The sequence below is a fragment of the Delphinapterus leucas genome, chromosome 5 (genome assembly GCF_059928025.1).
Source record: "Delphinapterus leucas isolate spDelLeu-1000000601 "Yukka" chromosome 5, BTC_Dleu_Yukka2, whole genome shotgun sequence".
Taxonomy (NCBI): domain Eukaryota; kingdom Metazoa; phylum Chordata; class Mammalia; order Artiodactyla; family Monodontidae; genus Delphinapterus; species Delphinapterus leucas.
In genome coordinates, this window is record NC_143133.1 from 117,460,537 (window position 1) to 117,604,715 (window position 144,179).

At 39.4% G+C, this 144,179-nt stretch overlaps 1 protein-coding gene and 1 pseudogene across 3 annotated transcripts; both read left to right on the plus strand.

Annotated features, from left to right (window-relative positions):
* The first annotated feature begins 2,925 nt into the window (after positions 1-2,925).
* On the plus strand, positions 2,926-4,685 carry LOC149749227 (60S ribosome subunit biogenesis protein NIP7 homolog pseudogene; annotated as a pseudogene).
* A 38,916-nt stretch (positions 4,686-43,601) lies between these two features.
* Positions 43,602-119,431, plus strand: SLC39A8 (solute carrier family 39 member 8). 3 transcript variants are annotated; one of them, XM_022582437.3, is made up of 9 exons: positions 43,602-43,703; positions 44,147-44,619; positions 68,698-68,860; positions 75,298-75,467; positions 78,403-78,525; positions 79,024-79,191; positions 115,285-115,492; positions 115,693-115,877; positions 117,969-119,431. In XM_022582437.3, the coding sequence occupies exons 2-9, from the start codon at positions 44,401-44,403 to the stop codon at positions 118,116-118,118; spliced, it is 1,386 nt and encodes a 461-aa protein (XP_022438145.1). In that variant the 5' UTR covers positions 43,602-43,703; positions 44,147-44,400; the 3' UTR covers positions 118,119-119,431. The 3 variants fall into 3 exon arrangements, with proteins under 3 accessions (XP_022438145.1, XP_022438146.1, XP_089768571.1); XM_022582438.3 differs by lacking the exons at positions 43,602-43,703; positions 117,969-119,431 and adding an exon at positions 117,315-117,962 and having other exon boundaries at positions 43,710-44,619; XM_089912445.1 differs by lacking the exons at positions 43,602-43,703; positions 68,698-68,860; positions 75,298-75,467 and having other exon boundaries at positions 43,710-44,619.
* The last annotated feature ends 24,748 nt before the right edge of the window (positions 119,432-144,179 follow it).

Below are 144,179 nucleotides of genomic sequence, written 5' to 3' on the forward strand. Positions count from 1 at the left end.
GGTCTTCTGTGTTATCATACAATTTTTAGGATTATATGTCCTAGTTCTGTAAAAAATGCCATTGGTGTTTTGATAGGGATTGCACTGAATCTGTACATTGCCTTGGGTAGTATGGTCATTTTAACAATATTCATTTTTCCAATTTATGAGCACAGAATATCTTTCCATCTGGTTTTATCATCTTCAGTGGCACTGGGAAACATGACCATTTTAAATTGAGGCAAAATAACTGAGATACACTATAGTGTGAATGAAATTTGCAATTTGATTATACATCTCCATTTCTACTTTTTATAGCTTAGAAACTCATTTAGGATTAATGTTTCTTTGTCACATTTCTGCTAATGAAGCTTAACAATTCTGAGCAAGAAATCCTAGAGTTTTCAGGATTTTTAAAGATTATTATTCAGAATAAATGTTTCAATAGAAACATTTTTTTAAACTGTAAGTTGGCTTCCTTTTAAGATCTTATATTATTGTTTTTATATAAATCAGATCATGGCTTGTAGTAATTTTTCATTTATTTAAAAATATGTGATACCTTCAGGGATTTCTATTATGAACAACCCAGCAGTTCTTTACCAGCTGTCTCTATTCTGCTTCTTAGCAAATCCTACCTACCACACATATACTTAGAAAGATTTCTTATCACAGGATTATGATTATTTATTAAATTATAACCTACTTCCTTTCAAAAAAGATTTGTGATACCTTACTGGATTGCACACATATCATAACATGAAGATTAAAGACACTTATTTACAGGGAAAAGAAATTTAGAATGTTGAGATACAACTAAAGAAAAAAGTTAATACACATAAACGTATGCCACAAGGTCCCACACAACTCTTCAAAGACAACTACATATTTATACTTAGTTCTAAACTTCTGATAAGCCAAAGCTAAAAGGACAATATTATCACATAAAAAGAAGTACTGTCTTAACAATATCAGTAATAATAATAGTAGCATAGTAATAGTAACAAAAATATTAATAAATGTAGATAAAACTAAATAAGCTAACATTTTTCTGGTTATGAAATTTTAGAAAATTTTCTCCTCAAATTTAGTATTTTGGATGCTTAAGAGTAGGACATGGCATCCTTAAGAATAGGACACAGAGTCATAGAGTGGAAATATTATCAACAATATTCTTAAGATCAAAACAACTAGTTTTGTATAGCTGTTGCCTATAGTATCCTTCAATGTAAATTGAGAGCCTAAGGCCAAAGCACAATGCAGTAAATGCAATTCTCTGTAAGTAGGTAGTACAAAAAAACAGAACTATGAAATAAGCTTTCTTAATGTCTAGATTGGTCCAGGCATAAATATCAAAACTATTTATTAGGCTGGGTGAACTTTATGCCCTTTAATTAGTCCTTCATGAATATTATTTCTTGCACTTTGACTTTTTCAAAAATTGAAGTATAGTTGATTTACAATGTTGTGTTAATTTCTGATGTAGAGCAAAGAGACTCAGTTATTCATATATATGTGTGTGTGTGTGTGTGTGTGTGTATATATATATATATATTTATATTCTTTTCCATTATGGTTTATCCCATGATGTTGAATACAGTTTCCTGTGCTATACAGTAGGACTCTCTTGTCCATCCATTCTATATGTAATAATTTGCATCTACTAACCCCAAACCCCCAGTCCATCCCTCCCCACCGCCCTCCCCCTTGGCAACCAGAAGTCTGTTCTCTTTGTCTGTGAGTCTGTTTCTGCTTTGTAAATAAGTTCATTTGTGTCATATTTTAGATTCACATATAAGTGATATCACATGGTATTTGTCTTTCTCTTTCTGACTTACTTCACTTATCTTGCACTTTGACTTTCGATAAAAGTTGGCCAGTGATGGACAACTGATTATTTGACAAATGTTTTGGAATAATTATTTGGTTTTACTAATTGAAATACATGTATTTTTAAAACTCATATACTTCAAAAAGTATATATTTTAAAAATCAACTGAGCAAAGACATACAAGTGAATGTCACCTGATGAAAATTAAGATGCCTAACTTAGACTTTGTCTTGAGTTGGAATTGGTCTACCTCTGAATAGAGGAGGTCGGGGATGACTGTAGACAGTATGAAGATTTTTCTCAGAAAACAATTCTGAGTCTGCTCCAGGATAAGGGCAAATCAATAAACAAAGTTCCAAAGTTCTACGCTCTAGACCACGGCTTGGACAATTTTAGCCTGGAAAATTTTCAAAGAAGAATTACCCATAGAAAAATTTCAGAAATCCATTTGTGAAATGTCTAAGTTTGACAGCTTTCTAGTGATCCTTCTGGGGAAAATGACTTGTGAAATGTACCCCATACTAATAAAAATGATTGACATGCTGTTTAGAATTGTTGGACATAAACCAGTTAAACCTTGTAGGACATCTGCCAGAAATATGAATTTGAGTTTACAGATAATTGACCTTAAATGAACTCATTCTATTACATGTTAGGAATATTGTGTACTGAGCCCAGTACTACCACAGAATATTTCTCTTTTTAGTCCCCCCCACCCCCAAGGGGAACTATACTCAGGTTATAATATTGAGCTTGGTTTCTTTCAATTTCTAACAGTCTTAATAAGACTGCTGTTAACTGGGTATTTGTCTACGAGTTAACAAACTGTAAATGTCACAATTTTCCACACAACTGCCAAGAAAGGTGGATAATTAAAATAAGTACTCAGAGGCCTTCTGAATTTCCACTTACTACCATGCACCAAAACTTTACGTTTTAGAGGTGCTCTCCGTGACTGAACTTGTGTATATATCATACTCGGTCACACAAAATGGCTCCTTTTCTCTACCAATGACCTCACACCTCCTTTATTAACATTTCTAATTTAACTCATGTGCTATATAGCATAGAGAAATCTAGGAGTAGATCAACAGACATCACCGTGGGAGGCTGGGGGTATGGAGGAAGGAAAAAGAAAGTTGGCATGTTCTAAGGCTTTAAAAAAATAACATTTTCCCTTTAACTTCTCTTCAAAAATTGCAAAAATAATATGAGTTTAGTGAGTGAAATAGAATAAAGATAAACAAAGAAAAAATGAGCGATTAATATTTTTTTCTCACCTCCTCTCCCTGCCACCAACCTGGTGTATATCTTTTCGCACATTTCTACATGCTCGTTCATTCACAAACTGACTGGTACATATTAAATTCCATGGGTCTTGGATTCAGCTGCTCCATTCTCTCCACGGATCTGGCCTTGGACTCTGTGTTTCCTTCTGGATACCAAGCGGTTGCTGTAACATCTTGGGTTATGAAATGAGGTGTGTTAAGAAACATCAAAGAGCGCAACACAGATGGCTCTGGGAGCTCAGCTAGTATGACTCAGATGGCTGCGGATGACTTAACTGACTGGGGCTGGAGATGTAATTCTAGGACAGCTTCTGCACACATCTCTCCTAGGTGGAGATGGCTGAAGAACCGGCTCAGTTGAGATTGCTGGTGTTGTGTCTGCGTGTGCCGCTACGGCACGGTGGTCTCAGGGTAGTCAGACTTCTGTGGTGGCTCAGGTGGTTTCAAGGATGAGCAGAGCAGAAGCTCCACGGCTCTTTATGACCTCAACTTAGAAATCACATGGCAAGCTGCGCTCGCTCCTTGGCCAGGTGCTCCAGCTCGCGTTGCAGCCCCAAGCAGCTCAACTCCCTGAGGTAGCGGCCCACGTCGGGCTGCTCCCGCCACTGGGCCTCTGGGAAGCGGTCTTGGAACAGCGACGCCAGGAGCCCTTCATCCTCTACCTCCCCAAGAGCAGCGGTGGTGGCCGTCACTGTGGCTGAGGCCGTAGCTGAGACGCGGCTGTGGCCCTCGCCGCCATCTTCTCAGCAATAGCATCTCTTCCCCTCCTCCTCACCCAGGGAACCAGCTCCGAATCTCGGATGGGAAGCATCCTGGGTGCACTTCCGGTCTCTATGGTTCTCGCTAGGCTGGCTTTCTTTCCGCGATGGTCCTCCAGGCTACAGAGTGTTAGCGTGGGGAACGACTGGAAAACGGCTAGAGAGGCAGGGTTTGAAGTTGCCAAGAAGCGGCTGGGGGCTGACCTTCTGTTTCCGGTGACTGAGGCATGAGGTCCCTGTGTTCCAACCGAGCTGGGAAATGCGGCCTCTGACTGAAGAGGAGACCCGTGTAATGTTTGAGATGATAGCAAAATCTTCAGCTGCTGGTCGACAAGCCCGATGACACCTGCTGTTTCAGGCTGCACAACGACCGGCTGTATTACGTGAGTGAGAAGATCTTTAAGTTGACTGCCAATATCATCGGTGACAAGCAGCTGTCTTGGGGAACGTGCTTCGGAAAATTCACTCAGACCCACAAGTTTTGGTTGTACATCACAGCTCTGGATTACCTAAAACCCTATGCCAAGTATAAAGTGTGGATAAAGCCTGGAGCAGAGCAGCCCTTCGTGTATGCTAACCATGTGCTGAAATCTGGACTAGGTCGAATCATTGAAAATACTTCTCAGTACCAGGGAGACATGGTGTACTCCATGACAGACATCCCTTTGGGCTTTGGGGTGGCAGCAAAGTCTACACAAGACTTCAGGAAAGTAGACCCCATGGCGATTGCGGTATTTCGTCAAGTAAGCACTGGGGAATATGTGTGGCACGAAGAGACATTGATTTAAAACAAAGTCATCACGAGGACTTAGGGCTGTGTGGAAGGGCCTAGCTTTGTTTCCTTTGTCTGTGTAGGCTCCACTGTCATGTTGCATTTTGTCAACACTGTGACCTCTTCAGGGACTTCTTAGTTTAATATTCTCTCTATTATGGAGAAATGTAGGCTACATTCTTATAATGCAGAAATGGCTCAAAAATGGAGTTTCAGATCGTTGTGATTGTGGCTAAATAGAATACTGTGTTTTATATTTGAATCAGAGGGCTTCTTGTTTTGAGTAACAGTCTAAATTGTTGGAATGGAGAAAAAGAATATCTTATTATTGTTGTCTGTGATCACACTGTTTTCCAAACACATGATAAGAACATAATGGATTTTCTTAATTATTTATTAATACTATGAAAGATAGATATTGCCATATCAGAGTAGTAGGCCATGTCTGGGATTTTACAAATGAAATTTGGATAAAATAGTAAGATAAGTTTATTCTGCTGATTTTCTATATGGTAGGTGCTGTGGGTGTGGAAGAAAAACTTGGATTCAAACACCAGTTCTCACATCTACCAGCTGTATGGCCCTAGGTGAGTCATTAAACTTTAATAATTTTCATTTCCTTCTTCTGTTTAAAAAAACAGCTTAACCGTCTTCCTAAGAAAAGTTTTTAGAATTAGAAATCATGACTTTAAAGCACCTAGCACTGTGCCTGGCAAATGATAAGTGTTGAATAAGTGGTAAGAATTATTTTTATAATGATTATACTAAGTATTTCTGCTACTAAGAGTAGGATCATATGAATAGAATTTGATTAGATCATCTTGACTTTTACAAGCGGTTTTCTCAATCTTTCTTTTTCTTGAATGGTATAATCCCGGGCTGAATGTTATTTTTATCATCTTGATTTCCTAAAACATAATTTCTCTTACAAATCTTTTGTTTTTTTAATTAAAAGAATTTAAATTGAAGTGCAGTTGATTTACAATACTGTGTAAGTTTCAGGTGTAGAGCAAAGTGATTCAGTTTTATATATTATATATATATTTTTTTTTATATTCTTATAAATCTTTACTTATCTGACTGGTCTGGACAAAAAGCACTAATCAGAGATCCTGAAATAATTCAGCTCCTCCATCTTTTCCCCATGCCTTCCAAAATTATTTTTTAGAATTATTAAAATATTTTTTAATAAAAAACATATCACAGACAAAAAATTTTTAAACTACCTGTATTGTAAAACAATTTCTTTAGTGAATGTACTGCTTATTTTAAATTCCAAAGATGACATCTCTAAAAATAAAGCATTTTTCAGTTACCAAAAAAAAAAAGAGAAAGAAATCATATGGTATTGCCTCTTCTGTACCCTATTGGTGGACAGAGTCACAAGCCCAATGAGATCCAGGGGATGGGCATATGTGCTTACCTCTTGATGGGATGATGGGTACAGAATTTGTGGCCACTCCCAAAGAGTTATCCTGTGAAATATTTATCTAAGAAGCTCATATTCGCATTATATCAAAGTAGAATATGGAAAAACTAATAGGCTGATCATTTGTTTTGCTCCTTTAAAAGTTGCTGTTTTAAAAATAGGCCTGACTGTATTCTGAGTCTAACCAGGCAAGACCAATAGACTGCAATAGAGATTATAAGTGTCAAGGTCAGCCTGTCGGAGAAGACCTTGACTAAATCATGGCAAGAATTCTTTATTAGATACTTTATTTAGCTTAAGCTGTTAATCAGCTCTTCTAAAGGTGCAAACTTTCCTGAGAGTGAGGTAGAAATAGGCCTGGGTCACAAAGTTTAGGGTCATTGCCCTAAAAATAGAGCTGAGAAAAGCAAGCTTCTCAGGTGTCATGTGTGACTTCATGATCTCACCCAACACAATAATACTATTGGATTTTCCATCTCCAAGTCTCCCTTCATTAGTGGTTCCAACAGTGAAACTCAGGCCCTGCACAGTCATTTATTATACCTAAGGTTTTATAGTGCAGCAAAAATTTATAGTAAAACCATGACTAAGTGGTGGCCCTGGTACTAGGTGCCCAGATATAACAATGATTAAGGTAGGGTGGGGCTTCCCTGGTGGCGCAGTGGTTGAGAGTCCGCCTGCCGATGCAGGGGACACGGGTTTGTGCCCTGGTCCGGGAAGATCCCACGTGCTGCGGAGCGGCTGGGCCCGTGAGCCATGGCCGCTGAGCCTGCGCGTCCGGAGCCCGCAGCGGGAGAGGCCACAACAGTGAGAGGCCCGCATACCACACACACAATAAATAAGGTAGGGTGGCTGCCTTCAAAGAACACACAGGCTGGTGGGTGTTTCAGGCACGTGAACAGATAAATTGCAACATAAGACATTACTTGTAAATGAACCATGTGATCTCAGAGGGAGAAGATCTACCTGCCTGGGTGTTCACACTGGATTAGCACCTATAACCACTCCATCTCTGTCCACACCTGAGCCTTTGAACCTTCCCTCTTATCTGGCCTACTAGGATGTCACTTTGATAGACTTCAAACCTGGTTTTTCCCTCTGCCTAGATTTTTTGCTTTCATGACTGACTTGGATATTTGTCTTTTGTCTTGATATTCCTCCTCCCTGCAATACTTTGTCTCAGCCCTGTTTTTTTGGTCTCTGTGCTCTAAAGGCTGAAGGTAAGAGATTCATTCATTAAAATATATAAGTTGAACAATATTCAATGCTGGGCAAAATGTTAGATGCTGGGGATACAGTGGCCAGCCAGTTAGAGTTCCTGTCTGTTGCAAGGAGCTTACTTCTAGTAGGATGCCTCCTAGACTCTTGGAATTAGGAGTCTGGGCTAGTCAAATGTGGGGTAGGTTAGACCCGGAGAAACTCAAGGAAACCTTTCTAGCCAGGTGCCATTTGATCTATTATTATTATTATTTTCTAATGAAAAAAATAGAAGTTTTCCAGGTTGGGGTAGAGGTAGAGTAGGGGAAGGCCAGACATTTCACGCAGAGGGCATAACACATAAAAAACAGGAAGGGCATGGTCAATTTGGGAGATAAAGAGAAATTCATTTGAGGGTGTAGTGAGGCATATCAGAGATTGAAGCTAGAGAAGTAGGTTGGGGTCATATTGGGAAAGGTCTTGAATGGCCCTTCTGGTTAAATTTGGATTTAATCCTGTAGGAAAGGGAGAGTCAGCAAATATTTAGAAGCAGGATCATGACAAAATTATATTTGTTGTTCTTAAGACGATAAGCCCAGCAGGATGGTTGCAAGAGTGGAAAAAAGACAAGTAGCAGGAAGACCAGTTAGGAGATTATTGTATTAGCCTAGATGAGAACATGTGAGCGCCTGAGTGAAGAGATCAAAAGAGGGGACAGAGGTTAATTCTGCAATCGGGCTTTAAGGTGGAATCAAGACCACTTGGCAACTCATTAGAACACTTGATGGATGGTAAGATCATGAGTCTAAGACGGAAAAAGAGGGAAGAGGAGCAGATTTGGTATGTAAGGTAACACCAAGCTTTGTTTTGGATACTTGGCTATTCAAGTGAAGATGTTCGGGAGGCAGCTGGAGACTTTGATCTGAATCTGAAGAGGGAGAGAAGATGGGCTGGAGACCCAATTTTTTGGAGGCTTTAAGAGAGGCAAATGAACAGAAAGTTAAACAAATATTTGAGAAAGGAGAAAAACAGTCAACAAAGATTGTGGAATCAGTGAATAAAGAGGAGAAGCAGCAAAGATTAGCCTACTGGAAGGGAGGAAAAGTCACATAGATGATTGGTGTTGCTTGACCAAAGTTCTTTGGGTGCCTGGGCCAAGTGTTGGCACATATGATGATGAAGGTGTAAGAAGGAACAGTTGTTGGCTCTGCTGCTTAGGACGTTGCCACTGATGGTTGTACCGAAGGTGATATCCTATATGGTTTGGGCCTCCCTCTTGGTTCTTGCCAGTCAGGAGTCAGAATAGAGTTAGAACACTTCCCAGGCTGGTCTCACTCCTGAGAAGAAGAGGATCCTAGAAACTTGGTACACTACTTTCCGAAAGTTGAAAAACATGGGAGATATAATCTGCCTCTTGGGAGATAATAGCAGTTTAGCTTTAACTCTAAAACAACTTCTCCATTTCTGTGCCTGAATTTCATCTGCCCGATGCATTTGGTTGAATATCACTTTTGTTTTTTATTGTACTAGAGGTTTTCTTTTTAATTTTAATTTTTTGGCTGCGTTGGATCTTTGTTGCTACATGCGGGCTTTCTCTAGTTGCGGCGAGCAGGGGCTACTCTTCGTTATGGTGTGTGGGCTTCTCATTGCAGTGGCTTCTCTTTGTTGCAGAGCATGGGCTCTAGGTGCATGGGCTCAGTAGTTGTGGCTCGCGGGCTCTAGAGCGTAGGCTTGCTAGTTGTGGCACATGGGCTTAGTTGCTCCATAGCATGTGGGATCTTCCCAGACCAGGGCTTGAACCCGTGTCCCCTGCATTGGCAGGCAGGTTCTTAACCACTGCGCCGCCAGGGAAGTCCCTGGAGATGTTTTTGAGTTGGCATGTTATGCAATTTTATGCTGGGAAATATTTCAGATTTTCTAAAAACATCCTCCCCAAGGAAGTGTTAAGAATTTTCTCTTTCCTCATCAAACATAAATATACAAGCTGACTACAAGAGAAGACTTTTGCCCAAATGTTATTTGTTTCCATAGTTTATGGAAACATTTACTTTCCATTGGGAAGTTTCTCTGGTTTCTCCTTGGATCATGTATCTGTAATTGATCTGATGCTCCATATCCTAGGCTAGCTTTGGTTACTGTTAGACAGGGTTTTAGTCTTCTAGGGCTGCCACAACAAAATACCGTAGACTGGGTGGCTTAAACAACAGAAATTTATTTGCTCACATTTATAGAGGCTGGGAGTCCAAGATCAAGATGCTGTCAGGGCTGGTTTCTGGTGAGACCTCTCTACCTGGCTTGTAGATGGCTGCATTCTTGCTGAGTCTTTATATGGCCTTTTCTCTGTGCTTTGCAACCCTGGTGTCTCTCTCTCTTCTTATAAGGACACTAGTACTTATAAGTTAACCAAGTTAAGACGCCCACCCATAGGACCTCATTGTCGAAATAAATTTTTAGGCTCAAGATGGAACTGCTCCTGCCTGGGGTGCCAAGTCAGCACATTGAAACCTAGAAAACTTTCATGTCCCTGTAAACCCTCTGTTTGACCGGAAACACGGTATATCCAGCCAGCCAATCCCCAAACACCAAGCCAACTCTGGGCTCTACACTTATTTCCTCATTTCTTATTCATTTTCTATTTTTCTCTGCCTTGTTCCTTCTTCTTTATCCAATAAAACTTTCTTGCCTTCTGCTCCATTTTGCAGTCCTCTGGACCCTTGGGAATGGAGACTTCCTGCTTCATGAAATGTTAAAGTTTGTTTGTATCACCTAAATTTTCTTCAGTCATTGTTAACACTACAAAAAAGAGTTTTTTCTCTCCGATGTCTTCCACATACACTACTGCCTGAGTGTGTTGTGAGAATGTGAAATGTGACAACTCAGCCTACCTGATCCTCAGTTTCCTAATCTTTAAAATGGAGATAAGAATAACAGTCCTACCTATCTCACAATGGGATTTTTTTCTTTTCCTCTGCTCGGTATTAAATGCAATAATATTCAGAAAGTGCTTTACCAACTGAAGGTGCTATGTCTGAAATGTCCTTTCCCCAACTGCCTGATAAATGTTGACTCATTCTTAAGACCCAGACTAAATTATCACCTCCAGTGTGAACCATTATTTTTCTTTATCATAATTGTTGACTGGTGGATGGGTGAAGTTTTTAACACCCCAGGGTCCAAATCTAATACAGGTAGAATATAAAAAGAGCATAGGTAATTTGCTGGAGTCTTGTAAGTAACCAGCACTTGCTTCTCTAACTTGGAACGATACGGTCCTAAGTGTGTCCAGACACAGAGCAGACTTCCTGTCCCTTCCTTCCTTCTCGGCCCACTTCTTATCAATGTGGTATGGAAAGAGCATAAGATTTGAAGGTAGACTGATCAGGGTTTAAATCTTGATTCTGCAACTACCTACATATTTGACCTTGAGCATTTTACATCCATGAGCCTCAGTGCTCTACGAGTCGATCTGATACTTCAGATTTGGTTGCTTCCTCTGCATGGGCATGAAGTGCAGGGCCTGTGGGCACAAGGGAGGGAAGAGAGGAGTGGTGGAGAGGGAGAGGGAGAGGGAGGAGTATTGAGAACAGTGAGGACAAACGGCATTTGTGCCAATCTTTGTGTTTTAATTGCCACAGCTGTTCCCAAATTGGGATCTAGCTCTAAAATTGATAAATCTTTTACGTTAATTTCCCACTAAGTTAAGTCAGGCTTCTATTATCTTTTACAAGTGGTGCTTTTTGTATTTTGAGGAGACAGATGTCACAGTTAATGCACAGATTTCTGGGAACTAGAGGAGGAAGCAGAAGGCCCATCTGGTAAAGCAGGTGGGCAGGCCATGGATGACCGTCAAGCATGTGTGTGTTGGGTGTTGATTATTGTGTTGACCTGGTCTAGATTACAGGAGAGCTTGAATGTTCCAAGAAGGAAAAAAAATTTGGGGGGGGGGCACTTGAGACTGAACAAAATAAATTAACCGTCTCTGATTGGTTTCAGATTTGCAGATCTCTGAGGAATTTGAAAAGGGTGTGGCAATTAAGCAATAGTGGAAGCTCCACACACCGAATAAACTAAATATTTTGAGACTTGCACAAGTTCTGAAAATGGTCCAGGCATTTTTACTAAACATCTTTTACATTTCTCAAAACTGAAATGGTTGAAGGAAAAAAAAAAAGGAAACACCTAATGAGAAGAACGAACTAATTTATGAAAGGACAGAAAAGTTTTTTTATCCTAACACTTTCAGTAAATGCTCTTTTATTCAAGGATGATCTGTAATGCCCAGTAGTGACTTAGAGGTTTTCTCTCCCTGCCCTACCCAGCTGTGGAATACAGATTCATTCTTTTTATTAGAGTGATATTTTGTTCAATGGACAATGTTTATCCGTATCCATATCCAGTGATAGATTTAAAATATAGGTAATGTAGAAGTGGTTTGAGAGACTCCAGGGAAATGAATTGACAGGTAGCTAAGGGCAAAGTACTGTAGTCGTGACTGGGTTACAAACTGCTGGAAAGGGTGTAAAGATTCAAAGCAGACTTATAGGACTTGACAGCCTGTTCTTGTTCCACTGTCCTGGCCTTGATAATGCTGCGCTGTCTCCTAGTGCTGGAATGAGGATTCAAGAGTAGCATGCCATTTGTAAAGTTGGCACACTGTAGGTATTTTTCAAATGTTAGTTCCCTTTCCCTTAACTTCAAGTGCCAAAACCCTGCCCTTATCAAAATTACTTCCATCTTCAAGATGTGTGCGTGTGCATGTGTGTGTGTGTGTGTGTGTGTGTGTGTGTGTACGCATATATGAGATGGGAGTGTTCTTAATAAAATACACGTGTTGGTGCAGTACCCCCAACGATTAATCAATCTTGAAAACGATGCTCAGCTCTGGATCACTTTGTTTTCATTTATTTAAGGGGCAATAAGTTTCTATTTTTTATTGTACTTTGGGCATAGATATAACGGGAGACCTAAAATTTGGGGGGTTAGGGGAAGAAATGTATGTAGAATGGAAACTGTGGCACCATGTCCAGTATATAAAGGGGCAGGCCAAGGGCTTCTTTTGTTGGGTTCAAAGAGAGGCAGAAAGTGGCTGATGTGAAAAGCCTCTTTATTGGGGAGTTCAAAATAAGCTGAGTGTTGCAGGACAAGGCCTCAATAGGCTGCTGTGAGATGAAAGTTTCATCATAAGGACCATAGTCCTTGGACTTGGAGGCCATAGTCTTATTGATGTGGCAAGATTTTTGATTTGAAGAAAGGGCATACTTTGTAGGGAAATGGTAATAAGGCAAGATTCCTCAGGGTCAGTGGGGTGACTTAGCAACCCAATAATGTTGACGGGCATCTAATCTCTGAAAGGTCTTTGACCATACCTACCTAATAGTCTAGCTCTGATAATTCTGAGGTGGTGTGCTGACTGATATTCTCTTTGAAGAGAACTTTGAACTATAGTTTCAAACTAGAAAGAAAAAGTAATCAATAGTTAAAGAAAAGCAAGGCAGGTAATGAACCCTGGTTTAGGTGTTGAGTAGTTAAATGTACTGCGAATATATGCCAGGAATTTACACTGCGGAGTAAACTGGAAGCTGAACCTTCCCGGAAAAGATTTCAATAAAGACTCTTGCTTCTTTCTTTGGTTCTTGCAGGAGACTATTTCAATTCCCCTTTTTACAGGATGGAAAAAATAGTGCATGAGCAGACAAAGATAGTCAGAGTGACACTTGAGTTATGTAAAGCACAAAGTATCCCACACATTTCCCTGCTGTAGGCCAGCACACTAGTGTGGACCCCAGCTCAGAGTTTTGTCAGAGGCCTGTCAGTCCTGCTTAATCAGGGAAAGAAGTTTGGCTTAACATGTTTCTCTTTTCCCCACATCACACACTACAAAAACAAAAACTAAACCAAATAAAACACAACAAACAAAAGCAAAATCCCATACCAGACAATACATGATTTACCTCCATGGGGATTAAACATTACAGAAGCTGAACTCATGAAATAGTGAGTGTCTGGTTAGCTGTCACTGTGAGGTTGTTACCATTTTTTAGTGTGGCCCAGACATGCTGTTCAACTGAAGAAGGTACTAAATCCAGGGATTTGGTGTTGGCATCTAATTATGGATCATAATTACTTGTGGGCTTTCAATGTGCCTGAAGATATAGTGACTGATGCAGGTCCAGGGCTCTGGACCTTTGCTCCTGGACTCACTATGGCCTCTTGCCTGAGAAGCTCTCCCCAAAGGAAGCTTCCTCACACATTTCTCTCAACTTCTACTCTTTCTGATCCAGGAAAGAGGCCAAGTGTTGTATATGTAATTCTTGAATATTTCCTTTGAAATTTGCATCTTGTGGTCTGTCTCATAACTCAGTTTTATATCTGATATATTTGATACCTTGGGTCTTCTAGTTGCAACTTCCAATTTAAGGTTCTGGGGTATGGGAATGGGGGTAGAGACAGATTTGGTGATCCTTATTTTCTCCTTTATGCTTATCTGTATTTTCTTAATTTTCTGTAATAAACACATATTAATTTTAAAATAAGAAAAATTCATATGAAAGTGTCACTCATTAATTTATCTTTTTACCTCTAAAATGCTCAATGATACTTGGACAAATTTGTAATTGATACTACTCGTGTATAGAAACATTGTGTACATAAACAAGGCAAAACAGTAGTTCTTTTTTTTTTTAGATTTATTTATTATTTATTTTATTTATTTTTGTCTGTGTCGGGTCTTAGTTGCAGCACACGGGATCTTCATTTCAGCGTGTAGGCTTCTCTCTAGCTGTGGTGTGTGGGTTTTCTCTTCTCTAGTTGTGGCACACAGGCTCCAGAGCACTTGGGCTCTGTAGTTTGCGGCTCGCAGGCTTTCTAGTTGAGGCGCACAAGCTCAGTAGTTGTGGCGCGTGGGCTTAGTTGCCCTGCGGCATGTGGGATCTTAGTTCCCTGACCAGGGATCAAACCCGTGTCCCCTGCATTGTAAAGCAGATTCTTTACCACTGGACCACCAGGGAAGTCCCCAAAACAGTAATTCTATTGCAAGTAATTCTCATTGTATCCTATCAGGTGACACACCATGGCTAATTGTCCCTTTACTGGTGGAGCTAACATTGATCACTTTATCAAGATGTGTCTGCCTGGGTTTTCTATTGTAATGTTGCTTTTTCATTTTAATTAATAAATATTTGTGGGGAGACACCTTGAGATCAGGTAAAACCTTGTTTCTTATCCCACCTTCACCCATCAATTTTAGCATCTATTGATAATACTTGTGTAAATTTATTATTACCATGATGATTGACAACTTGTGATTTTTCTAATTTCATCGTTCATTCTACACTTATTAGATGGCATTCTATGCTAAGGAAGAACTTTCTTTTTGCCCATTTATTTATTCATATATTTATTTATAGTCATGGTCCCTTGGATCCTTATTTTATCAAATGGGTTATAATTTTTTACTATTATTACTTATTTTGATACTCAAATTGCTCCAGATTCGGCAAGTAAGAGCTCTTTCAAATCGGTTACTGAGTTTGTTTGACATGTCACTATCATTTTTTGGACATGTTCTCAGTTCATCTTGTTCTCTCCCTATTCAAGTCCTGGAATTAGGCACTAATTCCAAGTGCCTTGGTTCCATTTAATGTAGAGTGATATTTAGAAGCCAAAGACCTGGGTGATCACATTCTCTCATTTCACATATATGCAATAGATATCCAGAGAGGATAAGTTGCTTGGAAAGGTCACGTAATTAATCAGAAGCCACAGTCTGAACAAGAAGTCAAGATATCTGAGTCCCTGGAAGGTTCTGTCTTCACTGAGTCTTTCTGGTGCATTAGAAAATGGTTTATTTTTTAAAGTATCAAATTGAATTTCCATATTACAGTGGAGATTTGTTACTTTTCCCTCCTCAATATACCATTTCTTCCTTTTGGGAGACACCCCATTGTCACTCTTAGTTCACCCTCAGCCATCACCAAGTGTGGGACCAACTCTACTCTCTGGCTCCAGGGTTGGTCATGGACTCACGACTGGCTAATATGAGTCCCTGGGGCATCTGTGGAGCCATCAAGAAGGAGTCTTAGTCTCTGCTGGGACTGTTAGACTGGTAGGAGGTAAGCCTGACACTGCTGTGGGCAAATACAGCCCAAAGATGGGCTTGATTACAGTTTAGGAAAAGTCTGACTATTAATGTAGCCCAGACATGAAGAGTTTCCTGAGGACATCCTTAAGCCCTGGATCAATTTGTGTGTGAAACCATGTTGCATCCCTGAACTTCACTGTTTTGTGGTCTAGTAAATTCTTTTGTTTGTCTAAGGCAATTTGAATTGGGCTTCTGTTACTTGAAACCAAAAGAGTAATATGTTCCCCTTAAAATCTTAATTTCTAAATCTGTGAAGCAGTAAAAGCATAGCTAAATTTATTTTCTGTTAAATTGATGTCAGGAAGTTTATTCCTTAATACTTTGATATAGGAGAAAGGAATGAGAAGTATTTGTTGAGTGCCTGGTCTATCAGGAAGAAAACTAGTCTCTTTGCTTAGTTAAATAACCCCAATTTCACCTATTTGAAGTTCCTAAGGGGTGAAGATTATTACTTAACCACATAGATCACCAGTGTAAACCACGTGATTTTTCAACATTGTGACCTCTCCCATTGCGGAGCACAGGCTCTGGACGCGCAGGCTCAGCGGCCGTGGCTCACGGGCCCAGCCGTTCCACGGCACGTAGGATCTTCCCAGACCGGGGCACGAACCCGTGTCCCCTGCATCGGCAGGCGGACTCTCAACCACTGCGCCACCAGGGAAGCCCCTATCTTTGCTTTTAATAGTTAGCCTCTCTAGACATATGATTGCTATTGTGAAATAATGGTGGTTCATTTACCTCAGTTTAAAATAGAAATATTCTTAACAGGAATGGTTGATGGACTGTTCAATTTTCAGGGTGTTCATCCTCCTTAAAGTTGTTCCAAACTAGGTAGCTGCTTCAGGGAAACATGGGTAGGATGTTAATGGTGGAGTGACACATATAAAACAATTATACTCCAAGTTTGCTTATTAATAGAAGTCTGGGACCTAAAAGAAACCAGGCAGCCAACTTATGAGATAGTTTTATATATTATAACATTTCTTCTAGTAAAATAGTTTAAAGAATGCATGTTCATTTATTAATGTGATTTGATTATAAAACATACACTTACAACTATTGTTTATATATTTATTGTTTTTAATTTTAATTTTTTTTATTGGAGTATAGTTACTTTACACTGCTGTGTCAGTTTCTGCTGTACAGCAAGCCATATGTATACATATATCCCTTCTTTTTCCAATTTCCTTCCCATTTAGACAACTATTGTTTAATATCTCAATTATAAAATATAAAGAAAGCTTAATATATTTTAAGTAAATTAATGATGATAATATTTATTCAGCACCTATGATATGTTAGACATTATTAATTAACTCATTTAATGCTCACAATAATCCCACTAAGCTGAGCAAATTTTATTCCTATTTTTGGAGGTTAAGAAATCAGTAACCTGGGACTTCCCTGGCAGTTCAGTGGTTGAGACTTCGCCTTCCAATGCAGGGGGTGCAGGTTCGATCCCTGGTTGGGGAGCTAAGATCCCACATGCCTTGTGGCCAAAAAACCAAAACATAAAACAGAAGCAATATTGTAACAAATTCAATAAAGACTAAAAATGGTCCACATTAAAAAAAAAAAAAAAGAAATCAGTAACCTGGTGTCCAAGATCACACAATTATAGGAGGTGGATTTCTACAGAAGTTTACCTATCAAGGCAAGTTCCTTTGATCCTCCAAACAGTACTAAATTTTACTAAATTTCATGTGCTAGTGGTGATGGTTAATTTTATGTGTCAACCTGGCTAAGGCACTATACCCAGATATTTGGTCAAACATTTTTCTAGAAGTTTCTGTGAAGGTGTTTTTTACATGAGATTAACATGTAAATCAGTAGACTTTGAGTAAAGAGTTTCAATTATTTGATAATAAAAGACACGTGTATTAAAGGAGGTTAATACTTTTGTTACTCAAGTAGAGTCACAGTTCAACATTCCGCCAAGTGGATCAATTAGTCTTAATAACACTCGCTGAAGGAGCTTGAGATAAGCATATAGGGAGTCCTTACTTGCTCTCCAAGTTTCCATTAAGGGAGTCCCCAAAGTACAGTTATGTGTGTAGAGAAGCAAAAGTCCTCATAACACGGAAACGTTTACTAATGAACTTCTACTTACAAAATTAATCTCCACTTACGCATCCCTTCCCTTTAACACCACTAGACATTATGAAGCCTACAGAGTGCCTTCTCTATCAGCCCCTGACTGATTTTGGGATGCCAGGATAAAAGGAAAGTCAATTGCAAAGTGAAATTCCAAATCTTGCAAAAAGGTAGGATTACATGCAGTATTGAACACAATGTTGAAGAACTTCTCAGCCTTTTACTGCAAAAGAACATTAGGCACAATTAAATCAGTTAGCAATAGAAGACAAAGGAAATCTACCCAGATGACAGAGTTTTTAGTTCTTTTTATTTTAATGAAAATTTACATAAAACGAAATGCATAAATTGCTGGCTTCGACAAGTACTTCTGCCTGTGCAACTCAAATCCCTATTGAAATATAAACCTTTACCATCACACCAGAAACCTTGTGCTCTTTTCCAATTAATATTCATACCCACTGTTCCAGAGAAAACTACTATATGCATTTTTTCCCACCATAGATTAAAGTAGCCTGTTGTAGAAGTTCCCATAAATATATTTGTGCAGTATGTGCTCTTTTGTGTAAAGTGTCTTTTCATTCAAGACACTCTATGAAATTCACCCATGTGATTACATGTATCAGTAACTTATTCCTTTTTATTTTGGAGTCATATTCTATTATATAAACATACCACAGTTTATGATGGACATTTGGGCTGTCTGCAGTGTTTAACAATTATGAATAAAGTTGTGAAGAGAATTCATGTACAAATGTTTTTATGATCATATACAGCTGTCCCTTCATATCCAAGGAGATTGGATCTAGGACCCCTGTGGCTTCAAAAATCCGCAGATTCTCAAGACCCTTATGTACAATGGTGTAGAACAGTCAGTCCTCTGCACCTGCAGGTCCCACAGCCATGGGTACGGAGGGCTGACTGTACTTTCATTTCTCTTGTGCAAATCCCTGGAAATGGAATTGATGTGTCTCAGACCACGTGTGTTTTGCTTTACAAGACACTAGCAGACCTCTTCCTTAAGTGCTCATACCATTCTCATTTAGTTTTAAAAAATGACCATATTGGTTGTAATGTGGAGAGGATTGTAAGAATTCAGGAATAGAAGCTGGGGAGCCAGAATATTCACAGCTGATAGCCAGAACCTAGATGCAGGTTTTACACAGAATTTCTGTAAAATATTTGTATGATTTTTAATTGTTAGTAAAGCTGATATCAGACTCAGAATGTGATAACTAACCACAGGGCCAGTCTCAGCTGTGTACTTTGGAAATACGTAAGGAATTTAAAACTCAAGTCCTACTTACGGCAAAGAGTCCTTCATTTTAGAGATGGTAATCCTCGTAAATCACGCAGGGAAGATATTCCTGTGAGCCTCTGTGCCATTTTCCAAGTGAGTGATGAGGTGTCAGATAAAGCTGTATTCGTTTTTTTTTTCTTCCCATCAGAAGGCTTATATACTTTTTCTTTTTTATTACAAAATAAAAGCAGATCCAGAAAAACCACACAAAGGAATTATATAGCTCTGAATTTTTATAAGCTGAACACTTAACTACCACTCAGCCCAAAATATAGAGTTTTGCCAGTCATTCCAGAAGCCCCTCCAGGTGACCTGTCCCACAGACCTGCCCCTCTTTCCAAAGGTAATCACTTTCTTCTTTGTGATTTTATCACTTAAGTATGCATCATTTGATACTACAGTTGATTTTGCCTATTAAAAACTCGATATCTTGTATGTCTCTTTTGATCTATGGGCTTATCCTCCATTCTAGTCTCTGCCTTACAGTTTGTGGAAGAACCTCGACCATTTCACTAAAGTGTTTCACAGTCTGGACTTTGTCGATCACATCCTCGTGGTGAAGTTCAACACGCTGTTTTATCCTCCATATTTCCTGAACATTAGCAGCTGGATCCAGGAGCTTGGTCAGACTCAGATTAATTCCATGGACCCATATGTCTGAGTGTTTTTCTGATGTTAGCAGGCATTGACACTCACTGCCTCAAATCATTCATTGGGGGTCACTAAAAGGGTGATGCTCTAATTCTATCATTTGGTTTTCAATTATTAGCTGAAATACTTTTATTAGAGATGACTCTTTGACCTACTGTTGGGCTACCTAGTAGTACGATTTATATAGGAAAGGCAGGATACATTTGTGGTTAGTGTTCTTTACTCACCTGTTTTTATGTAAAAAATTGGAATTGGTTCCATAGCATCCTCTGAACGTGAGTGATTAGTCTTATAGATGTATAGGGTGAGGGAGTTTGAAAAAGATTTTGAAAAATTCTCTTACCTGGAATGCTAGCAATTGTGCTAGCATTCGAAAGGAATGACTGTTTTGTCAAGTTTTATATTGTGTGAATGTAATTGTGTGTGTGTGCGTGTGTGTGTGTGACAGGAGAAACAACTGGCACAATAAAAATGTTGATGAATAATTGTATTTTGGCTAATACGACTAGCACTCCTCATTTGCTACACAGAAAGTTTTCTGTAAAGCAAGACAAATTACCACTGTTTGTACTATGACATAACACACTGCATTCAATCACCACCTGTATGGAAGTTTCTGTTCTTATATAAAAAATTTTAAGTAGCCATTTTACTTACTTCACACATTCTTACAAAAGTATTATATTGCAGGACGAAGGAAAGTTAGGAATCATAGAAGTACCTGGTTAAGAGTTAATATGGGAAGATCTAAAGTTGATCTGACTTATATAATCTCACTTTATTTCTTTCATGCAGGAAGTAGAATAACTTCGCCTCCAAAAAATAAAAGAGAAGGGCCACACTTCCATGAAAAGGCTGTCCTTTGGAGGTCAGACATTTTGGGACATGGGATCGTAGCCCTAATCTGTGCACAGTGTCTGTGGCTCCCGTTCAGGTTGGGTGACTCCTCTGCACTCAGCACACCACTGCTCCATGTCTTTAAAGAGGGACAACCATAAGGTATCTTTGTTTACTCTCCAGAGGTGAAAAGGCAATTAAGTAAATGCTGCATGTTTTTTTTCAAGCCTCAGATAGAATTGGGAACACACCTAAGTCTGGAAAATCCTGTCCCCGGGGCTTTTTCAGCCGATGTCCTCTCTTTAGGCTAGCCGATGGGTCTGTTGAGATTTAAAATCATTATTCTATATGTCCTGTGCAATAATTAAAAGGTATTATGAAATCTCCAGTGGCGCCCTAGCCCAGTTTTAGACTTCATTTCTCAGATATCTCTCATTCTCTACCTTATAAGGACTTCTAGTAGCAACTTGCATAATTGCTTGCATTTCAGGGAAGGGAACTTTAAAAAATATTTTTCAAATTCCCCTCCCCCTTAAAAATAGGACTATGCTTAAGCAACACTAGGAAGTACTTTCTGTAAATAATCTATGAATTGTGTACCAAAGTTTAACACTGAAGTTGTTGCTCATTTCAGAGCTAAAATGGTTCTGTCTCTAACTCTGGCTTTGTTTTGATTATGTTATTTATTTTGTAAGTGATGTCATTCTCTTAATGGGGTTAAGGTGTAAACTGGTGAAATGGAAAACAGCATAGTTACTGTTTAATGCAGAGGAATAATTAAGAGTGCCATTATGAACCAAGGCCCCCCCCCCCCCCCCCCGTAGACTACTGATTAGGATAAGCTGATTTTAGCCAGTTTCTATGCCTGAGTTCTGAATCCACTAGTCTTTTCACTGGTTGTTTGAACTACGTATTGCTGAAGCTGCCATCTGTGAGTAGGTTGATTGACCCAACTTAATCAGCAATCAGTCTGTGCTAGCTGTGGCCGCTCTGTGCTACCTGAGGAGGTATAAAGGTGAACAAAACATGCCCGCATCCTTGAGGAACATATATCCTAAAGCAGTGTTACCCAAAGTGTGGGCCATAGACCAGCCCCAGCCCGCAAACTGTTTCTTACCTAGTCAATTATGAAATAAGTACAGCAATTGAGAGAAAACGTTTAAGAAAGATGACAGAAATTTAACAGATTAATTTCATGTGTGTTGATATCATTCTGCTAGTTATTTATTTTTATTGTATTTTTTAAAAGTATTGGTCTGAGACAGGCTGGAAATTTAAAAATATTGGTTCTATGCCACTGATAGTTTCAGAAGCACCAGTTAAAGGTGTAAGTCAGACATGTTAGTTCAAACTTTTTGATAATGAACATCATAAAAAATGCCTTTATATGTTTCATATGTAAGTACACATACATGTTATACATACATATGTAAAACAGAAATGAAACTCCTAAGAAATATTTACCTTTAGTCTAAATGATTCTTGCCTTGATATTTCTATTTACTTCTCTTTTATTGTATAAAAAAATAAATTGGTATTAACCCACAAAGTGGGCTGTTATGACCAATTTGAACACTATGTTCTAAGGGGTATGATTTAAAGGTATCTTTTCCTAAACCCTCTTATGGATGTTGCATTTCTAGCATTGGAAGTTGAGATTTTTGGTTCTCTGTTAAAGCAAACATCTTTGGAAAGGGGCTAAATATTGCCAACCTTGTATCTTAGAGCGAATGATTTATTAATTTTTCTGGAAAGTCAGTTATATTAGAAAAGAGTAGAGGAAACATAGAAGCCTGAAATGTGTGCCTGAAAGGGACCAAAGGTGAGAGAGATTTCTGAGAAAGAAATCTTACCTTTACCATTTTACCTAGAGGGTACCACAATAAGTACAAAATAAAATTGATATTTATTGCTAAGATAAGACCTTAGTAGTTCATTCTCTGAATGAAGAAGAAAGAATCTGGAAAGGAGGTTAAGCCAGGACTGGCAAAAAGGACAGTAATGCATCATTTCTTAACTCTGTAGATAAGATATTAACCAGTATATCTGGAAGGTGGAAGACTGGAAAGTGGTTTGGACCAGAAGAGGAAAGGCAGGAGAGTGTGGGGTTTACCTTTCTTTAAGCAAGGTGTGACAATGGCCCATGATAAAAGTGACTCAGGTCCTCAGGTTTAGGCAAGATGCCTAGTCTGGGTCTTCTATCTTTTGTTGCCAAAACTCAGTCCCACTAGAATTATCTGTCCAAACAAATCAATGCAGAGGGAATTAAGAAAACTGGCTCAAAGCTCATCAGTGGTATTGTTAGGAGGACAGAACAGTTCAGGCAGCTGGTGTTTTCCTGGTGATTCTAAAGACTGAAAAAGAAAGATCACATCAGAAGAGTGGCTTAGGGCACATGCCTAAATTAGTGGGTGTGGAGAAGGACTCTTTCTAGTTTGTTGTGAGAGTCCCAGGTTGACAGCTGGAATTTCAATGTGTTGGTATGTTCTGCACCTCCATGATTTTGTCTGGGCTGAGGGGTTATTTATTAACACTGCAGGGTTATTTTGTACCAGGTCACTTTGTCAGTATGTAGAATATGGCAATTTCACGCTCAAACCTGAGATGTTAATTAAGCACAAACAGTAGTCAGTGAGTGAAGTCAAATAATCTAGATAGGGCACAATGGCTGCATTAAATTGTATCGTAGCCCATCTGATCTCTTTTACCAGTTGCATGAGACTACTTTTCTCTGAACGGACCAATACCCTTAAAAGAAAGATCAATTTTCTCTTATTTAATAGAGGCATGAAGTATTATTTGCAACTCAGTCCTCAAAAATTTGTAACTGAAACGTTCTCCTTAATTCGGAGTCAAGTCTGTGGAACTGGAATAACCAGATGAGATCATCCATTTTCTCTTTGTCAGCTTATAGAGAAGGAGTCAGATGAACAGGTGTGGCCACACTGCATTCTTCCCACAATAACAATCACTCAGGTGCTGAGGAGAAGCCCAGCGCAATCTCTGTTGCGTGAGAGGAAGCAAGTGGATCTGTCCTCACCTCCTTGAGACTGAAGAGGAGGGGAAGGTTGTGTGTGACTTTGATATTAAAGCCTTGCATTATTCGAGGAGTCCCCACTTGCCCTACACTAGAAGCAAGAGAATTTGGCTGGATGGTGGGATCAGGAATCTCCCTGGATGTCATGCCCTGAGGAAAACTTTGCCATTTCTGGTAATAGTGTAAAATAACTCAGAACCGACACATGGATGTGACCCCCTACCCCTCAATGCAGATGCTCCTCACTCTCTTCTTCCTCTCAGAGATAGAGGGAAATTCTAGCTAAGCCACACCTTGTGATGCTACTGGCCTGGGGCAGAGATGAGAGCCTGCAGAGGCAGCAGTGGACCATGGGATGGATCTAGAAGCTCTGAGCCTCTTCTTGTCGAGGAGCAGTGAGTACCTACTTGAGATCATTGGGGAGTCACAACACCTGCCTCCTCTGGCACTATGCTATCATCACTTCATTGATTCTGCAGTGAACCGTATTCTAAAGGTTTTATCGGGAGATTTGTTCTGTGAACATACACTCTTAGTTCTGTTTCACAGGAAGAGATGTGAGAACTTTAAGGGCATGAACAAGTCAAATGACCACCTTGGAAGACTAATTCACTGTCTTCAAGACATTAGCATTTGAACATTTCACATGATTTCACAATCACGATAAATAACAAAGATCAGCGTGGAACATGGGACCAGCCAACGGCTCGAGAATGGCTGACTTCAGGAGATGGACGCTCCGTCTTCAGGAAGTCCAGGCAGAAGAGTCTTGATTTTTATAGCACATCCCTCCCCATTCCTGGATTGCAGTTGGGTAAAACATTGGGCCATAGACCAGGGATTCCCAGCCCATGTGGGTCAGGTGTTCACAAGGGCATGGTGAAGTGAGAAAAGTTGCAAAATGGAGTGGGTTTTTCATAAGACCAAGTTTATTGCATTTAATGGAATTTTTCTTACTTTTAAGATTATGCTTTTACATTCTGGGTGATAAAATGTCCCTCCTTTTTAAGGGCTATTGTGGAAAGAGTGAATGTGTGTGTATGTGCACACACATGTGCACACACACATATAGATTTAATATGCTTACTTGGCAAAAGAAAGTGGAAAACTCTTTCTTTCTGACTCTCAGGGAAATTGTACTGGTCTCTGAAGTTCCAAGGCCTGGGAGCCACAATTTTGTACAGTGTTTTGTACACTGGAAGGTCAAAGATGGAGTTCATTATAGCCCATTGCTTAAAAAAATTAATAGATTTATTTTAAAGTAGTTTTAGTTTTACAGAAGAATGAATGGAAAATACAGAGAGTGTCTATAAGTCCCCTCCCATTCCCCCAGTTTCCTCTATCATTAACATCTTACATTAGTGGGGTGCATTTCTTATAATAGATGAGTCAATATTGATACATTATTATTAGCTGAAGTCCATAGTTTACATTAGGGTTCACTACTTGTGTTGCAAATTCTATGGGTTTTGACAATATATAGTGACATGTATCTACCATTATAGTATCATACAGTACAGTTTCACTGCCCTAAAAATCCTCTGTGCTCTGCCTGTTCATCCTTCCCTCTACCTGAGCCACTGGCAACCACTGATCTTTTCACTGTCTCCAGACTATTTTACGCTTTCCAGAATATTGTGTAGTTGGAATCATATAACATGTAGCCTTTTCAGATTGGGGCCTCTTTCACTTATCAGTATGCTTTAATATTTTTCCATGACTTTTATGGCTTGATAGCTCATTTCTCTTTATTATTGGATAATATTCCATTGTCTGGATGGACCACAGTTTGTTTATCCATTCACATACTGAAGGACATCTTGGCTGCCTCCAAGTTTTGACAATTATGAATAAAGTTTCATCTTAGCCTAATTTTTGCATTTAAAAATACATAATGTTATATTTATTTGCTACTATTAAAAGAGTATTCAATATGAGATTTTAGAAAGTACAAGAAATATAAAAAAGAAAAGTATTATTGGTAATCTCATGCCAAAGATAACACTAGTAACTGTTAGTGTATATCCATACTCTTTTTTAAACCTAAATCTATATCTAGCTATATCTAGAACCTATATCTATGTCTACATATGCTTCTATTAATTCTTTAAGAACTTTGGTATCATACATATACATTATATATATGTATGTTACTATATATAGCATATATGGTTTTGTATCTTAGTTTTTTCCCACTTAACATTATGTGTACATATTTTCAAATCTTTAAATTTTATTTTTGGGGAATATGATATTTAATAACTACACAGTGACTCATTATATGATAAGTGTTTTTAAAAATGAACTATATGTTCATTCTTCTCCTAGTAAAATATGAACTCTAAGAAGATAAGGATTTTAGTCTGTTTTGTTTATAGGCAATCCTTCAGTACATAGAAGAGTGTCTGGCAGGCACATAAAAGGCACTCTAAAAAAAACTTTCGTCGAATAAATGAAAGAATTGTGTTTTTGAAATTCGTATGATTTCGTTGACTACTCCTTAGAATCAACCCAGCACTTGGTTTTGGTGAAAGTTATTGCCTCCTAAATTGAGGATCAAAATAATTGTGCAGTCTCAAATATAGTGTTTTTAAGGAATGGTTTACTATAGTGGCTTTTTCATATAGTTAGTGATGACAATATACCTACAACTGAGGGTTTTTCAGTGATGCCTTATCTCTTCTCTTGAGAACAGTTAAACATTATTGTTAAGAGACTGGTAAGGAATAAAGCTTTGTCTTGAGCAGAGCAACTCTACCTGGATTATGCTGGAAGCAACTCTTGGTTGCAGTGATGCCCTGATGATAGGGTCTCAGCTAGGAAGTGCTTCTTGATACTTCCTGGATGGGAACCACTTACCCAGAGTGATTGGTGAGGTTACACATATTCCTGTAGATTGCGCAGGAAACCAACCTCTCCATTTTAGCTGATCGGAGATTCTTACTGATGTTCTCAAGTGTTGGCATTTACTTGTCCAACAAGACCAAGAGGCATGGATTGGCAGTGATTACACGTTGTTTAGATAGTTGATAGCTGGAAAGGGCAGTTCACCAGGATATCCTGGCAATATTCTTAGATTTAGCAAGGGGAAGGGCAGTGAACAGACATAGAAGGCTTCTGATTTCAGAGCAAGGACTTGAGGTGGAAGCAGCAAGAGGAGAAATCATGGAGTCAAAGGCCTGGAACAGATTTTACTTCTCAGCCTTACTGAGAGGCTAATTCTGTTTAGCACCTCATTGTTTCATTGGGTGAGGTCTTACATTAAAGCCGTGTCATTAAAAGTCATTTAAAAATTCACTAATTTATGGGATTGACTTAATTTTCCATTTGAAAATGCCTGCTTTGTATTACAAACATTTAAAATTGCTTTCTAAGTAATAGATTAAAAGAGTCTGAGTAGGCATGTATCCATGGTTACAGCAGTAATGGTATCAAAGATTTCTGAAGATGGCATTTTTGTCCTAGATTTTTATAGAGTCTATTTATTAATCTTCCTTCTGGTTTGCTTCAACACTTTGTATATGATTTGAAAACTTGTTTGCCAGTCTTTTTGTTATTAAAAATCTTTAGTAACACTATTTAACAATTTTACTTGTATTCATTAATTCATTTATTTTACCAATATTTATTGAATACCTAAAATATGTGAAGTTCTTTAGACACGGTGGGGAATAAAAACCCTCAAAAAGTAGGGCTTCCCTGGTGGCGCAGTGGTTGAGAGTCCGCCTGCTGGTGCAGGGGATACGGGTTCGTGCCCCGGTCCGGGAAGATCCCACATGCCGCGGAGCGGCTGGGCCCGTGAGCCATGGCTGCTGAGCCTGCGCTCCGCAACGGGAGAGGCCACAACAGTGAGAGGCCCACGTACCGCAAAAAAAATAAGTAAATAAAAAGTATATTGATTGTATGACCTGAACAAATAAACAGGCAATTAAAATATAGCATAATATGTTTTAGGAACACATAGGAGAGGCACCTAATCAAACAATTAACATCAGAGGTTTTCAAGGGTAAGTGCCAGCTAAACTAGGAAGGGTAAAGATGAGTGGTAGTGGTGATGAGGAGTGGAGAAGGACATTTCAAGAAGCAGGAGGCGCGTGTGCAAAGGCCCTGAGGTGAGAGATCGCATGGCTGGTCAGAGACCTAAAAACAGCTTAATCGGACTAGTCTAAGTGAAAAGTGAGAGACGAGATTGGGGAGGAAAACTAGGTCTAAAAGACCTTGCAAATCATGTTAAGGACATGATGCTAGAGACAATGGGAACTATTTGAAGGTTTTTATGAGTAAGTAGGATCAAATAGTCCATTTAGAAAGCACACACTGACTTCCCTGTGGAGAACAATTTGGTGAGGGGCAATTCACAAGGCAAAGAGATTAGTTAGAGATTGTAGTATTATCCAGGTCATAGTTGATGGTGGCTTGAACCCAGGATAAAGGCAGTGGGCTTGGAGAGAGTAGATTAATTTGAAAGCCGTGGTAGAATCACCAGAACTTAATAACTGATGGCCAGATAAAATGGATAAAGGAGAAAGCTAAGGGAGTGACATTGACAGTCTTAGTGCGGGATCCCCTTACATGCAAGTCTGAGACAAGGACTGGGGTTCAGGAAGTTTATTTTAGAGGCAATCCCAGGAAGTAAGACTGAGGAAATGGAGAGAGTGAGTCAGGAAAGGAGAAAAGCCAGTTCTGCGAAGGAGGAAAGCCAATCAAGTGTGCCCTACTGAGCTCTTTATTGCTGCAGAAACTGGAGCACAGTCTTTTAGGGGATCTTCTGAGGAACCATACTGAAATCTCTCAGAAGGGTCTCTCTGGAAGACTGCATACGGGGTCTTTATTCCCTCCTGTCTCTTTGGTTTGTTGCCTCCAGGGACGTTAACTCCTAGCTGCTGAGCAAGTTCTTAGAACTCTGGAGAAAACCCTGAGGCAGAAAATCTGAGAGAACTACTTGAGGTGAAACTGGAGTTAGAGATGGGCTGAGGAGATTTGACATGCGGCTCAAGTAGGGTCTACTACAGTGACCATGTTTTTGGTTCAGGCAACTAGATGCACTGGCATATGTAAAATTCTTGAAATGCTTTTGAGACGTCCGTGTGGTGAGACCCAGTAGGCAGTGGGATGTGATTTAGTGATTAGACCTGACACCACAGTGGTGAGTTGCGGAGCCATAGCCTAATCACAGGTCGTGTATTAGTTTGCTAGGGCTGCCAAAGCAAAGTTCCCCAGACTGAGGGGCTGAAACAACAGGAATTATTTTCTCAGAGTTCTGGAAACTAGAAGTCCAAGACCACAATGTTGAGAGGGGTGATTTCTTGTGAGGCTTCTCTCTTTGGCCACCTTCTCCCTGTGTCATCACCTGGTCTTTCCTCTGTGTCTATCTGGGCCCAAATCTCCTCTTCTTATAACAACAGCAGTTATATATTGGATTAGGCCCACCTCAGTGATTTCATTTTAATTTAATTACCTCTTTAAAGACCCTAGCTCCAAATGAAGTCTCATTCTGAGGTACTGGGGGTTAGGGCTTCAACATATGGATTTTAATGGGACACAGTTCAGCCCATAACAGGTAGTAATCGACACGAGGGGAACAGATAAGCTTCTTCAAGAAATATGAATGAGAAAAAAAGGGCCTTGAACAGGGTTTGGAGGGAAACCATCATGTAACAGGATTAGCACAAACACTAACAGGACTAACCTTTAACACTAACAGAACAGACTGAAAAGGAGTTTAGAAAAGTAGGAGGAAACCAGGAGATTGTGGCTTCATGAAGGACAGGGCCGGATTGTTTCCAGAAGAAGAGAGTAGGCAGCCAATGCCAAAGGCTACTGAGAGACATAGAGGAGGGAAGCCAGGAGGTTGCTGAGCCCGTGGGTTGATCATTGAAAAGAAGTTGCAAAACTTTGGCTGAGAGAAGAGTGAAATAGTGCGGTGGCTCCAGTGGAGTGTGGAGTAGGGGGCTGGGTTTGAGTACTACTACTGGGAAGAACCACCAGGGAGGAAAGGGCTGTGGGTGGAAGAGAGAGAGGTGAGTCATGCCTGAGGTGGAGGAAGAGAAAAGGATTCATAGCTCAGTTACAGGACTGGCCTTAGATTAAGTGTAGGGACACCTCTTCTCTTTGTCCAGGGTGGAAGGAGTAAGTGATGGGAAAAATGACTGGAAAGTAAGGAGTGGTTATGAAGGCAGAGTTTTGGGAGAGAGAAGATAGTTTGAGTTAAACAAAGAGTTGAAGTAAGATTTCATAAAATAGCATGCAAGTGTATTTTTATGAATATTTTTATGTTCAATCTAGTATCACTTTCGGTCTTGAAATTTCTGGAGTCCATTTTCTTCATGAAATCAGAAAGTAGATGTATTTTGTCAGAGATGGCATTAACACAGTGTCATAGAATTTTTGTTATTGTGTGTATACATGGATGATTAAATGGTATTGTTATATTACTCTAGTCCAAAAAATAGCTTGAATAAAATACATAGCGCTCTTCTTCTAGGGAGGCCTTGATAGGAAGTGAAACAATGTAGCCCTGATGTCTGCAGTTAGCAAAGTTTCAGTATGTTTAATGTGCTGCCTTATCTTGCTGTAGAGCTACTCTTTACTACTGATAAGGAGGGTAGTGGAGAAATGGAAAGACAAGTTTATGTGGATATAGATGGTTGATTACTGTGAACTATCACATCATGGACTAATGTGATGATAGTCCTGTTCACACTTTAGATCATGCATTTTATGAATACGTTTAAACAGCGCTCCTTAATTTTCGGTTCTAACTCAGTTCATTGTGCAAAACTTCTGCTTCTCTTCAGAGCATTGAACTGAGCAAGGAATCTTTATTAATCGCATTTGTTTGCATAATATCTCTGATTTCATATTCCTCATCTATAAATTGCCTTAATATCCAGGAGGAAGTTATTTTTTCTCATTTAATATAATTAAGATAATAATTTAATATAATTATAATATATTTAAGATAATAATCTTAAATGACAATGAAATTATAAGGTGGGGTTAGTAATGAGGGATTTTAGTGGAAATTAAACTGATTTGATAGTGAAAAGCTTTTATCCAAGTTTGCATTTTATCATTTGCCCACTTAGATGTCACAGGACAGCCTTTTGGTTCTTAAGTCATTTAATTTCCAAATCTGTAAGATAAAAGTTAAAAAAACTCCTTTCCTTAATACATAGGATGAATATGAAGATTAATATCTGCTAATAGCTTTGGAAGTTATAAAATAAAGACATAACAGTTTACCTTAGGGTAAAATATTAGTGGTAACATATGCTTGCAAAACATAAAAACCCTTTTTATTAGTAACCTTCAAATTCTTGAAAAGTTATTACAAAATACTTGCAAAATTTATTGCATCCATAAATAAAGAGTGCTTTAAATCCAAGAGGAAATTTTATGTATCACATGTAATTAATAATCTAAAAGCAAATGCATTGCACTGTTCCACAAAATTTCACTAAGAACCTACTGAGTGCCAGGGCCTGGAGCATAGTAGTGAAAAAATACATCAATTCCCTGTCTTTTTGGAACTTAGAGTCCAGTGAGGCAGATAGACAATAGCGAAATTAAGAAATAAACATACAATATTATTTGTTTTGAAGAAAAACAAAGTACAATAAGTTACTTTGACAAAAGTGGTTTTGAGGAGTGGTGGAAGAGGTGGGGATCCTGACCAGAATAAGTGGGTTAGAAAATGCGGGGGGGGGGGGCAAGTGAGGACAGCAATTAAAAGTAACTCTTAAAAATATTTGCTATAAAAAGGAAGCAAAGGAATAGGATGCTAGTTTAAGGGAGTTTTAGGGTCAAGGGAATTTTTAAGTGATAAGATAATGTTTTCTGCTCATTGGGAATAATTTAGTATGAAGTGGAAATGATGTATTAGTTTCTAGGGCTGCTGTAACAAAGTACCACAAATTCGGTGGCTTAGAACAACAGAAATTTATTGTCTCATGTGCAGTTCTGGAAGCTAGAAGTCTGAAAACAAGTTGTTGGCAGGGCTATACTCCCTCTGAAACCCTTAGGGGAAACTTTTCTTGCGTATTCCTAGCTTCTGGTGGTTTGTGGGTAATCTCTGACATTCCTTGGCTTCCTGTCGCATATCTCCAATATCAGCCTTCATCATCCCAAGGTGCTCTTCTCTGTGTCTTCAAGTGTCCATCTTCTTATAAGGTTGCCAATAATATTGGATCGGGGCCCACCCAACTCCAGCTAATTCTATCTGCAGTGATCTTATTTCCAAACAAGGTCATGTTCTGAGTTACTGAGGATTAGGACTTTAACATATCTTCTTTTGAGGAACACAATTCAACCCACGTCAAATAGAGTGATAGCTCAAGAGGTACATAGTGGGAAAGGAACTTTTCAGACATAAGAGATAATGTTTTCTTTCTTGGGAATGATGTAGTACCAAGGGGGAAACTGATGATATTGTAGGAGAGAGAAGGTATAATTGTGGGAACAAAGACCTTGAGTAAGCAAGAGAGGATGGGAACCATTGTACCAGTGGAGGACTGGTCTTGGAAAAATGGATGGGAAGTTCATTGGCTCTAACAGAAGAGAAGGCAGAGCTTAGGGATTCAGGTAAGGGTGGACTGTAGATCTGTTGGTGGGAAAAGAAATTTCTTTTCTGAGTGTTTGTATTTTTGCAGTGAAAAAGAAACAAATGTTTCTGACTTGAACTTTGGATCAATATAATAATCACAGTTAGTATTGTTTTAGGGAACTGTGGTCCATGTGAAAGTACAGTGCAGTGCTTGAGACAAATACACACAGACACACACATTCTTATGTCTTTATGCTAGATACTTTACATGTATTATTTACTTTAATCCTTACAACATTTGACAAAGGAATTTTCTGGCAAAACTTTTTCTATATACCATAAAGGTTTAAAGTATTAAATATGTTTCCATAGTAGTTCAGAGGTTAGCTAAGAGCACATTGTCAATAGGTCCTTTGAAGTTTGAAATGTAATCAGTACAAAGTTCAGAAGAACAGTTTAAAAAATTCAATAGATTAAAATATAGATTTTTAATAGATTAAAATATGGGATACAGATTAAAGATCAATTAGTGAGGGCTTCCCTGGTGGCGCAGTGGTTGAGAGTCCGCCTGACGATGCAGGGGACACGGGTTCGTGCCCCAGTCCGGGAGGATCCCACATGCCGCGGAGCAGCTGGGCCTGTGAGCCACGGCCGCTGAGCCTGCGCGTTCGGAGCCTGTGCTCCACAACGGGAGAGGCCACAACAGTGAGAGGCCTGCGTACAGCAAAAAATAAAAGATCAATTAGTGAATATTTACCCAAAACTAAATCATTTTATTAATATCACTGTTTATCAATAATCAGTTTTGTGTTAGCAGTAACAGGACCACGAGACCTAAAAGCAAACCAAACCAAGTCTTTTGTCATTTAAAACTTTTAGGGAACTCTATATTGCTTGTTTGTCATGTATTTTGGATAATAATTAGCTGTTAGAAGAATCCAGCCATTAGAAGAATCCCCCAACACAAAAAACAAATGAAACGAAATAAACCAAACCCGTGTTAACAGCTGTAAAAGAGTTGCAAGTAGAAATGCAGTGTGAACAAGCACACTTAGGCTCCTCATAACCGATTTCATGGGCTGATCAAACACTGAAGCCTCTTTGTACTTTAACCTGGCTTCTTGGTTAGAAGCCCAGTCCAGGAGGCATTCTCTTTCTGTTTTAGGTTCTCGAACATAGATCCATTGTTAGTAGGTAGTGGTCTTTACCATCCTTATCAGTATTTATATCAAAAGAAGATTACAAATTTAAAATGTATACTGTTTATGATTTTTAGTGTTAGCTCTTGTTTCAATTGAGTCAATACTTAAAAACCAGTTTACTTTTCTGTATTTAACCTACCTTTGATTTATAGTCACTCCTAATATTTAAGAATATAAACTATATGTGAAGCGTTCTTGTCTGATTAAGGCAATGAATTAATGTTCCAAATGTTCACACACTAGAATTAAAATTCAAGCCAAGGTTATATAAGGAAAATAACATCTGTAAGAAAATGATGGCATTTAAACAACTACACATTAATCTGGATGATAGAGTAAGAATGCTGTTATCTTCACTGTAGGCTTTCCCCAGACCTACTGCATACACCGCATTGTCCCGGAGAGATCATGTCTTCATACTCACTGTGGATTGGAGAGAGTAATTACAGATATTAGTTTTGTTGATGGCACTGGGGCTACAGTTATAAATATTGAATTCTATAGTGTCAGCGGAGTCATAGATGAGTAAAAAAAATGACCGTGATATAAATGTTCTCTAATTATCTTAAAACCCAGGCATCTTTGAACCTACTCTAGAAAGTGTTTTGATATGATCTGATCTGTGATGACTCCCAGCCCCATTCTTTAGTTCTTAAACCTATGGCACAGCCAGGCGCAGAGTATGCTGATGGTAATGCTATGCACACCTCCTTCTTTTCTAATCCCAGTCACTTTGCTTATCTCACTCTCCAGGGATGGCCAAAACAGAGCATTACAAACCTCTCTCAAAGATAAGAGAGCAGAAAGGACACTAGGGTACAACTTTGAGCTTCAACTTTCTGTCTGAACTTTCTGAAAGACAGATTTATTTTGACTCCAAGTTTGTTCCAAGATTATTCTATGCCTTCTTTAAAAATTCATATCCTAGAATCACAAAATGGTGAAGAATAAAATAGGGGCCTAATAGAAATAATTTTGCATTACAAAGATTGAAAATTTAAATGTAACATTGGCAAAAACTTGCTTTGTATTAACTTTCAGTGGATTAAGTAAGAAACAACTTGAGAAGTTACTTGTTCCTATTTTAGGTACTTTAGATTAAATTTTTAGTTTTATTTAGTTGTTTTAGTATTTATTTAGTAATATTTTAGAGTAAAAATCTCTAAAATATTAGTCCTATGCAATGTTTTAGATGAAAACTTGCAAAGTGGTAGCTACCCAGAATGCATTGGACCATTTATTGTATCTTAATCCTTTGGATTTTAAAGTTTTAGTCTACCTTTTATGTAGGAGGGTATAATTGCAGTTGGAAAGTTTCATGGAGCATAAAAATTCTGGCGTTGGGGGACTTTTTTCCCTACTAAATATTGAGTTTGCTGACTCAATTCTTGTTCTTGCCGTGAGTCTGTAATTAACCACATAGACAAGGAGAAAGCAGGGTTCTTTCCTCAAATTAAAGGAAATCCCACAGGCATGATATTCAGAGGAAATTTTTAATGGCTTTTTTAATGAAAAGCTGTTTATATCCTCATTCTACTTAACTCTCTAACTTTTAATTTTGTTGTTGCTAGTTTAAAATTAATAGTAAAAACTTAATTGTGAAATCATTTTTCAGGAGATTTAGAAAATATAAAAAATTTTAAAAACTTCATATTACAACCATCCGGAGATGATCATGTTGATGATTTTGTTCATTAAATTATTTTCTTTATGCATCTTTATTTTATTTCTTACAAAAATGAATTCAACATCACTTAAAAATATTATGACTTTATCAGCGTTTCTTCATGACATTTAAAACAATGAAAACTGTATTTAAAGAACAACTACAGTGGGAGAGTGAGAGCTCAAATATATAATAAACCCTCAAGCTAGTTTGGAAATTACAGTTTGGAGATGTAATTTCATTTTTAATAATAAACCTAACTGGGAAATGTCAAAGGAAATATGAACTTAATTCAGTATATGAAACATATTATCAAATTTGTACCCTTATAGAACATTTCCTTCTACCCTCCTTCTTTCTTTTTCCTTCCCTCAAATTCATAAATGATAGATAATAAAGAAATGAAAAAAAATCCATCTGAACTCTGTATTTTCCCGGAATTAACTCCATTATACCAATTCTTTTCTTTTTTTTAGATGAGAGAAACCTAGGCGATAGTCCTGGGAGTTTGGAATAAAGCAACTACTTATTCCTCCTTATTACTTATTCCTGTATCAACCTTAAAAAGACTCACAGTGTTTTTGTTTGAGCAAATATTTAGGCTTCTTTTAACACGAATTTTTTTCATATCTAATTTAGTTTCCAAACTGCAGTGGAAAATAGATTTTTCACTTGTGAGAACAAACATGTTTTGGGTAGCTTGAATTAAGAATTAGGCTGGGTTTCTAGAAGACACCCAAGATCTATTAGTTGTCCATAGACTTTAAGAAATACACATGTACCAGATGAAGCATTTCTAGAGATTGTGCCTGGAACATAAAAATCCTGGACATTAGTAAATCCATCATTTTCTCAGTGGCATCAGATTTTATGTCTGAGGAATATTTCTTCTTTCACAAATACAAATTGAACATTTCCCTACAGTTTCTAGGATATTAGGATATTTTTTTTTGAACATTGTTTCCTGTGTTTTCGAATTAATATCTTTCCCTGTAACATCTATCCTGCTTTTACTTTATATTTGTGTACATTTTTATTCCAAGTACATTTATCTATGTTAAGACTTTCCCATAAGAATGGCTCATATTTAAGTGTAAAGCTGCAGGTACCAAAGCTTGATTTTTCATTTTGCGTATGCCAAGAATAATTTTCGTCCTTCTGAAACATACCAAACAAAGGCATCAGAATAAGAAACTAGAAAACATTAAAGTTTTATGATTAAATGACAAATTCCATCCAAGTTAAAAAAAAAAAAAGCAGTGTTTTCAAAAATGGGCTCTCTGGACCATGCTGTGGCCCTACAGACCAGTCATTTTCCAGTCTAGAGAGGATGAGCTGCCTGGCCTGTTTGATGTTGTTACATGTGTCAGACAGACAAGTTGTCACAGTGCTGTCAACCGTGCTCAAGAGGATATCTCAATCTGGTTTGGCTAGTTTGAAATTTTAGTCTTCCTTGGCTTTGTAGATTATAAAATACTTTAATTTGTTTATCTCAATGAACTATCAAAACAACCCTGTGAGGTATACAAAGAGCTAAGGGACTCAAACTACACAGACTACAAAACGGTTCACGCCGTTTCCGTTCAAATGAGAACTCAAGTCTTCTGATTCTTATTCCGTTGTTCTTTCCCCAGTACTGCGCTGCGGACCTTGGGTTGGTTAGTCTATGGTGCCACGCTTAGAGATCACACACATCTTTCAAACAAGAGTCATAGATGAATGCTTCACATAGTGAGAGTTCTTCTGCAGCAAGAATGTGGTATGAATGAGCCTCAGGGAAAAGACTAGAAGTGAAGCCGGTCAGGAGGATTCTTAGGTAGATTTAAGCTCCTCATACGGCACACACGCACTGTAGAGAGAACACTCGCTCTGTTTGCTTTTTTACTTCCAATAGTCTCATTTAAACTCTTAAGTTAAAAATGCTTCGTGAACTATCACTGCTTTATGCCAGTGATAACATTGGCATAAAAATATTGCAAATAGTGCCTGGGTCAGTTATCACTTTTTAATTCTTAATCTTTTGTATTTTAATGTGAATGGAGATATTTAATGTGAGTGGAAAATAAAAGATTTGCAGGAAGGGAAGGCAAGGGAAGAGGACGTGGGTCCAGGTGTTAAGAGGTTGAGAAGTCAGAGGAGAAAACAGTTCCCTACGACAGTTTCATTTCATGAATTTGCCGGAGGCTAGGCTTTGTACTAAGATCTTATCTTGAAAACAGAATTCTTAACTGTTCTCACATGATGCAATTTCCTAGCAGCTCCATTTCACTCCAGCTTTGGGCCTCCGGCCCTCAAGTGTCGGAAGAGTTGAGATATGCGAAGCCCTCATTCCAAGGAGAATTATTCATGCCCATGGTTCAGCTGACCCCATCCGCCATCAAAGACTTGGGGCTGTTCCGGATTCACAGAGTGAAAGGAGTTGGATGCCTTTCAGGGCTATTTTTATAAACCCATGCTATTTTTGTTAGCTTTCTGTGATGAAAAAGCACGTCAACCCCACAGCAGGGCATCTCCTCCGTGCCACTCAGGACTCTCCTCCCTGGGCTCATGGAAGCACCTTGATTCTAACGCCTCGAGTGTCCACTTTAGAGGCTGCCTAGAGTTCTCACACCATCTACATTTCAACTTTTTTTTTTTTTTTTTTTTTTTTTTTTTTTTGCGGTACGCGGGCCTCTCACTGTTGGGGCCTCTCCCGTTGCGGAGCGCAGGCTCAGTGGCCATAGCTCACGGGCCCAGCTGCTCCGCGGCATGTGGGATCTTCCCGGACCGGGACACGAACCCGTGTCCCCTGCATCGGCAGGCGGACTCTCAACCACTGCGCCACCAGGGAAGCCCTCGACATTTTTTAATTCTTTTAAAGTAAGACATACCTTTTGAGAAATTCAAACTCCATAGAAGTGTATAAACAAGATACACTAAAAAAAAAAAAAAAAAAAAAAAAAGAGAAGATACATTTTTCTCGTTCTTCCCTCCACAGAAAGGTATTATTCTCCCGTTGGAATCCCTGCTCCCCAAACCTACTCTTTAGGAGGAAGACGTTGTCAAGAGCTTGGTGCATAAACCCCCAGACATTTGATATTGTAAGTACAAACACACACACACACATATGTTGTTTATATTGTTTTACAACATATTCTGCTTCTACTTTTTTCATTAATTTATTCAACATCTTTCCGTGAGCGTGCATAACATTTTCCAAAACTTCTAAGAATATCTTTAAAAAATTGTATGGTATTATAGGTATTATAAAGCACAGAAAACATAGTGAGGTCATGGTGAGTGAGCTGAGCTGAATGGGAACAAAAGACCAATAGCAGGGATATTGGTCCATTACGAGGAAGAAGAGCTAGGAAGAACATAGGCTGCTATAATTTTCAGTTTCATTTACTCAATTAAATTAAAGTCACATGCATAATGCTCTCCAAACATTGACAGGTGTTTACTTTTGGTGGTAAAATGGAAAGAGGCAGATTTAGGCCTAGCGTTACTTACCCATGTCACTCAACGCTCCTGAGTTTTCCTTTCCTCACTCAAAAATGACCAGATTAGCGTCAATGATATCTATGGTTCTTTCCATTTCTGATTAGCACTTTAATTTCCTGGAAAAAACCTCAAGAATTTAGTTAGATATAAAGTAGTCTTTGTTCCAAGGTTCTGGGTTGTTTTTGTCCATTTTCCAAAAGCAGTCCACTAGGCTGATTACACAGGTCACATTACCTTACCATTTAAAAAGCTTATAATAATACCGACATTCTGTTTTACAGTTTATAAAGAGTTTTCACACACCTTACCATATCTGATTTTCACAGTTATTCAGTGACATAGATTGAGCAGATATGACTTTCATCCACAGTTTATAGACTAAGAGTTAAATTCAGAGACTTGCAGAAATCTGATTCCTACCTACGTTGTTTGTAGCATTGGTGGCTGAAGAGTCATACAATCTGGATAGAGTCATTATCTTGCTGCCATTTGAGAATTTTATGTGTGGCATGTTTGTAATAATAATGAATGAATATTATTTGATACTCGTCATACGGGGAAAAAGGAGGTTTAAATTCGCTGAGGAGAATTTTACCACAGATGATCAGCAGGAAAGTTTTGGAGCATCACTAGGGGAGGACCTCTTTGACCCATTGGAACCTTGTGTTCCTGCTCCAGACTCTGCAGTTCCAAAGATCCTTTGTAGCTCTCCTTGCTTTTCAGGTCTCTCAGGGCTTTTTACTTTGCACTTCTTTGTCCTGGAATGTGCTTACTCCTGTCTTTCTGTCAAACTTCTACTTGTCTTTCAAGCTCAAGGGTTATTGCTCTGTGAATTATTAGCTCAACATCTTCTGCAGACATAAGTTCTCCAATCTCTCTCCACCGCAACCTTTAAAATCTCCGTAATAGCAACCATCTCCCTTCTAACTTGAACTACAGGCTTCTTAAAGGTAAAACAAAATGCATGTTTTCATTTTTGTTTTCCCGGACATTATGGACTATGACGCAGCTGCCAAAAATATGTCTTGAATGAGTCAATTAATTTTACGGAATATTATCAAGTTGGGATTTTAGCAAAATTTTAGTATTAATTTCTGTGTAATTTGTTGCAGGAACGTTCTCCTTTCCTTATTCATACTCAATATTTTATTTTTAAAGATTTGATGCAATTACAAGCTTACAGAAAAGTTGCAAGCACAGCACAGAGACCTTTCCCCTGCAAACCATTTGAGTGTAAGTTGCTGCTCTGATGCTCCATTATCTTGGAATACTTTACATGTATTTCCTACATTTTTTGACCACTTCCTTGTTGTTAGGCACAGCAGGAGATTCCAGGTTCATCTTGGTCTTGGCCTGCTCAGTCCTGGAACCAACCCTTTTTCTAAGGAGCTCTGATTCCCTACTAGTGGAGAATAGTTCTTAGAAGCCAAGCTCAGGGCCCTGTATATGCTTATTGCTATTAGGGCATCACCATTTCCAGCCCTTCCTGGTGGACAGAGCTAGGGGTTATTTACAGCAATATCTATTTTCATTTGTTTATATACTGAAAACCATGAACTAACACTGGTATCTCCAGCACCTAATCATGGGCTCATTCTAGTTTTCTCCCTCTTGATGTTTGCAACTCCCTTTTCTGACAGTGAAAAAACTGGCTACTATTATCTTTAATATATTTACTTATTTAATGGATCCCTTTATACATGACTAATCTTCTATTTCTGATGCCATCTCCTTCCTTCCTGACTCCCTCCTTCTCCTCCTTGGGTCCTCCTTCTATAATTCTGAAATTCCAAATTTCAATTTGGGGGATGGGTTTCCACACACACCCAAGCCATTCTCAGACACCAGCTGGGTGTCCTACAGTTCAACTCAGTGCTAACACTATCTGCCTGGAGATAGAGTCAGAGCTCACAGTTTAAGGGCTCATTCCTACAAGACGGTCCCCCGACCCATGTCAGTCACAAAGTCCAGGTTGCCACTCGTGCTTCTGATAAGCTGGCTATAGATCTGAGATTCCAATGACTCAGAGAACTCAAGAGAAATGTTTTACTTCCTCCATCCCCAGTTTATTATAAAAAATAACTCAGGAATAGCCAGATGGAAGAGATGCAAGGGGTAAGGTTTGGGGAAAGGGGGCGGAGCTTCTTTCCTCTCTGAACACACCACTCTCCATGAATCTCCACATGTTCACCAACCTGTACTCTCTCCCAACCCAGTCCTTTTGGGTTTTTATGAAGGCTTCATTAATAGGCATGATTGATTAAACCATTGACTATTAGTGATTGATTCAACCTCCAGCTGCTCTCCTCTCCCCAGAGGGTCAAGAGGGTGGGATTGAAAGTTCTAAACTTCTTATCACATGGTTGGTTTCCTTGGCAACCAGCCCCATCCTTAGGTGGGGATCCAAAAGTCACCTTTAACACTTGCATCACTTAGGAAATTCCAAGGGTTTTAGGAGCTCTGTGCCAGAAACAGAGATGAAGACCAAATATCTTTTTCTTATTATAAATCACACTAGCACACACCCCATGTCAGGCTGCCCTCCTCACTGCACAGACCCTGGTACCTCGTGTTGCTGCTTGGCAGGGTCTGCCCCCTCACCCTGTCCATCTCAGACATTCTGTGCAGGGCCACAGTCAAGCACCAAGGCCCTCCTCACCCATCCAGCCTCTGACTTCACAATCGGCTGCTTCTCTTTCTCTCCTCTGACCCAAGGATGCCCTCCAATCTTTGCTCTGACTCTTGACACCCCACATCAGGGCACCACTGCTTTGTGTAGATGCCCTCCTTTCCAGCTTGGGCTCTGACAAACTGTACTGGGAAGGAAGCTTCACTCATCATACTTGGGTGCTGACATTCTGTGCTAGGGTGCATGAATACACTCTTACCTCATTAGGGATGCATCCTCTGATTTCCAAAGTTTCCTCCCCCAATCTTGACACCTTCGTCACCCTGCTTGGGCTCTAACAGCTCACGCTAAATTTCCCTCCCACTTGGATACCCTTCTTCCCTTGTTCAGGTTCCAACACCTTTCTTTGGGCCACTGTGACTGCCCACCACACAGACACTATTTATTATGCTATGCTTCCCCCTGATGGCTTTAGGACTGGGAGAGAGAGAAAGAGAAAAGGAGGGGAAGAAAGGAAAAGACATACCATTTCCTAGGTTTACTGTTTAGTCCTTCCAGAGGAAAATGAATGCATGGAAAAGTTTAAAAGTGGCCAGTTTGCTCCTTATTTGCAATAGTACAAAAAGATTTGGACTTAGAAAAATTTGAAAGAGATTAGAAAAATAAGATTTGATGTTAAATGCCCTTTCAAGTGGAGAATTGAACTTTTATTTATCTTCTAGGTGTTTCATGTTTTGTTCTGATAGATGACTTCTAGATTAGACATTTAGAAATGAAAAGGCTGGAATGAACATTTGTGCTTCTATCCCAATTTTTTTGTTTCATAGATGAGGGAATTGAGTCTTGGTTAGGTCAAATGACTTTCCCAGGTTTCCCAGGTGACATAGTCAGAAAGGAAAAGGACATGTTTCTACATCCTGGCCAGTGTTCTTGGCACTCTCCCTTCATTATGATCATTTAAAATTAGTTGACCTTTAAGGCAAATTTCTGAGAAAAATAAGTTTTTACATTACACCTTATGTTTCTAATTGGAAGTCCTTTTCTTCAGTAATGATATTGCTGGTAGAATGCTATATTTTTTTGGCCCTAAAACATTATCTAAGTAGTACTTTGGTGATTATATCTCACTAGAGTGGAAGGAATTAGCCTCACCGATTTGGTAGTTAGTAACTTGTAATTTTCTGAATACTCTCTTTTAATTGCATGCTTACATTATGTTAACTGTTTTCGGTAAAGATGCCAAGCAAGAAGATTATTATTTATTTTACTATTTATCATCTTGTGGCGTTGATGGACTGGCAAAATGTATATATATAGACACAAATGGCTGATAAATAAAATTTTATTTGGAAAATCCACAATATAAAATTTGAAACCCATTTACATTTGTGGAAAGTCCAATATCTTATCAATGTTGCAGTTCAACCTGGGAAAGAATAGCTTGTTGGGTGTAGGTGAACCATCTAGAGTGTTCATTGATTTCCAAGTTCACCTTGAGTTGCTGGGGTCAAAGGAAAAATAGGCAACAAACTATATTTAAGGATCCAAGAAAAATCTTGAAGTGTCCCCATCAGTTGTGTAATTTAAGAGCTGAAGTGTGACATGAACTTATTTCTGGCCCTTGGGTGAAATATTTGCCCTTTTTGCACCAATGTAATTCTGTAAATTAATATCAACGAATACACAGATTTTATAGTTGGAAAGGACACACCATCAAGATCATTTTGTTGCTCTCCCTCCAAGGCAGGAATCCTACATACCCCTGAGTTTGAATCACTTTCAATCATGGGGAAATCACTACCTCCCAAAGAAGTTGCGCCTTATTTTCTGCAGAAACTTTCCTCTTGGTAACTTTGCCCTGTTACTGCTGCCTTCTGCCCTCTGTAGTTAAAACACAGTTAAACCCTCTCCATATGACAGCCCTGCAGTTATGTCCCCCCTGGATGTTCATCCTTCTGGAATTTTCTCTCCCTGTCTCTTTCTTCCATCATCTAAGTACCTCATGGGAAATGAGATTCTTTCCCCTGCCTTTTGTCTGGACTAAGTGCCTCTTTTAAAATGTGCTATTTTAGGAGGCTGTGCACTCTGCCCCATGACAGACAAGAAGAACGCTTTGAGTTCCTCTTATTGTCCTTAGCCATGTAACAGTGATTCGTGGTTTCACTTTATTTCTGGACAGTTGTAGCCACTAGACACAACCTTTGCCCTCAAACACCGCATTCACTTTGCACAAGCTTGTTGACCTCACACCTAAGTCAGCTTTTCTTGAACCCTCATCTGAACAAACAAACATTCATTCTGATCTGCGGATATCCCTTGCGGCGTCAGGAAGGGCCGGCTTGAGCAGTGCCGGCTCAGAGAGCTCGCCACCACCGCTACAGATTTGGTTTCCTTTTTCTCCTGATGTTAAGTAAGACAAAAAACCAATTCCTGCTAATCTCTTAGACAATGCAAAGGGTTCCAGACTCTATTCCAGGAAGTTGGTTTCAACAAACTAACAAAGAGACCGTCGAGACCAGAAAGGAGGCTAGGAATACGGACCAGGAGGTGGCGTTCAGGTAACCCCCAGGGGGGACGGCGGGGAGCTGGCTCTGCCGAGGGTGGGAGTGCGCCACGGCAGCCAGGAGGGACGGCCAGAGGCTGTGCGCCCCGGCGTGGACACGCGCGGGAGTTCAGGCCGGGGAATGTGTCACCACGTGCTGCAGGGAGGCGGGGACAGGGCCTCCAGTTATCAGTAAAGAGCGCAGGGCAGATCTCGGAGTTTCACAGCGGACTTTTCTGGGATAGTGTTAGAGAGAGAGAGAGAGAGAGAGAGAGAGACTGACTCACGTGGACATAAACAGGCGGAGAAACAAACAGACGAGGTGAGAGCTTAGCAGGCTAGCTAACCTACTAGCTTGCCATTGCAGAGAAGAGATCTGGGAGAGGGAGGGTCCCGTTTAGACACTCAAACCCCAGGACACCGGAGGGGCCATTTCCTGCAGCTTCCTGGGGGCTACACGTCTCACCCCTTCTAAGTTTGCTGTGAGGGAATTAAGCAGAAAGAAAGAAGAGGAGGTGGGGTTCTACAGCCCATGTACTTTTAGTTCTTCCTAAGAAGTGGCGCGGTGTAGGGCTTTCTATCCGGAAAGAGCATGTGTCATCACACTGCACGCTAATCCTGGGACGTTTGCGAACCCGGCTCCGGGGCAGTTGGCCCCATGCCCGGCCGGGCGTTCGAGGGCTCCGGCCTCGCAGTGCTCCCGGGGACGGCCGGCGGTAGCCGGGTGGCCTTTATCTCTGTCCCCCTTTGTCCTCTTTATCTCAGGCTCTCCAGGAGGCCCGGGGGCCCGCTCTGTCTATCGCTCCCCACCCCCAGCGGCACCGCCACTTCAATGCCCGGCAGGTCGCGGGCTGCTGCTCTTTCGAAGGCGGCGGAGGACCAAGGGCGCTCCGCGCCACCGCTGACTCGGACCGGCGCCGACGCCTGACCCGCGCCCTTGGGCACCGACTCGGGTGCGCCCGGCGCTTCCCTGTGCGCTCCAGTCCGTTTCAGGCCCGCGAGGGGCAACCCCGGCCAGGATGGCCCCGGGCCGGGCGGTGGCTGGGCTCTTGCTCCTGGCGGCCGCCGGCCTCGGAGGGGAGGCGGCGGGGCCCGCGCTCGCCTTCAGCGAGGATGTGCTGAGCGTGTTCGGCGCGAACCTGAGCCTGTCGGCGGCGCAGCTCGGGCGCTTGTTGGAGCAGCTGGGAGCCGCCCCTGTGGAGGGCGACCCCGAGCCCGGGCAGCTGCACTTCAACCAGGTAGGGCGCGGGCCCGGCCGCCCTTCCCCGCCCTTCCCCGCCGGGGTTTCCGGAGACGTCCATTTGCCCAGGAACGCTGTTTAATGGGGAAAAGTGCTGGAGAAAGAATTTCGTTACGTTTCTCCAGTGTGAGGCGGGTCCTGCTTTTCACTAGACCTGGCTCTCTGGCCGGGGTTAAAGTGCTGGCGGTGACGAGGGAGCCAGAAATTGCAGTTTTACGCCCGATGAACTGAGTCCTCAGACGCTTGTGGTTATAAGGTTTTATGCAAAAGTTTATGAAGTAGTCGAGAGCGGGAAGCATCTTAGGAGATGCGTTTTAGATAGGAATGGCGTCCTGAAGTCCTTCCGGCAGAGACAGTGGCTCACAGGCCACCCTCGTTAACAGTAGCTCGGTGGGTAACGACTGCTGTCGAGATGTAATGTAGTTGTGTCTTTCTGGTGTACGTTACCCGAGGCATTTGGGTCTGAAGGGCCTACTGTATAGAGATAGGGAGGCCGAGGGGGGCCCTGAGGCCAAGATCAAGCATCCAGTCGGTGGGTCGAACTGGGTTTGAAGCCATAGCTTTTAGTCATCGGTCAGGTCAAGGGTTTGATTTGAATTTTCATTCATTCATTCAAAAACGAACAAACAAACCTATCTTAGGACATACAGTATTATACAGGCATTTGGTAATTCCTAAAATTTAAGGGTCACCATGAGTTACCTAGGAGCAATTAAGACCATACCTGCTAGTAAACTGCAAAAAGGATGATATTATAGATTCTTCGTTATTTCCGTCATAAATATTCTATGATTATTTCTTAAAATTGTGAAGTAAGCGAAGTGTGCTTTTGGCATCCTCCCCCGAACTTCTCTCTACTTTTAAACACTCTGTTTACTCGGTGCTTTGATTTTGTTTTTCCTTCTGCTCTGGTTCCAGTGACAACTGATGATGAATGGCAGTGTTCAGTATTTTCTGTATTGTTTGTCACTTCTGCGTGATACTAGTTTGTGTTACAAAAAGTTTTTGTGGTCCAAGATGCTTGGGAAATGCTGCATACTATACTCCACTCTTGGAAATCTAGCATTTCCCGATGTACTTGACCTTAGATTACAGTTAGGGAAACTTTAATCAGATAAATTCCTTGCTAATAACATTATAGTTTGGCATTCTTTTTGTTAGAAATATCTTACCTCATTTAAAACATGCAATATTCAAGAAGTATAAGGCTCTGATGCCATGAGGGATCAAAGTGGCCTCCCTTTGATCTAGAAGGGTTTTGTGGTCCTCTTATGCATGTTCTTTAGTAAACTATAGATCCAGTTCTGGCATGGCATTACAGTTGGTTCAATGTCTAAAAAATGATACATTGGAAAAACTGAAATGACCCCATGTTATACTGATATTTTAGAAAATAAAGCAAACAACTTCCTAAGTATTTTCTGTCGAGCTGCAGTCTCTTCAAGTGGGGGAAACAGCTGACCTGACTAAAGCATTTCTAGGTAGGAGTAGGGGCGGTCATATGCTTGGAAAGAAGCTTGGGGACTTGACTTGCAGCTGCGTATCTGTAGCCCACACATTGTTTTGACTTAAATTATCTCCTTATGTTGCAATGTCTGGAGGTGTTGATGAATTATAAAGGAACAAAAGACCGCTGAGCCACGCAATGTCTGGAGGTGTTGATGAATTATAAAGGGACAATAGACCGCTGAGCCACGCCTTGGCAAAGACACCAGAAAATATACCTAAATAATTTAAGAAAATTGCTTAAGTTTATTAGCAGTATGAGTCCCAGTTTATGAGTAAGTAGGACACCTCAACAGGTAAATTATAAGTATGTTGACACCTTGTTTCTCACTCTTCTGTTTGCATATTTAACTACCCTCATTATGGCCTCTGTGGGCATCAAAAAGAGATGGGAAGAAGCCCATAGTTTGGAAATAAAGGGAAGCCGTGGAAAATTTATCACTTAATCAGACCTAGCGAACATCTGTTGGATGTTCTAAAAAGTCCTAATGAAAACACCAATCATCAGTTAAATGGTGTCGAATGAAATGCCATTCCAGAAGAATCTATTAATTTGCTGACATTTATTTCTGCTCCAGTAGGAAGTCATCCAGTTTGGAGGAAAATTTAGGGCTGTTAATATCTCCATACCTTAAAGAATGCAATTTTAGTTTCCTTACCTGCAGCAAAGTAGAATAAAAATATATGTGAAAAGCTTGATTTTCTGACTTTGCAGAAGGTTGAAAAGATAGAATTAATTTCTTTGGGCCAGGGATTTATTGAATCTTCTATGAGATCTGTTTACAGATGACATTGTTCCTTTGGATGAGGGCTTAGGTCAGCTTTTCCCATGTAATAGGACTACTGTACTAAAAATTGAGACAATTTTGGAAGGTCTTCTAGTATTTTTTCAGTGTCCTTAAGTACTATTAAAAGAACTTGTTGCTTTGGGATATCAAAGTGACCTGAGTTCAAACTGGAAACGATAGAATAATTGAGTTTACTGTTTGGCTTCTTATGGTTTCTGAGGGTACGAAGAGCAGGTAGAAGAAGCAACCCAAACAAGTGAGAGGAGGGAGTTCTTTTATCTAAAGGGGTCTCTGGGGCCCATGACTGAGTGTAAGTCTGCTGTATCTCAGGGAGTTTCTAAAATACAAAGGGAAGCCCCAGCTGAGTGAATACCCTGGGTGATTAATTTAGGGGATTTAAGAGTGGGCTCAGTGCCACCTTTTGTTTGTTCAGATGTTCCTTTCTCATTCTCCAAGTGGTCTTTTCTCTTAATTTCTCCTTCAGAACACCTCACCTCTAAATGACCACACTAAGCTGCAGGAAATGGCTCCATTTAAATAACTCAGTCTCCTGAGGGGGCCTAGTGGGCCTGATGGAGATGTGGCCGTGGGTGTGGCAGGTTGGCCTGTGAGGCAACCTTTGTTTCCCACCATCACTCCACCTTAGACTTTTGCTTCTCTCTCCTAACTTTATTTTTTCATTTGATACGTATCCTGCAGCGCATCTTCTTCTTTTCTTTCACAGGTTGCCTGAACTTTGTTTTTAAATCCCTTTCAATTCACCTTCAATCTTCCTAAAGCAATACTTGGAGTATGCCTCTCTTCTTTCAGATCTCCTCCATGAACTGTCTCTTGACTGGTGAAGTCTAAATCTGAAGCCTGGCATCTGAGGCTCTGCACCGCAAGGTTGACCCTGAGACGTTAACCTGCCTGCCCAGACCTAGCACTCACTAAATTAAATTATTCATTCTTCTATGAAATCACTTATACTTCTACTCAACCACTTTTCTACCTCATCATCTTCCTTGCACCCTTCCTGTTTCCAGCTGCAATGTCCTTTTTTTCCTTGAATTGCCCTATCAAAATCTTAAATTTTAAAAAACCCAGCTAAACTCCATGAAACCTTTCTGGGGCATCACAACCACCACTGATTTGCTGTCTTTTTGAATTCTTGAAATTTTTTATTATGCTAACGACATTTAGCTATTCATGTGTTCAACAAATATTTCAAATAACTACTATACTCTGATTAGAGTGGTCCCTTAAAAGTACAAATCTAATCATATTACTCATTTTATTAAAACAATTAAATGCCTTCAAGATAAACTTTAAACACTTTAATGTGGCTTAAGCCTTTTTATGATCTGGTTCCTATATATTTCTCAAGCTTTATCCTTTGCTATTATTCCAGTCTTCATGGACTGCCGGTAGTTCCTGGTTCGCCATATATGTGTGCTTATGTTTTAGGTATCAGTTTAGACATTACTTCTTCCGAGAAGCCTTTCTTAGCCTGCTCAGGGGTTTAGTAGGAGCCCCTTTTTATGTGACCCTATATTAATTGGTGCCTATGGAATCATAACATATTATATATTGCAATTATAATATGGACATCATTTTATACGTATTATAAATTTCTGTTTATATAGCTTCTCCTCGACCCCAACACACACACCCAATACAATTTTGAACAGATTGAAGGGACTGATCTGGCTCATCTCTCTAGGGGCTAGTGTAGTGCCTGGTACATAACATGTATTCATTATATATTTTTTTGAATGAATGAGTGAAGATGGTTTAATATGAGTAAGGCAGTTTGAGCCCTCACATGACTTTACAGTTAATAGGTAGACGTATGACATGTGCACGCGTAACTATAATGCACGATAGAACGACATGTCTGATTAAAGAATTTCAGAGACAGTGGAATGGGATCAGGCTTGTGTTTTTGGAAAATTCATCTGCATGAGAGTGTGGAATGTGTCGGAGTGGGTCCAGACAGGAGCTGAGGAGGAAACTGCAGTGGTTTGTAGGAGATGTAATGATTGCTTGATCCTGGAGGCTGTCAGGAGGTACACAAAAGCTCTGCCTTCTTCTGGAAGAGCAGCCGTGACTGAAGAGTAGGCAAAAGCCCCAAAGGTAGATATTTTCTACTTCAGTCTTTTGCCTGTAGCAATCAGTCATTTAACTATTGTTAGATCTTTCCTTTCATTAGTTTATGGCCCAAGGATGCCAGAGGGAGAGGCAGTGAGGTAACTCTTGGCTTATTTCAATGGATGGCCAGGCTAGCAGTCTGTAGCAAACAGAAGGGGTGTATGTGTGTGGTCATTACATACATGTTGTATGCATAGCTTGTTGTTGCTTAGTGTACTTTTTCTTGGGTTGGAGGTTAACGGTGCATTAGATGAGGGAGGTTCTGGGAAGCACTGATCATGGATGGAGGGGAGAAAGAGCATCTCTCTCCCTCTTTTTTTTTTTTTCTTTATATTCTGAGAAATAAGGGGGTAAATCTTCTAGGAATGCCTTCCAACCTGCTTGTTCAGGTGAGAAACTGGCAGGAAGGGCCGGACCGAAGGGCCAGGTTGTGTTTAGGTCTCTGGTGGCTTTTCCTTCAAGACAGTGGATCTATTTTGATATATTATATCACTCTCATTTAAGTTGACTGTGTACAGTGTGATCATTGTTTCCAGAAGGTCTTAGGAAAATGAGAGACACTCATAATTCATTTGACTGTGATGTCAAGAGCTTAGTTTGCTTTCGTGCCAGGGATGATTGGGATCCATATGAGAAAATACCCTTCATTCTTTCCATCTCTAACTCCCAAAGTTGCATCTTTACCCACTACCCTAGGAGTCACATAGACCCTTTTGTACATAACATAAATAATTATATCTAGGATTTATTGGTTTTTTCCTGTGCGACATAACTCTTAACCACTTTATCTGTATTAACGCATTTCAAAATCACAACAATCCTGTGATACAGGTACCATTATTAACTTAATTTTACACATGAGAAATATGTGATGCTGAGAGATTAAGTACTCGACCAAAATCACACAGTAAGTGGTAAAACCTCAGGCAGTCCTAAATCCTATAGTGGATTTTTTGAATTATAGTTTAGAAAACCATACTCTCCCTAGCCAGGGCAACTGTTAATCTCAGATTTTGATCTATGAGTAGAAGTTACAAATCATCAGTCGCTTATGTAGCTCCATTGCTTAGTCATGTTAAGGGAACAGTATTTAGACTACAGAAACTACAATGATCATAACAGGTCCTTGCCCTCAGAGAGCTTATAGTCTAATTAAGAAATAAGGTGGAGGGCTTCCCTGGTGGCGCAGTGGTTGGGAGTCCGCCTGCCGATGCAGGGGACGCCGGTTTGTGCCCCGGTCCGGGAAGATCCCACATGCCGCGGAGCGGCTGGGCCCGTGAGCCATGGCCGCTGAGCCTGCGCGTCCGGAGCCTGTGCTCCGCAACGGGAGAGGCCACAACAGTGAGAGGCCCGCGTACGGCAAAAAAAAAAAAAAAGAAAGAAGGTGGAAACTTGTGAAAAGTATGCAAGGCAAAACTTCAGTAGTTAAGTAATCACTGAAAGAAATATTACAAGACGTATCACTAGGCTGTGTGCGATTAATTGCCAAACAAATACTTTTGGGAGCCATGTTCTGTGGGAGGCTTCTGGGAAACACCTTGTGGAGGAGTTACAAGTCAGTCAATTCTCCTTTTGGAGGATTTTGCTTGTTTGTTTTGGTTTTTAAAATACTTACTGGATGAACATCTGCTTGTGCCAAATGTGTCTGTGCTATTAATCACAAGAGGAATTTTCTTGTGGGTTACATGAATTCTCTTTTATAGAATGAAAATTTCTTTAATTCTTTCTTATATAATGAATTTTTCTTGGAGAAAATATTTTGGCAACAATAGTTTTCCTAATTCTGAGTTTCAGAAGTTTTCCTGGAGAAAGGCATATTAATCAGCTTCTTCTTTCTTCTATGGATAGACTGCAGGTAATGGGAGAAACATCCATGTCTAGTGTTAAATTTTTCAGTCCTGTTCTCACTTTTACTCTAGAAGAATTCTGCCAATGAATTCACTCTCTCTTCAGGCAGTTTAGAATGTAAGTCCTCCTTTTTTTAAAAAAAAATTCTGCCATCTTCTCTGTGGCAGATAATCCTTTTTTTTTTTTAACATGTTAATTATCTTTTTTCTTTTCTTTTTTTTTTTTTTGCGGTACGCGGGCCTCTCACTGTTGTGGCCTCTCCCGTTGCGGAGCACAGGCTCCGGACGTGCAGGCTCAGCGGCCATGGCTCACGGGCCCAGCCGCTCCGCGGCATGTGGGATCCTCCCGGACCGGGGCACGAACTCGTGTTCCCTGCATCGGCAGGCGGACTCTCAACCACTGTGCCACCAGGGAAGCCCCTCTTTTTTCTTTTTTAATTGACGTATAGTTGATGTGCAGTATTATATAAGTTACAGGTGTACAATACAGTGATTCACAACTTTTAAAGATGATACTCTATTTATAGTTATTATAAAATATTGGCTGTATTTACTGTGTTGTACAATACATCCTTGTAGCTTATTTTATACATAATAGTTTGTTCCTCTTAATCCTGTAAGTCCTCCTTTTTCATGCCTGTGAAGCAGCTGCATTGCTGACTGCACAACACTGGAGAAAGAGGACTGTGCGTCGGTGCTAGGGAATGAGTTGAAGCAATGAGGGAAGAGTAGGTGAGCAGATTACTTTAACAGAATTACTAACCCTAACAGAGGTACTAACTCTAACAGAATTACTAACTCTTAGAATCTCATTGCTGCTAGATGGGAGTTTGAGCTCTCACACAGTTACCAGGAGAGGGAGTGGTAAACTTTTCCCCTTCATTGAGATAGATCTTTGTTTCTCTCTAGAGATATTCAAAGTAGAGTAGCTGGGTGGGAGATTTTCAGCTTCTGTGCTTTCCATGGTTCACACCATCTCTCTGTTTCCAGGTGATGCCCACATTGGGAGATGTTGATGGTCAGGAACTTCTTTTCCCCATCATAAAAACCCATTGCTTCTCAACTATGACTGCAGTTTAAGAGTTTTTTCTTTAAATTCAATATACATTTGAAACCTCTATGTTAAATTTCTTTTGGTGGTAGTAGAGGTCGGGGGAGGAAAATAGGAATATAAATAGGCCTGGAAAACAGGCCTGAAGTTGAGAAGGAATGGCATTCCTCAGGGAAAAGAAAAGCAACCCCCTAATGAGGGTAGCCTGATGTGATTGGTAACAAGAGTTTGCCAGTTATTTGGATTCACAGTGGCATGTCCTCAAGCGACTGTCCATATTACTAAGTGCACACAGTTAATATTAGGATCATTTACAATGCAATTTATTTAAAAAAAAAAGAATGTTACTAAACTGTAGACAACCTAAGAAACTTGTAGTTTTCAGAGAGTGTTCCCATTTCCAACTTCAGATGATGGTAGGATTCCTGTTTGTAATTGAAACTAATTAATTTATTCTCAAACTATTCCCAGTTGTCTGTTTCAGGAGCCAAATGGGTTTGCCGAGCCTTGAGGTTTATTTTATAAAGAAATGAAACTATCACTGAATTACCTTTGTGATGATGGGATGTGGGAACATAGAAAATCTTCAGAATGGAGCCTTGTTTAGTTTGGCTTCTGTCTCCTTCCAAAAGTCCTCTGTTGTTTTTCTTGGCCTGAAGCTTAAGGAGAACAAAAACAAAAATCTGTGAATCTAGATCAAAGGTGTTAACCTGAAAAGTAGTATTATGCCTTTGAAGTCCAAATATTTAATACCTTGACTTTTTTTATACTTAACTAAATAGTTGGAGAAATAAAAAAACCAAGTGAGCATTGATAAGGCCTCTAAGACTTTAGTTCTGTTTTAGTTCTATTTTTGAACCTATTCAAAAATAATACACTTGTCATTGGTATATTCAATGGGCTTCTTAGGTCTCTAACTGTAGTAGGAATACAACATAATGGTTAACAATTTGTCCTTGGGGTTTAAACAGACCTGGGCTGAAATTCTAATCACTTATTAGCTGGGAATCACAGGCAAATGACTTAGCCTCTTTAATCCTCAGTTTTCACATCTTCGAATTGAAAAAATGAACCTTATTCATAGGATGGTTGTGAACGAAAATATAAGAACAATAATAATAATTACTGAGTATCACTGTATTTTAGGCACTTCTGTATTTACTGCTATGTGTATTACATGTAGTAACTCAAACAAATAATCTGTTTTTTCCCATTACCTGTATTACTTAAAAAAATAATAACAAGCAAGACAATGCATGTAAAATACTTAGCATCATGCCTGGCTCAAACTGTAGGCTCAATGCATAGTTATTATATTATAATGCTGTATTAGTTGATATAGCTTAACAATAGTTAACTACCCTTAACAAAATTGTCTTTCACTGGAGGCCTGAGCACCTTAGGGTTACTCAACTTTGAGGAAAGCAAGGCTATAAAAAGACAGCAAGGATTAATGAAATAAAAAGTTCAGTGAGAAATACATCAGTCCAGTGACTTTGGTTTCAGTGTTAGTTTCAGTGGTGACTCATCTTGAGAAAGGCTTTTACCATTTGTCTCTTCTTCCCTTTCATTAAACACTAGTAATAAACTCCTGAAAAATGTGAACTCCTGAAAATGTAAACCTTAGGTCCTCCCAGAGGACTTCTGAGGCTATATTTAGGAGTTGGCTTTGTTTTATTATTTTTGTCCAAATTTTACATCAATACTGAAATGGGAATGATTGGAAACCCATATTATACTTGTAGAAATTGATGTAATTGTGCTTTTTTTTTTTTTTTTTTTTTTTTTTTTGTGGTACATGGGCCTCTCACTGTTGTGGCCTCTCCCGTTGCGGAGCAAAGGCTCCGGACGCGCAGGCTCAGTGGCCATGGCTCACGGGCCCAGCCGCTCTGCGTCATGTGGGATCTTCCCGGACCGGGGCACGAACCCGTGTCCCCTGCATCGGCAGGCGGACTCTCAACCACTGCGCCACCAGGGAAGCCCTGTAATTGTGCTTTTAAATTTAGATTTACCTCAGGACCTCTGTATGGATTTTGCAGGCCAAAAGAACCCAGGGTCCTCCACATTCAGCTGTGACCTTATTAGTTGGGAAGCAGGTAAGAGGACAGGAGCCACTTTGGTCTGACTATGATAAGTCAGGGACGTGTCTCTGCAGGGACAGGGAAAGAGAAGTTAGTCCAAACTTCAAACGAGAGAGGTAAAATCAGTAAGACGATTCTGAGTTGGGTAACAGATCCTGCTTTAAATGAATATTGAACACATATGCTAGAAAACACATGGACCCTTCTGTTAAGGGATGCACCCTACTGATGATACCAGGTACTTGAGTTTGAATATCAAATCATGATGCTCTGCAGTTTTCTTTAGGAGCAGGGATCTCAGAATTCATGTATATTCTTTGGTTACTTTACCTACACATCTTTTGAGAAAGTCTAGACACTTGCTCTGTCCCTAATCTTGGGGTGAATGCCATTTAAGTAAATGTTCAGGTAGGACCTTCACTCCAGCAGAGGGAGCAGGTCCTATCCTAATAGTAGTGATAGTTAACATTTATGGAGTACTTACCGTGTGCCAGGCATTGTGCTCAGTACCTTCTTATATACCATCCCATTAAGCCTCTTAATCTCACAGGGTGAGTACTCTAGGTATTCCCATGAGGAAACCCAGTCTCAGGGAGGTTGAATACCTCCCTCAGAGTCATAGCTCAGAAGTGGCAGAGTGAGGATTCCAGTCCAGAGTGACTAGACTTCAAAACCCAGGCTGTCTCTCCACTGTTGCTCCACATATACCGAAGAGTATCCGCCCACGGAGGGGCTGGTTTATTTTTCAAAAATCTTAGTGCCTCATATGTCATCCAAGTGCCTCGGTGTCAGAGTAGAACTGATGCTAGTTTCCTGAAGCCACTGGGAACAGTACAATCATTGAAAGCAGGAAGGTATTTTCTGCTGAGATTTCTTTTGTTTCAGGAAAACAAGAAAAAAAAATTATTATTACTATTTTTCCTGCTGGAGCTGTCTCTGCAATAGTGAGGTCTAGCTCTAAAACAAGGTTATTAATTTCTTCACAAGCTATTTTTCAACCTTGCAATGTTATTTCCTGATCATTGACATTTGATACTCCAAACAGTGTTGTGTGAGAGAATTGGGACATAGCAGTTTCCCCAGAAACTGAGGCACAAAGAAGTCTTTGGCAGAAGTCACCAGGTGCCCAAATTTGACTGGGAGAACAGAGGTGCCGATTTTGAATCCTCAGGTCTTCTCCATTGTGCTGGTTTTAGGCAGGTGCTGCCTTAGCGTGGCCCCTGTGCTATGAATTCCCTGAATATCCCATGGTCTTCGTGCCTTACTTTCTTTATATAACTGGGTGGTGGACATGTATGAAGTCTATTCCATTTTCTCACCTTCCAGACACTCCTCAGCACATTGCGGTATGGCTCTGTCCCCAATACTTCCTTAAAATTGCTCTATAGGACGTCACCCAGACCTTCTTATTGCTAAATACAATGAGAGATTCTCAGGCTTTACCTCTGTGTTAATTTCGACAGTGTTGAACACATCCTACTTGACACACGTCCTCTCCTTGCCCACAGCTGTGTCCACTTTGGTTTGGTTTTCTTACCTCTCTGGCTGCTTCTTTTCAATTTCAGTGTCTTTTGCTCATCCTTTAAATATCGGTGTTCCTTGGGGTTCTGTCCTAAGCACTCTTCCTTTTGATTTTGCACACTCTCTCTGTGCAACCTCAGTCGCTCCTCTGGCTGCAGTTATCACCTGTCTGTGGGTGCTTTCTGCTTAGGTTGGCTTAGTTCACATTTCTCTCCTGAGGCTTAGCCATGCACATCCTGGTTGCCGACTGATGTCTAACTCTCTCCCCTCTCCAACTCAGCAGGTCTAAACCTGTCCCAAATGGAACTCATCAACTCCATCCTTTCTCCATCAACACCTTCTAGTACAGTAAGTCCCCTACATACAAATGAGTACTATTCCAGGAGCACGTTTGTAAGTCCAATTTGTTTGTAAGTCCAATAGAGTTAGCCTAGGTACCCAAGTAACACAATCGGCTATATAGTATACTTTTCACACAAATAATACGTAAAAAAACCAACAAACACACAAAATAAAGAAAACATTTTTACTCTTACAGTACCTTGAAAAATACAGTAGTACAGTACCACAGCTGGCATCAGGGGCTGGCATCCAGTGAACAGGCAAGAAGAGTTACTGACTGGAGGAGAGAGAGGAGGTGGGAGATGGTAGAGCTGAAGGATCGTCAGCAACAGGAGATGGAGGGCAAGCTGCAATTTCACTCACGCCTGACACTGAGGCCACAGGTTCTGGTTCCTTGCTGGATTCAATTCTATCTACCCTCTTGAAAAAGCGATCCAGTGATGTCTGGGTAGTAGCTCTTTTTTTCTCGTCATTGATGACACAGTAGCACTGGGTTGCATTTTGAACGGCTGCTGCAACCCTTGTGCACCATTCTAAGTTTGGGTCCTGTGCCTCAAAAACTAACAGTGCCCCCTCAAATAAAGAAAATCCCCTTCCCATTTCCCGTGTTGTGAATCTCTTCAGTTCTTAAGTTACTTCTTCCTCTCATCTCTCTTTGTCCTTTCTCTGGGCCTCCAATTCCGTCAGGTCTTCATTAGTAAGCTCCTTGTGTTGCACAGCAGGGAGTTCAGTGTTATTAGAACGCGCAACATCTACCATCTTGTAGCCTCGCTCCACTCTCTCAATTATTTTTACTTTTGTTTCCATCGTCATCGCTTGGCGCTTCTTAGCAGTACCAGCTACATCACTGCTGCTTTTGCGCTTGCTTCTGGACATCCTGGGCTTGAAATAAGGATACTGTACTACTGCACTCTATACAGTCCTGTACAGTAAAGCGCACAAACGCACAACCACTTGTAGAGGATGCACGCACGTGACAATGTACGCCAGACATGTGAACTAACTTATGTGATTGGACATGCGAATGCACTTTCGCATCTTGGAAAGTTCGCAACTTGAAGGTTCGTATGTAGAGGACTTACTGTAATCCTGTCTTGTCAGTCTCATTGATCAGTGTCACCATCCACTCCGCTGACTAAGCTGAAAAACGGGATGTTATTCTTGAGTCCTCTCTATCTCTACTTCCCATTTCAAACGCGCATAAGTCGTGTCACAATAGCTTAAATACTGCTTACTTAATATCTCTAAATTCCAGTGTTCTCTTTAGTGTAGGGGGGATCATTTTATCTACTTTACGGGATTGTTGTGAGATTTAATTAGATACAGATCTTGCATTCTGTTTGTGCCTGGCGTTATGCTGCCCACGGCATTCCGTGCTGCCCCGTGTCCTATCTTTCACATTGCTGCCAGATTTATATCCCAAGTACGTGAATCTGATCATTTCACCATCTTCAAATGGCTTCTAATTACTGTTAGAATAAAATCTAAACTTCTTGCCTGGTATTTAAGGCCCTGCAGTACCTACCCTTACCCCTCATATTTCTCCAACTTTATTTCTCCTTTTTTCTTCACATCTCATCTTAGATGTTGTTTTCTCCAGGAATCCTTGGACAATCCCATTCCTTTAGGGTAGGTTAGTTATTCTGTCTTCTTCACATTCATGGATCCTACCCTAGCACTTACTGAGCCATACTGTAATTACTATTTTAAAAAAATCTGAACCCTGTACTAGTCTGTGATATCTGTTGTGAGGTTAGGGACTGGGTTTATCTCAGTCACCTTCTTTATTCCTGTAACTAGCATAGTGTCTAGCATATAGTAGGTATTCAGGAAATATTTGTTAAATGAATGAATAACTTCAACCTTTTACAAGAAATTTTACACCAATATAACTTCTAAAATTATTTCAGTCAACCTGGATGTCTCATTGAGTTCAAAGTAAGCCAGCAATCCATTTATTTGATGCAGACACATTAATAAAAAAATAGTAGAAAAGAAATAGTATGTTAAAATTGAACCTGTGTGTCATATCAGTAGAAGGAAATAATTAAGTTTTTATTCCTTCTAATTTCTGAAATTTTTAGAGTTCTTTGGTCATAATTTAGACTAAGATTTTCTCCATAGTCCATAGCTGTAATTGTTATGGCAACTTGGAAACATTGATGTCAGTATTAGTTTATTTGTAGTATCAGGGCTCTACTGAATTGATGCCGGGTAAGTTTTATAGAATGAACAAGGCAACTTGTGACTAGAAAATTTGATTCTTCAGAGTTCCTAGTAAATAAGTCTCAGGTTATCAATTTGTATTTCTCAGAATTATATTCAGTCACTATGTGCTAGTTTCTAATCTTCTTTCATTCCCTGCCCTTTCCTTAATCTATCATGTTAGTGATTGTTATAAGTTGAGTGACTTACGTGTCTGAAGCTTGCTAGGAGTTGAGGAAGATATGAAATAATACATCCTTCCTCTCTAGGTGTTCATGATCTTATTAAAGAGATATCCATTTTCACGAGCAGATGGTAATACGAGGAAGCACACAGTAAGTGCTAAACATGTAAATCCTATGGGTAGGGGAATCTGGAGAGCATAGCAATATTAAGTAGAGGCAGTGGGGCCAAATATAGGACAGATAGAAGTTGGATACTTTGAGAGGAGGTATCTCAGAATTCTAGGTAGGGCTCATGGGGCATGCAAAGTCAGAGTGAAGGTAAAATACAAGGCATTAGAACTGCTTGGTTAAAACAGAGAGTTTAAGGATGCTTTTGGTGGAGGGCAAAAGGAGGAAGGAAGGTTGGGGACAGATAATTCTTCAGTGTTAGGTCTTTAGACTCTTGGCAGAAGGAAAGTTTTTTTTTGGTGTGTGTGTTGGGGGCCAGTTTGAGCAGAAGATTGACAACGGCAATATTTCAGTAGAAATAGTCCTGTGTGTGGGGTGAGTAAGGATAAACAAGATGAGACATGTATTGGGTAAGGTTAGTTAGAAGTTCCCAACTTGTCAGTTAAATGAAAGGGCCCATCTGTCATTCTTATGCTCTAGGCCAAACCTGTTGGTCTCAGGACCCTTTTTTACTCTTAAAAATTATTGAGGACCCCAATATACTAAAGTACATGTGGTTTATATCTATTGATATCTACCATTATAGAAATTAATGTTAAGAAAAATTTAAAATATTTGTTTAACATGTAAAAAATAACAGTAATAAGGCCATGTCACGTTAACCTTGTTTTTCAAATGAAAAGTAACTGTATTTACCATGACAAGAAGTTAGTGAGGAGAGTGGCATTTTCGTACATTTTGCAAATCTCTAATGTCTGGCTTAGTAGAAGATAGTTGGATTCTCATATGTGCTTCTGTGTTCCATCTGTTGTGACATGTCATTTAGCTTCGGGAATATCCATTGTTCACTCATGAAAGAATGAGAGTGAAAAAGGAAAATGCAGTTTTAGAATTATTATGAAAATCATGTTGACCTTGCATTTTCTCTGGCAGGGTCTTGGTAACCCCTGGGCGGGGCGGCGGGGGGGGTGTCCTTGGACTGCACTTTGAGAACCACTGTGCCAAAGGGTTGTGATATGATTGGGTCTGTGATGGACAAGGTCATTCCACGTACGCAGAGGTTAGATGACTTTGAGGATGAGCTCACTTCTTGTGGCATCTGCCCCAGCCTTGAGTTGGAGAAGGGGCAAGCCTTCCACACTTTATCTCCCAGGGCACTTAGTGGGGAGCCCTTGGCGAGAAGCAAGGCCAAAAGACCTTTTGGTCTTGGCAGCAAAAGGGAGGAGGCCTAGGGGACTATCTTGCTGGTGATGGAAAGCAGAGTGGCCCCAGCCCCTGGAGCCAGGTCAGGATCATGAAGTCAAAAATCCAGACTACTTGTGCTCTGACACCACACCAGGCTTCTGGGGGTGAGAGAGCCTTGGAAACTGCACGTAGAGGGGGGGCAGGGCTGAGAACCTTGTCAGTAGCTTGGTCATCAGAAAATGTTGTAAACCTCTTTTAAAGAGTGTATCACAGCTTTTAAAATTTCTTTTTCTTTAGTAAAAATTTAAAAATTCCAGCCTGTCTCAATTGTGTTTGGAGGAACCTGTACAAAGATTGGAAAACCTCATGATTTAACTTTATTTTCTTAATTAAAATAGGAATACATGCATATTGCCTAAAACTTTGGCAAATACAGAGAAGCAGAAAGGAAAAAACAAAAAAATCTTTCATAATTTCACCACCAGAGGTAAACACTGTTAACATTTTGAAGCATGTTATCTCCAGATTTTTTTTTTAACATCTTTATTGGAGTATAATTGCTTTACAATGGTGTGTTAGTTTCTGCTGTATAACAAAGTGAATCAGTTATACATATACATATACCCCATATCGCCTCCCTCTTGCATCTCCGTCCCAGCCTCCCTATCCCACCACTCTAGGTGGACACAAAGCACCGAGCTGCTCTCCCTGTACTATGTGGCTGCTTCCCACTAGCTATCTATTTTACATTTGGTAGTGTATATATGTCCATGCCACTCTCTCACTTCATCCCAGCTTACCCTTCCCCCTCCCTGTGTCCTTAAGCCCATTCTCTACGTCTGCCTCTTTATTCCTGTTCTGCCCCTAAGTTCTTCAGAACCATTTTTTTTTAAAGATTCCATATATATGTGTTAGCATACTGTATTTGTTTTTCTCTTTCTGACTTACTTCACTCTGTATGACAGACTCTAGGTCCACCCACCTCACTACAAATAACTCACTTTCATTTCTTTTTATGGCTGAGTAATATTCCATTGTGTATATGTGCCACATCTTCTTTATCCATTCATCTGTCGATGGACACTTAGGTTGATTCCATGTCCTGGCTATTGTAAATAGAGCGGCAATGAAGAAAATATTTGCAAATGAAGCAACTGGCAAAGGATTAATATCTAAAATTTACAAGCAGCTCATGCAGCTCAATATGAAAAAAGTAAACAACCCAATCCAAAAATGGGCAGAAGACCTAAATAGACACTTCTCCAAAGAAGATATACAGATTGCCAACAAACACAGGAAAGGATGGTCAACACCACTAATCATTAGATAAATGCAAATCAAAACTACAGTGAGGTATCACCTCACACTGGTCAGAATGGCCATCATCAAAAAATCTACAAACAGTAAATGCTGGAGAGGGTGTGGAGAAAAGGGAACCCTCTTGCACCTTATCTCCAGATTTTATTTAACCTTATTTAGAGCAGTGGTATCATTCTATACATATTGCTTTGTAATAATCTGTTTTTTCCCTTATCAATGGATCATAAAATAAAGCATCTTTCTCCTTTAAATAATATATCCAGGAAAGGCTCTTTTTGTCTACTCTTAAGGAAGAGCTTTGAGAATGTGTATAAGCACGTGTGTGTGTGCACGCCTGTGTACATTGTGGGAGGGACTGCATCAGCACCATAGTGGCTTCAGTAAGAACTGTAAGGAAATCTGCGGGAAAAATGGAAGAACAAATCTTGAGGAAACAGAGCTGGGATCACTTGATTAGCCACCTTTTACACCTTAGAAGATCATCTTTCTAGAATGTTCTTTGCTCAAACCTTAGAAAACTCTTTTATCATGGTGAAGTAATCATGAGTAAACTTTAAAGAGGAAATTAATTGGGAAAAAGTTCAAAAGAAAGTTGGTAGAGGGTGATTGAGCACATATATATGTTGTGCAAGAGCCAGGCGGTTTGGAAGTGGTATGCAAGTTCCTTGTAACTGCGGTTGGGTAGTTCCATTGTTGCGTCAGGAACAAACCTGGAAGCGATGCCCGTGGTCACTCCCACTTTGCCGCTCCTGCTGCCAGAGTGGAGCATTTAAATCACCAATTCCTTGACGTTGTGCGGTCGCCCCTGAAGGGGAAAGTTAATGGGACTGTTCACTGGTTTCAGGGTCAGAAATGGCCTCCCAATTGTTAAACTCAAACCACCCTTTTAAGCTTTAAATATTTACATTGTTCTCTTGGGATATTTGTCCAGTTGCCATATTTGAAACATTCTTGTGTATACTTCACCTTCTTCTGCTTTTATACTTGTTTTGCTTTTATATCATTTTGTTTAGGTTACTACTATGAACAGGTTTTGCAATTGGTTTTAAAAATTACTGTGAAGACAAGTGAGGGGTTCATTCATTCATGTACTAATTTGTTCATTCAACAAGTATTTACTAAGCCCTGCTGTGTGCCAGGCATACGGTATTATATTGTTAGTATTAGCATTAGTAAATACTAAGGTGGATATGAGCTCAAGGATTCCAGAAGTTTCTTTCCCATTACATAATGATTTTGGGTCTTCATCTTTTCCTCTTCCTAATACACTCTTAACAATCTGAGACCAGTTCCTGGCCTCGTAGTTGTATGGTTATATGATGGTAGCTTAGAAGGATGAAGCAACATATTGGCTTCTCTGCTTGAAATGCAGGAATACTGGGTTTAAAAAAGTTTGTGTGACTCAATTACTTGACAACCCAGAAAAACTGACAGGACTTGATATTTCATTCTAATTTTGATCGTCACTGAGTCTAAATGCATCAGGAGAGCTCTCTCTCCCTGCCTTGAGAGCTCAGCCATACCTGTAGCCGTGGCCTTATTGGGAAGGTGAGCTGCTCAGCTTCCACAGAATCACAGGCCGTGCAAAACAGAATCTGAAACCACCTCTGGGGTGACCTTTGAGTGGGATGATATTTCATTTGTGGCATAGTGTGAAGGCCTAGGCTTAATGGGTATGGGATCATATGGTCTTATTGCTTTGTATTATTTAGTGGATGCCATTTGACTAGACAGCCAAGTAGAGAAGACAGCCCATGTGTTGAGAAAAGGAAGAAGGGTGGAGAAGCTTATCTTTTTGTTTTCACACAGGTTCTGGACGTAACATTCCTTTGCTAGCTTTAAAAATGTCTTTTAGGGCTTCCCTGGTGGTGCAGTGGTTGAGAGTCCACCTGCCGATGCAGGGGACACGGGTTTGTGCCCCGGTCCGGGAAGATCCCACATGCCGCGGAGCGGCTGGGCCCGTGAGCCATGGCCGCTGAGCCTGCGCATTCGGAGCCTGTGCTCCGCAACGGGAGAGGCCACAACAGTGAGAGGCCCGCGTACCACAGGAAAAAAAAAAAAAAAATTACTTTATATATCGGTTAGGACTCTTTCATTTGTCAGTAAAAGAAACAAGTGAAATTAGCTTAAGTCAAAAAGGAAATTCATTGACTCAGGTAACTGAAGATTCAAGGGCAGAAGCAGCTTTAGGCACAGATGTATCCAGGGGATTAGTGATGGTATTGGATACCTGCCTTTCTCTGCTTATTAGTTCACCTTCTTTCACATGGTGGAAAAGTGGCCTAAGGAGCCCACAGACTTGTAGCAATCCTAGTGGAAGAAGATTTCTTCAATAGCTCCACCAGAGAGTGGACAAGTGTGGGTCCTATGTTCCCTGGTCAGCCCCAGCTAAATCACATAGAGGGAGGCTCCCATTGCAGGCAGGTGGTTTGTTACTGGATGATGGGGAAGGAGTCTCAGGCAGGCAAAAATGATAAGCATTCACTGGCCTTAATTATTTCTTATGTTTTGGGCTTATCTCGCTCTGTCTTATTTTCTGGCTCCCTTTCCTGCTTTTGCACAAATTATATGTGTATTCCCAAAGTTTTTCTCCTCTTTCTATACTCTCTCCTGATGATCTCCTCCACTCCCACTTAACTGCTATCTCCTTACAGAAGACAGCCACATCCTTCTCTCCGGCCTCTAGCTGTCTCAGAGAAAGCTCACTAGTCATTTCCATCCGGTGTCCCACAGGCACCACTGCAACTTTAAATGTCTAAAATGAAACTTGCCACCATCCTCCGAAATGCCTTTCTTTTCCTAGGTTCTCTAATCACAGCAGTAGCAATATCCTCTTTCTACTTTCCCGGCATTCTAACCTCAGAGTCGTTTTTGACTATTTCCTCTGCATATTATTTCTGCTTTATATGAACTCTCATAGTTCTTTATAATTACTTTATCACTTTCTCTCTGGTTTTATAGATACTGGTGTATCTGATTTCTTTCTGCTGAAATTATTTTGGTTTCTTGATGGAAGGTATAATGACTTATTTTTCTCTGTACTATTTCTTTCTCTGTTGTCACCCTCCACCTTCCACTCCTTCCATCAATGTCATACACAGAATTTTATGATGCAGTAAATACTTGTTGAATGAAGGAAAGAATTTATGTGATGTGTAGTATAATTACATGGTTATTATACTTGGTATTGTTAAAGAAAACCAGAGTCTGACAGTAAGGTAATAAAAACAGATTTTATTCAAGAACTATTGCAATAGGGGAAAAGGGACCTCAGTATAGAACTGGGCTCAGTTCTGAATACATCATGGACAAGTGGGGATGTATAGCCAAGTAACAGAGTTGGGGGTCAGTGGATGGGAAATTACTAAGAGGAAACATCAGGGGTAGGGAGGGAGTTTGGTTAAATAGACCTAACAGGATTCCTGCTGAAGCCAGGGTAATCAGATATCAGGGTGAGGAATGAAGAACTTGACCAGACACTGAGGGTATTAAGATAATATCAAATATTAAGGTTAGGGGAGTCTCTCTAAACAGACTTGGCAGGATTCTTGCTAAAACTGGGCAGTGCCAGCCCTACAAGGATGGACGCAAGGCCAAAGCCTAGAGGACTTAGAAGAACCTGACTGAAGTTTAGTCAAGTAGAGAGCCTGTGTAATTATCTACACTGTGTAATCTCAAATCTTGCCTAGCTCCTTGGCATTTATTATAAGCAGATTTCCACTGTATAAAATGTTGAGGGAGGAATTTGCCCTAATCATTCAACCTTCCCCCGTCCTCACTGTTCAGGCCCTGGGCGCTCATCCTGTTTGTCTCTGCTCTGGGAAGCACTGCCCTTTCTTAGACAACTGCTTTCTTTGTGTCAAGTTCAACTCTGTTAAATCAAAGCATAATAAAAATCCATATTGTTTAAAGCCAAATAGGGTGCAGTATAAAACTATTTGCATTCCACTTGCTGGTAGATAGCTATTTAATGAAACTAATTAATTAATTTTCACTCATAACCTTACTCCTTTATTTTTATTTATTTTTTAAATTAAAATATAGTTGACGTACAATATTATGTTAGTTTCAGGTGTCCTATGTAGTGATTTGACGTTTGTAGACATTATGAAATGATCACCTTGATAAGTAGTAACTATCTGTCCCCACACAAAGTTATTACATGTTATTGACCATGTTCCTTATGTTGTATATTACAACCCCAGGGCTAATTTATTTCATAACTGGAAGTTTGTACCTCTTAATCCCCTACACCTAATTCACACCCCCCCAACCCCCTTTCTGGCAACCTCTGTTTGTTTTCTGAAGGTAGATCGCTAATTTAAATAAGGCAGGCCTGTCGTTAATTCAGTTTTGTCACACTGTTAGTAGTCCATCCTCATTCTAAAATCATAAAGCAAGGCCTAGAGTTTTGTCATCTCTGTACCTTTTTGTTCTTTCTGAACAGATCATCAAGACTCTCAGCTATCTTTCAATATTGAGTATATATTCCTTGATTGCATTGTTGTTGTTGTTTTTTCCCTAACTGTATGTAGGACGGTGTCTTTAATGATGTACAATGGGCAGTCTGGGCATCCTTAAGGATAGTGATATTAAAATTCTTGACTGCCACTTATAGTAAAAAATGAACTTTATATTGTGGTCCAGTATACATGTGCATGGTATGTATAAAGTGTAACTGAAGCAAAAGTTTGACTAAGCAATACTTGCTCCTGTTATGTGTGATACACTCTGTAATTGCTATTATATTGGTTTTACTTACTGATAAAATGCTCTCTGTGATGTTGTAAGTGGATTTTCTGATCCACTAATGGGTCACAATTAGAGTCTAAAAGGAACTGCTTAACAGTCATCAAGTTTTAGGAAGTCTTAGATTGTTCATTCTGAGAAGACTTTTGCAAATTATCTATGGGCAGCATCCGTTTTCCTCCTATTTTGGAGTTGGAGGAACTTCCTTGCAGGGAAACAGTGCTGCTTTGTATTTTCACTTCTACACCTATTTATTCCTGGAATCATGCAGTGGGGCAGTCGAGCCACAGGGACTCTGTAATTTTTTTTTTTTTTTTGGCAGCGCTGCACAGCTTGCAGGAATCTTAGTTCCCCAACCAGAGATTGAACCTGGGCCCTCAGCAGTGAAAGCACGGAGTCCTAACCACTGGACCACCAGAGAATTCCTTGGACTCTGTAATTTTTGAGCCTAGCATTTATGCTCCTGGGTGTCTTCACAGTAATGAATAAACTATACCCACTTTCTCTCCCCCCATTGGCTATCAAGCTATTTTCTCCCTCCATTGGTTCATTATCCCTTATTCTTGGTCTTAGGGAAGACTGTTAACAGAGCATTGAGTGTTGTCTCCTACTCTAGGGATGGCACACAGCTATCATTGTCACGAACCCAAAGGAGAGTTTAGGTTCAGTAAAGAACAGTTTTAGGCACATTCTTAGATGTTACAAAAATGGTGTGTACATGTGCATTTTCTTTAAGGCAATTGAAGTCTTACCTTTTGACAGCTCCATACAGTTTGATGTATTTGATGTTTTTCATCTTTCCTTCATAATCAATAGTGATCTTTTACCAAATCTTACATTTTTAATTTGATTGTTTCCGTTGTGAGGGGAATTACAGCACTTTATGATGAAACAGTTAACAACAACTTCTGAGTTCTTGGTACAGTTCATAGTGTATCAGTGACTTTGGGCTGCCATAACAAAATACTGTAGCCTGGGTGGCTCAAACAAGAGAAATTTATTTTCTCACAGACTGGAGACTGCAAGTCCAAGATCAAGGTGCCAGAAGCGTTGGTGTCCGGTAAGAGCTCTCTCCTTGGATTGCAGATGGCTGCTTAAGACAAGGTGTCTCTTCTTATTAAGCCACTAATCCAGTTGGAGCAGGGCCTCACCTTCATGACTTTATCTGACCCTAATTACCTTCCAAAGGCCCCATAACCATATATCATCACATTGGGGGTTAGAGCTTCAATATATACATTTGCGGAGGACACAATCCAGTCTAGAGTACAAAGCTAAGGTCTTAGTGGGGTTTAAATATTGGCTGAAGTATGCAAAGAAACGTTCTTTGCAGTTATTAAAGATAGACGTTTTTCTTTGAGTGAATGGGTATTTTTCATACTCTGTAATTCTTATAACATTTATTAGCAGTAGTAACACATTTAATTTCTTTTATAGTCTTCTTAATAATGCAAGTATATAGAAGGAAGTTTACAGTTAAAATATGCCCAAGAGTAAAACGGTACTTTTAAAATGTTATTTCTGCAGAGAACTTTTTTCTAATGCAGATTCCATTCCTTATTAACAGTTAAATGAACTTCTAAACAGCCTAGCACCATTATAATATAGAAATATTGTAATATAGAAAAGCTACCCGCCATCATTGAGAATAATTGATATTTTAGCAAGCAACAATTTGTTCTAAAGACAAATTGTCTCTCTCTCACTTCTATATTTTAAAACAACTTTTATGTATTGAGATTATTATTGCAGTCCAGGATGGATGAACTTCTTAACCATGAAACAGTAAGGGAACCAGGTGCGTTTGTCTACAAGAAACGGTATACAGAGGTATTCCAATAGCCTCCACAAAATACCTATTCAAACTGAGGAAAAACAGAGATGGGAGATTGAGGACATAGAATTGTTTTAAAGCTCTTTGTGTGAATTGGTGTTGGTCCACTGATAATATATATTTTTTAACATTTTTATTGGAGTATAATTGCTTTACAATGGTGTGTTAGTTTCTGCTTTATAGCAAAGTGAATCAGCTATACATATACATGCATCCTCATATCTTCTCCCTCTTGCATCTCCCTCCGACCCTCCCTATCCCACCCTTCTAGGTGGTCACAGAGCACGCAGCTGGTCTCCCTGTGCTATGCAGCTGCTTCCCACTAACTATTTTACATTTGGTAGTGTATATATGTCCATGCCACTCTCTCACTTCGTCCCAGCTTACCCTTCCCCCTCCCTGTGTCCTCAAGGCCATTCTTTACGTCTGCATCTTTATTCCTGTCCTGCCGCTAGGTTCTTCAGAACCATTTTTTTTTTTAAGATTCCATATATATGCGTTAGCATACTGTATTTATTTTTCTCTTCCTGACTTACTTCACTCTGTATGACAGACTCTAGGTCCATCCACCTCACTACAAATAACTCAGTTTCGTTTCTTTTTATGGCTGAGTAATATTCCATTGTATATATGTACCACATCTTCTTTATCCATTCATCTGTTGATACATTTTTATAGTGACTTTTTGTAGAAGAGGTAGTGTTGGGCTTCCCTGTTGGCACAGTGGTTAAGAATCCGCCTGCCAAGGCAGGGGACATGAGTTCCAGAACTGGTCTGGGAAGATCCCACGTGCTGCGGAGCAACTAAGCCTGTGCGCCACAACTATTGAGCCTGTGCTCTAGAGCCTGTGAGCCACAACTACTGAAGCCCGCATGCCACAACTACCGAGCCCACACGCCTAGAGCCCGTGCTCCGCAACAGGAGAAGCCACTGCAATGAGAAGCCTGCACACCGCAGCGAAGAGTAGCCCCCACTCGCCGCAACTAGAGAAAGCCCGTGCGCAGCAACAAAGACCCAACGCAGCCAAAAATAAATAAGTTAAAAAAAAAAAAGAGGTAGTGTTGTGTGTCTAGAGGAAGTAGTCCATGCCTCTTTACAGTATCTTTGCTTGCAGCCTTTTACTCTGTTGACACATATATGGTTACTTTGTTTCTTCTATTTCAGTGTTTATCTGCGGAAGAGATCTTTTCCCTTCATGGATTTTCAAATGCTACACAGATCACCAGCTCAGACTTCTCTGTCATCTGTCCAGCAGTCTTACAGCAATTGAACTTTCACCCTTGCAATGATCGGCCCAAACACAAAACAAAACCAAGTCTTTCAGAGGGTATGTTGCAAGCTTTTTCTCCCATTTCTTTGAAAACTCTGTGAGCTAGTCTAAAATGAAATTAAGATGCTTCTTTTTCTGCTTTATTGCTCTTAATTAATCTACATAGAATCCCTTGGTAAAAAATACTTATATTCTGGAAGTCTTTAGAATAAGTATAATTAGAACTCATTTAAGCTTCAGAAGTTATGCTCTTTTATTTATGGAGTCAAAATTTTACTTGGTACCAACGGAAAATTTTATAAAATTCAGTTCTTGATTTTAAGCAATACATGTTTTCTGTTGTGTATATTGGATGGCACATTCACTATTTGGGTCATAATTGATCAATTTCCATTATGTTGTACTTATATTATTTTAAAACCTGTCAATTTATCTGTCATTGTCGGTAAAGAGATAAGGAAACTAGTGTGGTTCTAGATTAAATCTTAAGGTACTGAGTTATTACTGCTTTAATTTTCATAAATAAAAGAAATGCCAGTGACTCTTTTAAGTGCCTATAGTGGTGTTGCCATAGGTATTGTAAAGAAATTTTTAAATATAAGAAAGTAAGTATATTCTTACTGTATAGTCCACATACTTAATTAAACAGGTAGAAGAGTTCTTTCACCAATGAGATAGATCAGTTGCTGAGGGGCAATTTCTTGGTATTCCCAAATTGTTACCTGCCCCACATGAGTATTTTAATTCTCATTTTTTGGGTTCCTTTATTTTCTGTGTATTAAGCATTCAGTAGTGAACAAGAAGAAAAATTCCCTGCCCTCTTAGGGCTTGCAGTGTAGCGAAGAAAAGAAATAGGAAACATTTATACAAACAAGCAAATAAACTATATAATTTCAGAGTGATAAATGCTATGAAGAAAATAAAGTAGGTAAAGGATAGGAGATGGTGGGTGAGTGTGATTTTAGATGGGTCAAGGGAGGGCTCTCTGATGAGATTACATTTGAACAGAGTCCTGACTGAGGAGAGGAAGAGGGCCATGGCTAGATCTTCTCTGGGGGACAGCATTCTTGGTCCAGGGGACAGCAGCATAAGCTTGGGGATGAGCTTGGCATGTGTAAGGGACAGCGAGAAAGCGTGTGTGTCTGGAGCACAGTGAGCGGGAAGCAGAGTAGGAGATGGTAGCCAGGGGCCAGAAAGGGAGGGCTTGTAAGGTGTGGTAAACTGATTGAATTTTATTCTGAATGAGGTATGAAGACACTGTAGGGTCCTAAACAGGGGAGTGATGTGATTTTATTTGGATTTGTAAAAGATTATTCTACCTGCAGTTTGAAGAATAAATTGTTAAGGGGCAAGAGTAGAAGCAAGGAGATGGGTCCAGGGGCTATGGCCAGGGTTGGTGCTCAGCTTGACAGGGGCTTGGTCTAAGGTGGGAGTGGAGAAGTTAAGGAGATGTGGTCAGACTGTGGAGACTGTGCTAATGTGGTTCGCCTCTGCACTGGATGTGTGGGAGGGAAAGATGAATCCAAGTTTAAGCCAGAGAAACTGCATAGATGGTTGCACCATATCCTGGGATGGACAAGACTGGGGAAGGAGCAGTTTGTTGTGGAGGAAGCGAGTGGTGAGGACCAAGAGTATAATTTTTGACGTGGTTAGTCCGAGACATCGATGTAGACCCATGAGGGGACGTGTCCAGTAGGCAGTGGCACACACATATTTGGATTTCAGAGAATAGTCGAGGCTGGAGATTTGTCATCTCAGAGATGGTGTTTGGAGCCACTGGTCTGAGTGAGCACATCTAATGTGAATATAGATGGAGAATATAAAGAGAGGAAAGATGAAGAAGAAAAGGGAAGCCTCAACAAAGGGAGTGCCTGTTTTATTGGGCTGGCCAAAAAGTTTGTTCTGTAACATGAAAAACCTGAACGAACTTTTTGGCCAGCCCGATACTAACTTTTGGATTCCTTTGTGTATCTATGAGCATTTTAATCTCACTATATATGAATAAAAGGGATAACAACAAAGACAAAAATAACGATAACAGCCAACTTTTATGTAGTCCTTTCTATAACCGATACTTTTCCAAGTTCTTTCATATGTTAACTCAATTAATCTTTGCACAACTGTATGATGGAACAACTATTCCCATTTTACAGCCAAGGAAACTGAGGTGCAGAGAGTTCACAGTCATTTGCTCAATATTTATACAGCTCGTACGTGGTAGAGCCAGGTTCAAACCCAGGCTGTCTCAGCTTCAGAACCCATGTTCTCTTTTGTATTCTATATTTACATATACAAAGAATAGAAATTACCAACCATAATTTATCAATATAATTAGAGATTTTGTGAGTAACAATAATTTCAGAGCTCATTGTTCAAACAAATATTTTTTCTAGATATTTGCTATTTTAAATGATATTTTAAACAATGAAATGCCCTGGATTCTTTATATAATAGTTCACTTAATATAGAGTCAATTTTGAGCTCATTCAAGGGAATGGAAAACCAAAATAAAAGCAAGCCAAACTCTGATATTTCAATGGGCAGATAAAAGAATCTCACTTACCTGAGACCTTACAGTTTGTGATTTTGAAATTGCCTCTTAGGTACTTTATAAACTCATATTGATGAGTGCAATAAACTGATGGTAAATTAAATTCTCTAGGAGATTAATTACATTTTAGCAATAAGTTAATGGTCCAAAGTTGCCTCATTTTTTTTTTAAGATCACAGAATACCATTCAGTTCAAATAACAGATAAGAGTAATAGTATCTTATCCTTAATAGTATCCCTGAAAATCACACTGTCCAACTCTGTAATATAGTTGATGACATAAGTCTATGTTCCAGAGAGGTTAAATGGCTTCCTCTAGGTACATACCTGAGGGGGGATGAGAGCCCAGGGCTCCTGACTCCTGGTTTGCTGATCTTTCATTGTATAACAGTGAGACAAATGAACTAAAATTTACATGATGTCTACTTACTAACTTAAAAAAATATATAATAGCATTTATTGAAGAGTTACTATATTACAGGGTCTGAATTAACTGGTTTTATTTCAATTCTTATAAAAACTCTATGAAATAGGAGAATCAAATTTGCTTAAACAGGTGAAGTTCTTAGAAGAATCTTAACACATTGTGGGCATTCAATAAATGTTCGCTATTGTTACTAATATTCCTTGAAAATGTATTAAAATTCTTCAGAGTTCACTAAGAAGCGGAGAGAAAGGATTTTCTCTGAAACAGATCATTAGAGGGAGTCCTATGTGTATATGGAGAGGTCCAAGGAGTATTCTTATACTAATTCATTCTTTGGTGCTCAGATTGAGTGGATGAATGAATCTTTTTTTCCTGAATAATGTGCTAACAATGCAAGAAGGGGAGACTATGCTGTGTGCCTGGAGCATGATGGTTCCCACTCCCACAGTTCCCCAAGTGGTTCTGATGTGCACAATAATAGTAAGGAAGGTTAGAAATGTTGGACAAGCAAATGAGTTGGTATTTTTTTGACAGAGTTCTGGACTGCACCTTGAAAATATGGCATTCATTCATTCATCAAGATATGTGTGCTATTTGCTGGGCAACATTCTAGGCTCTGAGGAAGAATAAAACATAGCCCCTGTCCTTGAAAATCTTATAATTTGTATCATGTAGACAAATATATAAGTGATAAAATGATGGTAGCAGACAAGAAATGGTAAGTGGCTCAAATACCTTCAAAGAACTATGGGAAGCTTGATGAGCAAGGGATTGCTGCCTGGAAAATCCAGAAAAGTTTCATGGAGGAGGTCTTTGCATTGGCTTGGAGAGCCGTGTGTAAGTTCGTCAGGCAATGAAGATAGAAAAAGTGTTTTCAGATAAAGAACCACAGTGCAAAGGTAATTCTATATTTGGAAAACATTGTGTTTGCATAAAGGCCACGTTGATAAGGGGGTAAGTAACATTGGAGAGGTTGTGTGGCAGTCCGTTGATGAAGGGCAGCTGCAAATAGGGCACGAGATGATCAGAATTGTGTTTTAGGATAATAAGATTGGTGGCCATGTCAAGTAGGGGGAGGAAGACCAGACAGAAAGCTGTCAGTGCACCAGATGAGAAGTGGGAGGTGATGGGATGGAGAGCGTGGAGTGAGATATCTCAAGCAAAATTCATAGTTTGGTCACTAATTGTCTTTGGAATTGACTGTGGAGAGTGAGACATTGAAATTGCTCCTGATGTTTCTGCTATTTACAGAGACAGTGGACAAGGGCAGTGAAATAGGATCTCTCAGGGGAAGCTGATGAGTTTAATATGCGGAGTGGCTTTGCCTCTGTTTGGTACTCAAAAAGTTCTTTGCATTTCGATTTTAATTTCCAACTTGTATATATCTTGTCTACCTAATTAGATTATAAATATTTGTTGAATGAATGAACACATGTAGGCTAGCGATGGGATAGAAGACTGTTTGTGTTAAGGGCAACTACACATAGATTATACCACGGAGGAAGAGGTGGGGTTGAGAACTTCTTCGAAGTGGAAATGCTAAGGGGAGTGGGTAGTATTGCTTTAGGTGATAAGGAAAGAAATGGGAACGAGGTGGACCTTTGTGAGTCCCGTGAGATGACTCTGGGGCATGGTTAGGAGTCTGGAACTGATAGGAAAGTATCTGCAGAAGATAAAGGCATGGTCGGTGCTGCGATGGTTCTTGTGGTAACATTGTAATGTGTATTATCTGTCCTTTTCATGTGGTACTCAGCACAAGCTACCTTGTTTTGCTTTGTGTATGTGTGTGCCCTCTAGCGTCCCCAAGCCAAAGGTCCAAGCTCCTTGTTGGCAGGAAGCACGGTTTGGTCTACAACCTAGGCTCCATAAATGTTTCCTAAGATGGCTTATTTGTAGTTAGAATCACTAGAATAATGGTGAGCAATCCTGTGTTCATGAAGCACAATATAAGATGTTCACAGTTTTGTTGAGTCCTTTGAGCTTTTTAAAAATTAGATTACCTCTAAGGGGTAATGAAGCATATTGCTAATGAATGTGGGCCCTGGAGCCAGACTGGGTTCAAAATCTTGCATTCTATTCACATGACTCGGGCAGCTGATTTGAACTCCACGTGCCTTGGTTTCCTCAACTGCATGAAGGAGGTAGTAGTAGTACTTGCTTCGCAGGGTTTTGTGAAGATCAAATGAATTAATACAGGTTAGTCACTTAGTATGGTGCCCGGCACGTGGCAAACACTCTCCAAGCATTCGGTGTTACTACGTACTCCACTGACAGTGTCAATGAGGAAAGTGCCCCGACATTTAAAAATGTTTTCTGGGCATTTTAAAGAAGTGGCAATGCAGAGGCAGCTTTCTAATCTTTCACACTGTCCTTAGCGCACAGTCAGTGGGGCTGCAGGCAAAGCCAATGTCACACAGTTCTGGGGGCAGTTTATATCTCAGCCTGCACTGCCACCTGCCCCTGTACGGTTCACAGTCTGTTTCACTCGCATTCCCATGTTGTTTTTATTTATTTTTTTGTTTTGCTGTACGCGGGCCTCTCACTGTTGTGGCCTCTCCCGTTGCGGAGCACAGGCTCCGGACGCGCAGGCTCAGTGGCCATGGCTCACGGGCCTAGCCGCTCCGCGGCATGTGGGATCTTCTCGGACTGGGGCACGAACCCACGTCGCCTACATCGGCAGGCGGACTCTCAACCACTGCGCCACCAGGGAAGCCCTCCCATGTTGTTTTTAAACCATCCCCTCTAGGATAACCGGGGAGATATTGACCTTAGGATGCCATCCCTTCATTTCATTTTAAGGAACATTTATTAAGCACCAGTAGGGGACCAGGCCCTAGGATGGAGACATGAAGAATGCTCCACGACCCTTTTCACCACTGTCTCCACCCTATGGGATATTGTTGCCTTTGTCTGAGCCTGGTAGGGTGAGTTGTGCTCCCTTCTTGAGTGCTTACTGCACTGGGGCTCCCTGGAGGCCCAGGCAGGGGGCTGAGGTGCTGTCTTCCCTGAGGAGGTGCTGTCCACAGGGCCTGCAGACAAATGATTATGACGAGCTCAGTGTCAGCAACTATGGTCATCTTGAAGCTAACAACCCCACCCATCCGCTTGCTCTCGTCACCCCATACCTTCTTCCCGAAACCCACACTGCCTCTGTTAGTCCCCTGAAAGGCCTAGTTTTAAACTGGGCTTTGAGCCACAGATGCAGCTAGGTAGCTCGGAGCCTGTGGGCCTCGGGTGATCACTCTGCTAGATGTTCTTCAAATTCCCTGCAAGCTATAAAAGTCTGTAATCCCATAATGATGACTTAGGACTGAGGAAAGCATAGGCAGTGTTACTATTAATATTTATATTCTCAGTAATTTTCTATATAATTTTCAGTGAGAAGTTTTCGTTGTTTTAAAGAAGATACCTGTTTCAAGCTTTTAAAGGTGAAATGTGTTTCACACTTAATGTACAGTAAGATGTCATTTGGCTCCTATGCTCTAATTAACTTCTACTCTTCCTTCTGATCCACAGTTTGGGGATATGGCTTCCTGTCAGTGACAGTTATTAATCTGGCATCTCTCCTCGGACTGATTTTGACTCCGTTGATAAAGAAATCTTACTTCCCTAAGATTTTGACCTATTTTGTGGGGCTGGCTATTGGGACTCTATTTTCAAATGCAATTTTCCAACTTATACCAGAGGTAAGGGGGTTGGCTGTTTGTTTCTGTGAATAATTGGTTATTTGAAATGTTTCAGCACTTTGTACATTTTAAGCCTCCATAATTCTTGCAGCATTTTATGGTCTGGTTTATAGTGTTTTGGGTAAGAGAAAGCTGAATCACAGCAAATGAAAAAGCTTGTCCCAAGCTGCAGGGGAAGTCAGCGTCAGAGAGAAAATTAATATTCTGGGAGGCCAGGCACCAGGACGTGCTCAGACAGCTCTGGGACACCTCGGAAGGCCTTACGACTCTATTCTGTCTCACATTTGGCAAATTTAATTTTTCTACACTCTTTTTATTATTTACTTATTTATTTCTGAAGTGCACGCAGTGTCAAATTTACTAAGATATACAACAGAATTCCTCCATGGATCAGTTTGGTGCTTTGTGACCACCTAGAAGGGTGGGATAGGGAGGGTGGGAAGGCAACGCAAGAGGGAGGGGATATGGGAACATATGTATATGTATAACTGATTCACTTTGTGATAAAGCAGAAACTAACCATTGTAAAGCAATTATTCTCCAATAAAGATGTTAAAAAAAAACTCCTCCATGTATTTACTACAGCTAAAGAAGACTAGAGGGTAAATTAGAACATGGGTGACAAACCTTTTCATTCTTTTTGATTGTGGATAAAAATCAATCGAGGGCCGATAAATAAACAGCAACTTATTTTTTCCTTTGGTAAAGCGTGTTATGGAGCTGCCATTGACTACAGTGCGCTATTCAGTTCATCAGCACGTGATGTATATGTTCTATTTTAAATCTGTAATGTGGCCATATAAGGAAGAGAGATGGAGTGAGGAGAATAAGTGAGAGGAAAAGAGACAGGAAGGAGAAAGAGACATTAACAGGAGGGAGTCACAAAGGGCAACTAGAGAAACACATATACACGTGGACAGTATCTCCCCACTCATGCACACACAAAGATGGAGGGGCAAGCTCTGAACAAAAAGAAAATATATAGTATCACCTTCAGCTCATAAGTTTTAGAAAATTATAACTAAAGTTCCTTTTAGTTTTCGCAGCTATATATGAAAGTGGGGATGTAACTTCTTAAAGTCATAGTTTTTATTATTATTATTATATCTGGAAAGGACCTAGGAGAGCATCTACTTCAAAGCCTCAATTGTAGAGATGAAAAAATTAAAATCCAAGGGGATTAAATGACTTGATTACAGCCATATAATCAGCTAGTAACAAAGCTAGGATGACAAAACAGATTTTCTGATTTTAAAAATTATATGTACTATATTTGATATAGTATTATATATATTAACTCACCTGATTTGTGGTGAGTCAAATTAAATTAAACAAACTAACATGGTATGTGGACTGAGGATTGTACATTTATGATTTTGAGGTTTCCTGTTTTATTGAAAATGTAATAATACATTAAAATGTCTATTAGGAAAATAAGAAACTTCTTCAATAGCACTTATAGAGGTTCTTTTGCCTTTCTGTGATAATTAGGGAATTATGGATATGAGCAGAGAATTATGTAAACACTAGAGAATCTATCTTTTTAATAATACCCCCAATTTACATAGTTATTTCTTTTTAAAAAATTTAAAAAAAATTATTTACTTTTTATTTTTGGCTGTGTTGGGTCTTGGCTGCTGTGCATGGGCTTTCTCTAGTTGCAGCAAGCGGGGGCTACTCTTCATTGCAGTGCACGGGCTTCTCATTGAGGTGGCTTCTCTTGTTGCGGAGTGCGGTCTCTAGGTGCGCGGGCTTCAGTAGTTGTGGCACGTGGGCTCAGTAGTTGTGGCTCACGGGCTCTAGAGTACAGGTTCAGTAGTTGTGGTGCATGGGCTTGGTTGCTCCGCAGTGTGTGGGATCTTCCCTGATCAGGGCTCAAACCCGTGTTCCCTGCATTGGCAGGCAGATTCTTAACCACTGAGCCACCAGGGAAGTCCTGATAGTTACTTCTTTTGTGGCAAAATTATTTCCCCTTTGCTATTTTATTTTCATAACCACCGTGTTAGTTGTATAGAGTAGGTATTTTTATGCCATTTTTGCACTGTGTAAATAGGTCCGGAGAAGTCACTGAAAAGAAGATGTGGCATGAGGTCTCCCCAGAGACAGATGTAGAACAAGAACCCAGGCATTTTCTATTCTAGACTGCTGTTCAGAGGGGACATTGACAATGTGTGGAATGGTATAAAGCTGTGGCTTTTCACATGTTATGCTCCCCTGCTATTTTACTTATTTTAAGTTTGTATTTCTTGTCTGCCTAGAACATCGTGACTCTATAATTTCAAGCTCCAGCTCTTGTCCTGTGTCCTTTAAACAGTGAATTATTTCATTCTCATCATTTGTGAGTGTGTGTGTATGTGTGTGTGTGAGTGCCTGGTACCTTATATCTTTTCTTCCTTATTCTGGGGCTCAGTCCTCGATTTATTTATCTCTTTAGGACTTATTAGGATCCTCTAAGTTCAAGAGGCTCTCTCTTGGGAAAACAGTAATCCAAGTGACCCACCATATTTGCTTTAAAAAGTTGACTCTGGAAATTATGGGCAATTATATTACTTTTAGAAAAAGTGGATAATCAATGTCTCATTTGTCTTAATTACCCATGTCTAATATTATCTTATAAGTATAGGAATCAGTGCTGCTTTTTTATTGATAAAAGTTTACTTTCTCAAGGCAAGTATCGCTGAAGGTGTTATAGCTAGGAAACTATAAGGTACTCTGGGGGCTTTATTTAATAGGACTTCCTCTGGTTATAAGACTTCAGTGCTATCTCTTATAGTTTGATTACTCAGATTTCAGAGTTTTTGTTTTATGATTTTGGCAGGTAAATCCCCAGTATTACCTGGATGTGAAGGATGGACTTAGGACTGTGGTGAAAATTATTTACTGAATCAAATTAAATTACTTGGTCTTACCTGAATTGCCTTTTTTTCTCCCTTAGGCATTTGGATTCAATCCCAAAATTGACAACTATGTTGAGAAGGCAGTTGCTGTGTTTGGTGGATTTTACATACTTTTCTTTTTTGAAAGAACGCTTAAGATGTTATTGAAGACATATGGTCAGGTAAATGGACTTTATTTACAATGTTTGATGTTTTACCCACTAAAGCTACTTTATACAGGCAAATAAAGGCAGGAATTTTATTCTTACAATTATGTGAACAGTTCAGTTGTTAGACTTGTGAATGTGAGGAGAGAAAGGAAGGGATCAATATATTGATAAGTATAAGAGGAACACTTGATTCTTATTGTAGAATTTGGAGTAAATACTAACAATTTAATGTCCAATAACAGATGCACATAATTTGTATTCCATTCATATCCATCAACATAAGAAGGTATATGCACCCTAACATGAAAAAACAAAAACAGGAGAATCTAATAAATGAAGATACATTTAAAGGAAGAGAAATTTTATAAATCTAAAAATATTATACTACATACGGAATAGATATAAAAATTTTCTCTTATAAATAAAAGCCATTAAATTCTCTATTTTCTTGCCTGTATGAGCCATCTTTGTTTCTTCTTATAATCTTTTCCTCCCTTATTTTTCTTGTAGGATGGTCATACCCACTTTGGAAATGATGACTTTGGTTCTTCTCAAGAAAAAACTCATCAACCTAAAACGCTACCTGCCATCAATGGTGTGACATGTTATGCAAATCCAGCTGTCACAGAGCCTAATGGACACATCCATTTTGATAACGTCAGTGTGGTATCCCTACAGGTATTGTAATTCTCTTTACTGCGTCCTTCACACTATGTGAAGACTGCTGTGCATGCAGCCAGTCAGTATTTTGCACATTTAATTGTATCAGACTTATTCCTGCACGTGTGGGATAAGTGGAATGTAAGTTTGTTTCTTTTTCCACTTTCCCTCTGTCAGTTTACTGCAAATATGCGAGTTTAGCAATAAATTGTAGGCTGCTGGGTTGGAGGCTTTAGTATTCTCTAAGATTGTTTAACTATGTAAGAGTTACTAAGATTTATACAATGATATGTTGCAAAATTAATTTAGAGCATTTCTCTTATTTTGCAATTCTTTCGAGATACAAAACCAAAGAATCCCTTTGGGTGATTTTGAAACTGAAAGAAGACTTGTAAGCTATTAAAATTGTGTTCATTAATTAATTGATTTAGAATTTTCATTCCCATTTTCTAAATAATGTTAATAGATATTATTTCTTGAGCAAGTATTATATGCCAGGTAATAAGCCAGAACTTATTTTATCTCATTTACTTTTTTTTTTTTTTTTTGTGGTACGCGGGCCTCTCACTGTTGTGGCCTCTCCCGTTGTGGAGCACAGGCTGTGGATGCACAGGCTCAGCGGCCATGGCTCACGGGCCCAGCTGCTCCGCAGAATGTGGGATCCTCCCGGACCGGGGCACGAACCCGTGTCCCCTGCATCGGCAGGCGGACTCTCAACCACTGCGCCACCAGGGAAGCCCTCATTTACTTTTTATAACAACTATTAAAAGTAGGGATTCTTTTCTACATATTAGAACTACATATTAGAACTCTTAGAACTAAAAGTAGGGATTATTTTCTATGTATTAGAATTATTTGGAAATCAAACCCAAATTATGTATGCAAAAATGAGAAGTTATTGGAAAGATAGTGGCTATCTAATGGGATAACCAAGCTATAGGAAGATCAACAACCCTGGAACCATTAGAATTATTAGGGCTCCCACTCCCTTCTCCTCTCTGCATCTTAGAGTCATTTTCTTTTTTCACTGTGGATGGGCTCCTTCATAAACGGGAAACGTAGCCACTAGCAACTCCTGGGATTTATGTTTTATAATTTCGGCTACTAGAAGGAAACTGACCTGCCTCTCTAAGTCCTAAATCCAAAATTTCTGGTGAGTGTCTCCTTGGTCCAGCTTGAATTAGATGTCCACTTCTAGACTAATCTAAGTGCTTAGAGGGTTGGGCCCTTTGTATGGCCCCAAGGGAATATGGATGCGGTAGAAGAGTGGTCATTAAAAGGGAGACTGGGATGCTAGTGTCATGGGTGTCCACACATGTCTCATTTGACAGATTAAGAAAGTGGAGTTTTGGATGCCAAATAACCTCTCCAGGGTCTCTCAGCTCATAAACGACAGATCCAAAAGCTATAAAGTTAAATACAATATAAAAGACGATAATTAAAAATAAAATCAGAAGGAAGTCAGCTAAGAAACAAAAGCAGAAAAAAGATATTTGGAAGAGGTTATTAATGCAAATGATCTGAGTTTCCTTCTGGAAAGAAAATATGATTGGTCCTATACTTCTTCCCACCCAATTAAGGAAAATCTCAGGAGGGACTGAAAAGGCAGTTTTATGTGAGCACTAAGCTAAGAGAGGAAATTATTTCATGCAATATAATGAATGATGCTTTTAGGCAAGACTTTGCAAAGAATAAGTAAATGTTCAAATAGATAATTTCCTTTAATAATTACAGCTAACCTTTATTAAATGTTCAAGGACTATGCCTAGAACTTTAGATGAGTGATCTCATTTGATCCTCATAATAGCCTAGGAGACAAGCACTCTTATAATTAGGAGATTGTGGCTTAGAGAGGATAAATAAACCCAAGGACACACATCGCCTAATGACGAAGCTTCTATCAGGACTGAGGCCATCTGATGCGGAAGCTTGCACCTATACGCCTTGCTGGATTGCCTTCATTATGTCACTGCTCTGCTAGGATCAAGATGGTAACATTAACTCTTAATAAATATTACGTTTTGTAGAGGGAAGAAGATAATTTTGGCCCATGGTCAGTGCTTTCTGAGAACAAATAAAATTGATCTGCTCAAAAGTTTGACTTTAGTTTTAAAGTTTTAGGACTCCTGGTTTCTGATTCACAGTGGCCAGAAGACATGTTTGCCGTAAACACAAACACCGTGGCAAAGATGGGGTCCTAGACGTGATCCTGTTTTACATAATTTAGAAATATCAATCAAATGGCCCTTCTTTCTCTGCTTCTGGTAGTAATGCTAATATACAGGCTTTCATTCATTTATTTAATAAACATTTATTGAGTACTTGCTCATTGTCCTAGGCACTGGGGATTCAGAAGCAAATTCTTGTGAAGCTTATAGTTTATTCAGCAGAAAGAGATAATATAGAAAAGAGTAAAACAAGAAAATATCAGGTAGCATTAACTATTTTGATGAAAATAAAACATGGTGATGTGGCAGTGACATGTGGAGGCTTCTTTGATCTATCAAGAACGGTCCCTTAAGAGGTCAGTGGAGAATTGGATAATGAGAAAGAAGAACCAGCCATGAAAATATCTGGGAAAACAATGTTCCAAAAGCTTTGAGAATAATCAAATGGGTCCCATACAAGGGAACTGGAAGCTGAATGGCATTGGATTTCCTGACATCAATGCTGGAGACCAGTGACACAGTACCTTTAATATTCTGAACAGAGGCAACTGTGGAATTGTAAACCTGGGTAAACTACCAATCTAGTGAGAGAGCAGAATGAAGCTAGGAGTCTTGAAATCTACTTCTAGGAATGAGAAGTCCACCTGAAGTAGAGAAGGTGTGTGCCGGGATGACAGCCATGAACCAGGCCTTGACATGAGCCACATGTGAGGGGAAGGAAAAAGATATTCCATGCAAATGGAAAGCAAAAGAAAGCTGGAGTAGCAATTCTCATATCAGACAAAATAGACTTTAAAATAAAGACTATTACAAGAGACAAAGAAGGACACTACATAATGATCAAGGGATTGATCCAAGAAGATATAACAATTGTAAATATTTATGCACCCAACATAGGAGCACCTCAATACATAAGGCAAATACTAACAGCCATAAAAGGGGAAATCGACAGTAACACATTCATAGTAGGGGACTTTAACACCCCACTTTCACCCATGGACAGATCATCCAAAATGAAAATAAATAAGGAAACACAAGCTTTAAATGATACATTAAACAAGATGGACTTAATTGATATTTATAGGACACTCCATCCAAAAACAACAGAATACACATTTTTCTCAAGTGCTCATGGAACATTCTCCAGGATAGATCATATCTTGGGTCACAAATCAAGCCTTGGTAAATTTAAGAAAATTGAAATTGTATCAAGTATCTTTTCTGACCACAACGCCATGAGACTAGATATCAATTACAGGAAAAGATCTGTAAAAAATACAAACACATGGAGGCTAAACAATACACTACTTAATAATGAAGTGATCACTGAAGAAATCAAAGAGGAAATAAAAAAATACCTAGAAACAAATGACAATGGAGACACAACGACCCAAAACCTATGGGATGCAGCAAAAGCAGTTCTAAGGGGGAAGTTTATAGCAATATAAGCCCACCTTAAGAAGCAGGAAACATCTCGAATAAACAACCTAACCTTGCACCTCAAGCAATTAGAGAAAGAAGAACAAAAAAACCCCGAAGCTAGCAGAAGGAAAGAAATCATAAAAATCAGATCAGAAATAAATGAAAAAGAAATGAAGGAAACAATAGCAAAGATCAATAAAACTAAAAGCTGGTTCTTTGAGAAGATAAACAAAATAGATAAACCACTAGCCAGACTCATCAAGAAAAAAAGGGAGAAGACTCAAACCAGTAGAATTAGAAATGAAAAAGGAGAAGTAACAACTGACACTGCAGAAATAAAAAAAATCATGAGAGATTACTACAAGCAACTCTATGCCAATAAAATGGACAATCTGGAAGAAATGGACAAATTCTTAGAAATGCACAACCTGCCAAGACTGAATCAGGAAGAAATAGAAAATATGAACAGACCAATCACAAGCACTGAAATTGAAACTGTGATTAAAAATATTCCAACAAACAAAAGCCCAGGACCAGATGGCTTCACAGGTGAATTCTATCAAACGTTTAGAGAAGAACTAACACCTATCCTTGTCAAACTCTTCCAAAATATAGCAGAGGGAGGAACACTCCCAAATTCCTTCTACGAGGCCACCATCACCTTGATACCAAAACCAGACAAGGATGTCACAAAGAAGGAAAACTACAGGCCAATATCACTGATGAACATAGATGCAAAAATCCTCAATAAAATACTAGCAAACAGAATCCAACAGCACATTAAAAGGATCATACACCATGATCAAGTGGGGTTTATTCCAGGAATGCAAAGATTCTTCAATATACACAAATCTATCAACGTGATAAACCATATTAACAAATTGAAGGAGAAAAACCATATGATCATCTCAATAGATGCAGAGAAAGCTTTCGACAAAATTCAACACCCATTTATGATAAAAACCCTGCAGAAAGTAGGCATAGAGGGAACTTTCCTCAACATAATAAAGGCCATATATGACAAGCCCACAGCAAACATCATCCTCAATGGTGAAAAACTGAAAGCATTTCCACTAAGATCAGGAACAAGACAAGGTTGCCCACTCTCACCACTCTTATTCAACATAGTTTTGGAAGTTGTAGCCACAGCAATCAGAGAAGAAAAGGAAATAAAAGTAATCCAAATCGGAAAAGAAGAAGTAAAGCTGTCACTGTTTGCAGATGACATGATACTATACATAGAGAATCCTACAGATGCTACCAGAAAACTATTAGAGCTCATCAATGAATTTGGTAAAGTAGCAGGATACAAAATTAATGCACAGAAATCTCTGGCATTCCTATATACTAATGATGAAAAATCTGAAAGTGAAATCAAGAAAACACTCCCATTTACCATTGCAACAAAAAGAATAAAATATCTAGGAGTAAACCTACCTAAGGAGACAAAAGACCTGTATGCAGAAAATTATAAGACACTGATGAAAGAAATTAAAGATGATACAAACAGATGGAGAGATATACATGTTACTCTACTGTAAGAATCAACATTGTGAAAATGACTAAACTACCCAAAGCAATCTACAGATTCAATGCAATGCCTATCAAACTACCACTGGCATTTTTCACAGAACAAGAACAAAAAATTTCACAATTTGTATGGAAACACAAAAGACCCCGAATAGCCAAAGCAATCTTGAGAAAGAAAAAAGGAGCTGGAGCATTCAGGATCCCAGACTTCAGACTATACTACAAAGCTACAGTAATCAAGACAGTATGGTACTGGCACAAAAACAGAAAGATAGATCAATGGAACAGGATAGAAAGCCCAGAGATAAACCCACGCACATATGGACACCTTATCTTTGATAAAGGTGGCAGGAAAGTACAGTGGAGAAAGGACAGCCTCTTCAATAAGTGGTGCTCGGAAAACTGGACAGGTACATGTAAAAGTATGAGATTAGATCACTCCCTAACACCATACACAAAAATAAGCTCAAAATGGATTAAAGACCTAAATGTAAGGCCAGAAACTATCAAACTCTTAGAGGAAAACATAGGCAGAACACTCTATGACATAAATCACAGCAAGATCCTTTCTGACCCACCTCCTAGAGTAATGGAAATAAAAACAAAAATAAACAAATGGGACCTAATGAAACTTCAAAGCTTTTGCACAGCAAAGGAAACCATAAACAAGACCAAAAGACAACCCTCAGAATGGGAGAAAATATTTGCAAATGAAGCAACTGACAAAGGATTAATCTCCAAAATTTACAAGCAGCTCATGCAGCTCAATAACAAAAAAACAAACAACCCAATCCAAAAATGGGCAGAAGACCTAAATAGACATTTCTCCAAAGAAGATATACAGAATGCCAACAAACACATGAAAGAATGTGTTTGTTGGCATATATTAATCATTAGAGAAATGCAAATCAAAACTACAATGAGATATCATCTCACACCAGTCAGAATGGCCATCATCAAAAAATCTAGAAACAATAAATGCTGGAGAGGGTGTGGAGAAAAGGGAACACTCTTGCACTGCTGGTGGGAATGTGAATTGGTTCAGCCCCTATGGAGAACAGTATGGATGTTCCTTAAAAAACTACAAATAGAATTACCATATGACCCAGCAATCCCACTACTGAGCATATACCCTGAGAAAACCAAAATTCAAAAAGAGTCATGTACCAAAATGTTCATTGCAGCTCTATTTACAATAGCCCGGAGATGGAAACAACCTAAGTGCCCATCATCGGATGAATGGATAAAGAAGATGTGGCACATATATACAATGGAATATTACTCAGCCTTAAAAAGCAACGAAATTGAGCTATTTGTAATGAGATGGATAGACCTAGAGTCTGTCATACAGAGTGAAGTAAGTCAGAAAGAAAAAGACAAATACCGTATGCTAACACATATATATGGAATTTAAGAAAAAAAAATGTCATGAAGAACCTAGGGGTAAGACAGGAATAAAGACGCAGACCTACTGGAGAACGGACTTGAGGATATGGGGAGGGGGAAGGGTGAGCTTTGACAGGGCGAGAGAGAGTCATGGACATATACACGCTAACAAACGTAGTAAGGTAGGTAGCTAGTGGGAAGCAGCCACATGGCACAGGGATATTAGCTCCGTGCTTTGTGACAGCCTGGAGGGGTGGGATAGGGAGAGTGGGAGGGAGGGAGACGCAAGAGGGAAGACATATGGGAACATACGTATATGTATAACTGATTCACTTTGTTATAAAGCAGAAACTAACACACCATTGTAAAGCAATTATACCCCAATAAAGATGTTAAAAAAAAAAAAGAAGTCCTGATGCTAATTTCCTCTGGGGACTATTTTCTGGCCGTTTTGGTTGTAGGTATAATCTCTAGTGAAGAGAGATTTAAACAAATTGAGCAACGCACTGTTGTTTTCAGTTTTCTCTTCACATCGCATTAAAAACAACGGAAAGAAGAGACATTTAGGAAATGCTATCAGGGTCCAGATATTGCTTTAAGAGACAATAGGTAGAGAAATATGAGTGATATTGATTTTAATAATAAAATTAGAATATTTTCTAGTATTTTATATGATGAGAATATATTTAACCTGGGTGACCCCATTACAATGATTGAACATGACATGTAAAATTCATGGTTTGTTTCGAAGCCCAAGCATTGCCCTGAGAATTTTGTTGACGATTCCTGTTTTTACTGTTTTGACACAGTGAAGTTTTTCCAAATTGAAGATAATAAGAAACCATCTAAGAGTGAGTTAAGAAAAGTAGTTTAATTTGACATTGCTATCAAAAGAACACAAATTATATGACAATCTGGATTATAACAACATGATTCTTGGTTTTTCTGGAATATAGGAAGAACAAAAGAAATGTTATAGAATAATTAAAATGCATGACTTAGGGATGTCTTTATCAATATTCATCCAGACAATTTTGGTTCATCACCGAATACTCAGAAATGCAATAATGTTTAAGTTTAGTTGCCTTTGGTATTTTGTCTATATCCACTCATATAAAAACTATAGTTTTGGGGCTTCCCTGCTGGCGCAGTGGTTGAGAGTCCACCTGCAGATGCAGGGGACACGGGTTCGTGCCCCGGTCCGGGAAGATCGGGCATGTAGGAGCATTCATGTTCTGGGGGGAAGGTAGCAGTGATAGGGGCATAATAAGGAAGCAGTTATGAGGGACAGACTGGAGCTCAGGATTCCATTTCTCCAGTTATCCCATTATTGCCTCTAAGTAATGTTTCACATCTCACCCTGTGACACTTGCTGTGTTCCTTTCTCTCTCTGACTACTACACAAACACAGGGAGAAGTCTTGCAGTAACTCTGCAGCCGGGTGGGTCTTTTCCCCCTGAGTCTACAGCTTCAGAAAGACTGTGTTTAATAGACGTTGATTCCTCAGGAATGTCAGGTACTTCGGGGAGTTTTAGCTCTTCAAGGCCACTAGAGGGCCCATCTAGCTCATTCCTCCAGTAGTACAAAATCAGTGTCTTTTTCTAAATGAAACCTCCTGTGCTTTCATTTAAGAATGAATGTTATTAAATATGAAGTGATATGAGCCACTTATTCTTTCTAATAGAAGAACAATTAATATCAGCCATTTTTAGAAACTGACTATTGTGAATTTTATGTTTAAAGTCGAGGTGCAATGAAGTGGAATTTAACTGCAAAGTGTGGTGATGTTATTTCTTTGTCAATAACTGAAAGGAAGTGATTGCTCTACAAATATAAAGATAACATCTTTGAGGTGCTTGGGGTATCCATGAGAGTCCAAGAGATTTTAAAAACACTTCATTCATTCAAGTATTTATTGAGTACCTAATATGTACTTGGCATTATTCTAAGTACTGAGAATTCATCAGTGGGGCGGAACAAACTTTCTGCCCTTCCATAGCATAACTGAAGTATTGTATAATATACCAAAATATTATACACAAAAGTGGAAAGCATCCTTTTTTCAAGTCCAAAAAAACCAAATCCGAAGCTCTGTGTATATGTATGGGGCTGGCCTACTGCTCTTTTCTCTTGCGTGATGGGTTTTTCTCCATTCTTGCCCAGAGGTGGGAAGGATGGTGCCCATATTGGGAAGGAGGGTGGGAGAGGAAGGGGTTGAAGCACTGTGAATATCTGACTTGATACCCTTGTCTTCAGTGCTTTGTGTCCTTGAATCGAGGGCCTCTTCTGGTTCAGTTTCCCCAGTGGGTAAATCTCTAGTCATCATTTGGAGTGGCTGCCTTGCTGAATTGGTTTGGAAGCAATAATCTGGGGTTTTTATTGCTCCCTGAATAAATTTACAACTGATTTCCTTTTTCTAGTTCCGCTCTTTCTCTCGGAGGCAGTTGGCGCCTCCATTCTCTAAACTTTTCTGATGTTTTGGGCCCTGCATCACTTTGTTTCTTTTGACTTTCTTCCTCTGTGGAGTCAGAACTCATCCTCCTCTTTTCATCCTCCAAAATAAATATCTCAGCGCTCTCATCTTCCATTCTTTCTGTCCTTGTGACTTATGTCATTTTTAGTCTTTAATTTTAGGAAGTCTCAGTAGGGACTAGAGAAAAATATGTATGTCTAGTGTGCCATATTTCACCAAAGACCTATTCACTACTTTCAATCATATAGTTATTTTTTTAAATACATCTTTATTGGAGTATAATTGCTTCACAATACTGTGTTAGTTTCTGTTGTACGATGAAGTGAGTCAGCCATTTGCATACATATATCCCCATATCCCCTCCCTCTTGCGTCTCCCTCCTACCCTCCCTATCCCACCCCTCTAGGTGGTCACAAAGCACCGAGCTGATCTCCCTGTGCTGTGCGGCTGCTTCCCACTAGCTACCTGTTTTACATTTGGTCGTTTTTGAATATCACAAGATTTAAAAACAGAAATCAGTTACTTCCTTTTATGGGGTTATACTAACAATTAGTTAAAATTGAAAATGATACTTATAATAAATTATATAAGAAGCGGTTTTCATTGGTCTTGATTGACAGATGCTTACAAAAAAGCTGGTTGGATTAGAGGCAAACACTGTCCCTACACAATCATGAGGAGGAATTCTGAGTTCACCTTGGTTGTTGGTGGCATTTGTTTTCTCACTGGATCCATCTCCATGCTTCCTTGCACCCCACAGACTTTTATCAAGCTGCAGTCTGTGTGTTTTGAAAGTCATAAAAATTTGTACTTGAATCTGCTCTGAGTTTAGCCCACGCTTTACTAAGTCCACTTTTATTCATTTTTAGTGGACACCTTTTCACATTTTCAAGAGTAACTGTTCCAAAAAATTTTTCATTACTCCACAAAATTCTCACTACAACCTTTTTTTCCTTTAAGGAGGAGACTGCGAAGATTATTTGGAATCTGTGTGAACTTTGCTGTCTCACCCCATCTGTTACTTCCTGAAAAGTGCTCTGTGCATCTGCTCTCTACCTTCCCTTTTGTGTCAGAACTTGTATCCTTTCTCTTCTTTTAAGGCCAGTTCCTCCACATGCACTCATCTTTCCCGTGGCCTCTTCCTGTTTCACTTATCTTTCCTGAATCTTTCCTTCTCCCCGTGTCTACAAACATTGAAAGTCTGTTCTTCCTTAAACTATTCTTTTTTCCTGACTCTGCTGCTCCCTAAGATTTCTCAAATCTTCTCCTTCTCTACACTGTCCAACTTCTTGAAACATCAGCTAATACTGAAATAAGAATATGTGTCAGACATTGTCTTAAATGCTTTACATATATTAACTCATTTACTGCTCAGAGTAACCACTGTATGAAGTGAGTACAGGAACTACCTCCATCTTAAGGATGTGAAACCGATACACAGAGAAGTTGAGTAACGTAGCCAAGGTCACATGGGTACCAAGTTAGGATTTAAGCCCAGGCTTCCTGGCTCCTGGGATGGTTAACCATTACCCTGACTACACTGCCTATTATTTCCATTTGCTGACTAGTTTTTATGTGCTCCCTGCTCTTATTCATCATCTCCTCAAATGTTTGTTGTAATTCAAAAATTCACTACCTATTCTCTGAAATTTCTCTCTGGAATGATACAAGTGATTTTTCTAGGCAGCAGGCTGTATTCTTAACACTCATTCTCATCCTTTCTGAGGCATTCCTGTAGTTTAGCACACATCTGAGTACCTATTATTAGCTAAATGCTAGGAATATAAAGGCAGATTTTTTACTGGAACTTACTTCCTCCCTTTTGGAATTACTCATTAGATAGTTTCTGTGACACAATACTATTTTTCTCCTGCCATTTTAGCTACCATTTTCTTGGTGCTTTCTCAGAATCTCCTTTTCTTGGCAGGACAGCTGGGAGGAGGGAGCAAGGGTTTTGGAGTTACATGGGGCCAATGTTAACGTCTCGGCAATAAAATACGTTGCGTGATTTGGGGAAAGTTAGTTAACATCTCTGAGTCTTTGTTCACTCATCTGTAAAATGAGGAGCAAAAATCCTTAAATTAATAAGTTTTTGTGAAAATTATTTACTATAGGCCAACTTTGTAACAATGTGTCTGACATTATATGCACACAATCAATGTATATTTCCCTCCCTCTTCCGTTCACCAAATTTTTTTCTTCGCTTTCCTACATTTTTAATCATAGTGATCTCATCAGATCCTATCGCTTCACTTTTCATTCCTGTGGGATTAACTTTTAAATCTATGTGCATAATTATTTACAGATCATCATTTAGAAGAGGGCTTCTTATACTAAGCCATAAAGGCTTTTGTATTGATTTGTATTTTTTTCAATGGGATAGAGTACCACAATGAAAGGATAAAAACATATAGAATTCCATGCTTTCTCATCTTTTTTATTTACCCTTTAAATCATTTGAGTGCCTTTCCTAGAAATTAAAGTTTGATTTTTAAAACTTGAAGGCTGTTTGGTAGTAAAGAAAACTTTCCGAATGCAAATGCCTGCAAGGCTGCCACTGACTTCTGTCAGACTAAGAGAACTTGAAACATTTACTCACCCTGGAATAAAACTTTAAAGTCCAACGTAACTTGCCACTGGAATGATATTATCAGTTTTTGCATTGCAGATTCTCTATCCGAGTTGTTCAGCTACACACTCACCCATCCAGTTGTATCTGTCATACTCTGACACATTCAGTTCATTTGAAAGGACATGAAAGTAATGGCACCTTAATTATGCGGGGAAGATATTTGATTGTCGTGTTATTGAAATAATTGGGCTGCATAAAATCTTTTAAAATTGAGTTAAAAGTTGTAGTTAGTGCTGTTAACTTTTTAAATCTGGATACAGACATTTTATACAGATAAATTCTAAAGACGAAAAATTTAGTGATACAAAATGTAAAAATGATAATTTGAAAGATGAGATAGAGCACCAGTGAATCAAGTCACACGACTAGAGATGGTACCTGCAATCTAAATTAAATCAGAACTAAAGTGGAGAGGTTCGGAATGTCAACCAGAGCAACTTGCCAGAAAGGGGAGCTATCCATTAAGTACCACGTTTGCTCTTCCAGATAAGACCATGTCCCAAATACGTAAATTTGGGGCTTCCCTGGTGGCGCAGTGGTTGAGAATCTGCCTGTCAATGCAGGGGACATGGGTTCGAGCCCTGGTCTGGGAGGATCCCACGTGCCGCAGAGCAACTAGGCCCGTGAGCCACAATTACTGAGCCTGTGCGTCTGGAGCCTGTGCTCCGCAACAAGACAGGCCGCGATAGTGAGAGGCCCGCACACAGCGATGAAGAGTGGCCCCCACTTGCCACAACTAGAGAAAGCCCTCGCACAGAAACGAAGACCCAACACAGCCAAAAATAAATAAATTTTTTAAAAAAAGCACCAAATACGTAAATTTGGCAGAAACATTTTAGTTGATACCAAGTGTAAGGAGGGATTTAGGGTTATCTGTTGTTCCTTAAATTAGCCAGTCATTTGGCCAGCTAAGACATCCCTATTTTCACACAGGGAGGCTGGTAGCATCACCATTGACACAGCAAATTCATAGAGAAAGAGTTTGTACTACCGACTCTTAGGTCAGCTGGGAGAATCGAATAAGGTAATGTACAGTACGTGAAAGTGCTTTGAAATGTACCCAAATCTGTACTATTTAATCTATTTGAAGGACAAACAGTTGCTTAAGGGTCTCAGTCAGGGACTGCTATGATATCCAAATGAAAAGGGAATATTTTAGTTACTCATAAACATTTATATGGTTAATACTTTTTGTAGAGTTTATAATTTTAACCATTTGTATGCAAACATAATTAAAATGTTATGAAATTTTGAGTTCTGGGTATAACTTATAGAGTTTTAGGGTTTTCTTTTGCCTTTGTAAATGGACCACACACACAATTTAATTTCTGTTAAATAATGAATATCTTAAAGTAAAAAAAAGAAAGAAAAGGCATTCAAAAGTGAGACATTCCCAGAGAAGTCTTCTCAACCTCCCTAGAAATTGCCAGAGAAATCCTGACTGATTTCTGTCCCACATATTGTTTGCCAAAGAATCATTAAAAATTCACTCAAAAAGAGTACTACTCATAGTGGACAGAAACTTTTTGTGAGTTATCAGGATAAGATGCCAAAAACTGCTTGGTTTCCAACTTGATTTACAAAATGCAGAGTGAGAGAGAAAACAGAAGATCTGTTTGATGTTGGTGGGAAAAAAAGAAAGACATATTTGATAAGAGTTCCAGATAGTATTGGCCTGTCTTGGCAAGAGTTGGTCTTCTGGGATGGAAAGACTGAAAATGAGTGCATGAGCCTGTGTTTCAGAAAAAATTATAGTGTGATTAACAGAAATGAAGCAGTTGGAAAGAGAACTCTGGAAGAAGGAGGGGAGGAGGAAAGATGATTACTTTTTCTCTAAATGAAAACATTTTTATGGAGGCAAAACATATGTATGGAAAAGTGCACAGAAAAGAAAATAATTTATTATTATATACTATGGATGCCTTAAGGCACTAGGGTTTAATTGTCTCACAGAAACTCTGTGAGAAAGGTTGGGGTACATAGCTAGACTTGTAAGAAATGGGTCATACAGTACACACATATGTAATTTTATTGAAGAACAACAAGTTGCTCTCTAAACTGTTATGCTTATTTACACCCTCAGCAGCAGCACAATTCACATTTTCTCCACCTCTTTAGCAATTGTTGGAAATTTTAGACTTCAAAAAATCTATTGCTTATTTAATGAATTTGGAACGGTATCTTTCTGTGATTAACCTTTGTATGTGTCTGATTACTAGTGAAGTTGAGCATCTCTTCATATGCTTATTGGCCATTTTACTTTTGTGTTTCCTGTTCATCTATGTCACAGATTTTTAGTTGAGTTGCTTATCTTTTTTCTTATTGATTTGTATGAAAGAAAATTTATTCTGAGTCTTGTTAAAATGGCAAGGAAGACTTTATTCAAGATTAAAGAGATAGGGGTTAACTCTATTACAGTAGAGTAGAGAGATGGGGCTCAACTCGGAATATAGCAAAGACAGCTGAGGATTTATGGCTAACAAGCAGAGTGAGGTTGTCAGTGGATAGAGAATTACTAAGAGGAGACATCAAGAGTAAGAGGGATCCTTGTTAAACCAACTTGACAGCATCCTTGCTAAAGGCAGGCCAGGATGATCAGATATCAAGAATATGGGGATTCTTACTAAATTGACTTAGCAGGATTCTTGCTACAACTGGACTCTGGAAGGAGGGGCAAAGAAGCCCATGAATGAGGTCTAGTTGAGAACAGGGCTCAGAGGATCCTGACTAAAGTTTAGTCAAGGATAATCTTTGTCATTTGTAGGAGTTTTGTATATATTCTGGGTGCTAATCTTCATTGATTAAATGGATTACAAATATATTCTCAAAGTCTCTGACTTCTCTTTTCACTTTGTTTATATTTTATTTTTTAAAAGTTTTAATTTTAATGTAGTCAAACATATCAATACTTTTATTCAAGCTTTCTACTTTCTGTATTTTGCTTAAGATAGCTTCCCTTTGCCAAAGTAAAGAAGATATTCTTCTGTATTTTTTTCCAAAAGGTTTAATATTCCATGTGGAATTTATTTTTGTATATAAAAAAAGAGACACTTTTTGCTTTCTGTATAGATAAGCAGTTAGCGTAGCTTCTTTTATTGAATAGATCATCTAATCTCTGCCATATGTCAAGTTTCTATATATCAATGTGTTTATATCTAGACTTTTTATTGTCTTTCATTTGTCTATTAAAAATTTTCTGCCTTATGACCACAGTACCTTAATTATTATAATTTGTAGTGAACATAGAATGCCCCAAGACAAGGCTCTTCACCTTGTTGTTTTCACTGAAAGTTGTCTTTGTTCTTCCCTATCAATATTTTGGGGATTTTTATTGACATTGCATTGAACCTAGAGATCAGTTGAGGGGCAGCTAACATCTTTATGAGATTTCAGAGTTTCTTTGTTTTGTAATTTTCTATAAAAATGTCTTTAGAGTGTTCTGTTAGATTTATTCCTAATTACTTTGTAGCTCTGCAAGTATTATACAAGGTGTTGTTTCCTATTCCATTTTCTAATTAGTTATTATATAGTAGTACATTGAATTCAGTATATTGATTTTAAACCTGCAGTATTGCTGAACTCTCCTGCAATTCTTTGTATTTTATTTATTTACTCTTTTGGATTTTCTGTGTAGATGTCAATGAGCAAAGAAGCAAATTTTTTCTTCTTTTACAATTGTTACAACTCTTTTTTTCTTATTACAATGGCAAGGATTCACAGGATAATGCTGAGTAGAAGTAGTGATAGCTGGTGTTTCATCTTGTTTCTGACTTTGATGGGTACACTTCTAAGTTCAGTAGGTTGCTGGCTTTAGTTTTTTTTTTTTTTCAATAGATACCATTAATTAGATCAAGAAAGTTCTCTCATATTCAGAATTTACTAAGAGTTTTTCTCAATGTTGAATTTTATTGGAATTTTTTTCTTTTTCTGTACTATAAAGTATGGATAATCTATACTTAGTTAATTTTTTTATTTTAATTTTTTTATTTTATAAATTTTAATTAAAAACTTTAAAAAAATGTTTGTTATTTAAAAATTTTAGAAATCCAGGAGGAAAAATGTATCTCTGTTAAGAATCTGCAATGCTTCTCTCTTTCTGAGAAGAATGGTTTGTTTTTACTTTTACAATTGAGGACTCTTAAAGCAGAGTGAAAGACTAAATGAATAAATAAGAATATTTTCTGGCAAAAATTGTGTCATTTCCGAACTACAGTATTATTCAGTAGGTGTTAATTGATTAGTAACATGAAAGTTAGAGCAACTTTGTTTTGTCAAAAGAACTTGAGTCAAAATAATGCCATTTGCAGCAACATGGATGGACCTAGAGATTATCATACTAAGTGAAGTAAGTCAGACCGAGAAGGACAAATATCATATATCACTTATATGTGGAATCTAAAAAATGATACAAATGAACTTATTTACAAAACAGAAATAGACTCAGAAACACAGAAAACAAACTTATGGTTGCTAAAGGAGAGGGAAGGGAAAGGTATAAATTGGGAGTTTGGATTAACAGGCACAAACTACTATATATAAAATAGATAAACAACAAGGACCTACTGTATAGCATAGGGAACTATATTCAATATCTTGTAATAACCTATAATGGAAACGACTTTGTAAAAGAATATACATATATGTTTACACACACATATATCTGAATCACTTTGCTGTACACCTGAAACTAACACATCATTGTAAATCAACTATACTTTACCGCTAATCAGGTTACTTTACTTTTCTAAAACTATTTCTTTTCATCTTTAAATTGGCAAAAGTCTCTACCAATCAGCATTATTACAAACAAAATGAAATATTTTAAAAGTAATGAAAACGTACAGCTATGAAGTAAATATTAAATCTTATTACAACCACGTCCGTACTACCAAACATGACCATCTTCCTGAGAAGTTATGGGGATTAAGTGAGAGGAACAATAGCCAACCTTGTGTGTGGCCTCAAAGCCACAACGTTCTCTATTTCAATGGCAGAATATTGATTGGGCAGCTCTTGATTTCGAGTAGGGAGCTTGGTACAAAGTTGTGGGCTCATATGTCAGGTTTATAAGCACAAGTCAACTGGAAGGAGGAAAGCATTTTATGCAGTGGGTTTTCTGTGAAAATATGGTGGGGTACATTTTGAAGGTTCAAAAATAGATGGATTACTTCAGTGCAGGAGCAATTTATAGTCAAGAGTTATATTAATGAAGGTTTCCAGAAGAGTTGAGAACAGGGTTTTCATGGAAGTTTGCAGAGAATAAAACCAAATAGCAAGTTTGAATAAAGGATAGGAAGGCAGTTGAATTTTGAGGTTGATTTGCTTTCCCTTTAGACCAAAACTTCTCAGCGTCAAAGTTCATTAGAAGACACTTTGGTGCCCAAAGTCCCATGCAGTAGGCAATGCTGTCCTCAGGGACATTGGAGAGGAATGTAGACGAGAATGGCCAGGGGCTGGGGTGGGATGGAGTGGTGCTATGTTTCCAGCAGTAAACAGAAGAAACCTCATAGACCTTCAGTATACTGCAGACTCTCCTTGATAATATGTCTTTGTTTGCATTGCCCCAGCACAGAGTAATGATTGAGAATAATCAATCAGCTTCCATAATAATAAGTTTATCTGAAGATGGAGAACTGCTGTGTGTGGGGGGCTGGGGGAGAGAAAAATTTGGAAGAATTTTCAAGAAAGTAGAGATTGGAGGTTCTGCCCTGACAGCTGAAACTATGGCCAGGAGGAGAGGTCTGGAGGGTATTTAGAATGGTGCTGTGTGTACTAAGTAGTCTTTCCTTGGTGTTTTCAAAAAGTTCTTAGTAAAGAATTTATAAATTTTCAATGCTTCTGAAGTCAGATATAGCTACTTTTTAGGGATTACTTTGCTGCAGTAGGCTGTAAGGAGAAGAAATGCCAGATTTAATAAATAGACGCAGAAAAAGACTAGAGAAGTGAATTATTTCAAGGAGTTTGTCATCAAAGGGAAGAAGAATGAGGAAGAACAGCCGTTCAGGGGAGGATGACGATTCAGGAATTCGTTAATCTAAAGGAGATTGCAGACAGGGAGGAAAGGCTGGAGTGGACAGCCAGAGGTTGGGGAAGCAGAGAACGATGCAAGTCCTGGCAAGAAGGTCTGATGCAGCAAATTCTTAGAGAAGAAACTAAAAGGGAATTAGAACACGAGTGGAACTGCTGATCTTCAAAAGGAGAAGGGTTTTTATGCTAAGATCTAGTGGAAGGTGGAGAATGTGTTTGTGGGCGGAGGGGTGTGTGTGTGTCAGATGCCTCCATCTCAGGCAGGTGGGAAGTAGCAGTAAGGAGCATGGGGTTGGCGAAGAGAGGAAAAGCTTGGAATAGGTTCTCTGTTAATGTAGTTAAGAGGGGATTAGAGATGATAACAGATTGCTGGGTAGAAAGGCAGATTTCTCAACCCTGAGCCTGTGTCCTTAATTTCAGGGGTGGAAATGTTGACCTTTACATCCTGGACTCACAAACTCAAGCAATACTCTGCATGGGTGCAAGGCAGAGACGGTGATACTCCACCTGGGTAGACTCCCACACTGTTGCAGACCCCGAGAACAGCATGCCTGCAACCTTTGGAGGGTTCTGGGAACCAGGGGGTCACATATGAAAGTAGCCTGCTCCTGTGTATGAAGTTCCAGAAATATCGTTTTGCGCTCCGCCTCCTGAAAGCTGTCCCCGCACAGATTTTCTTTTCTCTGGTCTGTGAGCCATAGTCAGTGTCAGGTAGAGCAATTCCTCAATAAGCATGTTAGATTTCTGTTACCTGTCACTCCTGAATAATTAACAGCAATAATTGTGATGGTGGTAGTTAGTGGTGTGGTGTTGGTGGTATAGATCTTGTGCAGGGAATATACTCAGTACTAGACAAATGTTATTCGTGTACAACCTCAATTGGTAGGTGTGATTATCTCCATTTCACAGATGAGGAAACTGAATTTCAGAGAGGTTAGGATTTTTTTGAAATTAGATCTGTCAAACTCAAAGTTCTTTTACCAAAGCCATGTTGCTTTCTGATGTGCATGTTTCTCATCAGTTAAAATGACTACTTTTTAAAAACAATTTTTTTGTTGAATGAAAGGTTCTTTAAATTCTATAGTGCTTTTTAATTTTCAAAAGTTTCACACAGATGTCTTCATATAATCCCATAATAACCCTTTTTTTTTGTCTCTTACCCCTATTATATTGCCCCTCCACCCATTCCCTCTCCCCACTGGTGACCGCTAGTTTGTTCTCTGTATCTGTGAGTCTGCTTCTTTTTTGTTATTTTCACTAGTTTGTTGTGTATTTTAGATTTCACATATAAGTGATCTCATACAGCATTTGTCTTTCTCTGTCTGACTTATTTCACTTAGCATAATGCCTTCCAAATCCTTCCATGTTGCTGCAAATGGCAAAATTTCATTATTTTTTATGGCTGAGTAGTATTCCATCATGTGTATGTATGTATGAATGTATGTATCTATCTATCTATCATCTATCTCACATATTCTTTATCCATTCATCTGTTGATAGACATTTAGGTTGCTTCCATGTCTTGGCTATTGTAAATAGTGCTGCTATGAACATTGTGGTACATTTACCTTTTTGAATTAGTGTTTTTGACTACTTTTAATGAACAAATATAAATACATTTTTTGTGGGAAAAAATTCTGTCCACTTATTAAGAATCTACCATGTACTTGGAATTCCTTAAAGGTAGGTATATCCATGTAAAAATAGTTATAGTGTGGTGTGATGAGTACTCTAGTAGACGTATACACAAGTTGCTGTGCTGAGAAAGATGTGGCACGTGTTGGAGTGGGAAGTGATGCAGATGAAGTGGTCCCAGATGCTTTCCTGAGAAGATGATGCTTGTACCAATTGTGAAGGATAGGTGTGAGATTGCTAAGTAAATAAGATAGGATGAAATAGGTGCAGAGGGTACTTCCAATTATTTGTAAGCATTTGGCCATTTCTAATTTTTAAAAATTTAAGCAAGTACCCCTGTAGAACAGGTCTTAAGAATCCCCCTTAGGAAGCTGTTTGATGAAATGCATGAACCTTTGCAACAGAAGAATATACAGACCCACCAATTATTACATCCAATTTAAAGTATGTACACCCCTACAACTGAAACACCCTTACAACCTCCCAGCTAATCGTCTCTGATATAGAGAGATACTTGATAAAAGAAAATAAATGCCCAGGGGTGGGAGTAGAGAGCACTGTAGTAGGTGCCTTACAGCTATTATGTTTAATTCCTACAGAAGTCCTGGGAAATAGGTATTAAGTCTATTTACAGATTTAATTAAGACTCAGTTAAGTTAAAAAACTCACACAGGTTCACACAGATAATAAATGGCAAAGTTATGATGAGATCCCCTCCTGGGATCTTGAGTTCCAAACCCATGTTCCTTCCGTATATAGGCATGACACGACCTTCCTAACGGGAACATTGCTCTAATCAGTTCTGATTTCTGACCATGAACTTACAAATGAACTTTTGCAGTGCAACTTGAGGATTGCCTGCAGAGTGAAACCTCATTAAATTTGACTCTGCTAACCTGTCATAGCTAATAACGTATGATTTGTTACATTTTGCTTGTAGACTGGGCTGTAGAGTACTTTGGCATCCTCTATAAAAATTGCTTTTGAAATAATTTGTTAGGAAGATGCACCTAAAGTTTTCAAGTTATCTCAAGAAACACCAAGTTGTTATTTGTAATTGAGATGCTCCATTAATCTTATCCATACAACGTGGCAGGTTTTCTGAAGGCCCTCTACCACACCCTGTGCTTGCTGTGGAAGCTTTTTGTGAGTGTGAATTCTGGAAAGCTATAAAAGTGTATTTATCTAAACATGTTCTATACTAAATTGCTTTCACTAAACAGGCAGGACTTATCCCTATTTAAAATTAGTGAGGTTTTACTCAATTAGGCTTGATGTCAAGTTAATTTTTCCCCCATTAGTATAATGAAGAATTGCTGTGTTGCTTTGTTGTGCATATGCTGATTGATAAAAAAAATTGAGGATGAATGCAAATACATTTTTCTTTTGAAAAATGAGGAAAAAAATTACGAGGTTCAAGTAAATTATTCCGGGCATCAGAAAGAGTTGCTTAATTTTATTATGCAAACTAGCATAAGCAATGGGAAAATGTAAATATATATTCTATTGCTGGTGTCCCTTTAACATCAGCTTTTTCAGGCTTTTTTAAAGGTTGAATTATAAAAGATGTCCATGTCATAAACACTGGGCTTGCCAAAATTGGTCTCTTTTTAAAAAAAATTTTGCTGTTTGCTCATTTGAAAATATTTATGTGGTGCTATATTCTTTACATGCTGCATCTTGCAGTTTGGGAATACTGGATCAAGACCCGGTGAGTAATTTTTACTCAGTGGATTGCATGATGGAAAATTTGCCAAAGCATGAGATGTTTTATTGTAATAAGTAAAATTCATGTCCCAAGGAGAGGCTATTGGGGAGGTAGAATTTATTCTATATTCTAGTATTCCATATTATATTTATTCTATATATTTCAAAAATAAGAATCCTAAATTAGAAAGATCACAAAGCTAAAGTATCTTGCAAATGAAGTGTGGTCTTGCCAAGATGTTTTCTGAGTTTAACACTACTACACTCTGTAGTAGAGCATTAGCAGATTGTCACACACACACACACACACACACACACACACACACACACACACACACAGATGTTTATCTGCCTATATATTCCTATCTATTCAGTTTTATGTCTGAGGCAAATGTCCAGATCACACAAAACACTTTTATAACTAGAAATACTTCACTGATTATCTTAGTGAATAGAAAATAATTGAAGGTGTTTAAAGACCAAATTAGGTGTTCAGTCTTAATAAATTACCATCAGGTTGCAGTCAGATCATTGATTGGGTGGTGGAATTTGATTTTACCGTGTGCTTGCTTTTTAGATAGGGGATTTCAGTCCCTTTTTGAGGATCTCAGTGCAATTAAGTTAATGACTCTTCATTTTTGTTAATTAAGTGGTGACTTTCTCAAACTGTCTTTAACTTTGTTCACCGTGTTGATCAGTGGCCCAATTTATTCAGATCTATTGTATGTTTGAGTTCTTATCAGTGAAAAGGAGAAACCTCAATGTGTGAGCCCCCATTTCTTTTTTTTTTTTTGGCGGTACGCGGGCCTCTCACTGTTGTGGCCTCTCCTGTTGTGGAGCACAGGCTCCGGGACGCGCAGGCTCAGCAGCCATGGCTCACGGGCCCAGCCGCTCCGCGGCATGTGGGACCTTCCCGGACCGGGGCACAAACCTGTGTCCCCTGCATCGGCAGGCAGACTCTCAACCACCGCGCCACCAGGGAAGCCCCCCCATTTCTTTTTAAAGTGGTTCTTTTTGCTTCTTATTTCTGATATCAGGTATCAGAGCATTAAAAGTAAAAAAAAGAACAAACTTTATTGAATCTTCTTCTACTGAGGATATCAAATTGCTTAATGAGCATGACTTTATTAAACCTTTATAGCAACTCAGTGAAGGCAGATTAAAGAAAAAAATTCAATGGCCGAGAAAGCACCAATAAAGATCACCTTTGAAGTTTCAGTAAACCATGCAGGTCTCTGGTTTGATGCTTTCTAGTTTATCTACTTTTATCACTAGGTTATAAAATACATATCAGAAAAACTGAAGTGAGGGATCATCAATAGTTTTCTAGGCTGCAAAACAAACAAATCTAGAGATTGTTTTACATTTGGAAAGTAAAATTTCAAAGATCCTTTACTGGGAGGGCATCATTTTGCAGAAAATTTCTCTGGATTCTTTGTTGTTTTTCTGACTTGGACCAAAATTTCAGTCATGCAACTTATATATTAAAACAGTAAAGGCAATCTTAAACCGAGCCTTCTTTTGTGGTAACATTTCACATTCTGAATGACATCCTGGTCTGTAGGTCAAATCAGTAAAGCTGTATTAATGGGCAGGAGTATGGTATTTAGTTTTTCATTCTGTCATTCATTCACTGTGTCATGTATCCTGTGATCACATGCCTAATGCCAGTCTCTGTTCCACCCCCTGGAGATATTGTGGCAAATTAGACAGAAAATGTCTCTGATCTCTGGCACTGTTTTTGTTCCAGTGGGTACATAGCCCAACATTATAGGGTTACAGATGCTGTGCAGGGAATTGAAATGTGGTGATGTCTGGGCAGCTAGTTTGGGTGGTCCGGAACATATTTTAAGCTAAAATCTGAACTGTAGGAAGCAGCTCTCTATGCAAAGATCAGGGAGAAGACGGTCATGGCTGTGGAAACAGCCAGCACAAAGTCTCCAGGGTGGGAAAGAGTTTGGTGGGTTTTAGGAATTGAAAGAAGATCAGAGTAGCCAAGGCACAAGGGATGCTGGCATGAAATGACATTGGAGAAAATTTTAGATGGAACTCCTTCAAAGTAAGTGTTACTGTGTTTTAACGTTTAAATAAGTATTGATAATCTCAAATAAGCCTCTGGTTCTAAAATTACATTTTATTAAATTAAATGTAACAGACTCAGGAAGGGACAGTCAAAAAACAACTGTATAGTTCCTATCCATACTGCAGTCTGTAAACAACAGATTATATGGAGTAGATTTGAAAGCCCGAGATGGTGTTTTATTCCTTCAGTGATTGGAGGTATTATTTTAAGTGTGTCTGAAGTGTTAGCAAACCCCAAAACATCAGCTTAGTGTATTCTACTCAAAACCAGAGGTATGGGCTTCCTTGGTGGCGCACTGGTTGAGAGTCCGCCTGCCAATGCAGGGAACACGGGTTCGTGCCCCGGTCCGGGAAGATCCCACATGCCGCGGAGCGGCTGGGCCCATGAGCCATGGCCGCTGAGCCTGCACGTCCGGAGCCTGTGCTCCGCAATGGGAGAGGCCGCGACAGTGAGAGGCCCGCATACCGCAAAAAAACCCCAAAAAACAAAAACCCAGAGGTACTTGAATTACTGGCACCTTCCATGATGGAGACTGGCAACAACAATAAAATAACCCATTATCATAGGAATAAATTACTGAACACAGAATTTCTTATCTGGAAAAACTCAGTTCTTTTGAGCAGTCTCCTCTGCCTTTTATTGCATGGGCTTGGGAGTCAAATCATCTGGGTTCAATGGCTTTTCCATCTCTAGATGTGTAGTTTTGGTCCAGCCCTTACCTCTAGTACCTGCATTACTGCATCTGCGATTGGATGTTAGAGGTGCTCAGCTCACGGCGTTTAGCAGAGTACCTTGCAAATGGTAAGCACTCAACAGTGTTAGTCACCTTTGTTGCTACTATGATATTTTGCCCCCTTCCTCCAACAATCTTCTGAAAAACGTGTAAGTATCCTCGAGTTAGATGCAAGGCGGCTGCTGGTAAAAGTCTTCTGCCCTTTGGAGGTCACCGGGACGGATGTGGAGGCACTGATGTCTGCTGACTAGGATGTGATTTGGCATCCCATTACTCCATCCAGTTCAGCAAAACAAGACCCCCCACCTTGATTTATTTAAAAGAAAAATTTACTGAACACCTACTAATGTTAAACTTTGGGCTGAAATGAAAAAAAAAAAATCCTTGTCCACAAGGAGCTTTTGATCTGGCTCCACGACGTTAAAGAATTGGTGACAAAACAAGCAAAGAACAACAAAAACACTTCTGCACTTTCAGAGTGTTTTTTTTTTAATGTAGATGAACCAATTTGGAATTGATTAATGAACATTTTTCCATGCACCCTTTACCCATGTTGTGTAACTGCCCTTATGTTTGTTCTTTGGAAAGACTGGAATAGATGCTTCATGTGACAATGATTTGTGAACCTGTCATGAGAGAAAATGTACTTTTACTATTACTTGACCTTCATTTATTCAGACAACAAATGTTCAGAGTGCCTGCAGTGCTAGATACTGGATGAACAGGAGTGAATAAGAGAAAATAAAACCCCATATTTTCTGGAGATCACAGGCGTAGTTTGTTTGGCATAGAAGTTTAAATCCTGTCTCTGCTCCTTTCTAGAGGTGTGACTTTGGGCAAGTTACTTAATTAACCTCTTTATAACTCAATTTCCTCATCTATAAAATGGAACTAATAACCTCATGGGGTTATTGTGAAGATTAAATGACTTTACTACTAATGACTTGTGCTACTACTATTATCATTTTACTGTTCTGAGTTCCCTGAGTACATCCTGTGTCTTTCATGCTCAATTCCTCACTATCAAATTTCTTTTCTTGAATATAAAAGAATGTATATATATGTATAACTGAATCACTTTGCTGTACAGCAGAAATTAACACAACATTGTAAATCAACTATACCTCAATACAAATTTCTTTTCTTAAACTGGTGAGCAAATCTTCAGAGTATCCATTTGCATCTTTAAGAGGGAATGAGGTCCTGGTACCCTTATCCCCTGTGTAGTTCTCACCCCTCACTCTCCACATACAAAGTAGAGATGCTCTGGTTTTCTAAACTGTTGAAATATAGACCGGGGCCAGCTGCCTCCTCAGAGAACAGGGTTATTTCTAACCCTCTGTTGCTCACTTTCTTCTCTACTGGCAGACTCTCTGTTTCTTAGTGCCCCCGCTGTGGTCCTCATCGCCTCTTCTGTCGCGGTGACTGCGGTTGGCACTTGCTCTTGTCCCTCTTGTCACCTGTCATCCCTTGCCTCTTATCACTTCCCCAAACTTCTTGCTCTAAGAGGCTTGCATTTCTAGATCTCTGCCAATCAGACAGCCTGCCCTCATCTTTTGCAGGGCTCGATAGTCAATCACTTGTAGTACACTGGGTGGGATCTTCATTTCAGTTCTTTTTACATAATTCATGTCAAATGGTAATTACAACACAGGCAGCTGCTGCACGGCGTCGGTTCCTCTACCACATCCCACCCTACTCCTGTTTCCTCCTCTGAATTATTCTGGGAGACTTGATGCTGAGCAATGTAGATATCCCTGCCATTGGGGAACCCCATTTTTCAGGAGCCCCGCAACAAATTTCTCCAACTTAAATGAAAATTTAACCAATTTCCTGGTGCTCTGACTTCCTTTAAGGCTTCTCAGTAACAATGAGAGTTGCGTGGGCTGGGGAGTACATCATGTAAGCTTTTTCTAAGAAACGATATCCTGTTTCTCGAATGTATCAGAGCATTAATGCCCTCCTCCATCTGTAGTAACAGTAGGCATCCTTTTAGAGAGGCGTAAGTAGTCCATTAGGGTAACTGTAAATACTTAATTAGTATATACTCTAAGTTCCATTGGCAAAATAGTAACATAATTTCTTGAAAACCCCTCAGATTTCTCCTAAATTATTTTTATCAGGACAGTAAAATGATATGGTCCCAACTGCAAATGAAAGACAATTATTTCAACTCCTAAAGAGCTAAATAACTTCAATCACCTCTCACAGAAGGGATGGAGGGAAAGGAAACAATTTTCAAGCTTTCGGGAAATTATTATTTTCTCGTTAATGGTTATTTTCATTGGCAAAGAGAGTTTTGAAAATAGTTATGAGGTTTGTCTTGAAACCAAATGACTAGAGACTAAGTGCATTTGAATTATATTTGGTTATATGCATTAAAGATAAAATTAATTTCTCTTTTCTCATATGAAGTCTGATTTTGGTTATAGTGAGCTGAGACTGACTCTTAAGGGCTAGTGGAAGGACAAAGGAACCACCAGCTATAAAGTCCATTGAAATCTCTTGAAAATATAGCCATAAAAGCAAAGCCCATCGAAATTTTATATTTGTGTAGTGCCTTTAACTCTTTATATCTTTGTGTCTGTTTAATCCTTTTCGTGAGTTTTCCTGTTCAAATATATATGATAGTATATAAAGAGTCTGTGAGTGTTGTATGTGGAATGAGCATTTAACTTTGAATCAGTTGTGTCCTTTCCAGAATGAGATGGCACTTTCAAGTAAGGATAAATAAAAAATAGAAAAAGGGCAGTTTACAAAACTCTGGGCAAGTTGTGGGTGAACCACAGGGGAGAGTACAGTAAACCTGGGGCTTGAAATGGTGGAGCAGTTAGCAATCTTATGTCCAAAGGGAAAGGGGAAGGAAGAAGCTACTAGAACTGGGAGGGAACTAATCTTGTACAGAAAGCCACTGTTCAGTGGAGCAGTGACCTTTAATTAGGGACATAGCCAGCCTAAGTTGCCCCTCAAGGAGGGAGCCTGGGGGATAAATTAAGCAAACATTGGGATGGCCAATGAAAGATACCAAGTGACATTTATAGTCAGGTCTTCTCTCTCACTTTATTACTGAGAGCATCCTCAGTGATAGGCTCTTATGAGTTTTAATGGAATAGAATTGTCTTCATATTCTGTGCCTTTTACAAGAGGTCCATCTATATATGTTTTCCAGATCTCTGCCAGCAGTTTCCAATTTTGTTTTTTGAAAGTCTCTGATCACCTGGCCAACTCTTTTAGCACCCACCCATGAGTTAGAGTAGATGTATATCTCAGGCCATTACTTCTACAGGAAGTTCAACACAACACTCAAAAGTTCTGCCCACTTGGAGGATTTATCTTTATTGTTTTAAGTTCATTGTGAGTAAGACTGTATAGCTGGTTGGTGCTGGAACACTCACTATTCACAGTTAACTGGCTATAGGAAATGCCCCATGTAGCCTTATTGTTGTTAAGGGAAAAGAGATGAACTATGAGGTTTAGATTATGAGAGTCTGAATCGACTGCCCTTGCAATCTGTGTCTTCAAGACTGGTGTGCGCTTGTACTCGTATATACAATTTAATGATGGAATGCTGGTGTGAACAGCTGATTTATGGCTTGCTGGGAATGATCTCAGGGCCACTAGATGTTCCATGGGCACAAGGTAAGTCTCTAGAAGGACCTAGGAACAAGCAAGGAACTGCTTTTGAGATAAAGAATAGTTTATGGCAAGAAAGGTCATGGCTTTAACCTAACATCTTAAGGGTCTGCACTGTGATTCTCTGGTCAGGGATTGCCAGAAGGCTCCTTTCAGCATCTCTGTCTGCCACAGATTATTCCAATTCCACTGGCTCTGCTGGGTCCTAAGAACCAACTGGCAGGAAAGCTTGCAATGTAGCCTAGAGCTTGCAGAGTCCTTTCATGTTCTGGGCTTCATTGAAAATTGAAGCCCACCCATGGGTAACCAATGTCCCACTTCCCCATACTTTGAATATATGAAAAACCCAATTAAATTCCATTTTTGGGGGTCTGTTTTTTATGGCCACTTCCAGTACCAGTGATTCTATCAGGATCCCAATGGGAAACAGATGGATTACTCAGATTAGAATAATTTGAGGAAGATTTATTTATAAGGTGTGAGTGGGTTATAAGAGTAGCGCATGAACCAGGGACCAGTAATGGTAAAGTTGTTACCACCCCTGGGCCCAAAGGATGGCGAAGAAGGAGCAGTTACTAGAACCTGGGAAGAGAGTTGTCTTGAGAAGAGCTGTGTTCTCCATTTGAGGGTCACTGACAGCTTGAGGCGACCACACAAAGGGGTATCAGAGGAATAAGTACCCTGACTTCTCCTTCCTTTCTCCCCCTAAGCTCCCTCTAGGGCTTCCCAGTGGTCTAATTCAAATGGAAACCAGAGGATAAGAAGCCTGTAGCAGTGGCCCATTCAGGAAAACAGCTTCAGGACAGAGAGCGGGGCGAGAGCGTGGAGAGTCATTCTAAAAGGGCAGAGGGGAATTAATTGTCATGGGCCTGAAGTTTGAGTTTGGACTATAAATTCCAGCAACATGGAGATTCTTTTATTTATATTTCTGTCCTCGGTTCCTAGCACCATTCCTGCCTGCTTTAAAATAGGTGTTTGGTAACTAATTAAGGAGCCTAATCCCAACACCTCCTGTGTGATGTCGCGCAAGTCATTTATATTCTTGGACAGTCATTCTCCTCATCTCTAAAATTAGGATACTACTATCTGTTCTGTTTTACTCATGAGGATGTTGTAAAGGTCAACAGGAAACGAAGACACTAATATATGCGAGTGCTTTGTAAACTGAAATGCTGAATACGCAAGATACTACTTTACATCTTAGAGATTCCTTTCTTCCTATACCAGTCAGTTATCTGACTCATATAAACTTACTAATTTAGATTGCATACATTTCACAGTGGTTTTTACCTTCTGGTTAATTAACCTCCTGACTCTTTCATACACCTTGAGCTCCAGTAGTTGAAAGCTCGATAGCTTTCTTCAAGAGTATATTTATGTCCAAGCTCAAGCATCCTTGTTAAAAGTTTTCCTTGTTTATTTTTAACACGTGTCACTGCACCCTCTCACTTCTCTAAAGCTCTTTTTTGGGTAGATGTACTTTTTCTCCTATTTTCTCCAATCATCTTGATCAGTATGCTCCTGAATTTATTCAAGGATCAGATGTGAGCAGTCTTCCGTCTTGCACACTTTTCTCTTAGGCACTTTTTGTTTTTCTTCCTTTTAATAATGCTGTGTTCATCTGTACTTCGTTAGGTAAAATGATCTGTGTGACACAGTAATAACTATTCATGGAGCGCTTAGCAGTTCATAAACATCTTATTTAATCATCACAATTTTTCTCCATTCTACAGATAAGGAATCTGAAGTCAGATTCCAGGTAATTTTTTTTTTAAGAGCAGTTTTAAGTTCATAGCAAAATTGAGAAGAAAGTACAGAGATTTCCCATATATCCCCTTCCTCACACTTGCCTAGCCTCCCCCATTATCAATATCCCCCAGCAAGTCAGTACCTTTGTTACAATCGATGAACCTGCATTGACACATCATAAGCACCCAAAGTCCATAGTTTAGAGTTCACTCTTGGTGTTGTACATTCCATGGGTTTGGACAAATGTGTAATATATCCATCATTGTAGTATCATATAGAGTATGTTCACTGCCCTAAAAATTCTCTGTGCTCCACCTATCCATCCCTTTCTTTTTCCCCAGCTCCTGGCAACCACTGATCTTTTTACTGTCTCCCGTTTTGCCATTTTCAGAATGTCAAATACTTGGAATCACAGAATGTAGGCTTTTCAGATTGGCCTCTTTCACTTAGTAATATGCATTTATGATTCATCCATGTCTTTTCATGGCTTGATAGCTCATTTGGGGGTGTGTGTAACAAGATTCCGTTGTCTGGATGTACCATAGTTTATTTACCCATTCACCTAATTAAGGAGATCTTGGTTGCTTCCAAGTTTTGGCAATTAGGAATAAAGGTGCTGTAAACAACAGGTTTTTGTGTGGACATAAGTCTCCAACTTCTTTGGGTAAATACCAAGGAGCATGATTTCTGAATCATATGGGAAGTGTATGTTTAGTTTTATAAGAAACTGACAAACTGTCTTCCAAAGTGGCTGTACCATTTTGCATTCCCTCCAGCAATGAATGAGAGTACCTGTTGCTGCACATCCTTGCCAGTATTTGGTGTTCCTGAGTTTGGCCATTCTAATAGGTGTGTAGTGTTATCTTGCTTTGATTTGCATTTTCCTGATGACATATGATGTCGTATCCTTATTTGCCATCTGTATGTCTTCTTTGATGAAGTGTCTGTTAAAGTCTTTAGCCCATTGTTTAATAGGGTTTTGTGTTTTCTTATTGTTTATTTTTAAGACCTCTTTGTATATTTTGTTTAAGTCCTTTATCAGATGTGTCTTTTACAAATATTTTCTCACATTCTGTGGCTTGTCTTCTCATTCTATTGACATTGTCTTTTGCAAAGCAGAAGTTTTAAAATTTTAATAAAGTCCAGGCTATCAATTATTTCTTTCATGGATTATGCTTTTGGTGTTGTATCTAAAGAGTCATGGCCATACTCAGGGTCATCTAGGTTTTCCCCTGTGTTATCTTCTAGGAGTTTTAGAGTTTTGCATTTGCATTTAGGTCTGTGATCCATTTTGAGTTCATTTTTGTGAAGGGTGTCAAGCCTGTGTCTAGGTTTATTTATTTATTTTTTTTCACGTGGATGTCCACTTCTTCCAGTACTATTTGTTGAAAAGACTGTCTTTCTTCATTGTATTGCTTTTGCTTCTTTGTCAAAGACAAGTTGACCGTATTTATATGCGTCTACTTCTGGGCTCTCTATTCTGTTCCATTGATGTTTGTCTACTCTTTCATCAGTACCACACCATCTTGATTACTGTAGGTTTATAGTAAGTCTTGAAATCAGATAGTGTCAGTTCTCCAAATTCGTTTCTTTCCTTCAATGTTGTGTTAGCTATTCTAGGTATTTTGCGTTTTCATATAAACTTTAGAATCACAAAATAACTTGCTGGGATTTTGACTGGGATTGTACTGAATCTGTAGATCAAATTGGGAAGGACTGACATCTTGACAATTCTATGTTGAGTCCTCTAATGCATGAACAGAATAGTTTTTCTTTGGTTTCTTTCATTATAGTTTTGTGCTTTTCCTCATATAGATCTTCTACATATTTTGTTAGATTTATACCTAAGTATTTCATTTTTAGGGGGTGCTAATGTAAATGGTATTATGATTTTAATTTCAGATTCCACTTATTCATTGCTGGTTTACTGGAAAGCAACTATTATATATTAACCTGTGTCCTGCAACCTTGCTATACTTGTTTATTATATTCTAGGAGCTTTTTTAAAAAATTCTTTTGCATTTTCTACATAGACATATGCCAACAAAAACAGTTTTATTTATTTCTTCCCTATGTGTGTATATCTTTTGTTTCCTTTTCTTGTCTTATGTTAGCTAGGACCCAAGTAACATTCCAAATGACACAGAGCTGTTAAGTAGCAGAGCCATTACTTAATCTCACACCCATTTTGTGCCAAAGCCCATACTCTTGAATCATTAAGCTAGCTTGCATTCAGTGCCCCTTTCTTTAACTCTCACCTCTCTTTATTTGCAGCCTCTTAAAATAATATTTTATTGTTTTTATTTATATTACATTAACTTCTCTTTTATGGGCATAGATTTTATGTTCCTTTGCATACAATTTTCAGCTTTTGTTTGTTTACTTATACTTCCTTTTGCCATCTTTGTTATGTTTTTTGAAGTGTTTCTACTTTCCTTTTTGACTCTTTTTTTTTTTTACCAGAGTTCTTGCTCTGCAAAATTCTTTCAGCATGGGATGTAGAATTTGAAATTTAACTTTCACCTGCAGCGGTTGCTCACTTTTACCTTCTTATCAATAAAATATATAGACAATAAACCACAAAACCATTGTTATTAATCATGACTCACCTTGCCTCCTCCAATGCACAGTGAGGTCTGACAGTGCTCATGGCATTAACTTAACAAAAGAAGTTGCACTTAGTGGGACAGTACACCCTCTTCTTAATGCAGACCAAACCGGCCAGGCAGCTTGCTTCTCCAGCTTTACCTTGTTCGATGATGATAACTCCTGAGTCATCACAGATTCACTTTTCCCTCTCCTGAGGTTCTCACCCCATGGCTTTAATATTTTGTTTTCTGAGTATTGAAATAATATATAATAAGTGCAAAAAAAAAAGAATCCAGGACACCCATAAAAGATAAAAGAAAAAACCCAAGGATTATCCACAGTATTAATCCTAGGGAGAACCATGATTCGCATTTTTGTATATATCTTTCCAAGTATGTTTGTGCTTTAGACCATCATGAAATTATATTAATAATTTTTACAAAAAGGTGCCCACTAGACATGTTTTATATATATATATAAACCTCAGTGCTATGTTTTGGACATCTTTACATGTGGAAAAATAAAATATTCCTCATCTCCACTACTCTGCATAGTGTTTCACCGCAGGTGTAAGCCGTATTTATATGATCTGTGTCCTATGCAGGAGAGCTAAGTTCTTTTTTTTTGCGGTACGCGGGCCTCTCACCGCTGTGGCCTCTCCCATTGCGGAGCACAGGCTCCGGACGCGCAGGCTCAGTGGCCATGGCTCACGGGCCCAGCCGCTCCGCGGCATATGGGATCTTCCCAGACCGGGGCACGAACCCGTGTCCCCTCATCGGCAGGCGGACTCTCAACCACTGCACCACCAAGGAAGCCCCTCGTCTTCCTCTTTTGATTTCTCTTCCTTTTCCTCCCAACTCATGCCATTCCTCCTTCTCCTTGTGTCCCTTTTTGGTCTTCTTCCTCCTTGCTTAAACTCAGACTGCTCTGCAATACGCATACCTGCTTTCTTCCATTTGATTTCTTAGTACGTTTTTTCCTTTTACTTTGTGCTTCTTCCCCTCCGTACTTGTGCTGGGACTCTACTCAGTGTCCTCTCTCCTCTCATAACTTCGTTCCACGCTGTTCTTTCTCCCCCTATCTGGTTAGTCTGCACTTCGCTCTGACTGTCATTTTCATTAATTATTAAGGTGAGCGATGTTCACAGCCTTGCTGATGATTACGCAGAAATTCTTGTCAGAGCCGAGCGAGAACGTGCTTCTCCTGGACCATCTAGTGATGGTCTTTTCACTAGATTGAGTTGCTTTATCCTGGCTGAGGTTAGAAAGAGCCTCACATTTAGTGTACAAGTCAAGCAAGGAAGAAAGCAAGCAAGGAAACAACAGCAAAGAAAAATAAAAAATAAAGGGAAAGAGAAGAATAGTCCCTAATTTAACTAAAGAGACTTGACTTAATTGTCTCTCTGCACAGTGACTTTGTTCCAGCTGAATTAAAAGAGAACTGTTTGTGAATGTTTGCCTTCTTTCATTTGTTCTAAGACTATTAAAAATGTATAACTGTTAACCTACCCAACACTGTCATTTGAGACCTAAGATTATAAGGCTAAAAGGAAGCATAATAAATAGAGTCAGTAATATCTGTACTCAGAGGTAAGAGAACCATGCCTGATATATTAATTTAATTTCTTTTTCCGAATTAAAGGAGTTTGTATACAGACTCTGTACAAAATATCAGGCAGTCAAGACTTGGTCTTATAATCTTTCCCCTAAATCGTCACAAGTAAATAATAAATATGTGATTAGGTAAACCAAGTTGGAAGAGGAAAACAAGTGGTCTTATTAAATGTATCTTGGCAGTAGGTTTTTGCAAAGCCAAGGTCACTTCCTCTGTGGCTTTTTCTCATGCCTGCCTTTGTTTCTCTTTTGGCAGTAATTGCTTCCTGATCCGGAGCATTTCTTATCCAAGCTACCCATTTGACATGAACTAAGTCACTGTTGTTTATTATGTTGTGCATTTAAGATATATCAATTAATTAAATTAATTAAACAAGGAGACAATTAAGCTGAGGTGGCTGTAATGTCATATACAAGCAATCCAAAATCTAAGCCTGTAAATGTCTCAATGTTACAAAATCAAAACCTAAGGACAATCCATTGCAAACAGCCATCTAGGCTTTAAGCCGTAGCCAGTCAATAATTTTCTTGCTTTGCTTCCGTCTTTTCTCAGTAAAAGTGTCTCCCTGCGCTTCCTGTCCATGGAATGCTCCTAACCACTTCTGGTTTGACACTGCCAGATTGGAATCCATTCTTGTTCAAATAAGATCTTAAACTTTTTCGTTTGCCTCGGTTTATGTTTTTAACACTATACAGTAAAAAGACCACATTTGAAAACCAGATGGAATTCTTTTTATGCGGATGAGAATTGCCTTTTAAAGTAAAAGGAGGTTAAATACTTATTCCAACGTTGCTTCCAGTGTTTTTGAGAGAAAGGGGGTATTCTCCTTGCAAATTGCCTTCGGACTTTACCACAAACAGGAGGTGTTCCCTACCCCCCACCATAAGTTTGGAGTAGTAGAACAGTTACTAGAAAAAGCACACTTCTTTCTTTTGTATCCCTAGGAAGTTCACCAGCCTTTCTGTGCTTTAGTGTCCTCAACCATAAAATGATGGATAATAGCAGTACTTAACTCATAGAATGGCTCTAAAGGAATTAAATATCTAAATTGCTTAGTACGGTGTCTGGCACATAATAAACACCATATGCCTTTGCTATTACTGTTTCTACCGCTACTAACAGCTAGCAAACTACTACTGACAATCCTCCCTCCTTTCATATTAATTTAAGAATTTATTGGCTCCAGGGCTTCCCTGGTGGCGCAGTCGTTGGGAGTCCGCCTGACGATGCAGGAGACACGGGTTCGTGCCCCGGTCCAGGAAGATCCCACATGCCACGGAGCGGCTGGGCCCTTGAGCCATGGCCGCTGAGCCTGCGCGTCCAGAGCCTGTGCTCCGCAACGGGAGAGGCCACAACAGTGAGACGCCCGCGTAACACACAAAAAAAAAAAAAAAAAAAAAAAGGATTTATTGGCTCCAAATGACTTTGGGCTGTGTCTACAAACAAAAAAATCCCTCAAAGCTGAAGATTTGCCACTAATGAAACAGTGAAAAGATGTGTGGCAGGATCTACCTTCAATTCTGAAAGGAGGTCCCCAAACAGTTTTGAGCAATGAAGTGACGTCAGAGTACACACACAACCACACAGATGATTGCTCTGAAGGAAGCCCTTTTCAGCTGATATATGTTGCACATTTTTAAAAGAGTCAGTCGTATACTTTACATCTTGTCTCTCCAAGGTAAATACGCTTCTTGAAGATAGAAGCTGTATTTTCCACTTCTGTGCACTTCGCATAGCATACTGTTGTACAAATTGCAGGTGTTCAATAAATATGTTGATTAGCTGCTGAGGTAGAGCTGCAGGAAGGAGAATTAGGAATAAAATGTTCTCCAGTTAATTGCAAATTGCTTCCCTGCTTAAAAATGAATTTGCCTTTTATTATCTTTTTCCACAGTTTCTGGAAGATGTTACAGTTGGCATTTGTCATTTGATTTTATACAATTTTGTAAATTTGATTGAAATTTGAATTCTTGCAAAGGGTCTGTTGTAGGGTTTTCTATTTTTATTATTGTTTCAAAGTGGAAAGAAGTGTTGTGTAAAAGCAAGCCTGTTCCAATCACACTTCATGGAATTTGTTAAGAGAATCATTGAAATTTAGAGCTTGTAGGGACCACGTTGTTACAGCCTAAACACGCAGCACACTACCTGAATACCGTGGAAACTTAATAAGTCATTGAAAAATAAATGAGCCATTGAGTACACTCTCTTCACTTCACAATTGAAGAAACTGAGGCCCAGATTCCTTGCCCGCAGTCACACAGTGGCATAAGATAGATTAAAATAAATGTTTCTTGATATCATCATGCTTTAAATATGGATCTCACATTTAAATTGTAACATGGAAGAGACTTTAAATTTAGTCTTTGACAAAATTCTTTTACTTTAAAGAATGTGAATAAATCAAATTCTTGGTTAGTATCAGTTACACTTTAGGAAGGCAGTCGTAAGAATTTGTTCATACAAGTCGAAAGGATTGTTTGAAGGTGAAACCAAAGCGAAATGTTTTTCAAGTGGTTTGTTCAAGGCCTGTCAATCTCTTCCTTTCCTTTCTCCCTCCCATAAGTTTTTTTCTCTGTTTTTATATGATTAGGGGTTCCTGTCTACTATGAAAGACTTTCTGGTGGAGACGTTTGTCTCTCTCAACATGTAACACATCCACTTCTGTGCATCGCTTAGACTTTCAAGAAATATTGGTGGTATCCTGTTGACTGATTTTCTGTTATTTTGCAGGATGGAAAAAAAGAGTCAAGCTCATGTACCTGTATGAAGGGGCCGAAGCTGTCAGAAATAGGGACCATTGCCTGGATGATAACGCTCAGTGATGCCCTCCACAATTTCATCGATGGCCTGGCCATTGGGGCCTCCTGCACCTTGTCTCTTCTGCAGGGACTCAGCACTTCGATCGCCATCCTGTGCGAGGAGTTCCCTCATGAGTTAGGTAAGGGACTCTGCTCTTGTTCTCCAAGTCAGGTGCTTCTTGGTTTCAGGGGAGGGAGACGTTTCAGGTGACACACTCTTAAAAATCCTGCTGATGCCTCAAAAAGATGGAGCCCTTTTTTAGACAATGATGATTTTCTTTTATTTCATCCCCAAGTAGGAAAGTAAGCCTACTCACTTGATGTGTTCTTCTTCTTTTAGGGGACTTTGTGATCCTACTCAATGCAGGAATGAGTACTCGACAAGCCTTGTTATTCAATTTCCTTTCTGCGTGTTCCTGCTATGTTGGGCTAGCTTTTGGCATCTTGGTGGGCAATAATTTTGCTCCAAATATTATATTTGCCCTTGCTGGAGGCATGTTCCTCTATATTTCTCTGGCGGATATGGTAAGAAATTTTAAGATTTTTATCTTGTTTTAATTTAAATTTGGAATGACACATCTGGGTTATGAATTGACTAAGGGTGACCTTTTGCTTTCCACAGTGTGGAAGGCCTTTCTGTTGTAGTTTAAAATATTCCTGGTCCAACAGATAACTCTTTTTCAGTAGTTTGTACTAATAGTGATTTGAAAGTGATTCTCCTTGATTGTTTGATCTAGGATCTCATTGACAGAGGATGAAATGACTTATTTTTGCTGAAGGAGAGATATCTTCCCAGGTGTTTTGCCTTGTGGGTAAAGCTTGTATTCTATAGTATGTCTCCATAGGACTTTCCTCTCTTCTTTTGTTAGGATGTCACATTCAGAAGGGAATAACTTGTTAAAGTAAATAGCTGTTATTTCAAAGCTCTGAACAGTGAGAGCCTTTTGAGTTAAACTAAAACTGGTAAATTAAAATTGTACGGTATTTACTTGGGACGGTATATATTTGTATCTATGTTTATGTCTATGCTGTGTCTGTCTTTATGTCTGTGTGTGTGTAAGAGAGAGAATACCAATGGTCCTGTGCATTTTCAAATAAATCATGGACAGCTTTCTAGAAAATGAAAATGTGCTAAGTGGATGCAACTCAAGGAATGTTTCTTTTGCATTTGGAACTGAGGATGTATTACATACATAATTTAATAATTTAATTTCCTTCATCTGCGTTCTTAGTTCCAAATGATAACTGTCTAGCTCTGTTCATTGTTCTGTGCAGGCCCTTGTAAGTGCAAGGATTTCATCTCTTAGAACCATCACTGCATTTATGTTTTTCTTCACAGAATTAATGCCTCATAGCATATTTTATGCTAGGTCATCACTTCTTCTTTCTGTAATGTAAGAACAGAATCTATTAGAGTTATTCAATTTAAAGAAATAATACTAATAAATGATGCTGTATATACTTACTTGCTTTTTTCAGAAAGCATACTTGCTTCTTTCAGAATGGTTTCATAAATGTCATCCATTTTATCCCAGTAAGTTTTCTCAAATCAGGCAGGTGGATTGACAGTGGATTCTGGAGACCTCTTGGATGCTTTGGTACAATGCACCGCTGTATGCATTGTATGTATAGCAAATCAATGTGTGTATAGCAGATCACTTTGAAATATGTTTTGAAATGATGGCATTTACAGATCTCCTCATGAAGCCTTTTCAGTAGAAGTTATATGCTGAGAAAGGATAGCTTTTAAGTACAGAACTTGGGGTTTTAATTGCTTTCACTGCAGTAAGATTGTTTTAGTCTTCATTTCAAGATCAGAGCACAGTTTATTTAAAAACCTTATGATTTTGTGAGGGACAGAACAAGCAAAAGGAAACAAATTGAAGAGAACAGGAATTAAATATATAGTGATTTCTAAAAATGTATTTAATCAGCTACTATTGATTGATATTTTTGTATCAGGCTTGGAAATTGTGGACCCTGGAGGGAGCAAAAAAGGCACAGTCTCCGTGTTCCTGGGGCTTCTGTCTACAAAGAGGGGAACCTGAAATTCAACAAACAAAATCACACACACGATTACATAATTACAAATAAAAAACTGTGAAATGAAAGGAAAAACAATATATATGATGAAAGATGATAATAAGAGAACCTAAATTAGGAGAGCCTAAGAGAAGCCTTCCGAGGAAAGTAAGATTTAAGCTGAAACTTCAAAGATTTAGCTCATTGAACATTTTGAGGGAAAAGGGTTCAGATAGAGGTTTTGGTGGGTGTGAAGATGTTGAGGATGGAAAGGGGCTGGATGCATTTGAGGTCCAAAAAGAATGGTGTGGACGGAGCAGAGAGAGCAAAGAAGAGAGCTGGGGGAGAGAGAGAGACATAAAATGAGGTACATCCCATCCCACTGTATTGACTCACTTGGGGAACACTATTTTCGTACTTTTCTTGTTGATGTCTAGTAGGGCTGGATATCACTGTTATGCTCTCTATACTAAAACATCTAAACAACTCAGAGAAATGCTCGTCCCCTCCCACCTCCACAGGAATCTATCAGTGACAGTTTTATGTTCTCCCACAAGATGGCAACAGTTATCTAACAATATATCTTTCCTCTAGTTTCCAGAGATGAATGATATGCTGAGAGAAAAGGTAACTGGAAGAAAAACCGATTTCACCTTCTTCATGATTCAGAATGCTGGGGTGTTAACTGGATTCACAGCCATTCTGCTCATTACTTTGTATGCAGGAGAAATTGAATTGGAGTAATAGGAAGTGAAAGATGGTGTTGTTAACGAAGGCATTTAATAAATAAAACAGCTCCTATTTAGTTAAAAGATAATTTTGTTTTCAGCTGTAGGTCAAGAAAGCTGATTGTTGGTTTTCTGATCTGTGAAATAAGCCATTATTTGTTGTTAAAAATCCTTCAAAAAGCTTTTCAGTTCCGGCTTGAGAAGCCTGATACATGAGGTATTTGTTAAATACTCACTTTTTTTTATGTTTCATGCACACTAAAAATCACCACAGAGCAGGAAACGACGCATTCTATAATCATTTTGACACCAAGACTTGGAGAAAAATACAGACTAGGCCGTACAAGCCTTTGAACCTCTATGGTTGTATCAAATGTTCAAGTAGTTTCAGAGTGGTTTTCTTTGAATTAATTTGTTTTAGTGCTTTCACAAGCAAGTACACAGATACAAATGATTCCAAGGCCTTAGTGAACCCAGGAGAGAAAGATTGCTCATAGCTTTTGTTTTGTTTTATATTTCAGTTAGAGACTTCTAGGATTGTTTTGGAAACCATCCTGAAATAATATGAATTTTGAAATCAGTAAAGTTTTGTTAGCCCTACTAAGTCCAGACTCAGTGTAAACTCCACCAGATTCCGTAAAAAGCCAGGATTGCTTTCTTATGACTTACGTTATGGTTGTACCATGGCAAACGGCAGAACAGTATGTAAAGCTGGTGACAACGTTTCAGTATCCAATGTGTTTGCTTGTGAAGGTGAAGAAAATGTTCGTTTACAGAAAGAAATTGAATGTAATTTTAAGCAATTTACTTTTAAAGATGAACACAACTATTTAGCAGAGGATATTTTAAGTAAATGCGAAATAACAGCTGGACGGCTGTATGCCAAAGACTGATTGGCTAGGAAATCTATGTTCCTTATGGGTGATTGAGAGACATTCAGAAAATACTTCTTTTGTGTTCAGCCCACATTTTTCCTATACTGTATACCTTGCAAAATAATTCCACACACCATGGTTATTTTTCTACCCTTTATAAAAGATAGAGCCTGTTTATTCATTTAGCAGATACAAAAAGTTGGTCTATAATTGAACCTCCTAACCCCAATTCACACTCCCAAGTCGTTTAAGGAAAGATGATTTGACAGTGAGGAAAATGATTGAAAGAAGCCAACAATGATCTCAGGAATTATATTTTTCTACAGACCATAAAATGATGTCACATAGCAATAATGCAGATGGGATGAATATTTAACATGTATGTTAATGTACATTTCACTGTATGACTGACAATTAAAGAATATTGTTTGACCAAACCGTAAACACCGTTGAATCCATGTATTGTGTCATTCATTATTCATTTTAATATGTATTTTTTGTGTGACTTCCATGTACTTGGTATTATGAGGGAGAGAAATAGCTATGTTTATTTCAAAGATATTCAGCAGATAAATACTGTAAATATTAATCATTAAAATCAGTAAACATAGAATCTATTTTTATCATTTCACCTGCTTACATTCAATCTTTTTTTTTTTTTTGCGGTACGCGGGCCTCTCACTGTTGTGGCCTCTCCCGTTGCGGAGCACAGGCTCCGGACGCGCAGGCTCAGCGGCCATGGCTCACGGGCCCAGCCGCTCCGCGGCATGTGGGATCTTCCTGGACTGGGGCACGAACCCGTGTGCCCTGCATCGGCAGGCAGACTCTCAACCACTGCGCCACCAGGGAAGCCCTACATTCAATCTTAAGAAATAATCTTTACCTCTTTAAAGCACAGATTGTATGTCTGGGTTAAGAAGCTATTTGCAACATGATATTAAAACAAGATAGTTTGGGCTTCCCTGGTGGCGCAGTGGTTGAGAGTCCGCCTGCCGATGCAGGGGACACGGGTTCGTACCCTGGTCTGGGAAGATCCCACATGCCGCGGAGCGGCTGGGCCCGTGAGCCGTGGCCGCTGAGCCTGCGCGTCCGGAGCCTGTGCTCCGCAACGGGAGAGGCCACAACAGTGAGAGGCCCGCGTACCGCAAAAAAAAACCCCAAAAAAACCAAGATAGTTTAACAAACTCTCATTTGGTGTAGATCAGCATATATGTGGACTGTCTGGGTGCTTCATGTTACTCTCTCCATGTGTTGATCTTTTGGCCATTTTCCTCAACTCTGAGGAGAACAGAGGCAATAGGGTATGAAGACCAAAAAAGCAAAACAGAAAATTGCTACTTATTAGAGGCTATGGTTCCAGGTAGAAGGTAGGATATGGGAAGCCATGCTTAAATTTAAATTATCCTAGATAACAAAGTGTAAACCTATCAGTCAACATACCTTATCCTGAGACATTCATTATACCAGTTGAATATTCTATAATTTCAGGCTTTAAAGATGCTAGTATGGCAAACCAAAAATGATTTCAATGCGTTTTATGGGCGTGTATACTTTTATTTTTGCATTATTGAACTTTATAACAATGATTACTAATTTGGCATTTTTTGAGAACTGAATCAGACCCTGTCTTAGTCTGTTTAGGCTGCTATAGCAAAATACCACAGACTGAATAGGTTATAAACAACTGAAATATATTTCTTACAGTTCTGGAGGCTGGAAGTCCAAGCTCAAGGCACAGGCGGGTTTGGTGTCTGGTTTGTAGATGGCGCCTTCTTGCTGTGTCCTCAGGTGGTGGAAGGGCAAGGGATCTCTCTGGAGCCTCTTTTATAAGAGCACTAATCCCGTTCATGAGGGCGCCACCCTTTTGATGTAAGTATTTCCCAAAGCCCTTACCTCCTAATATCATCATCTTTTGGGGGTTAGGATTTCAACATATGAGTTTTGGGGGGATGTAAACATTCAGACCATAGGAGACCTCTATTACCATACTCATGTGGAGTAACAACCAACCCGAAGAATCTGAAGACCCCAGGCTCACACCGACAGGTTATTCTCATGCCCACGGGTCTGATGAGCAGATCCAGCCTGGGCTCTGCTGGGTCGCTGCACTTCAGGCTGTGGGTCATGTCGGTTGGGCCAGTGTAGTAAGAGGTGCTGCAGAGTCAAGTGGCAAATAGACATGCAATTCTAACGCAGGAGGAGAGTGAAGAGTGCAAATGGGTTCAGTCTACCCGATGTAGATTTATTATTTCATTTTCCTTAGAAAATATCTAATACAAATTCACCAGAGTTTCTAGAACTACTTTCATGTTTGAACTTAGTATTTAATACCAACTCCTTTTTATGAGAATATTATTTTCTTTCCCTTACCAGTGTAAGTTATTGTGTGTAGATGTATGGATGTCACACTGGTTTGCTCTAAGTCAGGATAATCTGTGTTTCTTCAGTTTGCAAGTCTGACCCTGCGAGGTTCACTTCTATAGCAGTTGCTTAGCAGTGCCAATGTGAGAGTCCAGTTGTATAATAGCCCCTGAACAGCATTTCATAATGACCTCTAGATGTTTAGTATTTCCAACCTACCAACCCAACATCTAAGAGGGTTTCTTTAACTAGGAGCTTAAATTTTTGAAAAATGAATTAATTGTGAAGAACCAAAGAGCGCTCTGATTTACCAGGTAATTAGTGTAGGTGTATTAACAGAAATAATTATTGATGGTCTGTGCCAGGGGAACATTAACTACCAATCTGTCCTCCATGCTCTGATTGGCATTGTCTTCACTTTGGTTCTTAACAGTAGGCTACCGTGATTTCCAGACTCCCTCTGTTTTATTTAAGGTCCATCACAGTACAAGAGGTTGACAATACAAATACAAGAGGTTCTAACTGTGATAAATAAATTCCTTAGCACTGATGTTGCTACATCTGCTTTCTCACTGACACTCTGCCTTCCCCCAACTGTGGGTTGAAATACCTGTGTAAGATTGCATTGCCCTTAACTTCCTTTCTGTGCTGAGTGCTCACAAAGCCTTCTCTCATGGTCATTTAACTCCTTATACTGGAGGCTCCCAATCAGGGACTTTACTAGTAAAATTTCAGGTAAGCTAAGGCAGCAGGATAAACTGAAAACTCCAAATTCCTGTTCCATTAATTCTGAGACATTGTTGAGGAACTTATAGCTGTGTGAAAAGGAAAATCGTCTGTTGGAATCTGGTAAGGCCAAGAAAATGCCAGCATCATTGCATTTAGGATTCGTTAGCATAGAATAACAGGCGTGTAAACATGTTAGGTTCACTTTCCTTCCTATAAAAGGAGTGTGGAAGAAGCAGTGCAGGGCTGGCATTGCGGGTCCTTGGTCATTGGGAATCCCGGCTCCTTTGACATGTAATCTTTGGCTTCTGACTTTAAGACTACTTTATATGCTAAAATGTTTGCTAGAGAGACCCCACCTAAATTCCACATAGCAGGAAGGAGGAAGGGGTAGAAAGGCAAAAACTTCACACCTAGCTCTTCATCCCCCTTAAAGGAGCTTTCTCAGAAGTAATATACAGCAATCTCCACTTATAGTCACGTATCAGATTTAGTCGCAGGCCACACCAACTTGCAGGGGAAGCTGGGAAATGATGCTTTTAGCTGGATATACTACCACCAATAAAGTCAGGGTTCTGTTTCCAAGAAGAAGCGAAGAATGGATATTGGGTAGCAGAGTGACTGTGTCAGGTAAAGACAGGCTTGCATCTGGTTCACTTGGGGAACTTATCATTCTAGGTGGTTCTGACACAGCCAGCTCAGGGAACTGCTTCTTTTAGGGATTCTCATGAGTTCTTTCAGATTAATTAATTCCTTGACACTTAGACCATTTTAATTATACTGGGCCACCTGACCAATCTTACCTTACAAACAGTATTGTTCATACACACTTGTACTTTCTAGTTTCTCTGTCGCAGCCTGTTTGAGTATTATTTATTTACCTTGAAGACATCTTGTGTTTTTCACAGGACGGTCTACCTTCTAAGGAAACAAACAGAAAACCAGAAACCCCAAAACAAAAAAGAAACCTCTTTTTTTCTATGGACGTTCATCTTTCTGTTTGAAACTCTTCTGATTATGGGGCTCAAACCCAGAACTATAAAACTAAGTACTGTCAGTAGAAATTGGCAAAAACAAATTTAAAAAGTCATTTGTTTTTTTCCTCTCTCGTTATGGGTCATTACAGCTATGTAGCATAAGCTAAGTTGGATCAGCAATGTTATCTGATTTTTGTAGATAATTAAATGAGCTACTGGTGGCACCGAATCTTACATCGCTTAGTTTGGATATATACAGCAAGAATATTTTTCATGGGTAGGGCTTGCATGTTTTAAACTTTATATAATGGTTTAATTCCTGTTGCAGCGGTTGTGCGTGGGAGCCCAACAACTGTATACACCTATCTGTGGGAAAACCCCAATAGGGCAACACGTGGATAATTTATGACCATGCTTGTGGTCACCAAAGGGATGTTTGATCAGGGGTCATGGGAGAGAAAAATAAAGATGAAATATTTTGAATTACAGGGGCAGGTCTTATAGGAAGAATTCAAATCAGAACTATTTCCCTCCCTCACAAAGCTGAGGAAGTTTACAAAACCTGTCTCCTTCTGGATTTTGTGGTAACTCCATCAGAAGGCCCTGCAGACAGCCCAGGAGGGGCCACTGCAGTTACGGACACAGTGGACTGGTGTCTGACTCCCTTCCTGGAAACAGAGAGGCTGAGAGGAGGCTGGCAGGTGGCTTTGGAGGCCGCTCTCTCAGGTGAGAGTTGTTGGTGCATTCAGCTTGAACTTCAGCCCTAGAGCTTGTTGGGACAAAGGACGCATGAATATCCCCTTGGCCTAGTGTGATCTAATGGGAGATGAGAGATCTGGTCTGGAACAGTTTAAAATCGTGTGTAAGAAGGGTGCCATGTTGAGGACAGAGAGGGTCGGTACTGAGTGGACTTCTAGAAAAGCCAAGGACTGAATTTCGTGGGACAACTGGAGAATTAGGATACATCATTGGGGGGAGACCCTCTGAAGAATCCTAAACGTGCCAATAAGAAAAAGGGTTAGCTTTAAGTACTCAGACAGCTTTAAGTCAAACCAGACGGCACAGAGTCATATTTTGACTGTACCCATCAAATAAGAACTTTTCTGTGCCTCCTTTCCCCTGGTCCATCAAAGCACTTAACCCTTGTGGTGCCAGATGCCATGTTAGCAAACGGGGAGTAAGAGAGATGAAAGAAAAGGATTCCTTCCTAAAAGTCTTATCTTTGAATAAAGATTGAAGTACTGATTGGTATATTGGACTGGATACTTTCAATAATCGACCTGAGACTATATATATTTTTTAATTTTTAAAAAATTTTTATTGAACTATAATTGATTTACTGTGTTGTGTTAGTTTCAGGTGTACAGCAAAGTGGTTCAGTATATATATGCACACATACATTCTCCTCCATTATAGGTTATTACAAGATATTGAGTATAGTTCCCTGTGCTGTACAGTAGGTCTTTATTGGTTATCTATTTTATATAGAGTACTGTGTATATTTTATGATCTGAGACTATATTAAAGCGATTGTAGGACTTTATATTCCTCCAGAGTTTTGTGTCAGAACAGTCATTGTTCCAGATCAAGTTTCATTCAGGGGTAGAAAGGCTACCTGGTCCCATCCCCCAAGCAAGTGGGGGAATAAAATCAGAGTTGTTACTGGTTTGTCCTGAGAGAACTGCAGGTCAATATATGGATTACACATGCACTTTTAAAACAGCCCTGTGAAATCGGTTCTAGTTTTAATACCAGGCACGGCTGGGGCTGAGCCCTTGCAGAGGGACCACATGCTCTGGGTGTGTGGTTGGAGCAGAGTGTGACCAAAGTCCTCCCACTCTCACCGCTGACCCCATGCAGCACCTGCAAACGAAAGGAGAGCCCCTTCCTCTTGCTATATCCCCCAGGGCTCTCTGGTGAGAAAGTTCAATGTGCTGTTCACTGCACAGGAGAGATGCTAAGGGAATTCTGTCTGTTAGGGCAGAGGATGTATTGAAGGGTGAATCTGGAGCTGAGAGGCAATACATTGATAAGTGGCACACAGAGTGTGACCAAAATGACATTCTCTGTGATGATGGGACTTTGTGCATTTGCTATGTTTGGGCCATAAACTTTTCAATTGCACAGAAAAGAGATTCACTCTCCGCCCTTCTGTATCCTGCTCTTTGTCCCAGAGGACTGACCTATATGGACCTCCAAGTGTTTAGACAATGGGGAACTTAACAGGAGATTGGAGGAAGAAAGGAGAGTGAGGGTAGGGCATCAATTTCCTTGACTATCTTTCCACTGGGTTCCCTTGGGCTGTCTGTTGCTCAACTGAAGGGCAGCTCCTCTCCAGAAATCCTTCTCCAGAACTATCTTTGGTTCTGGAGATCCAGATCTTCTACTCTCTGTGGTGAAGGGCCACTTTCTTATTTCCAATTTGCCACAGGTTGGTACTTTTGTAAATAGAATGCAAAGGAATTACTAGAAAAATGAAATAAAATTTAAAATAAAGACATAATCAAAACCATTTTTATTATGGGAAACATCAGACATACAATTGTTTTATTGAATTGCTATTGAAAATCATAAATGCTTACTCAATTTCTATACCTAGCTCATCTAACCAATAGTTGCTGGACCAACACCAGTCTATGGCTCCTTTCCTTTGCTTCTGGCAATTACGCTCTCTCTATCCCTTTGACCCAGGGGTAGTAACCGTTCTGCTGCAGTTTGCCCTAGATTCATGCTGGGGTTTCCCCAAGTCCCACTTGAATTTTTTATAATTAGATCATTTGTAAGTAAATGGACCTGTCTCACCTTATCCTAGTTTGAGTGGGCCATTTGTTTTTGTTGTGACTGACTGATCAGCAGTAGATGTCTTATTGTGAATTCGGGGGAGAGAGTAAGACACTAAAGTGGGTAAATGGAAGTAGAGTTAGTATGATTTGAGAGCAAACTGAAAATTTGTAGGAACTAAAGATGATTGGAAAATATGCATTAAATGCTCTTAAGTTAACTGGATGGAATTAGGTTAGATTAATTTGTATGAGTAACTATTCAAACAAAGAAAAATATCTAGGATTTTTGAGAGACTAGCTATGAAGTAGATTTATACTTCCGGCAGATACATATCTTTAAAATTGATAAAAGATTCCAACTCTTAATGAGGCAACAGTTCCTTAAATATCACTTCTTTTAAAACAAAGACAGATTCTAGGTGGGGAAGAGTGAATGTATTTCTATAAATGCTTACTGAATAAACAGTTTGTGACTTATGAGATTTTTTCCCATGTAGATGTAACATATTCCTTCCCTTAAAATGTACTCTGGGGCTTCCCTGGTGGCGCAGTGGTTGAGAGTCCGCCTGCCGATTCAGGGGACACGGGTTCGTGCCCCGGTCCGGGAAGATCCCACGTGCTGCAGAGCAGCTGGGCCCGTGAGCCATGGCCGCTGAGCCTGCGCATCCGGATCCTGTGCTCCGCAACGGAAGAGGCCACAACAGTGAGAGATCCCCATACCGCAAAAAAAAAAAAAAAAAAAAATGTACTCTGAATTATTATGAGGCATATCTGAGTGATAAAAGCAGGGGCGCAGCTTATAACCATAGAGCTGAGGGGAGGCTCCTCCTGCCTGCAGCAGACACCTCTGAATAATACTTTTCCTTTGGGAGTCATTCTATTTGTTAGCCTTAACGTTGTTATTCTTATAATGAAATGTGGGATTGTTAATGAACTTAGAAACACTGATTTTGGAAATCTTAGAAATTGTTGGGAAGGTATGTCATATACATTTTTCTCCTTTCTCCACCTTTGCTTTTTGTGTTTCAATAAAAAGTCTCTTAATTTGCAAAAACTAAACCTCAGAATTTTACGTAAGCATTTTATAGAAGGACACATGGGAGAACAATCACCTGTGCTATCATAGTGAGTCTTTGGTGTTTTAGGGTGAAAAATGTTCAAAACATTTTAGAATAGTGAATATTAGAGACAATATTTATAAAATAAGGGTGGAGTTGCCCTCTACCTTTGCAGTGACAAAACTGGTGAAAGTGATATTAAATTACCAACATGTTTGGAGTCAGGGACTTCTGTTGATTTTCTTACTCACGTTGACTCTGCCTTTCTTGTAATGGCTTCATTCTTCCTCACAGAATCTGGCGGCTCCATCCTCAGTGGTTCCAGAGGGCCTTCCAACCACTGCCCCCCACCCCCGTGCCCCGCACGAGCTAGGAGGTCACCTAGGCTAGGTCAATCATAACCTTTCCGCAGAACTTCCCACACTGGAGGGGAACAGCCAGAGCTCTTGCCTTTGAATGTGGCTCCGGTGCTCCTTGGCATGAGGAGAAACCTGGGAAAATGAGACTGAAGCTCAGAGAGAAGATGACAGGGTAGAGACTGGGGTAGAGAGAGAGAGTTGTCATTAAGTTGTCCATGGCTGTAGTCTCTGACATCCCCAGTGTGTTTCTGTTTTCTCTGCAGTTCCTTCAATTTTGTGAGTTATCCAAGTTATTTCAATATTAAGTCTTTTTTTCTTTTGGCTTTAGATAATTTGAGTTTGTGTTACTCGAAATGAAAACTTTCTTTTTTTATTGAAGCATACTTGATTTACAATGCTGTGTTAGTTTCTGGTGCACAGCAAAGTGATTCAGTTATTGATATATATTCTTTTTCATACTCTTTTCCATTATGGTTTATAACAGGATATTGAATATAGTTCCTTGTGCTTTACCATACTTTCTAACTAATACAGCAGTTAAATATTGAGATATTTATTTTAAACACAATTTCTAGCACTTAAATTTAGCACAGTCCCTAAGTACTTTTTGGACAACGTCCCCCCTGCCCGCTGCCGTCAAGATTTGGAGTCAACTTCCTATTTGGGGCAGAATATAGCAAAATCTCTATTATGTTCCTCTAGTGGTGAACAAAAGTCCTTCAAAACTTGCAGCTAACCTCGTTCATTATTATTTCACTTTGGAATACAGAAACATTGTAGATATTTTAATTTTTGTGTTTAGCACTGCTAGTCCGTCAGAAGCCGTGGTTGTTCCTCAGTGGTGACCAAAGGAGAGGGTAACATTTGATGTCACTGAAATGTTTGGAGCTGAAGAGGGCCTTAGTCTGTAATTTAAACAACCTGGAGTCCAGAACAGGTCATGGTGATGAAATAATATTCTATGTATAGAATCATGATTTTTAATAGCAGGAGCAGGACAGCAGAAAAAGTCACTTATATGCCTTGACAAGCCATGCAAAATGAGACTCTTTAGATAACTCCGAGGAAGATGTTTTATGTAGGATATGAATCTAGGCCATACTTCATACACCATGTGTTCACAGAAAAATGCAGTTTCTTAGCAACCATCACCTGGTTGTCAAGTTATCACTTGATTTTTATAGACACCTGGCTTTTTTAGGCACATGCATCACTAATACTTAAGCGTAATATCCAGGTTAGTGTTGGAATAATTACATTTCACTTTTTTCCAACTAAAACTTTAAAAGTTAACCATTCAAACTTTAACTGTTTTTTTAAAAATAAGGTAGACCATTGCAGGGAATGAGAAAAAAATTTCTGAGCTTGTCCTGTGAATGAAAGAATTCGTTCATTTGTTCAATAAAACATACATTCAAGGCCCAGAGGATACAAAGGTGAATCATCTCATGTTTGCTCTCAGGAGGATCGTGAGGGAATAGTCACATAAAAACCAATGATACCACAACTCATAGGTGTTACGATAGAGGACACCAGCAATCAGACAGACAGACACGCAGCAAATAGTAATTGAGCACAAGTGGGAGAATTCTCTTTAGGCTGGAGTGGGAATCAGTCAGGCAATTCTTCACAGAGGACGTTGTGTTTGACTATTTGACTTTGGTTTTAGTGAATAAGTCTAATTCCTTTCTGGCTAGACCGTTTTTCCCTTCCCATCACTCGAATCAAGAACTTCCCTCCGTGACTTAACTTGAGATGGAACACTTTTGCAATTAATGATACTAAATGATGCTTTTGGGATCACCAGAATGATACTTTTGATATCAATACACTGCTGTCATTTACACTGTGTCTATCTAATGAATTTCCCTTGATCCCAAGTGCATATATTTTGGTATCATTTACTCCACAGTAGAGTGTAAATATACTGGAGGTGGGGTGTTTCTAGAATACGATTACTTCTAATACACTGAGAAAGGCAAAGTAAACAATTAATATTAACTGAAAAAAAGCAGAGGCTACTCGGCAGTATGCCCTCTGTAATCCCAATTTTTCTTTATATATGGATGTATGTATAGTATATACAGATGGGAAAGATATTTTCTAATGCGTTAGTAGGGGGTATCTCTGTTTGTGGGATTATGAGCTATTTTAAATTGGTTCTTGGTAAAATATTAACATTTTCTCAATTTTCTTCAATAAACATGCATATATATACCAGTGTTTTAGAAGAAGAAATCTCAGCTGATGGGATATGAATCATTAAAAACTTGTTTTTTTTTTTAATACTTTCTCAACTTTCTTCAGTGAACATTTATTCTAAAAAAAACCTAATAAATGCGATTAGAAAAAAAGGAGAAAAGTTCATAACATAGAGGACAGAAAAATTTAGGAGAACATAATAACTGACACGCTTAATATCTTGTGATGTTACTTCCCTTTGGCTATCAGTCAAAGTGGTCATTGTATTCTCTGGAGCATCCCACCTCCAAATCCCAGCAATTCCAACTGCTTCACCAGTGACTGTTTAGGCATATGACACAGTTTCTGATCCCTGAGACAGGACAGTGTGTGCTGGGAAGTTTCTTAAAAAGAAGAGATACCCTTTACTTCTTTGAGACATTGTGTGTAGATGCGATGTCTGGAGCAGCTGTTTTACTACTGTTACAAGTTGAATCGTGTCCCCACAAAAAAAGATATGTTGCAGTTCTAATCCTCAGTATCTCAGAATGTGATCTTATTTAAAAATAGGGTCATTGCAGGTGTAATTAGTTAAAATGAGGTCAGACGGGAGAAGAGTGTGTTCCTAATCCACTATGACCAGCGTTCTTATGAAAAGCGGAAACTTGTGCACAGATCCGCCCACAGGAAGAATGCCAAGAGAAGATGAAAGCAGAGATTGGGGTGATGCTTCTACAAGCCAAGGAATGCTAACGATTGCCATCAAACAACCAAAAGCTAGGAAAGGGACGTGAAACAGATTTTCCCTCACAGCCCTTAGAAAGAACTAACGCTATGCACACCTTGACCTTGGGCTTCTAGCCTTAAGAACCGTGAGACCATACATTTCTGTTGTTTAAACCCCCTAGTGGGTGGTACTTTGTTATGGCAGCCCCAGCAAATGAAAACAGTTACTTGAGAGGTAATAACGTGAGGACCCAGGTGATGTGCTGAGGATGCAAGATAGAATATGGAACTATGGTCTAGGATGACATCCTTAGCAGCTGAATTAACAACCCTCCTCCTTGGAGTCCCATTTCCTTGGGACTTCCTGACATGTGTAACAATCACTTTTCCTAGTCATGAAAACCCTTTTGAGTTGCTTTCGACTGCTAACAATTAAAACAAACAAACTGATTCAGCCCTCCTGCGTGTTCCCTTTTGTAATCCAAATTCTGATGTCCAGCTCTGCCTGCGGGCCACCCTCCTCCACTAGTCCCCAGATGCCTCTCTATATGTCTAAACTCAAGAGGAATCGTGTAGCACTTGTCTTCTGCGACAGGATGATTTCACTGAGCATATTGTCCTCCAGGTTCATCCATGTTGTCACAGATTGCAGAATTTCCTTCATTTCTCAAGGCTGAATAATATTTCATTGTATGTATATGGTGTATTTTCTTTATCCAGTCACCCATCAATGGACATTTACATTGTTCTCATATCTTGGCTATTGTGAATAATGCTGCTATGAAAATGGCAGTGCTAACATCTCTTCAAGATCTTGATTTCAATTCTTTTCGATAAATACCTAGAAGTGGGATTGCTAGATCACAGTAATTCTATTTTTAATTTTTTTATGGGTTCTTTAACAGGTTCTTATTAGTTATCTATTTTATACATATTAGTGTATATATGTCGATCCCAATATTTTTAATTTTTTGAAGACATTCCATACTCCTTTCCAAAGTGGCTGCACCATTTTGCATTCCCAACAACAGTGTACAAAGGCCCCAATTTCTCCACATGCTTGCCAACACTTGGTGTCTTTTGTTTCTGCATGATTCCATTTATCTAAAAGTATCTTATCTAGAGGCATCTAAAATAGTCAAAACTGTAGAATCAAAGAGTGGAGAGGTGGTTGCCAGGGGCTAGGGGGTGGGGGAAATAGGGATTGTTTATCAATGGGCATAAAGTTTCAGTTAAGCAAGAGGAAGAAGTTCAAGACAACTGCCGTACAACATTGCACCTAGAGTTAACGATACTGTACACTTAAATATTTGTCGAGAGGGTAGATCTCATGTTCACGGTTCTTACCACACACACACACACACAAAATCAAGAGGAAAAGAAGGCTAACTTATGTTTTTTCTCCCAAGATTTCCTACTTCTGTGAAAACCAGAAGGAAGTGTGTTATCTAACTCTTGTCACCCATAGGAGCCCAGCCAGCCATGACCCCTGTCATGACATTTAAATAGCTAAATTTTATGAGAAAAGCCAAACAGACAAACCGGTCTGTTAGTTTTCTTATAGGTTTCCGGTCTTTACTTAATGGTGCTTCAGGGATTGCCTGATTGTTCCAGGGTAGCAGAGGAAGAAGCAGTTTCTGGCTGATTCTCTGGCTTCTCACTTTTTGGAGTTGGCTTTTGGGACTGGAATCTGGAACCAAAGAAACATTGCCATTTCCAATCTCTGCTTTGGTGGGGAGAATCTTCAGTGAGGTTGAGAGGTTGGGATCATCTCCAAGAGGAAGAGAGAAAAGGAAGATGCTTAACACCAGGAGGCCTGGGAAATCAAAGAGGGTGGGATTTCCTGGACTTGGAGGTGGGCAGTGGGTGTGAAAGCTGGCCCTGTGGAACTTCCTGTCCTTGAACAGCCCCACTGGCCATGGAGCTGTCCCTGTGCAGGCGCTGCATCCCCGTGCCTTCTGCTGATGGGGTTAAGATTCCTAGGATTCCCTCATCTTCATGGGGCTTCCCTGTGTCTTTAAGCTGTTAAACTAACTCACACCTCCACTGGGGAATGGGTTATGGACTTGGAGGAAGAGGATAATTCATTATACTCACATAAGCTACCTAGCTCTTAATTTCCAGGTGGAAATCCCAACTGGCTGTCCTGCTTCCATTTGCATTGTGAGTCATGGGCTTGAATGATCTCCTGACAACACTTTGGAGTTTCCAACCTGGGATGCTGGTATGGAATCTCATTTACTCATTCATTGGAGAAATGGTTGTGGATGGATATTCAGGGAAAGGTATTTTTGAAGGTGGTATTTCTCTGCTGACAAATAAAGAATGGGAAGTGTCTTCCTTGAATGGTTTGTTTATCAAACTGAAATAAATGATTTGTGAGTTACCCTCACAGAACTAGTGAAGGTAAAAAACTTTCTTAAGAAGGACTCAGGGTGCAAAGAAACTAGATCATCCTTCAACCTGGTTTTAAAATACAGAACTTGCCATTGCTATTTCAAGATCTGTATAAAAATAGGTAATATTGAGCAGAGAACATTTTATTAAATATAACACTTGTATTTTTTTCAGTGCTGGTCTATTGCCAATCAATCAATAAATACTAGCCATTAAGTGCTTCTGCTATTTTAAATTATGTTATATTATTTCTTTCATTTACCACTTATACTGCCACTTACTACATGGTACTTCTGTTAAAAGTAATTTTCCTTTTGAAGTTTCTCCTATGGACGTAATTATAAAAATAACTATAGAAATATTTCCTTATTAAAAATTTACTGTGAACTTATTTCAGGTATTTAAGTTTTTAGATTTGATCTTATATCACTAAAAATATTTCTCTACAGTTGTTTTTTAGTTTATTAATTTTAATTATTTAGCTTTTAAAAAATCATAGAAGGAACAGATGCGTTGAAGGGGAAAGGATTTTGGAATCAGAGAGGTCGGACTTTTAATCTTACCTCTGATATCTACTTGTTATGTGAGCTTGGTTATACCTCTCTGAACTTCAGTTTCCTTATCTGCAAAACAGGAATAATAATTTCTGTCTTGCAGGGTTAAAAGTGGCCATGCATGAAATATGTCTGGTAAGTGGTAAACACTCAACTTGTATTATTTTATCAGCTTCTTCATTTTCCGAATATCACCTAGAGATAACAAATAGTTTCTATTTCATGGTAACAAGACCATAGAGCTTATTATTGTTTACAAAGAATTTTAATTGAGGGTGTTTTTAAGGTTTAGCTATTACCCTAGATTTGCTTTCTTTGAAAGTATATACGTGTAGCAGGAATATTACTAATATTATTTTAGAAGAGAAATACTTAAATGTTATTTTCACTTAAAATGTTGGTGTTTTGTAATAGGTACTTAAGATCAGTGGAATTCCTGCCTGGATTCAGATGGATTCATGAAATGACTTAATTGTCATGTTGACCTTGCCTGACAGAGAACTTTGCTTTGGTTTTAATTCTTCTTTGATTATTTCCTATTTCTTTGTAGTTTGTGGTGGTTTTCAGACGCACATTACTCAAAATGCTACAGATTTTTTCCTTTCCTATGCTGCCTCTGATAGAGGAAATATGATTCAATGTTATAATAATAATAATAATAAGCACTTTATGCTCATCAAAGTTTGAAACATTCCTGTGTCTTCTCATTTTGTTTAACTTTCTCTGTCTCTATGAGATTACCTGAAACAGTTACCTATCCCAGTCTTGACGCTGTGTCCTTGTGTGGGAGTGTCCCTATGCAGTCTGTGTGAGCCCAGTGACTGTGGTGGACGAGGTGGATGTGGAGTGAGCATGGGCTGTGTCTTCCCCTGGGGTGTGCTGGCAGCTACCGCCTTGGTGGGAGTCACGGCTGGAACTGGAGGGGCTGAGGCCAGAGCCAGGCGTAAGCCAGGGCTTCTCCCATGCTCGGTGGTTGTCTCAGCCCTATTGGGGAAGAGATCGGGGCCTGAGGGGCTGGGCTAGGAGCCCTGAGGGAGTTGGGCTTCTCCTGGGTGGGACGGCAGTCTCTGCCTTGGTTTTGGGCCATTGCCCAGGCCTGAGGTTTCGGGGCTGCACTTCTGCGCTGGTTTCACTTTCCCCTCAGTGTGCGTGCCTTAGTTAGAGGCGGGGCTGGAGTCAGAGGCGTTGTCCTCACTTCCTCCCAAATGTGCACAGGGAGGCACTCATCTGCGAGGGTAGTCTCCGCTCTGGAGCTAATTTTGCCCCTCCCCATTGTGCACAGCGACGTGCACGCTGACAATGGCTCTACTGTGTTCAGAGGCAGGGCTGGGGTCTGAGCCGGCCCTGTTCTCTCCAGGCGTGCACAGTGTCCTTGGCAGTGGCGGTCCCTGCCTCTGTGGGGTGCAGTAACGGTGCTACAGGGGCTGGAGCACGAGCCCTGAGTGGGCTGGGGGCGGGGCACACTGTGGCAGTCCCGACAAGCCCCAGAGCCCCACGTAGTCTTTTGTCTTCTGCTTCCATGTTGTGGTTGGGAGTAAGCAAGTCTACGTGTGCACGCTTTAAGAGCCGAGTCTTGGGTACTTACAGCTCTCTAGTAAGCCCCACTGGGTTTCAAACCAGCTGAGGGCACTCGTCTTCCCAGTGTCAGACCCCAGGGCTGGGATGCCTAACAAGTGGCTCACACCCCTTGCTCCCCAGGGAGGATGCCCAAGCCTATGGTAGCCCCCGTTTCTTCTGGGTCCCCTGGTAGGGGTGTGGGTCTTGGCCAGATTGCTTCTCCTCCATGACTATCTGACTCCATAGGGATCTTTCTTTACCGCCTTGGTTATGGAAGAGATGCTCTGCTAGTCCCCAAGTTGATTTTAGTGGGAGTTGCTATATATGCAAGTTGTAGTGTTTCATGTTTGTGAGGGGAGGTGAGGCCAGTGTCCTCCTACTCCGCCATCTTGATTTCCGCCCTCCTGGGATTCAGTGTTAATATCACCTTTGCAAAGATTATTTTTACTAGGTAAAGTACAGTTGGTTCTTAAACTTTTTTGGATCCTGGAATCCTTTGAATTTCTGATGAACGTGAGGGTACCTCTCTCCATATACAGCAGAAATAATACGTACACACATTGTCTACAGTTATTCTCCCCTTCCCAACTCAGCTAGTTAAGAGAACCTCTAGATTCAACGGTACTGTTTATGGATCACATTGCAGTGCACCTGATAAGGCAGCTGGGTTTGCTGATTTATAACACTCATTTACACGTCAAGTGTGTGTGGATGTGAACACCTGGGACACACAGCACAAAGCCTTCCCCCAGCAATGCACTCTGATAATTTCACCACAGAGAAAGAATAAAGGTTGATTAATCATTCAAACTGTGTTCCATGGAAAAAAGGGTAAGCTACAAAATGTTAACATCTTTTTCTAAGAAGAAAGAATTCTGTGTTCAAAAGGTTTAAGAAGTGTTGCATAGTGTAGTCATCCCATGGAGTTTCACTTGAGTCTATCAAAGACTCTAGAAGTCCTGCAGTAAAGAAGCCAGTGTAACTCTTTTTGACCCAGCGTCTCCCCATATTATCAAACCACATAGCCTTTTTTCCCCCCATATTTGGATAATTCTTATTAGGATCACTTAGAATACACCTTTGGAAATGGTGACTACTTTCATTCATTATTTTGTGATTCTTATAACATCTGCCACTTATCCCGGTGCCTATTGACAATGCTGTGGTTGCATCCGCATTTGGGAGGAACCGCTAGGTCCTTAGCTGTTGCCCTTCTCGTGGTCATCTCTTCCATGTAGGCCAGATCTGAGGACTCTGGCCCTCTTCATCTACTGGTCCAATGTATTGAGACTGATATCGAGCTCAGCTTTCTGGTTTTAATTCTAGAAGCTTTTGAAGATAACAGAGGTCAAATGCACCCTTTGTAGTAGTTACCTCCTATTTCATTCTCAGCAGTTTCTATTTCTTTTTTTTTTTAGCTGTTCTTTTCAGTATTTCAGTGACAGCTAAGACTAGAGCTTATCTTACTATAATCTCACCTTCCATCATCAGGCAGGTTTGAGAGGCAAAAGAATGTCATGGATGAGCACCATTGTGGATGGCTCTGGGATTAAGAGGCCCAGGCTCAAATCCAGCTCCGTAAGCATGGGGATCTGCTAAACCACATCTGTAAAATGGTGATAATAATGGCATCTACCTCATTGGTGCCATTACCTTGAAGCAGTTAATACACACAGTGGAGTTAGAACAGGGCATGGTTATAACAAGTGAGTGTTATTATTATTGAAAGTCAATCGAATCTGGTTCCCATGACCTGTTCATGGCCTGCTATACAGTAAGCACCCAAACATTAGTTTTTATTGCCATTATCATGTTACTCTTTTGACAGTTTTATTGATTATATTCTCATTGTCTTGACTTACCTGATTCCAGAATGAAGATATTTGATATAAACTGATTACAGAAATTTAAATTCTAGTACCCAGAGTTCCTGTTATGGAACTGATACGCGATTTTGTTGTTGACTTTCAATAGCATGAACCCAGTAAAGAACAGACTATTTTCTTTCTTGCTTAGTTGAAAGAATTTCTCTGCCAAACTGCACCCAGAGGGTAGAAGAGCTATGCGTGTGGGAATGTGTCAGGATGTATCTAAAAGAGCTTCAGGAAGGGAGAAGAAGCAATTATGTTAAACCTTCTGGAAATGCACAATCATCAAGAAAGTCACAGTTAATGGAAAAACAACCCAGTCCTTATTCCTGTGTTTATTTTTTCGCTCCTAACCATTGCATTACATTTTGCCACAGAGAGAAGGAACAGCGTCAATGTAAGTTTATTCTCACAGCCTAAATAAATGGCTCAGAAAACTGAAAGAAAGTTAGGCTTAACATTTTCTGTTCTGTGCTTATTCGCTCCTTGTACATTCTATCTTGCCTCCCTTGCTGTGGGAATAGTTGCTTAACAGTTTTAAGTGTGAAATAGTTTGCATGAATCAAGATTAGTCTCCTCCTGAAAGGAGAAAATGTGACTAGTACTAATTTAGACTTATTTGCATTGATCATTAGTTATTTTCATCAATCAGAAATATAACCACTTAAGAAGTGGAGCAGTTTGCTCTGAAAGCAGGTGGGCTGGGCCTGCTGGGAACTGTCTCCTGTCAACAGGTCCTTGATGAGAATATACAGAAGCAGCCTGTGGCTTAAGCGAAGCCCTGTTCCGTATTTGGAAGCAGCTTTCAGACTCTTTTTTTAAATAGTGAGATTAATTTTTACATAAAATGTTATTTGGGACCCAGATGTGAAAGAAAAGGCAATAGAAATGGTTCAAGTATGGGGACTTGGCTTCTCTTGCCCTCATTTTCCTCCTGAGATCGTCTCTGGGACACCTGAGAACTGCAGGTTTGGAAAGTACTGACATCAGAATAAACGAATGCCCTTGTTAAATTTGTCACTCTAGTATATTAGGTGAAATACTTAAAAATATATTTAAATTTTTGTATTTTTAATGAACACTCTAGACGAGGGGCTGACAAAATTTTCTGTAAACAGCCAGAGAGTAAATATTTTGCACTTTTTGGGCCAAGATACAAAATTGAGACGATTACATACTTATATAACATGAGAGAAAACAAGTATCCACAAAATATCTTTTTTTTTTTTACAAAATTCAAAATATAATGATAAGGATTATTGAGTACATACAAGGGTTTGTAATACAGGTTGGCTAATGAGAAGAATTGAATTTTTTCCAGTAACGTTTTGCTGAATTGGAGTTCAAGGTAGCATTTCCTGTCATCAAATCAATTGCAAATGCTCATCTATAAAAACAGGTCTTAGCTTGTGGGATGTACAAAAATAGATTGTGGGTTAGATTTGGCCTGTGGGCCATAGTTTGTCGATTCCTCATCTAGAATAAACTTCAACTGGAAAATAGTAATTAGGAGATTTCAATTAATATTTAAAGAGCTTTTGTTTTTTAGTGACAGCAGTGAACCACTTTCTCATTGCTACGATATTGGCAGTGCTTTTTCTCTTTGAAAGTAAAATTGCAATACCCAGTGTTGTGGACAGTTTCAGAAAAAGTGAATTTCATGGATTCTCAGCGAGAGGCTTTTCTGTGAGAGAATTTGTCATAATGTGTCAAAAAATCTAAAACAGTGCACGTACACTTTGTTTGACCCAGTGATTTCACTTCTAGGAATTTAACCCAGTGAGGATTATATTGAGGTATTTATGTGCAACAATCATGGGATTGTTTATCATGGCAAAAATTTGGGTGCATCCTAAATGCTTAGCGTTAAGGGGATCAGTGAAGTAAATGATTGCAGATATATAAAAGAGATTATTATGAAGCCACTGGAAATTGTATTGTGAAACTTTATTGACATGGAAAGATTGTTTTAAAAAAGCAAGCTGCAGGGCTTCCCTGGTGGCGCAGTGGTTGAGAGTCCGCCTGCCGATGCAGGGGACACTGGTTCGTGCCCCGGTCCTGGAAGATCCCACATACCGCGGAGCGGCTGCGCCTGTGAGCCATGGCCGCTGAGCCTGCGCGTCCGGAGCCTGTTGCTCCGCAACGGGAGAGGCCACAACAGTGAGAGGCCCGCGTACCGCAAAAAAAAAAAAAAAAAAAAAAAAAAAAGCAAGCTGCAGACATTAAGAATACTATGATCTCCATTATTGAATAAAACATATGGGGAGCTTACACATAGAAAGCTAAATGAAAGACTACATGCTAAAATGTTGACAGTGCTTCTTTGTGAGATGCGAATATAGGTCATTATTGGTGGTAGCATAATCGTAAGTACTATTTCTTGAGTGCTTACCAACTGCAGGCACTCTGGGAATGCTTTACATACATAATCTCGTGTGATCTTTAAATCCATGCCGTGAAATAGGAACGCTTATCTCCGCTAACATACAGGGAACACTGAGGCTTGGAGAACGTAAGTAGCTTCCCCAGTAGACACAGCAAAAATGGGGAGCCTGGGTTTTGTACTCAGATGGGTCTCATTTCAGAATTTGCACTGCTGTCTCGCATGCCATACTGACTCTCTTCTTTTCTCCGTGCTAATTTATATTTCTAATCTTGCTCTGAGATGCCAGTGGGTGTTTTTTAAGAAAGTTGAAGATGAGATCATTGGGTGTAATTACATTAAAAACACTGAATTGCCATGTAGAAGGTTTAACCGTTTCTTGTTCCATTACTGCTGATTCTGCCTGTCCTTTCTACTGGCCCAGATGGGCTTCCATGAAGATTTGGAAGGGCAGAAGTCATTAATCCAGGCTACTGCAAAGAATGGGCATTCCAGTTGCCTCTAAGTCTATAACCTAGCCAAGAAATATTTGTTTTCCTCCAAGGTGAAGAATAATCTTCCATATTTTAATTAAATTCCTTTGCTCCAAGAGACAATCTGACTCTAAGAGCTTTTTAGAATCAGTGCCAAAAGAGGGCGTGGTTATCAGTTGGTGACCAAGAGCCTGTCTCTCACTCCCCCACTATCCCCTGCCCTCACTCTTTACCACATTCCTTCAAAAGGGAACAGGGATAGTATGGGTCCAGGAGGGGAGTGTTAACTTATTCAAATTAAAATTAAGTGCTTATTTAATAATGTGTTTACCAGAAATAAATTATCACCTGGATTTAAACTTCATGATTCTTTTTTCTGTATGCTAGGCTACAGATGCTATAAAAATGATGGCTTTTAAACTCTGACAGTTTCCATTCACTGAACAAGATGAACTGTTCTGTCTTGCTAAATTGCTCTTTAAGATAATCAGTCCTGTCGCCAAAGGCCTGTGATCATCTTGCCACTTTGGTTTGTGTGATTACTGTGTTACAGAGCACCGTCAACATGATCAATTTTTTTTTCTGACCTGTTTTGTCACATCTTTTGTTCTCAGCTCCTTGAAAACAGCATCATGGGTAAATTCATCTTTCTTAGAAGTTTTGAAGAACCATAGTCTTATTTATTGAATGTAGTTAAAATGGCCTATTATAAAATGATGCCAGATCACAGATAGACAGGTAGGGGCATGTAAAGTTATTTCAAGAAACACATGAAAAATTTTGAAACACTGGTAGAAGTGATTGTAAGTGTAAATCTAGGTATTGGATTGGGATTTAATGGTCATGATTGACAGAATCTTTTTGGAGTAGGCAAAAATCAGGTTGTACAGTGAAGATTAATAAATAGTTCAGTACAATAATTGGGCGTGGGGTGAGGGATAGAGGGAACTAGTATTTAATGGTAGCTCTGATTTCTTTTTAGCTCCCATTCATTCATCCCATTCGTTCACCCATTAACAAATATTTATTGTGTTCTCAAGGCAATGAGGACACAGAGGTAAGCAGGACAGACACAGTCTCTGTTCCCATGGGGCCTAGAGTTTCCAAGTTGCATGCTAAGATTCTTGCAGTGCATGTCTTCCACATATCATGAGAACGTATAGCTGTCCCACCTCTCACTTACATAGACACATAGTCATGGTGAATTTGAAAATGAAAGGGAGAGAGCAGTGAAAAAAGTTGAGCTTTTCTAGCCGTGTAAAATTTAGATTAATTCATAATTTAAAAATACCCCAATGTGACTGGTTCAGACTAAAGGGGAATACTAGTCTGATAATTACTATCTTTTCATAATATTTTTAAGCTGGAGTTTTAATTCTCAAATAAAATGGTGCCAAATGATGGCAAGGTGCTGTCGACAACAGTAGGGCTACCCTGTCTCTGCTGGTTTTGCAAGAGATCATAGTGACTTATTGTTTGAATTCTCTTTGTGTAAACAGAAAATTTTTCCAATTCAGTATATTCATCTTATTATACAAATAGCATTAAATAGAAGAATAATTTTCAAAGATAATGCTTTTAAAAGGAATTAAGAACAATTTATTACCTTTCTCACTAATATGAACATTTCCTTTATCAATTCTTCAAGAATCCTGGTCTGGAATCATATATTTTCCCCAGTAATTTGCTCTTGATCTTCTTGTAGCTGAGTGTCCAAGTGATCTAGGTTGTTTGTCTTTCAGCAATTCTTTTACATTAATTTCTGTATTAAGAACAATTAGTCTCTGATTTCAGAAGCTTTGTTCTCTTATTTTGTGCACAGTCTCAGAGGGGAGAAAGAAAAGGAATTTACTCTGGAGAACAAGATGGCTGCAGAAGCTCCAAGAATCATATCCTCATATAACAGTATTTGAAAGAAATGACTTATTTCTTGTATGTATTCCTTTTTCCACAGCTCTTTGTAGACTCACCTTCATGTTCTTTGGTCTACACCTAGGCCAGTCACTGCAAAAGGGAGAGAAATAACTATGTTTGGCTTTAAGCCAATCATGATTCACCCCCAGGCTCTGGAGAGTTCAGCTTCCTCTGTGGCCATGGTTTCTTGAAGAGGATGGACACAATTTAGTTTTATTGGCACAAAGGTGAGCAAATGACTGTTGAGTAGGCAAGCTATGGTGTGTGCCAAAGTTGGTTTTGGCAAGTTAATGTTATCAATTCCAATAAAATTTTTTTCCTCTTATATCTGTTTAAATTTTTTCTCACTTCACAGTATTCTGATTCTTTTTTTAAATTGAGATATAGTTTATTTACAATATTGTGTTAGTTTCAGGTGTACAGCAAAGAGATTCAAATACACACACACACACACACACACACACACACATACATGTACGTGTATGAATGAGACTGTATTTGGAGATAGAGCCTTAAAAGAAGTAATTAAGTTAAAATGAGGCCATTAAGGTGGACCCTAATCCAATCTCACTGGTGTCCTTATAAAAAGAGATTAGGACACCCAAAGAGTCACCAGGATGCTGTGTGTGCACAGAAGAAAGACCATGTGAGGACATAGTGAGAAGATGGCCATCAGCAAGCCAAGGACAGAGACCTCAGAAGAAACCAAACCAGTCTGTGGCATTTTGTTATTGCAGATCTAGCAAACGAATATAGATAGTAATTAGTACCACCTTTTAATGAATACCTATGAAGTGTGAGGGGCTATATTAGGAGACCTTTATGCATTACCTGAGGTAAGAATTATCCCATTTTAACAACTGAAAAACTGAGTCTCAAAGAGGTTAAACAACTTGTAAATGGAAGAATTGGAATCAACCCATTCTAAATACTTCCCATATACCTAGGCAGTCTGGATAAAGTAACTTCTATATATGTATAATATATATATAAAATATATATAACACATATATATAATTGCATTATATATAATATGTGCATGTATAAAGTACATTTATAAATATATAAAAACATATAAAACTTATTGAATTCTTCCTATTTGTTAGGCATACAGTGCTAAGCATGTTACATGAATTAGTGTGTTTAATCCACACCATGACATTATGATGAGTGCGTTATTATTATTCCATGTAACAAATGAGGCTCATAGACTTTGAGTCAATTTCCTAGGATCACACAGGGCTGGAGTCAAGACTGAAGCTTGGATAATCTGACTCTAGAGCACACTCTATCCAGCATCTAAGCTACTTTCTGTTTGAATGGATCATCAGAAAGACAGGTTTATGAATGGAAAGTTAAAGTCAAAGTGACACAGAGCACCCACAATAGAGGAGAAATATAAACTCGATGATATGTTAATTGGTGAATGGATCTTGAAGAGATTTTAAAAATGCAAATATGAAGTAATATTTATTAAGAAACTAGTATATGCTTGGAAATATTTATTTATTGTTATAGCACATCACCATAGACATAGGCCAGCCTTTTAATCGATTAGCCAGTCAACTAAAGGATCAACAAAAGAGACACAGGCAGTCCCTGAAACGGCATCATATTAACAGAGTGGCAAGGCGAATTCCCCTTTTCCATAAGGATGCGCTATAATTAGGGCTCGGACAATAAATACCCATTATCAAATGACTACATATGTGATCAAAATATGCCACAAACAAGCATATTGACTTGAATATAAACTTGTAAGATATCTTAAAATGAAAAAAATATATATTGAAGTCCTGTAAGGTGGGCATTGATATTATTCCCTCTCTTGCCAATTTTATGTTTCAATAAAGTGATATTAGGCACCTGAGGTATCACTGTGGATAAGACGAGGAAGTTCCAGTTGTTCCTGGTGATGGCAGGTGGTGTCTATGAAATCACAAAGCGGCTATAAGTCTCGATTTTTTTTTTCTAAATGCCAACTATAACTCTCTCACAGCTTACTTGAGTCACTGCCCAGCAACCAATGGATGAATGGGAAATGCAGCAAGATGTGAAGCAGTGTTAATTAGAAGCAATGAATGGAAACTCATGATTTGTGAAGAATGCAGAAGCAGGACTGACTATAGGAATTCCTGTGATTCATAGACAATATCCTGACTTTTTGAGCTGTAAAATCCTTTCTTGGTTAATCTGAGTTTGATTTCTTTTGCCATTAGTAAATTATATGTAATATGCCATATGGTTTTGAACTAAAATGAATTCAGCTCTGGGAAACTTTACATCATCCTTTGGTATAACTATCTAAGTCTTCAAAAGCTCAAGATTGAGAGTGATTTCCTCTGATTTGCATTTAGCATAGTACTGGTAGGAATAAACTTAGAAAGTATGTTAGTCTAAATCACACCATAGAGATTTTTATACCATAGAATAAAGGATGGAGGTTGGATTGAGTGAGGTATTTAAAAAGTATTCCTCACTGTCTTATAAAGTGAAAGACTGATAGATTCAGCAACAAACCCTCCAAAATTCACATCTAGCAGGCAGGGGTAATAGTCATGACTCAGCACTACTGAGGAAGGGTGAGAAATGCTCAAACTGATTTTTGTCAAGATTAAAAGGAGAAATTTCTTAAGTGAATTGGAAAGCTTTTTATGATGGCTAGTTCAGATTTTTTTTTTTCGGTACGCGGGCCTCTCACTGTCGTGGCCTCTCCCGTTGCGGAGCACAGGCTCCGGACGCACAGGCTCAGCGGCCATGGCTCACGGGCCCAGCCGCTCCGCGGCATGTGGGATCTTCCCGGACCGGGGCACGAACCTGTGTCCCCTGCATCGGCAGGCGGACTCCCAACCACTGCGCCACCAGGGAAGCCCTTTGAAATGAAT

Coding starts and splice junctions, on each gene's coding strand:
- SLC39A8 (XM_022582437.3), top strand. CDS start 44,401: ATGGCCCCGGGCCGGGCGGTGGCTGGGCTCTTGCTCCTGGCGGCCGCC. Junction 78,526..79,023: donor TATTGAAGACATATGGTCAG/GTAAATGGACTT, acceptor TTTTTCTTGTAG/GATGGTCATACCCACTTTGG. Junction 115,878..117,968: donor ATATTTCTCTGGCGGATATG/GTAAGAAATTTT, acceptor TCTTTCCTCTAG/TTTCCAGAGATGAATGATAT.